Source organism: Balearica regulorum, chromosome 1 (genome assembly GCF_011004875.1).
Source record: "Balearica regulorum gibbericeps isolate bBalReg1 chromosome 1, bBalReg1.pri, whole genome shotgun sequence".
Classification (NCBI taxonomy): domain Eukaryota; kingdom Metazoa; phylum Chordata; class Aves; order Gruiformes; family Gruidae; genus Balearica; species Balearica regulorum.
Window position 1 is genome coordinate 188,335,538 of NC_046184.1, and position 110,268 is coordinate 188,445,805.

Sequence of the window (110,268 nt, forward strand, 5' to 3'; positions counted from 1 at the left end):
GTTGTGTGGTGTGGTTGACATGCTGGAGGGAAGGGATGCCATCCAGAGGGACCTTGACAGGCTGGAGAGGTGAGTCCATGCGAACTGCATGAAGTTCAACAAGGCCAAATGCAAGGTCCTGCACGTGGGTCGGCGCAATCCCAAGCACGACTATAGGCTGGGCAAGGAATGGATTGAAAGCAGCCCTGAGGAGAAGGACTTGGGGGTATCGATTGATGAGAAGCTCAACATGAGCCAGCAGTGTGAGCTTGCAGCCCAGAAAGCCAACCGTGTCCTGGGCTGCATCAAAAGAACCGTGACCAGCAGGTCGAGGGAGGTGATCCTGCCCCTCTACTCCGCTCTTGTGAGACCCCACCTGCAGTACTGCGTCCAGCTCTGGGGGCCCCAGTACAGGAGAGACATGAAGCTGTTGGAGCAAGTCCAGAGGAGGGCCACAAAGCTGATCAGAGAGCTGGAGCACCTTTCCCATGAGGACAGGCTGAGAGAGTTGGGATTGTTCAGCCTGGAGAAGAGAAGGCTCCAGGGAGATCTAATTGTGGCTTACCAGTACCTGAAGGGGCCTACAAGAAAGCTGGTGAGGGACTGTTTATCAGGGAGTGTAGTGACAGGACAAGGGGTAACGGGTTTAAGCTGAAGGAGGGTCAATTTAGATTAGATGTTAGAAAGAAATTCTGCACTGTTAGAGTGGTGAGGCACTGGAACAGGTTGCCCAGAGAGGCTGTGGCTGCCCCATCCCTGGAAGTGTTTAAGACCAGGTTGGATGAGGCTTTGGGCAACATGGTCTAGTGGAGGGTGTCCCTGCCCGTGGCAGGGGGTTGGAACTAGATGATCTTTAAGGTCCCTTCCAACCCAAACTATTCTGTGATTCTATGATAAATGACATATTTAGTAACTTCTGTGAAAGGAGTGCCAAATTCATACATTAGAGTCACTTAAGTAACATTTCTTAAGAAAAAGGGTTGCAAAGGTTTGGGCCCACGGTTCACTTCGCTTATTCAGTGCTGCTGAAAAGATCTCTCACACATTATCAACATAGCTTCTTTGGTTCCAGTCATTCAAGAATTTTACAGAAAAAAAATAATCAAGAAGTTAAATTCAGTTGCCCCCCAAATAAACCCATTCATCGCCACTGTCTGTAAAAAGCAGGAGGGGTTTTTGGTCTAGCACAACTGACAACGTAGAGAAGTCCAGGCTTAGGACAGCTCTGCTGTGCAATGAAGACCATGCGCAATAACCTGGACACAGTAAGTGTTCTGCCCATCCCACTACTTTGCTCATACTAAAGAAGTAGTTGCATAAACATTTTAAACTGGGATAAATGCCACCAACAATAAAATTAGGAAGCAATCCATCCATCTCAAGACGCTCATTTTGCCCCTAGGCCACCACCACTTCCCTGAGAGAAGCAGAAATATCAAGTGGCTGCACAGCAAATTAGATGGGGAAAGTTATTAAAATAGAATTAGCTGATTCAAATAAGTAACTTTTTTAAAAAAAACCCAACCAGTTCCCTGAGCAATGACCCAAATGAACAGGGGAGGTCTGAGAAGCATAGGGAGAACAAAACTGTTTCCTTCTTTGCCAGTGCCATTTTAAAATGTTCAGAGGACTGTGGCTTCCCTGACCCTTCATAATGCTCATTAACAAAACCAAATGCAATAAATATTAAGAGGACAACTCTGCTTCCCATCCTTGCTCCTCCTATTCTCCACACTATACTGCCAGTTTCCACACCTCTACAAAGTTAGGCCAAACCAACTGCTAATGCAGCACAGCGAACTGGATCAGGAAACATGATCAACTAAAAAAAATAGTATTTTCTTTGGCTAAATTAGTTTTCCCACAGAAAAGTGGGACTATTTAGTCCAGAATGTTCTTTTTGAGAGGCCTATTGTTGAGCCTCTACACCGCAACATGTATTTACCCTGTTTTCTATGGTTGTAGTCAAATTCCTCTTAGTATATTTGAAACCTTACAGGTTTCGGTTTTGTTTGAAAGTGCTTATTTCATCTACACACAATAATGACTTCAAGTTTTTACTATATGCCTCCTTTTGATGGCTTTTATTAGGTCAAGTCCAATTCTATGCCAGGCCCTCATTCCTTTGCCTTTGTACAAGACCAGCACTAACCGATCAGCCTTACATCAGCTGGCATCACAAGGACAGCTTCCTTTACACTTTGATTTAAAAAATAAAAGGCAAAGCAAAAAGAAGTCGTGGAGCACCCCACAGAACAACGCCTAGCAGTGGGAATGTCACAAATTCACTAAATCTTGAGGATTTTTAGAAATTTTTGTCTGCTATGTCATCATTTAATGAAAATACTTTGTGCATGTACTTTAATCTGCATGCAAACCCACAGAGCCCATCAAGAGTCAGAATACTTTAGAACCACTAGCTTTACTTCAGAAAATACCAGTGAAAATTTATTTCAGATAAATATATAGTTATATTCACATGGAGAAATGAAGATAAAAAGGGGTTTAGACATCCATTTATTTTGGATTCCTTTCATCACATACATCTATTGCCTGGTTTCCAGAGATCTCAGGCCCTTTCAAGTGCAACTGTAATCACAGGCTTTCAGATCTTGTTAATTCATCTGAGTCACCCAAAATTAGAGGACACAGTTTTAGGTCTTGATCAGTGTATTGTGGCTGGGCTATGGCACAGCAAAGACAATGCGTGCTGCTCGACATAGTCCTGCGTTATCTAACGCTTCAACCAGTCCTTTCTGCGTTCATGCAACTGTCTGGAATCTATTTGGCAATGAATACTCAGACTGTAAGACAAATCCAGCTAAAAATGAAAATGTTTCTACTACAGAAATAGTCTATAAAGATGAAATCCATTACATTACCAGCCTCCAAATGCAGACCTTGAAGGATATACCAGCTAGTGGATGGTTAAGAGTTTCAGCATATTGGGCCAGGATCCAAACCCCTCAAGCCAGTGGGTAATTAACAGACATCTAGGTCCTCCACATGAAAGAAGTCTATTGTTTAAACAGTGACAGAAATTTTTCCTTTCCCTTTCATAGCCAGTCTCTGCTTGTGTTTTAAGATTCCCTTAGGACCATAACAGCGCATGGTTTTAGAAGCTCCACTTCTCAAACAGACCATTTGTTTGACTTTGAGTTGCCCGGAATGCAAAAGTGCTTACATCACAGGTAGAACAAAATCATTTTACAGGCCGAGTGGCTTCTCAGAAATCCCAAATCTCCCTTTTCTTTAATAGCTGGAAAAATCAGTATACAAATAACTTAATAATACCTAAACCCCAACATATCTACTATAGCAACAGAATTACAACACACAGCACTGAGGGCCTGTAAATAGCCTGTGACAAGTCCAATGAGTAAGCAACGTACCTACAGGGAATAAATATTAGTATGTATCTTCATAAATAATGATGGGTTACAGTAAAACTTCTATGATAAGCCAGAGGATGCCCCACTGAACAAGTTATGTAAAGAAGCAATGATCTGTTTAAAATTACCTGTTCTCCAATCTGTTATCTTAGTTAAGATAGATGAGATGGGTGAAAAACAAGGGACTACTTACAGGCTATACTTAAACTAATAAATGTAAAAAAATATTATGTTAAACTTGCATTTTTATATAATGAGGTATAGACACTTATCTATAAGGGATCAAGTTAAATCACCAAGAAGGATACCAGAGAGCATGCGACAGAGAAGGAGCAGGTAAAAATACTCATACTTCAAGAAGAAAAGAGTCAATAAAACAAAGAGCCAATCCAGGCTGAAAAGGACAGAAAAGGTAAATGAGAATTATAAAACATTTTCCGAATGCCCATGGCTTTGACTGCTTTGCTATTTTCTGGAGTCCGACCAATGTCTCTGTACCTCACCCAAGCCTATCTGCCCATACGAGGATACACCCAAATCCCCACCACACGCAAGATCATAAAAACATCCCCGGAGAAGAGAACTGGATGAGGTAGTTCCTTTTGCACCAGCTTCGTCTCCTCCCACTCAAAGGAGCCATTTGCGGTCTCCCTGTCTATGCAATTGTTCATCTGAAGTCTCTAAACACGACCAGAACTATGTAACACAAAAGCATCATTCAGCGACTCAACCAACAGCACTGTTCACCAGGACAGTCAGCCCTTTAATCATCACCCAAAGGTGCTAGCAAATATGTAAGCAAGTGGAACGGGCTGTCCTCACCTCTAGGTGCGGTTACTCAGTCCAGGTCTACGCTGCAGAAGCCGGTGGGAGAGCCCAAGAAGCTGATACTGCTGCTGGAGGAGCGCTGTGGGCAGGGTACTGCAATGTCAGATCAGCATCACTTGTGAGCTTCTGCCACCTAACAAGTTTGAGAAGAACTGAGCTTACTGCCTCACTGGCAGAATTTGCTGCTACGTTGCAAATCTATCTTACAGTCCTAGGTAACAGCAAACCCAAGGAAACTCAGGTATGTTTCAAAACTGACCCAGAGTCATTAATCTTTGCTTTACGAAATATGTATTTCCCATTCCGTTTGCTTCAAATAACAAGCAAATTATATTACTAATTTCTGTTTTGTCTGAGGCGTGTGGTCATGTGCTTCCAGCTTCCTCCATCACTCCCAGTTGCTAGTGAAAGGTTTTGAGTGCTACTAACACTTTATAGGGAATAACACAAGTTACACCAGTGTTACTTCTTCACTACACGTCCTCTGCATTCACTTCCCAAAATACAGAAAACTGCATTTCCAATCTCACTGACATAAACCACATTTATATATGCGTGAATAATGCAAAAAATCTGATTTCAATCATTCTTAAATTGCGTTTTAGTAAGTTCCTTGCATCAGTCTCCAGGGTCGGCCTCGGCACTTCCCTGCTCTCTTTTCTGGAGCCAGGCTTCACCGCGCGTGAGCAGCGCGGTGCGCATTCACTGACGAGCCTCAGGCGAAAGACCCCGCTATGGCAGACAGAATAAGCTCCCGCAAGTTGCTCAGAGCAAAGGGGCTGCTTTCCTCACTGCTGCAGGGTAAAGCCACTGACCGCTTCCAAGTAAAACCGTCATGGTGGTCAGATTCCCAATACTTACATTTCAATGAATTATTGCTGGAAAAAGGCTCGAGCTCATTTGCTGCTCGTGACCATGAAACACATGGCAACTTTATCATCACAAAAACCCAATCATTTCCTAATTGTCAGGCAACCAGACATATACAATCCCGCTATCCAACCATAAAAATGATTATTTAACAACTTACTGTTTATGAGATTGCTGTATCATCTCCATATTGCCGATTAATGCTTACCACATAGTTTCAAAGCACAAGGGCAAACACAGGAGGCCATTTAGGAGGCATTTGAGGAAGAACAACTTTATGAGTAAATAATCTTTTAAAACAACTTCTAATTAATACAATCATTATGGTGCTTGGCTCCATCTTCTCTGTATTTGGCATATTCCTCATATACAATTTGTAACGCCACAAGTGTTTCATAACACTCAGTGTTCACTTGCACGTATTTTAAAAATTCAGTAAAATGAAATTAATCTGCAATCATCATCTCATAACACAGTATATTCCAAGAACAAGAAAAGCTTGTACTTCATTTTAAAATAAACAATTAGAGGGGCAAAATCTTTTTTAAAACATAAACTACTATTTTTATTGGGAGATTTGTCAGCACATCAGTAACACTCAGCCACCCTGTTCCCAACAATGTTATTTTAAGTTGTCTCATTTCTCTGTAGAGTTAGGCAGTGCTCATGGGCTAATCAGTGAACTTCAAACACAGGCACAGATGCAGCCATGTCTATGTAAACATTTAAAAGGTTTTATAAAAGTGCAAGGCAGATGCTGGAAGTTCGAATCTTCTGGAGGATCCTGGGTCTCACCAGAGCTCCAAGTCATGTAAACATAGCATTCCCCCACAAATTAAATTTCCACCTCCCTCCCAACTAAAGAAATACTTTTAATAATAACCACAAGATTAGAAATGCTCTGACAATTATTTGTATGTATTATGTTTATCTCTACAGTTTAAGGTGGTGGTAAAAAAAAGAAGTGACAAAAAAGTGATGACAACCCACCCTCCCCACCTTTTAAGAGTGGGTTCATTTTTGCCTTCACACAGTCACAACACAAACACTTGTAAAGTAATGCTGCTGAAACTTTTAAGGGCAATGTAAACTTTATTTTCACACTTTGAATCAAAAAAGCAGTAATAATTTAGCACTTCATAGAGTACAGCTGCAACCAGCAAAGGCAAGGGGCCAGCAGTGAAATAAAGCAACTCACTCACTTACCAAATAGCTTAATTTGGTGGGCTGGAATGCCCAAACATCCCTCAGTAACTTGCTTTTATTCTCCCCTGCTCCCCACCCATATGCCTGCAGCCCCGCCGAGCTCCGCCAACTGCCAGGACCCCTTTGGCCAAGATAACTTCCCACCGCGGCCTAGCGACTCCACGCCAGCTGTGGGAAGCCCCGCAGACTGTAGGGGGGCACCGCAGGCCGCCTCACCGCACGCTAAGAGACACCGCACCCCGCAGTACCTCAGGCCAGGCAGGCCCCATCAGGCCCAAAACAACGGCCGGGGCCATCCCTGCAGCCTAACGCTCGAACAGATGAGCTGCCTGACGTGCCCCCTTCCCCTCTCGCCCTCTCCGGCCGGGCGGTGCTGCGCCAAGATGGCGGCGCTCCCACAGAGCCTCCCCTCGCCAACACCAGCAAGAGGTTACCACACCGTTCCGCCCCCAAGATGGCGGACGCATCGCCTATCTCTCGGCTCTCTCCCCGCCTCCGCGGCCACATTGGCCAGTGCCGCGCCCACCTGCGCCCCCGCAGCAGCCAATAGCAACAAAGAAAGGTGCGCGTCCTGACGTGACGGCCCACCCCCTGCACACAGCCATTCGCTCGTGCGGTCCGGCCCCGCCTTGCGCATGCGTAGTAGCGACGAGACGCTGGCGCAAAGCCATAACCCGGAAGGCTCCGCGTCTAATCATCAAGGACTCGCCTACCCCACCCTGAGCCGCACGGGGAGGGGGGATGTGGGCGCTACGGACTCGCGCATGCGTCCTCGCCCCAGCCCGGCGGAGAGCGGGGCCGTATGGCGTTAGTGCGCACGCGCAGTGCCCGCCGTGGGGGCGGGGCGATGGCCTCGCAGGTGGAGAGATGGTGGTGGGGCCTCCCTGGTGGGGCGGCGCCCCCTGGCGGCTGGCGGCGCCGGTGCGAGCGCGCGCTCCCGGCGCAGAGAGTGCTCAGGTCGGGGGGAGCGCGGGCCGGGCCGGCCGTGCGCCGCCCGCAGGTACCGTTAAGCGGGGGCGGGCTTGAGGGCGGTGGCGAACGAGGAGGAGGGCGGTTGGCCGGGACCTGGCCCGTGGCTCTGCCGGGGCCGCGCCGTCCCTCAGCAAAGTCCCGGGGGGGGGCCTGTCCCTGCGAGAGCCGCGGCGGCGGTAAATAACGCCGGGTGCTCCAGGAGGAGCCGTGTGGGACCTGCCACCCGGCGGGGGGGGGATCGGCCCGGCCTTCCCCGGCCCGCAGCCCGTTGCTCCCCACACCCCGGGGAACGCGTGCCTGAAGGAGCAAGGGGGTCCGGGAACCTCCGCGCCTCAGCGTGGCAGTGTGTCCTGTCAACGCCGCACGACTTTAATCCTTTTCTCTCCTTAATCCCCAGATGAGCTGAGAGACGTTGGCCAGAGGAGGGTGGAAGGTGCTGGGACAAGGCCCCGAGTGGTCCGTGAGTGTCCCAGGGTGGCCCCTGACCAGAGGCTCGCCCCCACCAGAGGTTCTCCCCCCGCCACAGATTTGCCCTCGCCACAGGTTCACCCCATGACAGCTGGTGGCAAGGCCTGGTGCAGCCCCCAGCCTGACAGGCAGCCCCTCTCCTGTCCGCAGGCCCCTTGTGCTGACCCTACAGCGGAGGCGGGGGATAGCAAGATCAACGCACAGGTCTCCTACCTGAGCTGGGCTCAGCGTTGGCCATACCCCAACGAGTGTAACAGTCCTCCATGCAGCCTCCCTGGAAGATGGAAGAGCAAAGAAGTAAGCCTTAAAAAATATACATGTTATGAGCAGTCATTAGGCAGATATTGTGAGAAACTTTTTTAGGAATCAGGTCTTCATTTAACCTCTTTTCCCAGCCAACCAAATGAAATTTCTGTGCCAGAATGAATGGAAATGTCTTTTCAGCTATAGCATAGAAAAGATTAAGTAGCTAACTTACAAGTAAGGTACATTTTACCCTCTCTGTGTCATGAGTGGTGATAGTTGGAAATTTGGTATCTTCAATGTTGTTGAAGAATGATGCCTTACTTCTCCTCAGTGTTATTACAGTGGAGATATCTTGCTTTATCTTGCATCTGTTGAGAAACAGATTAATTAATTTTTTTTTTTACCTAAAAGGCCTTATTTTTTCCTAAATAGATTAGTTTAGTTGTGGTACTGCTGTACTGACAGCATTCATTATTAAAAAAAAGAGAGAAATGTGAGCTAATAGGAAGTGGGGATTATGTAGGCTCAGCTGAATATACTGGAAAGTATGGGTCATCTCATGACAGCTTCATGCTTGAGGGATGATAAGAAATGACCTATGTAAAAAAAAAAATAAAATTTCCTCACACAGCTTGTTTCATTTGAGTGCTCTTCAGCTAGATCTTGACAAAACATGGGATGACTATTTGAAAGTGGGATGACTACTTCACCACAACACTTTCTCACACAGTGCTCCCACTGATAGCCGCTGTAGTACTTACTTGTATAAATTTTTAAAAAGTAGCTACAACCATTTTAATTTCTCACCTCCTCTCTTACTTGTCCATTCTGCACCTCTTGCAGTGCTGTGCAACTGCTCCGAAGTGGAGAACCTTACCAGTTCCAGGGAGGAGAGGATTGAAGGTAGTACAATTTGGATTTATGGAGGGAAAGGGGAAAGTAGTATATATTTGGCACCACTTACGGTGTGAAAATGATAACCAGAAGACAATAGTTTTGCCTTTTATGGTGTATGTAGAAGCTGTTAGTCAGCAGCACTACAGATCCTTCATAGGAAACACTCGCCCAAGTATTTTTTTCTGGCAGCTAGCGTAAGTAGCCCTGGCCTTGGCTTCTTGTTTCTTGCTCTAGCGTCATTCCTCTGTGCTGAAAAAAGAGAGATATGGCCACAAGGATCCTATAGGGGGAAAAGAAAATCCTTTCAGAGGAAATGGCCTTAGCCAGGTTTGGAACTATTGCCACCAGATGCCAGTCGACATGCTGAGTCATCAGCTGGTAAGATCATTTTGAATGCTGACAGGGTAGATGCATCCTGTGTCTCTTCGTTCCCTGTCGTCCTGGCTGGAGTTGACAATAGCAGCATTAACAACAGAGAAATTAGTGATGTGTACATCTGTCTTGTTTGAAATGAAAATTATACTGTGAACTTCATATGCAATCTTTGCTTCTCCATGCAAAACCAAGTTTTTGCTGCTAAAGTTTCGGGGCACTCCAGCATGAGAACTGGGGAAGCATTTCCAAGGTGAGTGGTTTGAGCACTACATGTAGTAGCATATGTTTTATTTCCTTTTCGCCTATGTAAGATTATAACTGATGAACCAGAAATTAAAAACTGTGTTCTGTCACCCATCGTCTGAAGTAATCTCTCCATCGGTACTATCCAGACTTTCAATACATTTACTATGTATTGAAATATATGAAAACAGATAAGAAATAAGGACAGCAGTTTTAATCTGCAGTGGTGGAAATTCTTACTAGAATTTCCAAATGTGTATTTTTAAACACCAAGATTAAATATACTTATTTCTTGATATTTTAAATTTGTGATACTGTCATGCACAGCAAAAGGATGGAAGTGGCACAGGGCAGATGTTCTCTCTTGGAGCAGTAGTGTAGGTTTCCAAAAAGTGTTGTGGGCATTTTTTTGTAACAGGACTTTGACTTTCCACTTTTTTAATTTCTGTGACTATAAAAGCTCGTGAAATGATGATTAGTGCCAAATCAGTTGTTTTACAAGTTAAAGTACTTTCAACATTTCCTGTTGATAATAGATATTATGCCCTTAGCTGCTGGAGACATAAGCAGCTGAAAAGATTGTTACTTTCTTCACTGTTGTCAGGATGCTTTTGAAAAGAACCATAGACTCTGTACTGCCATAGCATTACTTAGGTTCTGGTGTCTTGGGCAACAGAAGTCATTCTCTGCTAAGTGAAAAATTAAGGAAATACTTTTCTACTAGCCTTACAAGAATGCAGTATTGCATGCAGGTGTCACCCTAGCACATTTGCCAACCGAGATTTGCTGTCTGAAAGTGGAATGTGAAACTGGTATGGTGACAGTGGACTCTACCTCTGTAAATGGACTAGGAAAACAGGTTTACTTACTCCTTTGTGCTTGATCATTGAAGAAGAGAAACATTAACCATGAGAGAGAGCCTGTTCTCTTTTCTGGCGTGGTCTGTTGACACACTGAACCATATTCCCTTTTCAGAGTCCTTCCCAAAGATGCACTGCTAATGTTTCAATAAAAGCTTTCATGAATGGGCTTAGTACCTCCAAGGTACATACACTTGGAAGAGAAGAAGTTCTGAACTAGTAGCTTATAAAACATTTCTTTAAATAAAATGTTCTCTATAAATATTTCTAGGGGAGGAAGGAGGCACAATATAAAGGGTGTATTAATTATTGCAACTGATACCACTTGGTGAACAAAATTTATGAAACTGCTTTTATCTGAAAATATTTTGAACATTTTTTTCCCAAGAGAACATACAAAAAATATTGATGGGACAGGATAGTTAGCTTGTGTAGCTAAGGGAGGTTACAGCTATAAAAAATTTTCCAACTGTCTTTTGTTTAATAATATGTTCAGTTCATTCAGTTGAAAATGTTCTGCTGTGTCACTTCTATGAGTTTCAGTGGTGATTAATTTATAGTGGGACTAATTTGCTGGTGTTTGGAGCCTCTACAGAACCCTTTGTAGACGTGCCTGGAAAGTTACTTGAAGGAGCATCATGGCCACTCCAGTGCGTCACTTGACTTGTTTCACTTTCATTATTAGGTTTAGGAATAGACTTCTGAAGGTTTAAGCCTGCAGAAGACAAGAGCTGTCCTGGCTGGTTTTTCAGAAGTGCCTCCCAAGGAAATGAGTGGGAGCCTTTGAACAGCCCACTAGGAGCTACTTGTGTTTTTAGACTTCTTGGGAGCTGTACAGGTTTGTAAACGGAAATTTGCATTTCAGGTGATTTGAAGACATTTTGGACACAATTGGGAGGTAGAAGGGTGGACGTCATATTTGAGCAGGTGCAAAATGTGCTGCTGCTGCTAAAGCAAAAGATCAAGAATGGAACTGCCACTAACCAAGGTTTGAAATCCTTGTAACGGTTAAGCTGGACTGCAGGGGAGCTGTGCCCTGCTTTGTGTAGGGCTGTGTGATATCTGCCACAATTCAGATATCTCTGAATTTAAATGACTTAGTAGTTGGTGTTTTAAAGCACTTTAAAATATATATCTGCTTTTTAAAAGGAGCCTAATCATTTCAGGTGCATTTTGCCATTTTCTCATTTTGCCTGTATACTTTTTCAAACAATGTGTGGCTGTTAAGCACATGGAACTGAAATGCTTATTCTTGAGAAGTAATGAAATACTTGCAGTGCCTTGTGTTTTGTTTATCATCAGAAGTTTTACCCTTTCAAGCTGATCTCAGTGAACTGGAGGGTTTTGGGGTGGGATTATAATCATATAAGTATTATTTCATGTTGGAGATGCCATTATAACTTGAAACATTAATAGAAAAATGTGACACCAATGTATTTAAGATTGTTCCTGATTTTCATGGAAATAAGTTTCCTTTGTCTACATCAAAATCAGAAGTCTGATAAGCTTGAAACTGTACACAGGTTTCTTTTTACTGGTTTATTTAATTCAGAAAAAATACTTTCTTTTTTTTGTCACCCACATAAATGTAATCTATGGATCATACTGCTTTTTTTATGCATAAAAAATGTACAGTAGTGCAAGATGCTTTTAAACTGGCATAGCCACATGCTGTACATTGTACTACTTGCTCTAAATTGGTAGTGCACTTTTTTATGTACTGGGGATCCCACATCTTGATTTTTATGACAGAATATTACAGTGGTGCATAGATAAAAATTAAACTTGAATCCCCAGATGACACAATCCATGACATAGTTAAATTTGAATTTTTCTATGCTTTGTTCTGTAAAGATTTCAAACTAAAATAGTAACATGTATTTTGCTGACATTTGGCTGCCACCTTGTAATATTTATTGCATGGGGTAAGAGTTTAAGACAGAACTGATTTTTTCTTAGTGTTCTTACTATCTGAAGGCCATTTCCACCAATTTAGGAGTAGCATTCATTTGCTCTGCCAAGATCCAACTCTTCTTAGCAGGAAGATGACTAGTCTGATGACAAAGTAAAGAGAGAAAGTTACACTGAATTGTGTTTATTTATATTACTGCCACTGGAGGCCACTGGTTTGTGTATGTGTGTTTGGAAACACTCTAGCAGCTTTCCAAAAGCCAGAGGATATTCAGTATTGATTCACAACTACTAATATGAGCTGTAATTTTATTGTATTTTGTAGATGTGTCTATCATGGACTGTGGTGCAAAAGGTTTCTAATAGTATGTCTTGCAATACATTAGCATAGTGAGGAAACAAGTGTCTCTGGAGGACTTAGACCTTGTTTTCCCTGTTATCATTGTCCCTATTATCATTACTTAAATTACATTCATATCTGTTTTGTTTTGGTTTTTGCATAGAATGCTGGCAGGCTTGGGCACTAGTGAATGAAGCTAATCTAGGTGATCTCTTAACCTTGACAAATGGTATGTGCATCTCGGTTGTATTTATTTGGTATATGGATTTAATTTGTCTTGTTTTACTCACCAGGACCTTATTTCTCTTTGTTGAAATCAATAAAATAGATCTGAGAAGCATTACAAGGGAAAAACCGTAATTATTAGTTTCCTCAGGTACTGGATTGTGGACTCTCACCTGGGTTGGTACTTTTGTGGTTTATGTGAATGTGTATATGGCTTCTACCAAGTGAAGAGAGTTTCAACTAGTAAGCCCAGATGAATCCGAGCTGGCTGCAAGCAGAGTCATCTTGTGCATGGCTCCACTTGCTGTAATACCCTGGCGTCCTTTTACCTCAAATAATGAAGAGAAATCTGTATACGTTTCATACGTCTACATGCACTTTGAAAGCTACATGGAAGATTTTAACGTTCAAATCACCTGGTGGTCTGTGAAAAAGGGTCTGTCTTCATGATGCATTTCTGCTTCAAGTTTGTCAATGCACACCTAAGCTTTTCTCCTTTGGGGAAAGTGAAGGAGAGGAAGAGCAGGAAAGAAAGTGTGAGGGTGTGTGTTTGTGTGTCAGCTAGTTGCTCTCTTGCACGCCTATATGCAAACACATGACTTTTGTATAAATTACAAAAAGCAGCAGCTTTTTTCAGTAGGGCACTTGCTAGCATGCTCTTTGTTAGCTGTAGTTCATAGCAATGCATTGTTTTTAAGGTATTTTGGCAATTATCTGTTTAGTAACTAAGTTTGATTATAAATTGAAATGTAGATTGCTGAAGTTTTTGCTTGCATTCAATTTCTTCCAGTAAGTGATGAGTTTGATGGAGATGGCATACAGGAAGCCAAACCCAAATTGCAGCATCTTCCTACATATCACAACACTGCAAACTCTATAGAAGGTTCTCACAGGTCAGTGTATTTAATAGTTTATTCCAGTTCCTTATTTAACATATTCTTTAGTGCATTTGAGAGAGATTTTAATCTCTCTCTTGTATTTCTAAATTCAACGTTTTAAACCCAGTTTTGAATCCTGCCAGTTTTCAAAGTGAAAATATTTTTAACTTGACCTACATGGAAAACCTGAGGTTTTGAGTAGACTTGTCTAATTTACCATGGGAGAACATTGCAGAATAAAACAGGTCATTAGGTTGTGAATAAAGATCCATGAGTATTATCCCTGATAGGATTATTGGGGTTAGGACTTAACAAGTTTTGAATTCAGTTCACAGACTGCAGATTGTCAGGCACATGACTTAGTCTCTCTGTATTTAGCCTCAGGTACTGATTTGGAAGATGGGGGTAAAGATACAGTTCCTTTCTTTTTCTTTCTTTTTTTTTTTTTTAATGTCCTTTCTGTGATTTTAGTATGTAAGTTCTTTCTGGGAAGAAGCTGTTGCCTCTTTTTTCTTTCTTTTTTTCTTTTTTTTCTTTTTTTTCTTTTTTTCTTTTTTTCTTTTTTTCTTTTTTCTTTTTTTATTTTTTATTTTTTTGTTTTTTGTTTTTTCTTTTTTCTTTTTTTATTTGTTCTTTTTTATTTTTTGTTTTTTCTTTTTTCTTTTTTCTTTTTTCTTTTTTTCTTTTTTCTTTTTTTCTTTTTTCTTTTTTCTTTTTTATTTTTTTCTTTTTTTCTTTTTTTGTTTTTTCTTTTTTTATTTTTTATTTTTTTATTTTTTTCTTTTTTCTTTTTTTCTTTTTTTCTTTTTTTCTTTTTTCTTTTTTTCTTTTTTTCTTTTTTTCTTTTTTTCTTTTTTTCTTTTTTTCTTTTTTTCTTTTTTTCTTTTTTTCTTTTTTTCTTTTTTTCTTTTTTTCTTTTTTTCTTTTTCGAATGCCACTGAACATGTCTTCATATGATGTTAGGACAGTAATACAAAGCAAACAGTGATTCAGTGAAACCTTTGCACTTTTAGCAATGGGCTGTTTCTCTCCTGCACTGTTAATATTGAACCACTAAAAATCTGAGCATTTTACTGGTTGTCTGAGATGCTGCTCTTTTTTCTTTTTTTTTAATTCCAAATAGCGAAAAGGAGGAGATGGAAAAAACAGGTCCAGGGATTAAAGAAGCATCTAGTAAAATTCAAGATTTACCTTTAAACCTGCAGTATCAGAACCACAAGTGCTCTAGTGCATGTCTTGCCAACAGAGCAGCGGGCTTCTACAGGGGTGAAAATCCTCTAAAGATACCGATCCTGTTTCACTTTCAAAGACGCCATGCAAAAGCAGACTGCCTTTCAAAATCACTGGATGTGAATTATAAAGCTCCTTGTGGTCGAAGTCTGAGAAGCTTTCAAGATGTGCAAAATTATTTGTTTGAAACAGAGTGCAATTTCTTATTTGTTGATCACTTCTCCTTCAACACATACGTACTGTTGGGCAGGAACACCGTAAATCCCGAACCCCTTGTGTTTGATTTTGATATTAGCAATGGAGCCGAGTCTGTGCCCGTTTCCTTCTGTAATGATCTTGACCGTGCAAGATTACCTTATTTCAAATATCGGAGGGCATCGTGGCCGCGTGGATATTATCTCAACAATTTCTCCAGCATGTTTGTAGATTCATGTGACTGCACAGATGGCTGCATTGATAGGTAGGTAGAAAAATCTAATCCCAGACAAGAGATGCATGATGCCTCAATAGTAGGGTGGTGGTGTAAGTGTGAAGGCGCGCAGTGCCAAACAGTGCCAAATAACGAAGGACCAGCACTGCTGGAATTTCTGTGGTACTTGTCTTGTGCCATGCTCTGTGTTGACTGACACCACTGTGTCTTTGTCTTCTCCAGAACTTGGGTGCTCCTACCCGTCCAGCCTCTGTTGTAGGGAAGGAAGCGATCAACAGGTGGATTATTGTGTGCCTTTCCCTTTCTTCCCAAATTGGCAGTGCTTCTCCTCCAGGTGGAGCTGGCAAGCAGATCTCTCGACTTTGGGAAAGGGGTGGGGAAAGGAGAATCTTGTGCCAGCAGAGGAAGGCTCGTTTTCCTGGCAGGCAGGGAAGGATCCTGCGTGACAACTGCTGCAGCTCCTGCTGTGGGATGGTGTCCTAGAGACGGGATGGGTCAGGACAGCCTGGAGAGATCAGATCGTTTGGAACTTAGAAGGTTACTGAGGGCAGAGGAGGAAACGTCCCTGTTCACAACCTCTACGTCCTATCCTTCCCCTTGTCTAAACAGAAACTATGAAACCCTGTGGTCACAGAACACATTTATGTTTGGAGCAATTCAAATGATGTTGCTTATTGCTGTCTTTTTCTAAAGCCCAGTAACTCTGGGCGACATATTACTCTGTGGGAACCCGCCACAGTTAGCATATGCAAGTTTGGTGATAATTTTGTCTGCTTTCTTGGGTGTTTGTCTGTGACCTGATCTCTGCCTGTAGGTGTTATTTGGTGTTGAACCCATTTTGTGTTATTGATAGCTAGGGCAGTTCCATGTGCTGGTGTGCAGTGTAATTGCCCGTGACCCAACAAGAGCTTGAAATCACAGCCTAGTATAATGAAACTTGAGTAATTAAAGTTACTTAGTTTCAGCTGAGCAGCGGGGAACAGCAAGCACATAGCATGCTCCTTCTTTCCACTGAACTCCCCCAAGATTTGAGATACTTTTGATGTGTGGTTTTGGGGTTCAGGATTTGGTTCGTTGCTGTTTGCACAAACGCTGTGGGTCTTTGGAGTTGTCATGATAGAAGATGGTGAAGACCAGCGTTATTGCTTGAGTTCTCCACTCCGCAGTGTGAAATTCTTCGCTTCTTGGGGGCTAGGGTGGGAGGAAGGTAACAAAGTAGTGGGTAACAGGCCGGGATGCTCTGCCAGAACAGGTGATTTTCATTCATTCATTCAATCCATTTGGCAGTGTCCCATTTATAATTTCTGTTGTACTTCAGCTGTTTGCATGTGCCTTTTACAGAGCTTGACAGAAGAATGGGGTTGGGTTGGAGAGAATGTGGTTATTGCAAAGCACACATAACCAGGCAAGAGACAAAGACAAAGGTAGAGTGCCTGAAATGGCCTTGTGGACTAAAAATGTGTGTGGGGAAATATAGGTACATATAAAATGTGTGTGTGTGTATAGGCAAGTACATTTTAAATTATCTAGATTTATGTTTGATTTATGCTGCCCCAAATATATTCTGAGATGTTTTACTGTTATTTTTTAGGTCAAAATGTGCATGCCTACAGCTAACTGCAAGAGGCTGTAGTAAAATTTCTCTGTCTCCAAGTAGTAAAACATCCCGTGGATACAGTTACAAAAGACTGGAGGGACCTGTTCCTAGTGGGTAAGAAAAACCAAACTATTATTTTATTTGTAGCTCTTACTTTACTCCTGTAGTGTAAGTGCTACAGGACTAAAAAAACTGCAGTTTCTGGATTACTGAAACCTTCTGGTTTTGTCACAATTTTACTGAGATCAGGATGATAAAAAATAATTAATGTGACTTGAGTAATAGGAGAAAAAAAACACTTTTGTACTGCAGATACTACAATTTTCACAGCTTAGTTCAAGGTCCAAGAAGAGCGTGAAGAGTAACATAGTATTTACTGGTCCAGGAGCTCAGGCCATATCTGGCCCATGTGCTGGTTCATTCAGGCATGCCAAGGGGTGGAGGGAGAGGGGAAGGAAACCTGCCACAAGGGGAGGGGGCCTATCATAAGACCATCCACAGTATTTATCAGCCAAAGAAGTGGGAAGCAGTAGCCAGCCTTGGGTTTTGCCCTGTATCTTGTCCACCCATTTACTCTGTAGGACCAGAATCCTAAAGAAATATCAGCCAGCTGCTGTTGCCAGACTTGGTAATGTGTGGCTCTTCCAAGAGTCTCCAAAGCCATCCAAGTACTGCAAGTGTTCATCCTTTCTCTTAGCTCCTGTGGATTAATGCGTGGCCTGGGGAAGGTGCCAGTAACCTCAGGTGTTTAGGAGAGGAATTTTGCAAGGTCGCTTACGGCAATAGCCAAGGGCTGAACCCACAGGCTTAAGGAGCCCCTTTCAGTCCTTTGTTGCTGTGCGATGTTAGTTTGTGGTTGGTGTACAGAATTAAAGCTGCCAGTGAACCCAGAAACAAATGCAAAAAAAAAAAACAAACCCACAATTATGAATTCTTTTAGAAATATTTTGTTAAATCCTAAAACTCATGACAGCTACAGTGAGGTCCAGGCAGACGGATTGTCTTTGCTAAAATCTGTTCCAGCAGAAAATGAGGTGCTTCATAGGGATTTCTCCTTCTGTGCAATTTACTCCAATAAAATAAAAAGGTAGCATTTATTTTTTTCTTGACTACTTATACACAAATCTGACTGGCAGACTCTTAAAATTGATGAATTGGCAATTAAGAAAGTCATGAGCTTTCTTGAGCACTGGTGTACAATCAGTTTTTATCTTTCCAGTCACCTGCCTTATTAATGCTCAGGAGGGAAATTAATAATAGTGACTTTGTTTTGGTAATGCATTCTTTTATATTGTGTTTTGTTTTGCTTCCTCTCGACAGAATTTATGAGTGTAGTGTGTTGTGCAGGTGTGACAAGATGATGTGTCAGAACAGAGTTGTACAACATGGCATTCAAGTCAGGTTGCAAGTGTTCAACACAGAGAAGAAAGGCTGGGGTGTCCGCTGCCTAGATGATATCGACAAGGGGACATTTGTTTGTACTTACTCAGGTAACAGAAGGTCACCTGTGGAAGATGTATAGCATAATTCTCCCTCTTCTGTGGCCTGTGCCCTGGAATTTTTTTGAGAACTAAACAGGGAAATAAGAGGTTGGAAGAGAAGTGAGTCGATATAGCCTTAACTTGCCAGATTGATCAATGGACAGAAGAACATTGAAGAAGTCCACATTGCGATGGGGCCAGAAAAACAATGAAAACATTCTGGAGCAAAGCTTATCTCAGACTGTGGATTTTTCCCTCACAAGTCTGTGCATCTTGTGCCAGGGCTTGTTTTCCTTCAGTATAAATGTATTCATATTTTGCTTTCCCAAATAATGTTCTTGTATTTCTTATGTAAGTTTGAGCTGTGATAGTGAGCGTGACCTATCTCAACAAACAAACAATTTAAAAAAAAAAAATCTTTTCTTTTTCTTCCAGGCAGATTAATGAGCAGAGCTGATGTTCAAATATTGGGAGATGCTGGTCGACAGCTGAAAGAGAAGAGTGCTGTGAATGACAGAAACCACGGGGTTTTTTCCAAAAAAAGAAAACTTGACACTGATTGTTCGGACTCTGTGATTGAACTAGTGCAGACTGGCAAAAATGACATTCTTGAGAAGCAGGAATCTTTGTCTCAGACTGTGGATAATGAAAAAAAATCAACAGTGTAAGTTTACTTAAGCATAACAAAACTAATACTCTGCTACTCTAGAAAGTCCTTTGTAAAACTTAGAGTGGAGCTGAATGTCCTCAGCTGAGGGTGGGGTTTTTTTTTCTTTCTCAACTTTTTTGTTGTTTCCTGATTATTTCTTCTAGTGGGACAAAGTTTTTCCTCTATATTAATTTTACTTACTGTGTGTACCACTTGGCATTTTCTAGAAATCCAATTCATTTCCTGCGTGCACTTGATCTGTTCAGGGTGTTAATCATCATGCTAATTTGAAAGAATTAATAAAAGATGCTTTAAAGATACTTGATGACACTGAAGGATTTGATAACAAATTAGCCACTAACTGTCCTGTCCTTTGCTCCCAGTCTCTAAACCTCTTGTTCTTTGTAACATAACCTTTCTTGCTAGGAGTCTTAACCTTTCCCATTAGGAGTCTGACAACACCTCACTTTTGCAGTGAATTATGCAAAAGTTTTCATTTTACAGTCAAGGTCTCATAGCCTGTCAGGATTCCTAAAATAAAATTGGTGTGAAATAACCCTGTAACTTTGTCAATAGCATGCTGTAGACTTTCCAGAAGGAAGTCAGGAGCTTGTTTTCTTAAACTTTATTCCTTGGTCTGTGGCACTACTTTGTAAACATTTTCTTTGTACTACTCATAAATGATTGCAAATTCTTGCTCGTTTCGTAGTAGAAAATTATTGTGGCTCTTTGAGAAGCATCATGAAATTGCAAATGCAAACTTTTTAAAATACCTGCCAGTATATTCTCACTTGCATTTCAGTATCTTGTAAACCTAATGAATTCATAATTTTGTAAATTACATAATTAACAGCAATCAGCTAGATTTTACTTCTACTAAGTGCCATTACTAAAAATTGCAGGGAAGCAGAGTTTTAAAGCTGTGTTTACTGCACCGCTACCCTAAATCTCATAAATTTCCTTTCTTGAGAATGGAAATGTTTTGCATATGGACTGTGTTTAAAAAAAAAAAACCAAAAAAACCAAAAAACAAACAGACAAAAAACCTTTGTTATTCTGCCTCTTAAGAAATGACAATCCAGCTGAACTGGGAAACCTTTGAGAGCACATGAGTGGGCTAAGCTTACATATCATTTACCCAAACAGATTGCCTTTAAAAGGACAAACAATGTAATCATAATAATGTCACAACTTCCTGTGGCTACTGCACCTTTTAAATTTACAAAGGGGTTTAAATCTTAAGAAACCCTTGAAGAGTAGCATTTTTTGCTATTATCAGTAGCCCAAAGAAGCGCCTTGAGGTTTTTCTGTGTCAAGAAAACACATAGAAATGTTTTACGGTGAAAGGTTTCTTGAATAAGAGCTGTTACTTATTGCTAGACATTGTGCAGTTATTAAGATTAGTTTTGAAACTGGTGTTCTCTACTGCACTCTGAACGTAATCCAAATGAATGTGATTTTAGATGTTTTAAATGTATATGCCAAATACCACTTCCCATCCTTCCACAAGCTTCTCCTGATGTGAAGGAGTGAGATTCTTTTGTGGGAGAGTATTTTCTCTATCTGCCATATATTGCCTGTCTCCCCCTCTGCTTCCCTCTCTATCCCTTGTCCCTGCAACATCTTTGCTTTCCTGTTTGCAAGCTGCACTGTCAAAACTGTTGAAAGTGGTAACAGGAAAAAGGCAAAACTCTTGTCTGTAGGTGCTGTATTTTGAGATAATGTAATAATAGTAAAACAATACAGAATTTGGTTCTTAGCAGGGGAACTGGGAAAGGATGTAAAAGCAGCAGCTAATCTCTCAAAAAAGTATGAACTGGGTTTTTTTACAAATACTATTGAGAACCGAACCTAGTCTTAAAGGCAAAATAGTTACAGAACTTGGGGCAAGGCCAGACTACAGGCTCTAGTGTAGTCTGTTCTATATGAACTAGAGACTGTTAGAGAAATGTGAGTTGTGAGGGTTACTTATGGGTCTTTTTGTCTTTTATAATTTTCTTTTGACCTTTCTGTACAGGGTTCATCCAAGAAATTTAAGTATTGCAACCACGAGAAGGCCTGGAACTAGAACTGGTTTTTGTAATCACCAGCTAAAAATGGTAATAATAATAGGCTTTAGCAGATTCATTTTTCACTGTGCTGAATATGTATGTTAATTTTGACCTTTTCACCTTACACATTTAAATAGTTCTAACGATCTTTCTTCATGAGATTGTGTCACACTGCAAGCTAAGCTGGCATGCTGGAAGCTATTCCCCTTCTCCATTACCAGTCCTTCAACATGTTCCCTGAGACTGGCACTGACTGCTCTCACAGCCTTCCTTTCTCCACCCTTCGCTTACACTGCAGCCTTGAGAGTCTCAGAAAATCATTCTCCCCCTCCACCCCCTGTTGTAACTAACTGCAGGGTTAGGGGGTCAGAGTGATAATATTTTTGTGATGTCTCCTCAAAGAATGACATAGCAGGGAAGGAAGAAAATCTCAGGAGCTGGACGCAGTTTTCTCGTGCAGTGGCACAGTTGGGAGAATTTGATCTGACCTGGGTGTGAAGTGTTGCCTGCAAATATGTGCAAAGGAGGAAAACTGGGGTAAACTTACTCTCTAGGTTTTATTGGTTTCATTGCACTTAAGAAATGCATGTGGGATTTTCATGCTAACATTTGGCAGTGCTGTCCATTCTGGACCTTCCATAACTAATTGCCTTTTTGTGGTGGGAGAGGAGAAATCCTGCCATATCTGTTTGTTTTATTGAAACCATGTAAAAAGCATGTTTGGGCTTTGGTTCAGCAACTTAGACAAACATGTTTAAATTCTGGTGAAATTGTTGGGACTTAAGCATTTATTTAAATGTTTTATTGAGTGGGGAGCTCCTTCCAGGGTATGCTGAAGGATAATTTGAAATCAAGATAAATGTTGCATTGTGGTAAATGTATGAACTTTTGAAACTCAGCTGTAGCCATGCATTACAGTAGGTTTGAAACTTCAGCCCTAGAGTCCTAAAAGCCACTTGCTATCCTGTGTTAACCCAGAGTTACATACAGCACCAATACATCACAGCATTTCATTATCTTTTATTCTGTTTAAAGGAAATTGATACACTGGTGCACAGTGCCAGCTCAGATGAAGATAATAGTTCTCAGATTCATCAGTCAAGCAAAACAAAACTAACCAGTGGAACAAAGAAAGGAAAAGAAAGTAGGTTCAACAGAGCTATAAATACTGCACTCTTAGTATGCTTGTGCCCCATCAGGTGATAGACTTAAAATGTAGAAAGTGATCTTTGGATGTGGGCAGGCCTATTCTCAGAGTAGAATGATGTTGTCCCCATAGGCTTAGGCTGTCTTAAGAGAGCTCAGCGGTACAGAAATGATTGCTGCCTTGCATATTGCAGCACATTATAGTACAGGGCAATCTTTTGCCTGCAAAGTTGATGTTGGGATATGTCGAACAGTCCTGACAGCAGCTTCTCAAATACAGTGCAATTGTGGGAAAGTCAGTCTTGCAAGTCTTATCGTATCACACCCAATACCTGTTCCAGTCAACAAAAATTGAACAGGATACAATGGGGGAGTGTGGGGCGTATGGGTCTCAGGCTTGAGAGGCAGCATGAAACTGATGCTATTTGCATGTGCATCTTGCTTTTGTCTTAAGTAGAGTTTGTGATTTTCTCAGGAATTAAGGTGGAGAATGATGATAACATGCTATGTGGAAGAAATCAATCTGGAGTGGGATTTGAGAAGAACGAGAGACTAGATCACTCAGAGGAAACTTGAGCAAGTGCTTTAGGCGCCACAGCAGGGAGGATTAATGGAAAAGGGAAGTTGTGTTATAGACTTGTGAATAGCAAGGAAGCTGAGTACATTTTGGAGAATGAAGGGTGGGTGGGTAAGAGTTCAGTGCCAAACGAGGGAAAGGCTTTGGCCTTAAACTAGTGTTGAAAAATAACTCAGGTGTCCATTGACAGAATCCACTCAGCAGCAGAAGGAAGAACATCCAATGGAAATTGGACGGACTGAGTCCACTGAAGTGGATGGTGCAGAATGCAAAAGAAAGAGTCTGTCTCTGCATAGTGTTGGTTGTGGCAAGTCAAGTGTGCTAGATGACACGTGTGTGGTGAGGCCGCCCAAAAATGTACCACTAAAAACTGACTGCAAAGAGGAAAATCACAGGCGGTCAAAACAAGATGCATTTTGTGAGGAGGCTGATCATGACAGGATGCTTCTGAAGAATGCTAACGAAGAAAATATTTATGTACTGGATGCCACAAAAGAAGGAAATGTGGGTCGTTTTCTTAATGTAAGTTAAAAGTTGCATGTGTTCTCTTAGTTGTCTTATGCAAATACATCATTTATTTATTTTAAATAAACTAGAAGGCTTTTGCGTGTAAACCATATATGTGGTAGGTGCATGACAAGGCAGGCTATATGGTGCTCCCTGCACTCAAGTGACACAACAGCAGATTGGATCACACCGGCTGTTAGTGCCTCCATAAGATGATGTGTGCTACGTACTCGCTGTAGTTTTTGGCACCACTAGGTTCCTGAGTGAAATATTTGCGTTATGAGACATCTTTCTCCTGAATTTTTTAACAGGTTTTTGCGGGGCATCCAGAGAGAAAATGACACATTTTGTTGAACCACAAGCCTTCTGCCAGCCTTGTTTTTTGTTCCCCAGCTATTATAAATTCTGCTTTGTGCTGACTTAGGATGTGTTGTGATATTGTAGGAAATTTCTCTACCATTCAGTCATAGGTTCAGAAAGTGGTCTATTGTACTGTGTACATATCTGCTTTATAAGTCTCTCAATTTTGACTTGCCAAGAAATAGTAATGGATTATCATGTGCCTCCAACTAAGACGAGTGGTTCATAGAGATGTCTACATGTACTCTGCAAGTAACTTGTTTCTCTTCATTGGCATGAATGTGTCTTACGGCAAAATCCTTGCGTATGTTTAAGCTGTTCTTCATTGCAGAGGTGATATAGTGTTAAGATTAGTAATGCATCTTACTGAAACCTTTCTTCTGCATCCATGAGCTTACATGTTTCCTACGTGCACATGAATGACATTTCACGTCTCGTATCTCTTTGCCAACTTATGGAATCATTCAATCTATTGCTTGCTACCTAGCACTTGCTCCTCTGGCTGACAGCGAGATACATCTGTCACATACTGATTATTTGTGGTGCATCCTGAGTCTAAGATGAATTCTCACCATAAATTTCTGGAGGACAGCTTGATGAAAGAACTTGTTTTTCCTAGGCAAAAGTACTTTCATAATACGATGGAAATAATACTTTAAAGAGACATAGTTACTGCAAAAATAACTGGCAATGACATTGAGTACTAGAGATTCTGTGTGGGCTGGAGAAGGGAAGGAAGAAACTACCTTTACTAGGGACAGATATCTGACACAAAATAGGCTCTTCAGTCAATGATGAGGTATTGCACTGTTTCTAATTCAAATACTCTGTTTTACAGCACAGCTGCTGCCCAAATCTCTTTGCACAGAGCGTGTTTGTAGAGACTCACAACAGAAGTTTCCCATGGGTGGCGTTCTTCACGAACAGGTGAATTTTTGGAAGTTTGATGTTGTTCATTCAAGGCATTAGGGGAAAAAGCAGTGCTTAGTTATTAGGAAATAATTATGCTGGGGAGGGCAGATGCTTAGATCACCATAAAACTACCTTCTTGTTGGTGACTTACTGTGCACTGAAAACTGAAGAAATACAGCTGTTGATTATCACTAATGAGTTTTTCTTCAGTTTTGCACTGAGATGTAAAGTGGGGAAGCTTAATTTTGATGCGTCCATTTCAGTGATAATCTTTTTCAGTGGAAAAATAGGTTTAACTCAGCATTTTGAAAGCCAAGATTCATCGATGCCAGTATTGTGTCTCAAGGAACAGCCAGCAGATCTGGGTCCCAGAGGGCAGGATTGAACCCTATAGGGTCTTAAGGCTGAGACACTCTGTGGGCCCAACAAGCTGGCTCCAGGTCTTTTCTTCACAGCTACCAAGAGGAGCAGGACTTCTGTGTAGCCCAACATGTCCTGAGGAGGTGGCAGTAGGATACTCAGAGGTGAAAACCTCCTCTGAAAGCAAAAGAAGTGGGTCTTCCCTTAGTGGATGACAGAAAGGGAGATACAGAGAGCTGGCACCAGTGAGACACATGGCAGCAGCAGTTAAACCCAGGAGGGGAGAGATTAATGGTATGAATTAAGCTGATGCACGAGACAGCGGGAGTGCTAGGCGAAAACTTATGATACAGAGGAGAAGATTTGTTCCAGATAAACCAACCCCAGGGAGCACCAATCCTCTGTGTAGCCTTGCAACCCCGGTCCATACCGACACACATGCTGTGGATTGCACTGTGAGGAGGGCTTCCAAGAACTGTGAAGACAACTTTTTGAAATATGTCAGAAAAAAGATTTTGGTTTAGCTACAGTCTTTCTTGCTCAGGTACTCTATAAAGTGAGGACTGAGGTGGTGGTGGTCAGCACAAGACACTTAGGGAAGAGGATTGTTGAAGGAAAGTTCCCCTGACTTGCCCTCCGGCTTTCTGGCAATCACCCTTTTAACAGCTTTTCTACATTAAGGACTGCATCTGGATCATTGAGCTTAATTGTGTATCTTCTATAAACTTGTCCGGTCACCTTTTTATTTGTTTTATTTGTAGAACAACCTAAGGCGGAAAGTCCCAGGTTGCAATTATGTGCTGTTTGAAAAGTCCTTATTGTTTGTTCTCAGCGTGCTGCCTGGTAATTCACTGGATGTGCCTGGTATCATACCCAGTGAGAAATATCAGAGTATTACTCTCTTCTTTGTAATACTCATATTTTATTGTATTTTCCCTCAGTTGTCCCTTAGCATCTTAGTCTCAGGTATTTAATTTGGCGTTTGTTTCAGGCAATGAATTTCCTACCTTAGAAATTTCTTCTCTTTCATGTACTGTCAGAATGACTGGTTCATGAGGAGCATGTATTTTTAATTCTGAGTTTTAGGCTTTGTGCATATAGATAGTGCAAGCAACATAGTTTGTCAAACCTCAGTGATGCACTGTACATAGTAAAAATAAGAAAACTGTCTGTGATCTCATTTAGATGTATTCACTTAGGTGTTTTTGCCTTCTTTTTTTGTTTTATTTTTGTTTCCCAAAATTTGCCCCGAAGTTAGAGCAGGTTGTTTAGACTCTGACCATTATCGTGCTTCTTGAATAAATTCTTTTCTCCTAGCTGTGGGTATTTGTACTCTCCATAGCTGTGGTAGGCAAAGCAGCATGCATGTGCCAGAGACTCCTTATATCTCTTGGTTCTTTCCCAACAAGCTGCCTGTGTGATGCTCCCTGGCCCCTGTGATTTTGGGGCTTGCATGTGAGTTGTTGGTGACAAATTTTAAGCACAGTAATGTTTCACTTAGTTCAAACAAATTGACCAAGTGTTTTATTTCATAGGCATGTGAAAGCTGGAACCGAACTCACGTGGGATTATGGTTATGAAGCTGGAAGCATGCCAGAGACAGAGATTTCCTGTCAGTGTGGAGTTCAGAAGTGCAGGAAAAAAACGTTATAGGCAAAGCTTTCCTACTGTCAACATATCACGTACCTGGAGAATTATATGCTGGAAGGAACTACTACACAGCAAACAGTACACTTCAGTCTGTGGTGCTAGTTACATTCAACTGAAATGCCTTTCACCTGATCATTTTTTGAATTTACATTTTAATGTCACTTTTCTAGTTTACAGAATAAGAACTATTTGTCATAAGAACAGGCGTCAGATTTTTCCTAGGTAATTTCTGTGCTCCAAGTCTTTCCCCCCTCTTTTAATTCACAAGCAAAGTTCACAGCGCACTGGCAGAACTCGTGCTTCTGTGCCATCTGCAGCAGAGATATGACTGATGCAGGGCAGCAGTTAGTTGATGTTTTCTGTGCCCTTCCACAATGCTGAGTTAGCAAAACTCGGTTTTCTGAAACTTGGTATGAATGCAAGTGCCTGTTTGGGGGCTACAAATTATTAAAATATACCTAAGCCAGATGGATCCAATGGAGATGAGATTAATCAGAACAGTTTTGCAGAGCTGTGTTCATGCTATAAAGTGAGCTGGGCAAGTCCTGCTGCTGCAGGAGAGAAATGACTGGTTTTTGTTGAGTTGCATCTCTGTCTTTGTGACACACAGAGAAATCCTTGAGAAATTCAGTGTGCCTCATTTCAGTGCTGTGTTGTGTAGTGTGGGACAGGTGGGCCACAGGAGTCCTTGCCATGTGGTTTGTTGGTAAGAGAGAAACGTGCTACGTTAGGTGACACGTGAGTGGAAATGCAGGAGGTTGCTCTGAAATGGAGCAAGGGGTGGGTGTGCAGGTGTGTGGCCTTGAATGTGTTGGAGCCTTGCGCAAAGAAGGTGGTGTACAGACGGGTGATTTAGACCACTTGAAGAACTGCTGCCAAAGGTGTCAGCAGAACTGGTTTTATTAAGATGTTGTAAAAGTGAGGCTTAACAAAGTTTGATGGCAAGGTTCACTCACTTACTGCAGAGGATATAACAATGATCCAAAGTTACCAGTACAAAAATCTTAGTGCACTATAATACAAGGTTACGTGCGATACTGGTCACTTACCAAAGATCTGCAGTTGGCAAGGGGTCTCTCAGTCTCAAGGAGTGACCTTGAGAGGTGTCCCAGCTCAAGGGGAGGTCACTGCTGTGCAGCCAGCTGCTTAGCAGAGAGACCTCAAAGGCAGCTCACTCAGGCTGTCATTTTTATGGAATAAAGTGGTTGGTGCGTAGTCAGATTACATGTGCTGGAAAAGGTAAGCATGAGACTCCTTGTACCCACAGGTTGCTTTGTTCCTCGATAAATGAGTCTTGGAAGAACCACCTGCTATTCATGTGTTAATTGCATGGTCAGTGTTCAGTTTCCAAGCCCATATGCATCAATGCTCACCATGTCACCCTGTTCCTGTGGGGGGTTTCAGAGAACAGGGTGGAACTAGAGACGTTTTTGGCCCAGGTATGGCCAAGGCCTTTGTTTCCTTTGGAGACTGAACCAAACTACCACAAGTTTGGCCAAGGAGCCAAGCATATCTGTCACAGGTGGATTTAAAGCTGGTCCTGGAGTTCACCTTACTGAACTCATACTTTCTGAATTTGTGGGAAGCTGTGCATGACAGATCACGCAGAATTGTCGGTATTTGCCTGGCCGTTAGCTTATTTTGTCATTGGATTTCCTGTTTTACAGAGCAGAGAGAAGTACTATTTGCAAGAGTTAGTGATGATTTAGGCAATTGTATATGGGAATGAAACATGCCTGTGAGAGACTGCCATGGCCATGGAACAGAGCTTTCAAGCCTACAGCTACACTGCAAAAGGAAAGAGAAGCAGAAACCAGTTCTCAGCCCTGAGACCAAGAGGCAACAGATGGCTGATGTCTACATGGCTTAGGGTTAGTCTTTAGTTGGGTCGCAGATCTATTGTGTAGCTGTGGACAGACATGGTACCTGTGACCCTAAGCTGGTTTTTGAGTTTGTTTTGGATGCTTCAAGCTTAACAAATACGGGGTTGTGCTGCAACACACGACACTCAAATTTCTCAACAGTCTCGGCGTGCATGAGGAGTTTAAGCCTGTTAAACATGGACCTTTAACAGAGATATCAGACTTGTGAACCGTTCTGCTCACAATGAAACCTCAGCTCTTCTCTCCCATGGTCCTGTTTGAGAGCTTGGCATATCCATCAAGCAAACCCTTCTTCAGCTTTTGTCCAAGTTGTCACACTATGGGCTTGTGTGTGGTTTCATCATGCGTCTTCGGGGTTGAATGCAGAAGAGCAGGGTTACCCCCAGTGCTGGTGCAGTACCCCTTGAAAGGGTCAGAGCCATCCATTCTTGTCCGGATCAGTCCCCTTCCATCACTGAGGAGCACCACCATGTTATCAGCAGCCAGCATTCAGCTCAGTTGCTTCTTGCCTCATTGAAGATCTGCCTCTACTCAGAGGGAATATGCCTTAGGCTAATGTGTGATGTAAAAACCTCCAGAGGCATACAGAATGGCGTGGCAAGCCCACTGATAACCCAACACCAGTGTAAGCCTTTTAAACAAGAGAGGATGTGGAAAATATCTGTCTCCAAGCTCAACTTGAATGTGGAAAAGCAGATGGGAATGACAGTAAAGCGCCAAGGGGAAAAAAAAGTACATTTTACTGCTGTTGATTGTATTTCCCAGATCTGTGGTAGGAATTACAATACTGAGCTGGTGAGGAAAAGCTGTTTCTTGCTGCAGAAAACAGACCTGATGTTTCAAAAGATAAAGCACTTGCTCTGCGTGGTCTGCAACTATCCAAAAGCCTGCTGTCAGCGTGAATTTTACAGTATGTATGTGAATGAGATGGGGCTTTTTGCTGCCTGTGTTTATCAGGTCTATCTTCAGGCTGGTGCTTCTTCGCTTTCCTCTCCACATGAGGATACACTAGATAGAGAGAGGGGTTGTAACCCAGCTTCTTTCCAGTCCCCTCACAGTCTGATGCTTTCACTGCTTGTGAATCCATTGTAGCAGACCAGCACTCATAACCTATCCTCTTGAAAACTTACCTTACGGGGTATGTTTTCCACCTGCTTTTGTAATTTTATTAGAATGGGTTCTGCTGAAGGTGTCTGGCAAATACCCTCTGCAGATAATGGCTGTGCCAGTTCAATAGACAATGTGAGAGTGCTCCTCTGAACTTGTTCTCTGCTCAGCTACTTGTTCCCCTGCTTACCCTGACACAGCTCAGAAATGGGCGTATTTCTGAACATAGCCCCTTGTGCCACCCATGCTTTAGCAGAATTTCATGTAAAAGCACCGAGAACAAGCACCGACAGAAGAATAGGTGAAAATGTTCCAAGAGAAACACTCAAAATCACCTGTGGAATGACACATTCGGGATTTCTCGTCAGCCTGTCAGGGGTATCAGAAGAAGAGTGCCTGATGAGAATTAGTTGCATTGAGATGTGAAACAGAGCTCTGGAGATGCCCTAAAATCACTGTTTCTGTTGACCTGCAGGGGAGCGTAGGTTTTACAACACTGATGGAGGACCAGCAGAGGGGAATTCTGAAACCAACTGAGGCTTTTTCAGGGTGGTACCTTGTTCCTGTGAAATGGTGTCGTCCAGCCACGCAGTGTGGAGATTGCTGACTCTTACAGTGAGCAGGACAGTGAGCAAGACTGTCCCAACGGAGGGTCAGCAGGGATGTGTATAAGGGCTCCATGACCTACAGGGAAATATATATATATTCGCACCCAAGGTGAGTATACAAACGCAAAGATAGCTGAAGGATCACCTATGGCATAGGTATACAAGAAATTGGACTGGAGCATGTTACACTGATGATTTTTTTTTTTTTTTTTTGCTAAAGAATTACTGAGCACTAATTCCAGCTCCACCTATTTCAGCAGAACTATATGGCTCTGTAGAGCAGTGGTGTGGAAGAAGAGATCGCAAGGCATTTGCAGTTGGTTTTCCTCTGCAGATAATTATTTTTTCTGTGTTGAAGAATAGACTTGTGTTAGGAAAATTTTCCTAGTTTAAGACTTATGCACCTGTGAGGGTGCTTGAAACCAGTTGGCTCGTTCAAGTACCATCTAGATAATAGATTCAGGAATTGGTGTTGCATAGCAGCATCTGGCTAATTGCTATGATGTAATTGCAAGCCTGGACAGAGGGGCTGACCTTAGCTCTGAAGTGCTGTGTCTGGGCAGGCGCAAAGGGATTTGGGAAACAAGCTGGAATAACGCCAGCAGTGCTGAAAAGCCAAAGCTTCTCTAGCTGGTAAAGGGAACAGATTGAAAAATACTTCCTGTTGCGTTCGGTGTGGTGTCCCGGTGGGCCAGAATGCGCCTGTTACGTTGTGGCTGGTGAGCGGTGTGGGGGTGGAAATACTGGATTTGTTTAGTCATCCCACGCAATGCAGAACTTTACGTAGGCTTAAACCTTGCTCTTGCTAGCACAATTTTGCCTCAAACCTTGAGACACCAACATTCGAAGAGCTTGCAGAAACACCACAGTTCTCTGAAGCAAGAAGAGGAAATCTCTCGGTGGTGTGTGTTGTGTTGAGACCTGCATAGCCACGAGCTTCTCCCAGGACTGCTCACGCTTGGCGGTTAGGTGGTGCAAGCTCCTCAGCTCTTTACAAGGGCAGCGGGAGGGCATCAGGCTACGTATGAACCGTCAGGCTTACAAGCGAGGAAGCACCAGCAAAGTCCCACGGCAAGGAGCTGGCATGGTAGGAAGTCCGATATCCCTGGTGGCCTGAGGATGAGCCTGTCCTTGACCTCCTGAGCAAGGAAAGTGCTGACCAGCAGCGCTGGCATGCTCTGGTCCTCTGGTGAGCGCCATGATGGCTGGGTATGAAGCCAGAGCTCCACAGCCACTTCTTCCTCCGCTGTGGAGGGATTGACTGAATAAAGGGCCTTGTGGGATGGCTGTGGGAGGCATGCCACCTTGTCCTGGCCTTTCCTGCCCATCTCTTGAATTGGCTGTTTGGTTAGATGTCACCCTGCCAGCCCCACACTGGGCACTCAGCACGACCTCCCCATCGCGTTGTGCCCCTCGCCTCCTGCTCCCCTGCCCTGCTTGAGGGATGTACAAAAATGAACGGGAGGAGAGAAGGGGAGAATGCAGGATGTCCCCTGACCCATGGGGAAATCCCTCGGAAAACGGTTGCCCGGTGGCGGCCACCGGGAGCGGGTATCGAACCTGCGGCTCTCGGGCCCCGACACGCCCAAAGGCGCGGGGGATGGACCGAGCGCCGTTTCCTCACCACGTGACCGGCGGAGCGGCGACACGCCTCTACCCCCACCCCCCCTTCCCCTTCACTCCGGAGTCGCAGCCAATCAGCGCCGGGTGTGGGGGAAGCGCACTACGCGGAGCCCCCCCTCCCGCAGAGGTTGTTGCTCACTGAGCATGCTCCGTGCCGCGGCTGGGCACGCCCACTTCCGCGCGGGAGAGTTGGGAGGAGGGAGAGGAGGCGGAGAGCGAGCGCGGAAGTAGTTGTCGGTGCGGGTCGGTCTGTGAGGACGGGGGTGGATAGTTCCCACCGCCCCGCGGTAAGTCTCACTGCGGAAACGGGAGAGAACGGGGAAGGAAACTGGGGACACTTAGTGGGTTCGGCGTCCCCTCAGTGCCTAGTACCTTCCCGGAGGTTCAATGAATGGGCCCGGCTCGGGCTGTGAGGGCTACCCTGGGTTTCCCTCAGCGGCGGTGGCTGTTGTCTTGGAGGCACCTCCGAGACCGGGCCTGCCTCGGCCCTGAGACTCCCGGGGCGGCTGTGCCGCCCCGGGAGTCTCAGGGCCGAGGCAGGCCCAGCCAGACTCAACTCACCCCGCTAGGCCTCAAAGCACCGAGGGATGAGGGAAAGACATCACCCCAGCAGGCCCCAGCCCTGCCTCAGCGTCCAGGTGTTAAAATCGGCGGAGAGTGGATCTGCATCCTTCTTCCTCAAGTTTTGCCGTGTGGTACTTAGCAGTCGTAGCGAGGTGGTAAATGTTAGTCTTTTAAAAGCGTCACTGCTGCGTTTAAAATGCTGGAAGCGGTGTGTCAGTAGAGGGTGAGGTGTTACTGTGTGAAGTGCCTCAGGGAGCAATTGAGGACCTCTTAGCAACAGAAGTCCAAATGTCTGCCACCCAGCTGTGAGGTTCCCAGCACAAGCAAGACATGGGCCTGATTGAGCACATCCAGAAGAGGTACATGAGAATGGTCAGAGGGCTGGAGCACCTTTCCTATAAGGACAGGCTGAGAGAGTTGGGGTTGTTCAGCCTGGAGAAGGCTCCAGGGAGACCTTACAGCAGCCTTCCAGTACCCAATGGAGGCTTATAAGAAAGATGGAGACTTTTTACCAAGGTCTGTAGGACAGGACAAGGGGCAATGGTTTTAAACTGAAAGAGGATAGGTTTAGATTGGACATAAAGAAGACTTTTTTTTATGAAGACAGGAACTGGCACAGGTTGCCCAGAGAAGTTGTGGATGCCCCATTACTGGAAGCGTTCAGGTAAGGCTTTGGGCAGCCCCAAGTAAAAGACATCCCTGCCTAAGGCAGGAGGGGTTGGACTAGATGATCTTCAAAGGTCTCTTCCAACCCAAACCGTTCTGTGATCTTGCAAATAGGTGAGAGTTTAGCTCTGATGAGGAACCCTCCAGTCACCCCCATCACTTGAATCAGATATGTTAACATATACTTCCTAAAGAAAATATTTTTTTAGTTCTTTAAAAATACTTCCCCAGTAGCAGGTAAAAGGTGATCAGAAAGATGGATTTCTTTGTTGTTTTTGTTTTGAAAGCTTTGCAAAGGCTGGACCTGTTTATGCTGCTAATGACTTGGTGAAGAACGGAGAGATGCTTGTGCAGGTCATGCCCAGCTAATATATGACCAGCAGTGTGTCTTGCCCCACAAAATGCAAATGGAAGATGCAGTGAATGTAGGGAACAGGTGCATAACTTCCTTCCTTCTGTCTACTTCAATAAATCAACTCCCTCACTATACTGAGGTGAAGAGGAGAGCAGTGTAGGACGTAGGGCAGTGGGTTTAGGTGGCATGCTGGAAGTCAGGGAACTTGGGTTCTTCTCTTTACTCCCCTACAGATACGCTGTGTGACATCCTGTGCCTCATTTTCCTGCTGTGTAAAATGCATATATTTACGTGCAAGGATGCTGTCAGAATTGGTTCTGGAGAGAAAATACTTAGACAAACTAGTAATGTTCCAGCAAGGTGTATTGGAAGTGGCACGGTCCCTGTGCGCTTGCCAATGATCCCTTTTTACTTTCTGTTTTGTTTCCTCTTTTCTTCCATTTTGTCACTGTTGCGAAAAGAAAACAAAACTGAAACCTGCTTGTAGGAAACAGCACAAGTACTAGAGGAGCCGCCAGAGGCATGTGGCTGTTTCTTTCCCTCAGCTGCTTCTCCACTGTCTTCTGATTTGCAGCTTCATTTGCTCTGTCATTACTGGAGGGCAGTGGAAGGGCTTCTAGCTCTTACAGATGAATTAGTCGCCTTAGGTTCCCAAAGTTCAGTTCTGTGGCAATGAAAGTGAAAGCCAGCAGTGAAGAGTTGCAGAAGGACTTTGTGACAGCGAGTGATTTGACTATAACATAGCAGATGAAAATCTAAAATATGTGGAAAATGATGCATGTCAGAGCAACGATCACAATGCTGATGCCCTCCATACTGATACCACTTAGGAAAGAGGTCAGGGGAACTATAATACGTAGTTCTGTGAAAGTGTCAGGTCCGTGCTCAGAAGCAGTCCAAAATGTGATCGAAATATTAAGAACTAAGGAAAAAAAACAAGAGAAAAATATGGAGCGCCATTGTGACTTTGTATTGTAAATGGTAGCCCACCCTTTTGGAGGTCGTTTGCTCTTGGAATGTAGCAGCAGTAAAGGGATTGAGAAGTGACAGGGATGATCAAAGATGTGGAGCAGCTTCTGTACAAGGAACAGCTACATAGTTTCAGATTCTTCAACTTGAAAAAGAGACAGTAGGAGAAAGAGTAACAGATCCGTGCTGTCACGGGTGTTACTGGAGGAGCTGAGTAAGGAACAAAGATTTCTTGCCTCTTCACGCAGATCCTGGTGTGTCAGTGGAATCCGTGAGCAGCAGGCTTAAGGGCTGCAAAAGCAAGGCATTGTTTACATGAAATGTAATTAAACTATGGAACTGGAACCATACCCTTAGCCTCTCCCTTCTCGCTTGAGAGCACCCAGCCAGATCCATTGCCTCGTTTAGCTCGGTACCTCCCTGGCAGTGGTCTGTAGCAGAAAGTTAGAGAAGAGCACGAGGCCAAAGCAACGCTCCTGTGGGGAACAGGATTCTGAGTTCAATGGGACAGCGGATCCAGCTGGCTGCTTCTGCAGTGGGGAATGGCCAAGAGCTGTCCTTCCACCACTTCAGGGTTCCTGCAAAGGCACTGGAGTAACCCGGTGGCTGACCTTGACTGAGTGTCCTCTGTTCTCCTGCAGCACCAGGTTTTCTCCTGAGTCTGTAAGAACACCAGGGACTGTAGACTCCACCTTTAGCCTCTTCCTCACAAAATTCCCAGAGCCCCTGGAGCTGGATCCTCTGACTGGGCCTGAGCAGGGCCTATGTATCTGCATCGATTCCAGGTATTAGCTTGTTGCAGAGAACTTATTCCTGAGTTCTAGACCGTTCAAACTCTAGCTTGTTCTGCTTTTTAATTTCTTTCTGTCTTTTTCTGTTTGTTTTTTATTGTGGCCACACCTCAAGCACTGTGCTCAGTTTTGGGCCCCCCCACTACAAGAAGGACATTGAGGTGCTGGAGCGTGTCCAGAGAAGGGCAATGAAGCTGGTGAAGGGTCTAGAGCACAAGTCTGATGAGGAATGGCTGAGGGAACTGGGGTTGTTCAGTCTGTAGAAAAGGAGGCCGAGGGGAGACCTTATCGCTCTCTACAACTACCTGAAGGGAGATTGTAGCCAGGTGGGGGTTGGTCTCTTCTCCCAAGTAACAAGTGATAGGACGAGAGGAAATGCCCTCAAGTTGCACCAGGGGAGATTTAGATTGGATAGTAGGAAAAATTTATTCACTGAAAAGGTTGTCAATCATTGGAACAGGCTGCCCAGGGAAGTGGTTGAGTCACTGTCCCTGGAGATATTTAAAAGATGTGTAGATGTGGTGCTTAGGGACCTGGTTTAATGGTGGACTTGGCAGTGCTAGGTTAACGGTTGCACTTGATGATCTTAAAGGTCTTTTCCAACCAAAATGATTCTATGATTCTAATATTTCTATTTCTATACATTTCTATTTGTTTCTATTTATTTAATGTTTAGGTTCAGAGACTGATGTGATGGTCACTGTATAGAATTATACTGGAAATTAGTCCCTACCCTACCTTGCTTATAAGAGATAGAAGGATGGGAGGAAAAAAACCCAGATGTGTTGAGGTGAAGTGATTTGCTGTGATTAAGTAAATGCTTAGTGGCAGAGCAAGAGGAATGAAAAAAAAAAAACCAAAACCCTTTTTCTCGCTTAAGACCACCCCCTGCACTTTATGGAAGGGAGAGGGGAACTAACAAAATCAGAGTTTGGCTGTTGGCCCTGGCGCACAGAAAGGTGTGCGAGATTTGCTGGACTGGGAGATTTCCTGCCTGTTTTGTACTTGAACTTTACTTCCTCTCTCTCACTAGAATAATTTAACTTCAAGTCTTCTTATTTCTTGAAACTAAAAGCAGACTTTTCTTACTCTTATCCTACAGGAGTTTGTGCTGTCAGAGGTGACATCTGCAGCAAAGGGCAGTTTGGAGTATCACACCTAGTAGGAGTGGGAAATTGTTGAAGATTTCTGCGTTGGACTTGCACAGAAACCACAGACAAAGTAAAACTTCTGCTACTGATGTGTGGCGTGATGCTTTAAACTGCTGGTGTGGGATGTGGTTAAAGGCTTATCCAGAAGCATTTAGAGTGTTTTGTGAAATAAGTAGCTGGCCTTAAAATTTTGCAGCTGCTGGGAGAAAAGAGAGACTATGTGAAGAACAACAGTTAAGACTAGAGTGGGTATGGCCAGAAAAAGAGGACAGATGTCCATGGGGCAAATCCCAAGCTACAGAGAAAATTATGTCACTCATGTTAGCGCTCTACCTCATTCAGAGAGAATGTTTAAATCTTCTGACTCTGTCATCTGCCCACTTTTACTTGCAAGCCTCTCCATGCTTCTTTGCTACACCCTTTTTACAGTAAGGAATTGGTGTTTCTTCCTTGTTTTCTGTGAACTCCTGGAAGGCACAGGAGAAGTTTGGGGACAGCTGTTTTTCTCTCCTCGGTTGACTTGCAGACCCACATGTGGCTGAATTAGCTTAAGGAAAGCACTGCTATGAATGATTGACCTCCCCCGAATAAAAGGGGATTCACATCTAGGGCATGACTTGCTGGCCTGCTCTTGGGCCTGTTGGAGCAGATATTGCCATGGAAGCTTGGAAGCTTTTCTGTCACCCCTCCATGACTTGTTAGTGACTTTCCAAGAGGAAATAAACTAATTTTCCTCCTGCTCTATCTGCTGGAGCTCCTGGGAGCTGGTTTCCATCCCACTGCTGTCCCAAGAGCAGGCTATGCCTATTCTACTAGTAGTTGTTACTGAAGGAGCAAAGCACTAAGGTTCAGGGGGGTGTAGGTGAAGGAGCAGTTAGAGGGCAAGTGCTAGCAAGCTTTGCTTACCTCTGTTCGTCCTTCTGGGCATATGATAGTTGCATCAATTGCTTTGTGTTTTGTCCCAGTTTTCCTGCTTTAGGTGTTTTCCGGATAATGGCGAAGATGGTGAGAAGAACATGTGCGTTTTGTCCAGAAGGGGAGTCTGGTTCTGTAATGTATATTGCCAAAGAGCGAAATATTGCAGCTCATCAGGATTGTCTGGTGAGTGGCTTTTAGTTGGTCAGTACCTAAGAGGAATGGAGAAGATGGGCTGAAGGAGAAGTTTCCATTGCTTTTCTTTTTTTGACTCTACAAGGGTGTCTGAATTAAAAGGTTGGTTGCCCAAACCACCAAGCTTATATTAGATTGAAAAGCTATGAAAAGCAACAGGGCTTGGCTGGAATTTTGGAAAGGGGGGAGGACACAGCTTCACAGCTGGACACATTGATTTGTGGTGTTTTCATGCACATCTGTTCCTGATCAATGAATCTGGACACACACATAGAGGCTAGCAGTAGGAACAGGTCTTCTCAAGATACTAAATTGAATGAGGCTTCTGAGACCACAGAAAGTTGCGTACTTACTTAAACCTTTGCAGGAAAATATTCACATAACTTGATATATCATCAAGGTAAAAAACTTCCCAGTCTGTGCCTTATGTAAAATAAGGAATAAAAATATCAGAAGTTAATTATATAAAAATACCTGTGAAGCTCTAAGTGTGTGTGATTCTAGAATGCATTTAGTCTTGCTGTCAAAATGCCTCCCTTTCATTCTGGGATCTTAGTGGAGCAGGTTCTTGGTGTGCAGGATCAGTTACACATGCCATGTTCTCCCTTCAGTGAGGGTCGCCTAGTGCAAGAGATGCGTCCACTGCTGAAACAGCTTTCTGGCTTTCACTGTTCCAGCCTTCTTATTCTCACAGGGTTTATGTTTACATCTTTATTTTTCTACTACTTTTTTTTTTTTTTAGCAGAATGTTTCAGAAACATCTGATACCTATTTTACAATGTTACTTGGATGTTTTGTTTGAAACAGGTTTTATTAGGGCTATAATGTTGCTTCAGTGTTGAAACTTTTTCCTTCTCTCTTTTTTTAACAATAACTACTAATTTCTCTGCCCTGAACTTCTCTGCATGTTTGGCTTTTTTGCAGTTAGCTGTCACCTCCTGAGCACACAGACTGTGCCTGCCAGTTGACATAAGGGTAGCTTACTGTTGTTTGGAACTAGCTATATATAATGATTAGAAAAAAGTCGCTGATAACTTCCCCTTCCTCACTTATTCTCATGGCTCAGCTCTTCTATGGGAATTAAAGTGACCCAAATGTGCCATGTATATGGTTTTTTATGGGTTTCTCCCAGGCTTTGTATGATGTTCCTGTGTTTCTCATGCAGTCAACTGTTGTCAGCATTGGACTGTATGGAAATTTTATTAAGAGAAATGTTGCGTCCAGCGGTAAGCCTGAACAACTGGACAGATAAGATGTTCAAGGTGTGGAGGTCTGTCAGCCAAAGAGCTTCTCCTCCTTACTCTTCACAGCCTGGAATTCCAGACTTTTTTCATTCACACTACTTACTAAGTTCACTTTCTCATCTTGTTATCTTTTCTTAGTTCACCTTCAGGTCATGTGAAATCTCCTATATAGACAGAGGAATGTTTGACTGGGAAAAGGTTTAAGCACAGCTGCTTGTTCAGTCTAGGTGAAACCTCTTAAAAACACAGAGAAAAATCAGCTTTACTTAGGTAGGGCAGATGCAAGAAGAAAAGGTACACCCTTCCCCTCTTTTCTTTGCAATGCACTGGTGACTGAGTCCCTCTATTAATTCTTAATATTGTCTCTTTTGTCTTTAGTTATTTTCCTCAGGATTTGTGGAATCTGAAGAGTATAACCCAGATAATCTGGATATAAGGTTTGATGTGACATCAGTGTTGAAAGAAGTCAAGAGAGGAAAGCGGCTGGTAAGGAGTCTCTGAATTTTACACTTAGTCCTATCTTGTAGTACTGAAGGTTGTCTGTCCTGTTTTATGCTTGAAAAAAAAATGCAGAAAAGTACTTGGTCCTTCTGATCTAGTAAGATTAGGGAAATTACAGATTTAGAGTTAGAAACATTGCTTTGACGTTATATTTGGTGAAATTTAGTTAATTTTGTACTAAAATGTGTTGTTTTTTCCATCCTATAAGTCTTTAGACTAAAGTTTCCTAAGAGACTTTGGTAAAGGACTAAGCCAGTGCCTGAAACAAAATTATGCAATCCATAAGTGTAAAGGGAAACACCTTCTGGTTTTAGCAGATGGAAGCTTATTTATATGAGGTTTTCTTATTGGCTTTGTCCTCAGCTGTCCTCTTCCCTTATGTCTTGCGTGGAACTCTTTTCAGTATGAAGTTAGCCTAGAAAATGTAAATACAAGCACTGAGACTAATAGGTATTGAAATAACTTGGGCAAGACTTAGGGGAGGGGAGGAAGTTGCCCAGTGCCCTCACGTGGCTCTTTGCATCATTTTACAAATTCATCAGTATGAAACAGAAGTAAGGTAGCAAAAATCATGACTGCAGTAGGAGTTTGCAGGAATGATCTTGCCTGATGAGTTATACAGAGGCAATGTGCTATGAAAGATTTGATTTTCCCACAGAGGATAGTATTTGCCTCATACAGTAAGATTTTCAGTAGCTGCCTGTAATGTTTTCCTGCTAAAGCTCATCCTCTTCTAGGTGTGTAACTTCTGTCGCAAGAAAGGAGCCACTGTGGGATGCGAGGAAAGAGCCTGTCGCAGAAGTTATCACTACTTCTGTGCGCTGTGCGATGATGCAGCAATAGAAACAGATGAAGTAAATGGAGTCTACCGGTATCGAACCAAGTATTTTCTAACTAATTATTGTCAAGGCTTTGGTGGTGGTGTCAGGAAGAGAGATTTAAAAATTGTGTGGTTTTTAAAGTTTTTTAAAAAGGAAATATGTTCTCATCTCTCTTGGTTCACAAGCAATGGGGGAAATGTTTTCCTTTCACAGGAAAACATCACAGCAGTGGGAAGGAATCTATTCAGTGTTTGAGCCTGCAACACACTTGAAAGATCAGTAGGCCAAAACTGAGGAAGTCAGTCCTTACTGGCTATCTAGCTAGTCTTCAAGGACCAATATTTTTGTTAATGTCACTCAAATTGTCAATTTCTGTTGGTTCAGAAGCTTCAGTAAATGTGGTCTGAGCACAGAGCAGGCTATAGCACTTCTGTATCTGTTCACATTAGGCAAATTCTGGTAATTTTCCCTCCATATGCTAGCTGAGAACTTTGTATTTCCACCAAAGACCTTCTTATATTTCAAGTACGTTGCTAGCATTAACACAATTAAACAGACGTTAAGTAAATTTTCTGTCCTGATCATGCTAGTCCTGGTGTCCGCTGCCTTCAAACTGCCTGCGTTGCTGTTAGATGGAACGAGTTGTTTGGAGGATGGAGATGAAGGGGTTGAGAAATTGGGACTTTAGGGACCTTTTGGAATGCTGAAGTTATAGTAAAGTCTGAGGTGCATAAACCCCCCCGATGTCCATTTCTGTCCAAGGGTAGCAAGACCACAGACCATGTTAATCTTAGATTAATTTGGTAGACCATCTAGTCGCTACAGGAGGTGGACTAGTGCAATCCTTAGTAGTAGTGGAAGATGTGTCCTTTTGTGTCAAAACATTAGCACTCCTGGCTGCTTCACTAGGGCTCTCAGTCCAAAATAAGTATGTCTTTCTGCAAGGCTGTAAGCCCAGCTGTATAGGGAAGATGATATATTTTGTTTACGCTTATAAAGTCTCCAGCGTTCTGCAAAGCTTGTGAAAAAGTGTAGCTGGAAAGATGGAAACTTTCCATGACCACAGAATAAATGGCTCTCATATAGCCTTAGACAGGATACCTGTTCTGAATATATAGTTTGATTTAGTGGTTTTCTGAGCTGGTGACCTTGGAGGTTTGGAAGAGGGACCTTTAAAAATGCCTTGTATTAAGTCACTGCGTGAGACTAGAAATATTGAAGAGATGAAAAAGGACTGGATTAGAGGAAGATGGCGAGGCAGGTTTAAGGGATTTCAACCCAAAGACTTTTGCACATTATCAGTGGCATAAATAAAGCACAAAATTTATAGCTAGCCTGAAATTATTGGAGAGAAGAGGAACAAGACTTGAAAAACAGTGGACATGGATTGACAGCCCCCTGCACTTCTTTGTGGTGAAATATAACATGCTGAAAAGCATATCAAAAGAAAAATTCACTCAAGAGAGAGCAAGCTGGTGTGTTTAAATTCTGAGTTGCCATCGTTGTGATGATGAGCAGTGATTACCAAAACAAATAGAGCAGAACAAAAAAGAGAAGGCATACAGTGCTATGGAAGTGGTGAGTAAGAGTAGAAGTGGGGAAATAAGTGTAATTTCTACTGCCATCCTGCAAAAACGATAAAAGGGAAGTGCTTCCAAATAAAGTGTCCTGAGTAGTAAAAGGTATTGCCTCTTCTTTGTAAGATGTACTTAGGAAGGTTGTTTTTAACTGAGGAAAGAATAAAATTAAAGGGAGGGGAGGGAAAAAACCCAACCTCCAAAGGGCAATATTAGAAATTCAGGGATGTAAATAAGGTGCCTCCAGTACTTAGCTTTCTGATTAAATTGTTAGGTGTGCATAAATCTGGGGGGTTTTGTGCGTCAAAATGAATTTCATGCTAAAAAGCTGGCTCGTTAAGGAAACAGACTGCATTTCTAAGGTCAGTGCTTCTGTTTTGTTAAAATAAAAGAATGAGAATAATTAGAAAATGTCCTAGTAAATGCAGCTCCCTTTAAAAATTGCTTCCAAACACTTGAGCATTAGTCTTGGCAAATAGATTTGTAATGAAGAGATGAGCTAAAGCACACTCTTTACAAGGCAATTTTGCTTAAAAAGTGATTTGGGATCCTTCTGTAAGAAAGGCATATTATAGAAGCTGGTTCACATTCTGTACACATTATTGTATCCAGAAGATAAGGAATATTTCCAGCTGTATTTGTTGCGTTTTGCCTCTTTCAAGGAGTTCACATTGCTTTCCTAGAACCAGAGAAAACATTCCCATCTCACATGTTACTAAAGTCTTTAAGGAACGAATGGATCGAGCAGCTTTAAGCTACCGGATCTCAATCAGGGTGCCCTACTTCTGCAGGATTTGGGGACCACCTCATCAGCACTGGGCAGGGAAAAGGGAGGGGCATAGAGATCTCCAAGCAAGTAACCAGTACTGTGTGTGGTGGTGCAGTGCCGTGTGGCTATGCCAGCACATCATGCAGGGCTTATGAGGTCAAGCTGACTGGTAAGCACATACATCTAAAGAGGTTCTGGACCTGGCCTGAGCAATACAGGGCAAGGGGGCAGAACGGCAGTAGCTACGATCAAGCAATGTTAGTACTGTGGTGTTTCATCTTGACAGTGTTAATCTCATTTTAATAACGCGTTTCAATAAGAGTACCTCTGCCACAGTGATTGCCGCACCAGATGAAATGTGTCTGACTCAGGATTTGAACAGTGAGCAAGTCCAAACAGAGTGGGGTAATGGAACTGGTAATTCAGAGCTTCAGCGTTCGGAGCCCAATGAGGCTCTAAAAGTACAAAAAACAAGCTTATGCATGTATGTGACTTTACAGCAGGTGCTTGCCTAGGTGGGTAATGCTGAACAAAAATCCTGATAATTTTTTAAAGCGTCTTTCAGTTTACATTCAATGAAAAGAGGGGAAAATATCTGTTAAAATCAGTCAGCATAACTCTGTTTATGTATTTATTAATACTTTTTCTCTTTTTCTTAAAATTGAACTTAAATTTTAGAGTGTTCTGCCCAAAACATGACCCAGGCAATAGGACCAATCACTATGGTGAGTTTCTTTGATGGCTTCATTGATTTCATTTGTTTTAAAAGTTTGCATCCTACAGTCAATAACTCATTTGAACTAAATAAGTGCTACTCCACCTTTATAATTGAGCGGTGGATTTCTAATCTTGCAGGAGTGGTTTGGTTGAGATCCATGCGTATGCACAAAAATTGAGAAGGTTTTTTTGAAGTAGGAAATGTTTATATTTAATCTTCCCCGAATCTCCCTCAAAACTGACTTAAAATGCTGTGGACCTGATCCTTCATGGAATTACTCTGACTCTGTGTGGGCAGGTAGGCCCAAGCAGCTTGTGAAACCCATGTGAGGTATGAGCGCCACGCTGACAAGTGATGCACAAGCTTGCACTTGATTAGCAAAGAGAGGGCTGTTACAGGAGTGGTCACCTTGGGATTTTGATCTGTAGTTCCATTAAAACGTTCACATTTGCATCTTCTGTATTCACCGCAGTATTTTTTTCTTAAGTAGGGCCTTTCATTCTGAAGGATCCCAAAGAGCTTTTTAAGTGTAACAGAAGGGCTATACAACCCCTGTTGAAGGATTGCTTCCTTTGCTACAGAAATGCAGCTTAATTTGGCAGTCCTGGTCCTTGCTGATTCAGAGTTAGTCAGGAATCTCCCAAAATTAACCAAAGTTGTGACTTTGTTAACCTAATGTATGCGACTCAAAAAGGAGTGGGTCCTAGCCCTGCCTTCACTTTGAAGTTAAGCTCCATCGAACTGTAAGCCCTAATGCGAAGAGTGGTGTGCTCCCACTGAAGTCTAGTGAACTTTGGCTAATCTTCTTGACAAATTTTGGCTCCACCCTGATGCTGCTCAAGGGGCGGGTTAGGTGATTATCATTTAAACTTTTAGTTGTAGTATCTGGGGCTTCTTAGCCAGACATACCGTCCATTTAACACCTGATATCGCTGTGGTTCACCAACCAAACGCAGCTTCTTATTTCACTTAGTAGTTTTGCTTTTTACTTATCCATAGGTTTGAGCCTGACATTCCCTCCCTTTTTAAAATTAATTTGATTTCTGTGGTCCAATAGTTGTCAGTCTGTTGGGTCTGTCCAGGGTCCCAGCTGGTCTCCTGCCCAGGTTCTAGACAGGACCAGGATTGCTTTATTTCCAGTATGAGATTAAGGCATTAAGCCCAGCCGTGTAGACCACCTCATAGAATCATAGAATGGTTTGGGTTGGAAAGGACCTTAAAGATCATCTAGTTCCAAACCCCCTGCCATGGGCAGGGACACCGTCCACTAGACCACGTTGCCCAAAGCCCCATCCAACCTGGCCTTGAACACTTCCAGGGAGGGGGCCTCCACAACCTCTCTGGACAACCTGTTCCTCACCACTCTAACAGTCAAGAACTTTCTAACATCTAATCTAAATCAACCCTCCTTCAGCTTAAGGAACACTTAAATCTTAAGAGTTTGAAGGTCTTGATATCTTCAAGTGCTGCATATACAATGTATGGCCTGTTCCCTGAGAAGAGAGGTTGTCCTAGAGGACATCTTCAGAAGCACTTAGTTTGGAGACCCTGTGTTTGAGAGGTAAATGGGTTCTGCTGGCAGTATCTGCCCTGCCTCCTGAATGAGCATCTCCCACCTCTGTCTGAGAGAGTATCTCTACCCCAGGAGGTGGGTAGCAGCTGTGAGAGTTGGGTAAATGACACTTGGTTCCCCAAGCCCAATGTCTGTTGCCTCTGAGTAGCTCATCGATGCATGTGTGGTGCTCAGAATAGCTGGGGTAGCTGCTGGTTAGTTGGCTGAAGGAGCAGGTACTCTGGCCTATCTGGGCAGGCAGGGGACACCTGTGCTGAGTGCGTTTGCAGGTCTGCACAGAGTGGGGAGCGAGACAGGCTAGGATGGAAGCACTGTGGCTCCATGGTAGAGTTTGGACTTTCAGGATCCAGCTCAGGTGAAGTAGCTCAGCCATTCCTCTGGGCCGGCTGAGCCAGCACCGGGCTGTGTGGGAGCAGGAGCTGGTACAAAAGGGCTGCCTCTCCAGGCTTGTTTTTTCCCCAGTAGCTTGGAGAAAATGGGGTCAAGGAACATCCCCTTGTTCTTGGTCCAGACAACATTCTTGTGCTGAAATGTCAGGGCTCTGCTGTGTGATTGGAAGGGGATAGAGCCAAGAGGTCTTGCAGTCTTTGGACTTGGAAACATGCTCCAACCTCAGCTTAACTGGAAATGTTGGATGTACCCAGAGTACAGGCTGACAAATAGAAGAGCGGAGAACACTGTGGGGAACAGAAGAGTTGAGCTGCTCTTCGGACTGTGTTCCTCTTGTTTTATAAGGTATCCTTAAAACAAACATCAGGAAGAGCTGAGCAAATCCTACCACAGATCAAAGATGTCCTGCTAGACAGCAAGCAACACTGTGCCTACACCAGTGTCTCCTAGACTGCTCCAAATTAGGCTACGCAGCTTTATTTTGGATGGTGTGAGAGGCTATGATTTGCTTTCAGGCTGTGAAAAACCAAGTGCAGAGCACCATACTCAAATAAGAGTATGCAAAACCCAACCTTGTTTCAACAGCATTCCTGTACCAACAATAACTCCTCATTCCTCCGAATACGATGATTTCTAATAGGAAAAACCTTACTAAGTGCTGCCCAGAGGATGTAGAGTTAAAGGGGAAAGGGGCATTATAACCCCACTGCATTTAAACCCCTCAGGTTTTGGTGAGTGGTTGAACTCCTCTCTAGCTTCCTCTGCTCCTGCCCTGTCTTCCTTGCCAGCATTACTCTTCTCTGCTTGTGATGTTGTAGCTGTTTTTAGCTGCTGCCAGTTACGATGTCAGAGAGGGGCTGCTGCGTGCTGATAGAAAGGACAGAGTGAAAGCAGATGATTTTGTGGAGATCTCATACCATGTCACTAAAAACACTTTGTATCGTAAATAATATTAAACTTAGAAGGCAGATTGCTTCTGGAGACTTTCTAGGAGGTTGTTATGTTGATGGAAAACCTAATGGCATTTGTATGTTTTTGGGACACCTAAAATAATTCTATACGTAGTCTTAGTTTTGAGGGTGTATTAACATAAACAAGGATTGACTGAAAAAGCCAGTAATCTTTAATGAATTTGTGTGAAGTCTTTACCACGTAGAGGTAGTGCTGCTGCTGGGCAGAATCAGTTCACTCTGCCATAATCAAAAATCTTATGTTAAAAAATGAGGTTTGCTTTATACTGAGTTTAAAAGGCAAAGTGATCCCCTAATGCTGTAGTGATTTGCACTTCTTCCTAATGGTTCAGGCTTGTAATTTTTCTTACATGGGAATAATGTGAATTTGACTGAAATGTCAGGTATTTGGGGAAACTGAAACATCCCCTTGCCTTGCTATGCAAAGTGCCTCACTTTTGTAGCTTTTTGGGAAAAGAGCAAATTTGAATGATGTGAAATCATCAGTCTGAGGTTGACACATTTGTTACTTTGTTGTTTCTTGATTCCTAGATGCAGCTAGTAAGAGGAGAAGACGACATGCATTGAAATCTTCCACCATCACAGAACAAATGGTAATTCTGACTTTAAGTAGTTCTAAACCAGGAATCTGCATCTGCTACAGCAAAGGACTTCTTTAGTGAAGTATTTTGACAGTGTTTTCAGAAAGACACTTCCTCATGGAAGCAATAACTTTTTCTTTACAGCCGCCTTGTTTTGATCTTGCCATTTTGTCAAAACAGAACTGTGTGCATTTGGAGCTGCTCCAGGCAGAGCCAACGCTGCCCTCGGGTAACGTGGCACAAAGGCAATAGGAAGCTCTGAACCAGGCTGTGGTCTTGACGTGACCAAAAGAGCTTCCTTTTGGGGGCTCCTTTACTTCTGAAGTACTACGGCCCTCAGATTTGCTTAGGGCTCGACACAGCTTCAATGAAAAACTGCTTTGGAGGAGTCACTTGGCCTTTTAAACGAGCACTTACTCATTTGTGAGTCTGTGCTCACAGTGAATGTGGCAGATTTTCACTGCAGATGAGGCAGTTCTCAGCTCTGCTGGTGAAGATGGCCTTCCCAAGGGTTCAGGAGCCATCAAGCAGAGCACCCCTCTGGTTGCAGGGGGAGTTGTTTTAAGGCTGTTTTTAGAAATCCTGTAAATACAACTTATTTTAAGTTTTGAGGTGATTCTCTTGGCTCCATAAAATATGCATGGGAATGCTCATTGACTCTTGGAGGGGTTGGGATTTCTCCTTTCTAGAGGAATTAGCATCCAGCTTTCCTTGGGAAAAACTGCTGCCTTCCCCAGGTCTTGAGATTAAATGGAGATCATGTGAGGGGACGTGGGCGATCTTTGCAGCTTTTATGTAGTATTCTCATAATGGTAGGTTATTTGTCTCCAACAATTTCTCAGCTGTAAATCCACTTATGCTCATGGTATTATAACTGAGATTCATGTGACCTGTTACTCACGGTAGTGTGCCGTTTCTGCTGCTCTCCAGTGCTGGTGATCTCAGAAATCAATACAAACACTGCAGATAAGAAGCTGAGGGGCTCCAGATTTATCAGTGCGGGATAAATTGTTTACTGTTGCATAAGCAATGCATTTTTATGCTGGTGGAGTTTTGTGGCAGAGCTTAAGAATTATTTGTAGTACTGTGGTATGGTGTGGAGCAGAGAATGACTGCGTCCCATTCAAAAGAAAAGAAAAATATTCCCCCTCTCCTCTCACATCCTTTCTAGTATTACATCTGGTGTAGGGATCTAAACATCATTTGCACTGGGAATTAGCAGTAGGTGTTTGTTAACATCTGTGCTATTTGCAAATGCAATGATTAAGAAGGGTGGTGCCCCAGGTGTTGGACTTTTTTTTTTATAAAGAGTTTTGTTTTGAAGCAGTTTTTGCTTACATTTTTAAAAACTAAATGTCTGGAGAGGAATAGCATTAGCTGTGCAGAGAAGCTGACTATGTTTACAGAAATATGGGGTGCTTTTTATCTTTCTGCTAATGTACAGGTAAGATAGTGAAAATGGAGCATTAAGTGTTAGCATTCTGTAAAAATACATTGTTCTGATTTTCTTACAGAGCACAGAAGAGACAGCAGAAGAAAACAGTTTACGAATACTAAAAAGGAAAAACAACAGGCAGAAAGGTGCGACTCACTTCATAGAACATCTAGGAGATACAGTGATCTGTTATGCTGGAGTTCAGAGCGTGGAGATCGTTGATAGCAGCGGTGCTGTGAATGTATCTTTATTATTCTCCTGAGATGAGTGATTCTCCGTGCTCTGGCAAGGGAGCGGAAGTCTGATTTGCAGAATGACGATGCAGCTTTTAATAATTGTGCAGCAAACAAATCTCTCTGCTTTGGCTGAGACTTGCTGTGTGATCTGAGCCAGTGAATTCACCTGGGAATGCCCCCGCTCTGGTTGGCTGCTAGTGTGTCCCCAGCAAAGAGGGGTGCCTCTGCCTGCCCCCCAACTCCTCCATATCAGTACAGTTAAATGTAAAATGGAATCAGTCCTCCTTCACCTCGATCTCCTGGCACTGAGCCCCTCTTGAAGGAGAGGGGTGCGGTTGTGCCAGGCGGCGCTCTGGAAGGGGCTGGAGGAGGTGCTGTGAGGAGCATGGCTTGAGCAGTGGGAGAGGAGTTCAGCACACCTTAGGGGCTCTGGCACACTGGGTAGGAATGGGGATCGCTAAACACTGCTGCAGTCTTTGCTGCCGCTGCACGCTTATGTTGTTTTGAATCCTGGGTGTACATAGGGTGCTTAATACAATGTAGTGTTTTACTGCATCAATATGGTATTACAACAGTGAAATCAGCCACTGGGCCCATCCTTCAGTTCTGCAGTTCTCACGTTACCCCGAAGGTCCTGCTGTGGTTGCTTGTCGGGATTGTGCTGTCACTTGGATGGTGCTAGTGGTGATTGTTCACCTTCCCATAGCCATGCTGCTGTGAGCTGTCTGATAGCTCTTTCCTTTTGTACAGCCCAGTGAATTGATCTCACTGAAACCTGTCGCTGACCTGCTGCTCTGAGATGAAGAAAAAATCAGTAGTCACTTCCCTAGCAATCCACATCTGACAAAGTAGGCATATAAAATGGGCTGTCATAAATGAGTTTAATGCCTGGATCACTTGGCGTAAAAGTAGCCTTAATTTTCTTACCTAATCCAATACTGATTCACTTCTTGCACTGTTTTCTATCCTTTAGCCTGTTCAGTCCATGGTGTGGTCCTGAGGACTGGAATAAAAAAAGCAAGACAAATCACTTGCCTCCTGATACCCCCTAGTACAGGGAAGCTTTAGGAATGGTGCATTAGAGTTGTGGAGATAGTTGCTTTTGGTGAATGAAGTCAAATCTAGAGCTTACATGATTTTACACCTTACACTTGCCTGACCATGTTATTCTGCCCACTGAAAAGGGCTGAGGGGGTAGCTGGAGGAGCCAGAGATTTGTATGTTTGTTACTGGAAGGGGGACTTCAGCCAGAGCTTTAGTTTCTGAAGTGAGCGAGTAAAGTGTGCTTTACAGATCACTTCTCTGTAAGAGTGTGGTGGTTTTGTGTTTTAACAGTCCGAATAGACTTTCTGAGGAAATGCAAGCAAGCCGGGCTTCTGGATGACATATTTGAAGAAATGCTGGACACGCTTCACCTTGCGCAGGAAAAACTGATGGATGACAACACTTCAGAAACAGGTATGGAGACCCACAGGGGAACTCTGCTTTCAGAGCAGAAATGCTGATCTGAACGCCAGGCGCTTGGCCCTGGGCCGCTTTCCTGAGGATACCTCTGTAGTGCCAAGTAGCTGGGCCCTGCCTTATTTCTGCACCTGCACAGCGGGTGGAGAGTGAGTATCTATTGGTATGCCCATGTCAGCAGAGGGGAAGAGCTGCCAACTCAGCTCTAGGAAGGTCTTCTGACTTGGAATTTTTGAAGCCACCTTTTACCCGTTGGCAGAAGCACAGGGGGATTCAGCCTGACCTCTTCTCCCAGGCACTGTAGGAGAGAGAGGTCCTGAAGGGAACCAGAAGTTTTTATTTGGATCGTAAGTCTGTGTTGTTCTTACAGCCTCATAGAGGGACCAGCTATCTGTTAATATTGGCACACTCTTTTGAGGGGAAAATCCCTGAGTATGTACATTTTAAGTCTTGGGATGATTAGTTAGAACTTTATTGTCAACTGATTTCATTAGTTTAAGTATCAGCTTGTATGAAGCACTTTGTTCTTGGAGGATCCCACTCTAATTCTGCTTTGTCCATAACACAGTTAAAGAAAATGTCAAACCTTCCTCTGCTGTTGTCCTCCCAGCTGTACGAAGTTATGAATAATTCCTTTGGATAAAGAATGCTAATTTATGCAAAGTAACTGAAGCAGGTGCATGGGAAGTGAAATGTCCCACCTGGCTAAATCTTCCTCATGAGCAGCCTGCATGTAACATGAGAGCAGCTGCTAGAAACAGTCGTGAAGTCCAGGACACATTAGGGATTCAGAGGTCTTCACCATTAAAGAAACCTCCGAATGGTCATGCAAACTCTGTAGGCATTTTGTATTTTGTTTCATTGGAAGCCTCATTTATGAAACTGAAGCATAATTCTGGGCTGGTTTTTAACATTGAACAGTGATAGCACTGTCCCATGTGTCAAATGATCTGCCAAGAGGAACTGCTGTGGTCAGCCCTGCCGTTACATGTACAGTCCTGACACAATGGAATGAAATATGACTTAAGTATATTGCTGATTTTTTTTAAATGGACTGTTCATGTGGTGCAGACCCGAAAAGGGAATTGCAGGTAGGTCCCCTTTCCTATTTTCTGTATGAAACTTAAAAGTAGAATTGACAATTTGACCCTTCTTTTGCAGTATAGATGAGAAGGATGACATCTTAAAACCTCAAGCAATCAGTATGTTACAAAATAAGTAATTACTGTTCTGTGCTACTTCTGATGTAGGGCTCCGCATTAGCGCCAGGGTTCTGTAAACCTTTACTTGGAAATATTAAATCAAATTATCTCTTTCCCCAGAGTATGAAGAGACAGTAATGTCACTCTTTGACTGTGGACTGTTTGAAAATATACTGACAAATATTCATTCAGGTATGTGAAAAAAGCTGTCAGAGCAGTAGCAGTTGATACGGTTTTTAGCATTGAGGTTATTCTTCTGAGCATTTTGATAAAATGACCATTTAAAATGAAAATTCCAAGGAATTTTTTTCTCTACATTCTAAAAATAATTGAATAAAAGCCATGGCTACCTATATCTTTAGAAATACAGTATGTCAAATCTGGCTGGTTGACCTGAAGGGGGAAGCAAGTGAGAGTTCCACAGCTTTTAAAGACCAATAGGTTTCTGCCCCAGAGGAACTTCCTTCTCCTGCAGGGTGCACTCACATCCTGTTCCTGCAGGTTATTTCCCCTCCTCCTCTGCATCCTCCCTTCAGCAGTTCGCCTGCCTTGCGGCTCTGTCCCGTTCTGATGAACGCTGTTCAGACTTGCTGCTGTGATTCAGTTCAGAGCATTAGACACTATGAGCAGAACTTACCTGGGCCTGATGGTGATTGTAACACACTTTGGGAAAAACAAGCTGAGAATGCTCAGAGTGAAATGAAAACAAGGGCAGGAGCGGTTGCTTGGGACCACCAGCGTGGAAGGAAATTCTGGGGCTTGGACTCCAGTCTCAGCTATTGTAAGCAACAAGGTTAAAACTGTTTTTCAGGTAGGCGAGTCTCTGGCTCCCATTTCCCTCTCTAACAGTTAGCAGCCTTGTTCTAACTTCTGCTTTAATTTATCCCTGTAAAAAGGGAAATGTGCTTTAATTAGCTGATACTGAGGTTCAGTGTGTGAAGGTGATGTTTGCTGTTTCCCCTTCACTCGACTGGAAAGCCGGGCTCCTCTCTTCAGTCTCCTGTTCTCGCATTTAAATTCCTCTTTCGGAAATGGGAGTGACTGGTGTTGCAGCGTTATCTGACCCAAGGTTCCACCGGTGCCTCATCTGAGGGCATTAAAACATCTCCGCTCATAACTCCTCTTGTGATGCAACCTTGGATCACACTTGTTTTTCACAGCTGCATCCATTATTTCATTTGCTTCTTGGCTTACACAAGAAATTCTTGATATTGGCACCTCCGTACGCACAACCGTGTGATTCTCGTGTAAAAGTTGTCCCCTCTGCAATTCCCCGCTACTTGAGCAGCTCAGTTCTTCCTGTACCACACAACCTTCTTTTCTGAGGCCATCAGCCTACTTTTAATTTCAAGGTCAATAATGAAAACACACATCAAGGTTGGTTCCAAAACTGATCCAAGAGGAGCTCTTAAAATGAGCCAGTCAGAACGGAATGAAAACCACCTTAGTTACAAGTGAAACTGTAGGGAGGGAAGGAAATCGCCAGCTTTTTTCCTTTTTTTTTTTTTTTTTTTCTTGATCCTAATCTATCTAGGACTAAATAAAGTAGGACCAATATAAATACTATGCCTTCTTTGATCTTTCTCCTGGAACTGATGATTTGGGGTCATCTGACATGTTTTACCTTCAGTCCATTTTTTCATTTTATCTTTTTTTCACTTCTTGGATTGTCATGCAAAACCTGTTCTAAAGCCTTATGTGTCAGCACAGCAAGGTTACTCTGAACTGTAACTGTTGATACTGCTTTTTAAAATCCCTTTTGTATAAAAGATAAACGGTTCTTTTTCAGCATGCAGCTTTACTGTGAACTTGACTGCATTTAAAACATTTCATACAGGACCTGCTATTGCCTTATCAGTAATTTCAAATTTCAGGGTTGGAGGTTCTCGTTCTCTTCCCCAAGGAAAAGCGACTTCCTTTGGTTTTGCTTTTGCTTTCTGTTCTGTTGCTGTGTGTTCTGCTTGGGCCGATACCTCAGTCGGCTTTGGTCTCCTCTTTGCTGGTCAGCAGTCTGTCCAGTAGCACTCGTTGTCTGGGGATCTGTGGCAGTGAATTCTGCAATTCAGTTGTTCCGGCAAAAGTGGCGATACTTCGTTTTGAAACCGTTGTGCAGTACCTTCACCGAGAGCCCCTTGTTACTTACGGGAGAGCGAGTGCAGTCATTCCAGGTCCACGCTCCTCAGGACATTCACAATTTTACAGGAATACATCACTGATGTCTTTCTCTGGGCTACTTGCCATGTTCTTTTGGAGGAAGAGAAATGGAGCCGTATGCTGAACACAGTAACACAATCGTCATGTTTGCTCTTTGTTTCTGATGATTTATTAATTGGTATCCAAATATTCTGAGAGTTTTTCCTCCAGCTCCCACTTGTACGTGTCCAGCTTTTTCTTCAAATATGTGCCTGGCTAGTTCTTTTATCTGCATAGACTTGATACCACATGGGCATGCCATGCAGTCTGCCTGCGGCAAGCAACGAAGCCAACTATTTCCATTGTGGTCTTGTCAACTGTTGAGCTGAGGCTGTGGAACAAGTGGGCGCAGACTAGGGTGGGACAGTGATGGGATGTCCTGTCAAATGTAAGTGACACCTGACTGCGGAGGACAGCAGAGAGAAGGGGGGTCAGCTGTGGATTTTTTCAGTCAGAGCTAGGGCAAGCGGTCAAGTTGCTTTTTAATGAGCCACTACCTGGACACTTCAACAGGTGCTGGACACCACCATCGTTCTGGCTGCTCGTTTGCAGCATCCACACTCACTGGGTAATGTATTTAAAAATGCATTGTAAAAGTGTGTGCGCATACATAATCTTCCATGTATGCACATAAGCAGCAGCAGCAGTGATGGGCTTTCTGAACAAAGAGGAAGAACGGGGGGAGGCAGAAAGCCAAAGACTTTTTTTTTTAAAAAAAAGAAAAAAATCAGTTAAGGGTAGTTCAAGCTCTGTAATTCAGAATGAACAGTGGAAATGCTTGGAGCTACTTTCCCACTCTACCCACTACAACTATGGAGACCTTCAATGTCCCCCCCCGCCCCCAAAAAAAGAGAAAACTATATTCAGGTTTGTATCAAACACCTTTTGCTTCTTACTAAAATCTTAACTGACATTCTTGCACGCTGTGAGGAAATCTTGTTTGTTGTTGACAGACTGACTTTGCTGCTCAGAGGTCACCTCTGTGTGTTTTGTTATTGAACAAAGCAAGTGCTTCATTTGAAACTTGGAATTAAGAACATAAGGTTTTGGTAACACTCACTGACTTCAATAATCTTTAAAATTAGGAAACCGGAAGCAGTAGAGAAGCAGAAACCCAGCCAGGCAGGGCTTTGCAAATACAGTAAAGAACTTGGGTAATCCCATCAGCATACTGGCAATAACTGTTTTGCCAGGAACAGGAATATTAAGTGCTTGAGTCATATTTTTGAGAATTAGCTGTTGAATGCAGTTGTCCAAACCATCTCTTTTTAGGTTTAATTTTGTTGTTGGCTAAAATCCATTAGGCTTGTAAATATGCTTTAAGTGTGTAATTCAGAGATATTATCTTAAAAGATTTAAAATGCATCTTTATTGGAGGAGTCTCCATACAAATGGATTCTGAAAATGGAACTGTTAAAGTTCCTGTGCCAAGTAACACTGGGTTAGTAACTAATAACTTTCTCATTTGCTGTGATACTTTAAATCTATAATGGAGCTAGTTTTGAGATGACAGTGTAGAGATGACAAAGTATGTAATTCTACTGCTTTGGGTTTTTCTTTTGACACTTCAGCTAGTCTCTTCTGTACAACTTGCAGTCCATCTCTTAATGCAGAAACCAAGTGGACAAGGTCTTAGGCTAAAGACTCTGCTCAGGATGGTAGAGGTTTTACTGTAGGTTAAACTAAGCATTGGTAGCCTCTGCAGCATTAATGCATATATAACATGTGTTTTAAATTAGTTATGTATGAATAAAAGCTTTTATCCCTCTCTTTCTTAATAGGAACAGAGGAAAAAATCCAGGAACTTCTGGAAAGCAGAAGACAACTGGATAACAAGATTGAGCTACTGCAGGACTTGAAAGAAGTTGTCCTTCCTCCCCAAGAGAACACTGCTAGTACATCTAGTACAGTGTCCGAATAACCCCTGAGTCTGTCTGTAATGGTGTCAATATTTAGGATTTTCTAATGATAGGAACCATAGAGCACGTCTGGTCAGTGTCTAAGTAATTCCCCTCTCCCCCCCAAGACAGGGACACAAGCGAGAACTGGGTGTTTTACTCATTTTTATACCTCACTGTTGCAATAATTTTAAGTTGTCCCTTGCTTTATATTTTACCATGGATCAATGAGTGTTATACACCAAATTTAGCTTTTTTAAAAGCTCAACAACCCCTGTGATGAAGATTTTTTTTCTCTCAAAGGAGCATCGGCTGACCCAGAGCACTTGTTCAAGTCACTTTAACTGTGGGAGTCCTCTTCTGACTGTGCAGTAGCTGCTGCTTCGCTGTCTGCATCGAGACAGCGATGTTTTAAGGGTCACATTGCTGCTTTGGCTTTCCAAAGAAGATAAATTAGCAGAACTTGCACTTAAAGAAGCCTTCTGAATTATAAACAGGAGTTTGGGTTTGTTTGTTTGTTTTTTTAAATTAAATGATTCTTGACTGCTTAATGTATAACTAATTCTGCTGTAAGGGCAGTGGTGAAACAGTGTTTGCAGGCAGACTAGAAACGGTTGGGCATCATATTCTAAACATGTACACTGTAAAAGAGATCAAACAATGGACTGCCTTTCTCCATTAAGAAAGGATATGACTTCCACATGTTTTGTCTTAAAAAAAAGTTTGAATATAGAAAAGCATTGTTTAGCTACAAAAGGGTAAGTTAATGAAATAAAATGTTTTTAAGAAAGCTGTATATTTAGTCATACTCACTAGCCCCACTGTTGCATGGGACACAGCTGAGGAGGGGGTATGCTGTCACACCATCGTTTAACTACACCTTGCCTCACATTAGCAAAGGTAGCAGGACAAGAGTGATCCAGTGCCCTTCTGCTTGTGTCAAGCACCACTTGTCACGAGAGGCTGCAGCACCATCCTGTACAAACAGCTGTACTTGCTCCATGACTAGTAATAACTCATAACTTGAGCTTCTTCTATGTGAAGGTGGCAATCAGTAAGGACAGAATAACAGCTTTCAAAACATAAGCTCTTGGGGTAGAACTATTAGTGGTATCCAATAGAATAAAATAGCAGTATTTTTACTTGCTTATACAGCTCAGGGCTGCTGGCTGGCTAGGACTAGAACCACAACCTGTTTACTGAGCCAAGGACTTAAGCATCATTCACAGCTAGTCTGCCTAGCTAACTCCCACCTAAAACAGAAGTGTATTAACATGGGGCATGAATTTCTCTGTTATTAGGGCACAAAGACAGATACAAAGCTATGGGAAAGCCAAAAAAAAAGCTCACATGAGTTTGCTTCCCCCCTCCAGCAGCAATTTGAATTACTGAGAAGCTTCAGGTCCTGTACTCTTCTGTTCCACTCCCTGCTGTGGGGTGCCGGACTTATCCAGGCTTGTTGGTGCTGAATACAGGGCCCTTATGACCCAGCAGAAGAGGCCCTGGGGGAGTCCAGCCTGGGCGAGAGCAGGGATTGAGCAACTTGCTTATCTTGCACTGATAAGCACTGGACCTGAACAGGGGCAGGAGATGAGCAATTTGTTCATCTTAACAAGATGCAGCGCCTGACGGGTCTGCTCCTTAATCAACTAAGTGATGCCTGGGGTGAGGGGGAGCCTTCACAGCTTGACGTTACTTTGGTAAAACTAAACAGACCACCGCTCCTCTGTACTGAATGCCTTTGTTCTCTGCCACTTCCCCCCCCCCAGCCCCGATCAACTGCACAACAAGCCTTGTGAAGGGCCAATCGACACACAATACCTGACTTAGTCCCACCTCGCCAAAAGTATAAATCTGGCATTTAGAATCCTCTTTTCTGAGGACAAGAACTCCAACTATCCGGACGGGTCGACGGGCCTGGACCTCTCTCCTCCCCAAGCAGGGACGCCTCTTTGGTAAGACTTGCGCCTCCGATTATGTCGGATGTCACCCTGGGAAAACTATCATTAACAAAAGCGCTGAACTATTAACTTGAGCTCAAAATTGTTGCAGTTAGTGCATTTATCAACGGCAATTCCGAACTTTTATATCTGTCCCTTCAATAAATTACCTATTTTTCTTTTCAACTTTGCGAAACTGTTTCAGTGAAAGTCCTTAGTGGGGCTCTGACAGGCAAACGTTGACTCTGATAAGTGGCTACACACATAACCCTTTAGACATAAACCGTTGACCAAGTCTGGGACTAAGACTGGACCTAGCCGCACCTAGGCTCCTCTCTCAGAAGGAGTTTAGAAAGCAAGGGGGTCCTTTCTGAACCTCGTGACTCAACGGGAGGGCCTCCCTCAGCCACATATCAGACTTGTACCCTTTCACGCGACACCTGCCAAGCTCGACCTTTAGTCTACAGTTTGCAATCATAACAAGTTTTTATTAGAAACACTTATGACACATTTGAAAGTGTTTTGTCAGACTCAATGTCATGCTACAGACGCTCTCTGGCATCTCTCAACTATAAAAAACTCTAAGCTTTGCAAAATTTAGCAAAGCCGCAACCCCAAAGTTAGACCTGTAGTTAACCTAAACTTCACATCTGAAGTTCCAGGTTGTATTTGGTGCAGCTGCAACACCTTAAAAGCACACAGTAAAAATAGTTGGTGTATATGTCCATACATACCTGCTGTAAGGTTAGAGTCATATATGGACTTACTAGTGAAAAAAAAAAATCAGATCCATAGCTTGTAATAACTGGGATCTCAATTACTGCCTACACAGGAATCTGCTGTTTCCTGAGCTTGAGATGACAGGTATTTGTCAAGCACAGTGAAATCACAAGATTCAGTAATACGTAGTCTGTGAGGTGGGTTTGGTTTGGGGTTTTGCGGTTTGGTTTTGTTTGGTTTTTTGGTTGGTTTTTTTTTTTTTTTAAATCAACTTACATGCTATATGTAACACAAAAAACCCTGCAATTTTCTTCAAAGTCCAAAGAAGTTCACTAGTGAACAGGTACAAAAAAGTGAATTTTATTACATGTAGTTTAAATTTATACAACACTTAAATGCAACCCCCCCCCTTCCAGAACAGTGTATCCATTCCCCTCCCAGGGAACCAATGTAATCTGAAGTCACCAAAGAGGGGATTTTTTCCATTAACTGTTATAAATATTGCTTGATACACAAGTACACGTTACAACTTATATTAAGGTATACTCAAATATAGAGGTTTACTTCCAATTCGATTTGCTAGTTACCCCTTTCTTCAAAAAGTCACTTGCATAGGCTTGAAGGATATATTATTTTTGCACACTTTCCTAAGCACCAGATACACTTGCTTAATTACACACAGCAAATGGCAAATTCATTCACACTCATGCAAATGCAGTAAGAAATATCCATGCCATTTGCTTCTTTATAATCCCAGGGAGTTAATAATTTAAGTGACATCATTCAGTGGCTCAGGTTGCACTATTCTCCAACCCCAAAAAGTAAATTGAAAGTATTAACAGGTGGTGCTAGAACTGAGGTTTCCTAGGCTACAAAGGTAAGTCCTTAACACCGGCTGGCATCCTTTGCACACTGCAGCGTTTCCTCTCTCTGTCTGAAATCTTGAGCTGGTTCCACCATCCAGGTTCGCTAAATGCAAGTGAGTATTTTGCTTGACGTTTTAACAACAGTTCACTGAAGCACAGAAAACATTTGTTTTTCACTGCAGCCTCTTACACTTTCTGGTCCAAGAGACCAGGTAACACTTGCTTTTACCTGTACAGTTATGACATCTTGTTAAAACTGCAAAAAAAACCCCTACAAACACCTGTAACTTACAGCCTCATTTCAGTTCTTAAAGGCTCCACATTTACTGGCTTTAGCAATGAATTCCTTTAGCAGGGGACCATCCATTTGCCAAAATGCTGTAGTTTGTGTCACTTCCGTCAAATGATTGACACAAAACTTAAAGCAGAACTCCTCTAAGTCCTAAACAGGAAAAGAAAAAAGAAAATACTCTTATTATCTTTGCTTCCATCACAGAAAATTACATTCAGGCACAAATGCCTGTATATGCTTTATTTTTTTTGCAGAGAATTAGACAAACACATTAACCCAGTGGCTCTCAGTGGTTTTCCCCTCACACAGTCACTATGTAAATGCAACAGAAAATAATTTTACCCATATAACATGATTACAAGGGGAAAAGTAACCATAATATGTTTCTAACTATAAAGCTGCAGTCACAAAGATCAGCTGTTTTCTGAGCAATATATATTTTAAATTTTCCCACTTGAAGAGTTTCATCTGCATTCACTGACAGCTATTAAACTTAATACAAATAGGAATCTTGGGGTAATGGTATATAACCAGAACTGTGGATTAAGAAAAATCAGCTCTTTAGTTCCATAATATAACTCAAATCTACACGTAAATTTGCCTGGCTTCCTGCTTAGTTAAGGGCTTAACTAAGGCCTTGAAGCTGCATGTCACCAGGCTCAATGCAAGCATACACTAACTCAATAGTTTTAAAGCAAAGTTTATGCAGAAGGCCTTTCTGTGTGTTAGAAACAGATTTGTGTTACAAAGTATTTCACAGATGTTCCAAAAATGATTCACAAAAAAATACTGTGGCACAATACAGCATAGCAATTCTTGCAGAAAGTGGACTCTGGATATTTGAGTCTACTTGGAAGTGCCTTCACTTTAATGATTAGAAAAGCCTTACAACCGTCATTGTGCCCACATGATGTCAAAGAGAAAGGATGTTTAGAAAAAAAAAAAAGAAAAAGAACCAAGACACAGCCATTGTCAATACAAGGTTGACCACAGACTGCTTTCCACTCAGATTATTTGTTTCCAACTTCTCTTTTGAGGAGGAAATCTACTCTTGGTGGCACAGATCTTAGCTGCTATAAAGAGGATGCTGCAGCCCTTCCAAAATAGCAACTCCTCACTCTGTTCTAAGTTCTTTCTTAGAAGTTTGCAGAACTAGTACTTTATACATGAGAACACAATCTTCATTAGCTGCTCAGCAGACTGGGCACTACATAAGGCCTAACAAATTTGCAGAGCTCTTTAAGCCACATGAGGTATGAAAGACTGATTAATATTAATGTTTTCACTTGAGGTCAATACTGAAAGCTAGAGCAACTGTGTGCCAGTGCAAGTTCTTGACACAACAATAATATAAAAATATATCCTGGCCTAAAACCAGGCATTCTGAAGCTGCAGATCTTGACTTGTGTGGCATCTGTGCAACAAAAAAAGACAAGCTTATTAGAACTGAACACTGATGGTTTTCTTTTTTAAAACAACAGAATGAACTAGCATTTTAAACAAAATTACATCATACACATTACAATATTTTGCACTGCTTTATTAAAAAATTCATATTCCAAGTCAATGCAACAGAATCATACAATAAACAGAAATACTATAGTATTAGTAAGTAACTTTGGATAAATTTAAAGTTCTGTATAAAAAAAGGTTGAATTTCATTTGCAGATGGATGTGCTCCCAGCAAACTGTAATTAATATAGACTTAAGTGAATAAAGGCACGAGGTACATCCCATGATTATTTTAAAAGCTACAATAAAAAGCCAGACCTGACCTAATTCTAGCCACTTCAATTCAGTCAGTCGCCAAAAGAAATAAAGTATAGCAGAGTTTCATGTCATGGAGGTATTTTAAATTAGCGAAGCAGCTTCTTTTTAACTGTTATCTTGCAGATGCACAATCCCTTGAATGAACTACATCACTCAAGCAATTTCAAGCCCCCATCTAGCATTACTACAAGTAAAAATAACTTTTTACTAAAACCTAACCCCTCAGGGTCTCCCATTCTCTCCTTGATGTAGCACTTAAGCCTACTGTTTTAACTTCACTTCTAACTTCATTTAGCTAGTGAGGTACAGCCAAGGCATACTAACTGGATTTCTTCTACCCTTTATGAGCTGAATCAATCACATACTGAAGATGCATCCTGCAAAAAATCTTTTAAGGCTAAAATATGGAAATCTTCCTATTTTCCATGAACTCCCACCAAAGAAATCATCATTCACAGTAGAGCTGAAGCGACAATTCAGACACTAACACACTATACCTTTGGGTAAGGTATATCAAACAAGCAACATGCTACAAGGCTCTGAAATAAGTTAGGGCATCTACATGCCAATTGCTGGATATTAAGTACAAGAAAAAGCAATGAGTTGATTTACTGAGTACCAAAACTGCTTTATAAGCATAAGTAGCAAGTTAAAAATTAACCAATGGCAAAGTTGCAAACATGATGCACAGATACTATGCTGAACACAAATAGCCGAAGCAAGTCCAGGAATACTTCCTGATTCATGAAGCAGCATGTTAGTTATCTAGTAGTGAAATCAAATATGATGCAGTAGGGAAGTTTCACTAGCCTTCCCCCCTTTTCACACAGTTTCTCTGTCAAAATTTATTAGGCCCATAAAGCAGTTCTCCTTCCATTTCATTAGCATACTATGAAGACTGGAATTGTATTTGATGTAGCTAAACAAAATAAACAAACAACAGCCAACAAAACACTTCACCAACCAAAAAAACCAAATGCACTCAATCCCCAAACCTACCACCATATGACATCGCACATACCACACAACCTTACAAATAAGTAACTTAAGGACTACAAGGCTGCTTTTCAAAATGTTATGTGTTTTGCTTTGTATTTAAACCTTTCCCTTGTTTCAGAGTTAGTGTTTTCATCCTCAGAAAGTTTTTGTTACAGTTTCCCCCTCCCAGAAATAGTAATTCATGAAGCTTGGCACAACATCATAACCTTCTACCATAAAATTAAGCAATGCAAGCATTTACAGATAATAAGTCTCCACCTGTGACTTAAGTAATCTTTAGATATCTATGGACTAGTTCACCTTCCCGGTAGTGGTTTATGGGGAAAGAAGAAGAAAAAAAAAAAAGAAGGAAAAAATTATCTCTCTCATTGCAAATACAGTTTTTATAAGTCCAACATTCTCAAATTCTGAAAATGGCAAATAGTATTATCTGATAGTAAGCAAGACAGAGTTTATATGAAAATAACTAGCTGCTTTTCTCCATAGTTTAAGTCAGAAAGCAGCCACCTAGTTAAGAGATTGAAGTTCAGAAGTTTACCTCTGCATCATATCTGACAGCAGCAGAGAGCAATGAAAATGCATTTTCCACAGTAATTCCTCTCTTGATAATGTGTTGACACAGTTTTTTCAGTCTATTTTCACAGTATGAAGTAGCCAAATCCAGAAGTCCTGCAATTAAAACACCATCATATTAGTCAGTTGTAACGATCTCTTTTCTTTCAAGAAGTTAATGCTCCTGGGGTACAGTTTGCATCTGTATTCTGTGTGCAATGTTCTGTATGTCTACAACATGCTTTTTCCAAGTAGGTCACTACTCAGAAAAACGTATTTTACCACTACACAGGAAGAAACGCTTTTTATTACCTCAATCCTGTTAATCTCTGTAAATATGCAAGCTGTTCCACTGATTTGCATACCTGATTACGAGAGTAGAACTGTCATAAACAGGCACAACACGAGCAAAAAAGCTACCACTATAAAAATCTGTGCTCAGATCTTGAATTACAGCTTGTTCTTTGCTCTGCTGTCCAAGTTTCCCCTATTAGATCTACTGAGATTCTTTCATATTATCCTAAACAATAATTGACTCAATTTAATAAAATATGCAAGTATTTCAACCCAGAGAAACAGTTTCTCTCTCAACCTTGAAAAAATTGCTCATAGTTTATTTCTAAATATGCACCTCTTTTGCTGTAGTTTGTTACAACAGTATTTTAAAGACAGCTTAATTAATCACTAGTAAAATGCATTGTAGGCTAGACTACAAGCCTATATTAATACACTTATTCTGCATCCCATCTCAGTTTTTCTGGATGCTGCTTTCTAACATAATTGGACCATAAGCAATACCTATTGCATCTTCAGGCGGAAGGTCAACACTGTCTGTATACAAGTACTCAAGAAAGGCACGATACACAGGATAAGAAAATTGGTCTATTTCTATCACTTCCTTCATATCCTCATTCCAGTATGACTGGAACATGGTTCTGAAGTGTTCACACCTAAGAGACAAAGACATCATCTGGAACACTATTATATGAACACGTGAATGTTACATTACAGTCCCCCTAAAATACGTATTTGGTACACTCTGCAATGTTCACAAATATTTTATCATACCCCATCACAGCCAGTGGTCCACATTTTGGTTCTTAAACTGTGGGCATCGTTAAACTTGTGCATCAAGATAAAACTCTTACTTGATCTCTGCTACAGAAACATCTGTTTATACATTGCAATCAGACCCACTTAACAGAATTTATTATCCTGGAAACAACAAATAGGCGTAGTGAAAATTGAATATGGGTTATTTTAAGAAAGAGTTGAACATGGACCATTTTAGGACAGAGTTTTGATTCAACTCCTTTTACAGTCACTTCATTTAAAGTGATTATGGATACACAGATATTACAGGTTTAAGGGTCCCTCACTACCCCTTACTTTCCCCCCCTCCCTTAGATGTGATGCTGTATAAACAAGAGCTGTGAAATGTGACCACTACCTGATTTTCAGAACAGCTTTATGGACATGGATGTATTTTCCATCCACACGGAACTTTAGGTCTGAGGTTTCTAGGCTGTCAAACTCTTTCTTCAGAGATTCTGCTACTGTTAAAAAGTCTTCATGCTCTACAGAAACAATTTTAAAACAAACAAAACAAGCACGTTAAGCATCTTAAACAGAACACATACATCCCTAAACAAAGCTAGCAGCTCAGCTAAGAGCATGTCAAGGAAAATAGGTCAGTACCAGGGCTCCATTGGCTTAAGGGATGAAATGGGAAGAATGAATTAATTCAATACCATTTCCTGTTGGAAAGGACTGCTCCACAACAGTCACAGGCAACAGTGGTCAGCAGTACCTTGAGAACTTCCTTTCTTATTCTCCGCCTGGGCACCACCCATGAAATTGCCAGTGTCCTGACAGCTCAGTGCGAGTGCTGGGTCGGCTCAGCTCTGCCAACTGCAAACTGGTCTCTGCAGCTAACCTCCAAACTGCTGGTAATGGGTGTCTACAGCATCACCTGCAACTCACTTGAGACACGGTGTACGGTATTTTGGCCGCAATGACACAGTGTGATCTGAGCCTAAATAGTAAAAAAAAATGTCACCAGCTGGCCGCTTTTTTGTGCTGGCAGATTGGATATAGCCTGCAGGTTGTCTGTTAAGGTCTTTGCCAGGGCTTACTAACGTGAACTATCACTGACACCATTATATTCAGTTTATTAGTCAGTTGTGACAACACAAAATCCAACAGCAGTGCTGCTGAAGAAGAGAAACTGTACCAAGAACACAGTATCTACTACCAAGGACACAGGACTTCAGCAATTTTGGAAGTGGATTAAAGCTGAGATATCACAGCTCTTTGACAGTTCTTTATATTGAGGCCTATGGCACTGGTCCCACAGAGGTCCCATTCTCTGTCTCTAGAAATCATACAAGAGTTGCAGCACAAGTTGGCCTAAGGCTTGTGGTAAAACAACAACTCTGAAGTTTCAGAAAACCTAATTTAACCCACTATTTGAAGCTTCTGTTGATGCATCTTAAAAGCGTGTTTCAAAACGTGGCTTCTGAGAAGCAAAGTATGGAAAAGAAAAATAAGTGGATTTCCACTATAATGGGATGTGGTCTCCTGCATCCCACAGGACTGCATGTTGTTCATCCATATACAATCCACAAATTACTCTTCATCATTAAGGACAGCTAAATTAGTTGGTTTTTAAAAAGAAATACTGCTATAATGAACTGCTGTAACAGACAAGTCGTTTTTGTGCCACGAAAGACCATACACTCCTCCGGTTTACATGGATCATCCAAAGAACCTGCATCTCATCACAGCTAACTAAATCATGCTCCAATTCCCCTCCATTTGCTCATGTGGTTTTTTTCTAGGTCATCAGCTTAGCTTAAGCTATGCAGTAGATTAACTTTCACTCCAAATACCTTAAGTTCATTCCTCAAAAAAGGCTGCAGATTTGTACTTCACCACAGCCAATCATAGAATCATAGAATGGTTTGGGTTGGAAGGGACCTCAAAGATCATCCACTTCCAACCCCCCCGCTGCAGGCAGGGACACCCTCCACTAGACCAGGTTGCCCAAAGCCCCATCCAACCTGGCCTTGAACACTTCCAGGGAAGGGGCAGCCACAACCTCTCTGGGCAACCCGTTCCAGTACCTCACCAGCCTCACAGTACAGAATTTCTTTCTAACATCTAATCTAAATTGACCCTCCTTCAGCTTAAACCCATTACCCCTTGTCCTGTCACTACACTCCCTGATAAACAGTCCCTCACCAGCTTTCCTGTAGGCCCCTTCAGGTACTGGTAAGCCGCAATCAGGATCTCCCTGGAGCCTTCTTTTCTCCAGGCTGAACAATCTCAACTCTCTCAGCCTGTCCTCATAGGAGAGGTGCTCCAGACCTCCGATCAGCTTCGTGGCCCTCCTCTGGACTCGCTCCAACAGCTCCATGTCTCTCCTATACTGGGGCCCCCAGAGCTGGACGCAGTACTGCAGGTGGGGTCTCACAAGAGCGGAGTAGAGGGGCAGGATCACCTCTCTCGACCTGCTGGTCACGGTTCTTTTGATGCAGCCCAGGACATGGTTGGCTTTCTGGGCTGCAAGCGCACACTGCCAGCTCACGTTGCACCAATCGATACCCCCAAGTCCTTCTCCTCAGGGCTGCTTTCAATCCATTCCTCGCCCAGCCTATAGTCGTGCTTGGAATTGCTCTGACCCATGTGCAGGACCTTGCACTTGGCCTTGTTGAACTTCATGCAGTTTGCATGGGCCCACCTCTCCAGCCTGTCAAGGTCCCTCTGGATGGCATCCCTCCCCTCCAGCGTGTCAACCACACCACACACCTTGGTGTCATCAGCAAACTTGCTGAGGGTGCACTCGATAGTGCACCCTGACTGATTCATTTTTTGGCAGAGCCATCATAACAAAGTAGAACAATAACCTTTATGCAGAGTTAGCTCTCACTAAGGGGAAAAAAAAAAGCCACACACAAAAAATATAAAAAGAAAAAAAAGGGGTTTTTTAACCTATATGAATAAAAAAGGTGGGAAAGGAAAAAATGCATAGGGAAAATGGAGATTAAAAACGTCCTCAGAATTAATGCTTTGATTTAAATATTCAGTAAGTAGGATTATCAGAAGAGGGGAAGAACCCCCAAAGGCTAAGAGGAATTAAAATGCAGGTAAAAAAATTCAAATATCACGTTTTACTCAGTCTGGGAATACTTAAAAAAAACCCAAAACAACCCACAACCAAAAACCAAAAAACATCAAGAACTTGAAAGGTACTGAAACTGGGGAGATGTCATTTGAACAGCCTTCACTATTAGCAAAAGGCAACAGACCTGGACAACCATCAGATGTCTACAGAGGGCAAGACTAGCACATATCACAGAGGATTAGAGAACAGAGAAAGTGAGAAGTGGGATAAAACAAGACTTGGAGTTACCCAGAAGCAGATCACTCGAAGCTAATCTCTCTCTGTAGTAAAACTATTCAGTTTTCCTGTATAGACAAGATGCTGTTATCTGGACCTCTATAAATGTGATAACATGCTTAATAAGAAGTTAAGATGGAGAAGCTGGGTTAGGACAAGCCACATGGAAAGATAAAGTTTGTGTTTGGAAAAAGGTTACTTAGGATGTGACTCCTCCAGAAAACCAATTTTGTACAGGGACTAACAAAATTAGGATCTGTTGTCAATATGAAAACAGATTAGATCTCCTCAATGATCTTGAGAACTGAAGTGACAGATATAAGATGAAAACATTGTCATGTTTTGAACATGAAAACACCTTCATGTTTTCAGGGAAGTGCAAGCTATTTGGGGTCAAATAAGAATCAGCAGCATGTGAATCAAAAATAATCAAGAAGAAAGGCTTGAGCTTCTTTGCTGGTGACAGAGACTGCATGCATCCCAAAGTGTAACCCAAGGCAGTATAAGAAGAGAGAGTTCCAACAGAGAAAACAATTACATTAGGGTCTTGTTATACAGGGACTATTATTTACAAGTCTGACTGCCTTTCGGGAAAGTCAAACTAAATCAAGTTGAGAGAAATCATCTCACCAAATGAAAACTTGAAATTACTTTACTTTTCTTTCCTAACATGAAACATAGGAGAGAGATTTGCTCCTGCATATTCCTATTGGAAGGGTATATACTAAGGAGGAAAAGCTAGAGGCAACACTTAAAATACAAAGTTGTTAGACACCAAAGTAACAAGCGTCAGGAGCAGACTTCCAAGTAGGAATAGTTTTAAGAGAAAACAAAGTTATGTTTAATGATCCAGGAGTCCTCCCCAGTCGAGCTGGAGCTCAAACAATAGAAATGTAGGAAATACACAATATTCACAGTGCAATGGTAAAACAGGGATATCTCCAGATGTATACCAGCAAACAATCAATCTTGTTAACCCTATTCTGAATCCTTAGCTGCTGAAGTAGACTGGTTTCTTCAGAAGGAAAAAAAAAAAAAAAAAAAAGCTAGCTAAAAGAGCTAGTTTTAATTGCTGGTTCTCCTTAAAGCACAAACCATCGTGCCATGGAAGTGGTATCCTGTACTAATCACCAGAAACGTACACAGCGATTATAGCACTGGCTGCCATATCAGAGCTTGTTCTCACCTACTGACAGAAGACGCCACATAACGGCAGGGGTAGCAAAGCAAGCAAACACATCGTCAGTGCAGGCAAAGTGAGTGAGGTGGGGAAGGATCACTGACTGCCCACGGCATTGGCCCCACATGTACACCTGGCCGCTCTGGGTCTTGGCAGCCGACGTGTGAGCAGAGTGACAGGCTGCAATCTCCACAACCCTGCAAACAGAAGAAACCTTGTAAGATACTTACAGGTACAGAATCAGGCGACTTTCGAAATGGCTCACCAAAATAACAGCCAACCAAACTATGTATCTACACTCCTGTACTTCTTTCTTTGTCCTGCATGAATATGATACTGTTTGAATGGATCAATATTTAAAAATGGTGATGACATTTTCAGATTGCTCATAGATTTTACTGTAATCAGATATTGCTTTAATTTGAGGAGAGGTAAATACATGCACTTAACTCTACATTCTTGAAGAGCTATGATTGTTTTTTAAATAAAGTCTACATAGTATTTTCACCCACCTTGCATACTTCCTTAAAATATTAGAGCTGCTGATGCACACTTAGCTATTCTGTTCTCCCATTGCTCATGCAATCCCTGTCTTAATATCTGAAACATTACAAGAACTGAGAAGAATCATCCTTCCATTTAAAGGATCACAAGGACATTTCCAGTGTCTCTGTTCACACGATAAGCAAAAACCAGAAGTTTGAGCATTAGCTCAAAATAAAAGCTACGCTTCCCTGTTTTTTCTCCATGCTACAAACGCATCAGAGGATTTCATGCTTTTGTGCCAGAGACAGATCAACTGGGATAAACAAATGTCTTTTCAAGCAGACTAAGAATACACATATAAAAATGTTTATTCCTTTACAGAACAATATCCATGAAGACTTAGCTTTTTGGGCAAAAAGCTTTGTTAGCACAAAGCCCACAGTTTAATTGCAAAAATTATTTCAAGATAAAACACAGGAAGAGTCTACAATCACTTTCAGTACAGGTATCAATAATTTCTGGCAGATAAAAGACTAATGATTGTTTTACACTGTTATCAACTTATGAACCTCTATGCAACTGAGATCTTTAAGCACCTCTGCATGAGGCATCATAAAGTAATTATTTTAGGGACAACTTATAGTACATGTACAGTATAACATGTTAAGCATATACTTAACATCAAAATTCAGGAAGCTGACCTTCATAACTGTTCCTCCAAGCTAACAAAAAATAAAGTCTAAAAGTTCCTTACAAGCTATATGTACAATATTCTTCAAGACAGCATCAAATGCCACCTCCTAAGGAACTGTCAGCAGCATTCCATATAAATGACAAAAGAGTTATATAAATGATAGGCCCAGGAAAAGCAGCATTAGTATGCTTCATGGGAAATGACAGCTCACCCACTTACAGCACTGTTTCCAAGGGAGCCAAGTCAAGCAAGATGAGTAAGTTCAAGTGATTTATCTCTCCGTTAGACTCCAAGCAGAAGTTTTATATTTTCTCCCTCCTTTAGTCATTGAAGAAATGCCAGTTTTATTATAATCCCATGCTTGAGTTCACATACAATTCTAAATGCAACAGTTCCTCCTAGTTCACTCAAGAAATAAATCGCTAAGAAAACAAAGGTGATCTATTTGCAAACATATACATTTCTCTTCCAGAGCCTTTTTAAAGAATATTTCATTTTGCTTTTCTAGTGTCAGTTCCTTCACAGACAAGCCAGCCTCACCTCAGTGGTTTCTACTGTGATGGTTCCTTCTTCTTTCCCCTTACCCATTTTTAAGCTCTTAAATAATCTCAGCGTTCTGCAGTTTTTAATTTAATGTTAAGTGTGAGAAACAGGAAAAAATAGGAATGACTTCCCAGAAAGACAGTTCAGAAATGGAGGAGAAAAAACAACCACAAGTGTTTCCTAGTTAAGAGGAGATTACAAATCAAGAGATTTACAAGTTAAGGGATTTATAGACTAAGAGGTTTCCAAACTGAGGTACATTAATCTGTAGGTATACACATGGGTCCAGAGAATGGGACTGAGGTTGAAGTTTGTAGATGAACAGCCATCCCAAATAAGAGGATGACAAGGGTGCTGAAAGAGGGTGGACAAGGATTAGGGTTATTCTTTTATGAGTTTAGGAAGCTAAGAAGCTACTACTGACTGGTACCACTAAAAAAAATAGTATTATCTGCCATTAGCTCTAGCAACCTTACAAATCAAGTTCTGTTTTCATGGTTAGCTATTGTCAGCCTTTCAGAAAATTGTTTTTTCCTCACATGTCAGTTCTTACAAAGGTAGTGTTTCCTTCCCCCTCCATTTATTTGTTTTTTGGTTGGGTTTTTTTGTTTGGTTGGTTGGTTGGTTGTTTAATGTAGGCATCAATACAGCTCAAAAGCTTGGCTCATCGATTTCACAGCTCCAAATTTTTAATCAAAGGAACCATATTTAGAATAGCCTAACACTTAAGTCATTCATTATCTTTCAGTATCAGGTAAATACAAAGTATGTTCACTTTCAAGAATGACTACAGATAGCAAAGAGGACTCAGTCTATAGTAAACAGTAAGTTACCATCCTTTCCTATGCTTTCAACATTAGCGAGAGAAAAACAACCCACCAAGCCCTAAACACGCATGCTCCCAGTGCTAGAGACTGCATAACACATGCTCAGACTTATCAATCCAGAAACAGCTTCAGCAAGATTACCTTTCTTTTTCCATCATGATCTGCACCGGGCTTAGCTGGTTACTTTTATTGCCAGTTCCCAGCTGCCCATAAGTGTTAGCTCCCCAGGCATAGAGCAAACCCTCATCTGTTAGTGCTAGTGTGTGCGCATAGCCACAGGCAATCTGTAAGTAAATGTATAAGCATTACTACTAAACAAAACAAAGATGAGAAACAAAATTATCACACACATTACCTTTGTCTAGCTGATGTTAAATATCTCAGTCATTCTTCATTTAGCACTACAATATGTTATTTCTCAGTACTTAAAGCTAACACAAAATACATTAACTGTAAGTACTGGAAAAGTTCCAACTTCATTAGTGTTCATTGGTTACTCCTTAACAATTTACTGCACTCTTGCAAAGTCTCCCTAGCTTTTACTTGCTTTCAGTTGCAGACTCTTCACATGAAGAGCAGCGAACTTCATCATCACATCTTGCAGCTCTGAAATGCTTTCAGAATTTGGTATTTTGAATACTATACAAACTATGAGAGCTGCAGTTCAACAGCCAACAACCGCTCCACTCAAGTTAATCACATGAAACTCCATAGAACCTTACTAAAAACCCAGGAAATCCCAATTTTTAGTTTTATTCTTCAGTTAGGAGAGAAAAAAAAAAAGAAAAAAAACCACCCACCCTAAACAAGACCCAACCACCAATCAATCAAACCCACAGCTCATTTTCCCTCTCCCCTCACTTCTGAAGAGCTAATTAAAATACTAATATAGAATATAATTTGAACATCATCTTCATTTCTTGCCTTTGCCTAGCGCATTTCATTCATTCAGCTTTGATACAAAGACGCAATTTGTATCTATAGCATAATTTCCTTATAGTTACACTAGCTAACTTTAAACCATTCAAACATGTACAAAAGCAAGTATTTTAGCACGCACTTGCACTTTTTACAAGCCTAATATAATTTATAGGAGCAAAATAAATTCTGTATTTGAACTGTGAAATCTAGAAGCAGATTCCAAAGATGCAGTTTTAGCAGATGCTAGAAACATGAATGCATTTTCATTTCCATGTTAGACATACCTGGAGTATACACACACCATGTAACGCTGCCACTCTGCATGGTGTTAGTTGATTGCCATTGTTTCCAAGACCTAGCTGACCATTACCATTGTAACCCCAGCCATAAACCTGATTGCAAAAGGAGAACAAAATTAAGTCACTCCTCTGTAGAAGTATAGAACATTTAAGATTTAGTACCAAGCATAAGTCAAAAAAGTACATCTTATTAAAAAATTGTACGCTATTTCAAGAACAATATAGAGAAGGTTGAAAGATATTAAATATACTGCAATGACTGACTGAATTCAACTTTTCAATCCTCCATTTACCTTTTAAAGAAATTTTCTAAAATATATTTGTCTTTGAAGTACTAGGAATTTTGCAATAAACTTACAATAGACCAAAATCTCTCCCGTAGTGTCAACATTTTCGTTGCCTTTTACGCCTTTCTCCTTATTACTTTTTTTTTTTTTAAAGAAAACAAGAAATCAGTTATTCTGATCAGCTGATTAGCTATTGGATTAGTTTAAACTCAAGTCTCCAGTTTAGCTCTGATTTTTCCTTTAGTTTTGTTATGGCAGACACATCAAGATAAAAGTATGTACAACGAAAACTCAACAAGTCTCAACTTCAGGGACTTTTTACAGTCCCTCCAGTCACAAAGAAATGCTACGCTTCAAGTTTGGTGAAGTGTAGTAAAAATTGAGGTTACAGTTCATACCTAGAAGCAAGATAGTACCATAAACTTATGTGAAACGGAACAGTTGCACAATACTAGGGCAATGTTCAAAAGCTTGGTTTGGTTTTCTTGCTGGCAATTAAGCAATGAACCAGGATCAGTCAGCATATTCTTGCAGAAAGGTTAACTATTTAATTGTGTTCGCTTTCAAAAAAAAAATCTAATTAAGACATAGGGTAAACAATTTACTGAAGTAAGGAAGACAGACATGCTTAATATAACTGTTCAAATTCTTGCAGTTGCAGACTCAGCAAGAATTATGTTCCAATACAGTCTTTGCCATAAGAAGGAATGTTTAAAGAATGTTTAAAGTATCTCCAGTTAATTGCAGTTTTCCTTAAATTAGTCTCACAGAAGTCATCAATATAACTCTATCAGCATTACTCTAACTTGAGCATTCCGTGTCAGCATTTCTCCGTGTTTAGACATTAACCTCTTAAGTTTGGGTAATAGAGAGAGAATGTGAGAATGCAGCAGTGCTTACCTCACCATTGTTTACTACAGCCATGGAGGAGGTCTGACCACAAGCAATGCCAACTACCATTTTGCCCTGTAAACAGTTCGAAACTCTGCGAGGAGTTGGCTGGTTTGCTGTAGATCCAGATCCAACTTGACCACAGTTATTATAGCCCCAAGCGTACAGCTGTCCATAAAAACAAACAAACAAGAAACTGCAGTTTAAGCCTTAATAATAATAATGATAGTAATAAATTATAATCTTACTGTAGTGAGCATCAGACTGGGTAAGCTATCCTATTCAATGACCTAAAAAGCTTAAAATTAATTTTCAATAGCTGAAAATTATGAACGGCAATAGGACTGATCTAGCAAATATGAATATAGCACTCTTTTTGGCTTCTTGCTACTGAACCAGAGCATCTGACCACAAGAGGAAACAAAAAGAACATATTTTTATATTAAACATAAGTCAGACTATAAGACAAAGAGCATAGTGAGTGGACTGTCTTTATACTTTCATGATGTTGGAAAAAGGAATGCAAGCCAGAATGTTATTTGTTTTCCAGACAAGCTGAACTCCCCAATTTACAGCTTTTTAGTTTTCTTTATAGAACTCAAAACCAGGTTATTGCTGGACACTCATCATACATCTTTTATATCTTTCAAGAGCCATGAAAGGAGATGGTTTTGTCAGCCAATGTTTCACAGTAGCAAAACTCTGTTACACAATGACATTAACAAAAAACCACTATCTCTGACAGTTCAAAGTTTGCCAGTGGCAATCTAATAATAATAAGACCAAAAAACATTTATTCTTTTTATCTAAAAGTCTAGAAGACAGGGAAGTAGTTTGCTATTAAAAAAAACATATTTACAGCTTTGTATTTTGAGTTCCTTCATTTTTTATTATGTGCATACACACCCATAGCTTGGCATAAAACTGATTTCTCACATTTCATTCTCTGGTGCTTCACCCAGTTAAAAAGCGTGTCCTCTTGGAAATACACAGCCACAGATGTGCTAGTCAGTAAAAGCACACTGACAGATGTGACATTCACCCTAATGTGAATTCTGCACATCCTTTGGTGCCAGAAGCTGCCTGTTTACTGTGACACCAAACCAAAAAGTCAGTCATTAGAAACAAACACCTCTGCCACCATCACCAAAAAAATAAAAAAAACCTACCCCCCCCAAAAAAACCAAAACACACCAACCAAAAATACACCCACCAAAGACAAGAACAAAAAAAACCTCTCACCCACCAACACAACTCATTTACTGTGTACTATATGAACAAAAGAAAGCATTACTCCTTTGCTTTTTGTTACTTGTATTTGCTGGATCTTTGATTCCTACTAGATATGTGAAGATGTTATATGAAGTATCTTAATTTCAAGAACATGGAAAAAATTAAGGTAGAGAATCTCAGACGATAGATCAAAATACCAAAGAGTTAATCAGTTTCCTTTCTCAGAGAAGCACGAATATCTGCAGTCCTTTAAGTCTACCGTTAAGATATATTATTTTTGTTTTTAAATTTGCACTGCATTAAAATTGCACTGAATCAACTGTACAAGTCAATTATGCCAATTCTTTCCACAAATGCTTCCAATTTCAATGCCTCTGACACTCCAGATATATCAAGTCACAAGGGAGTTTGCAGCCAAATATTTCTGTAAATAAAACTCTACTTAACACATTTCACTGCTTTCAGTATAACCAATTCTGGTACAGATAAAACCTCAGAGCACATGTAGACTAAAGCTACTCAAGGTACACTAGGGATGGATTTATAGTCTATTAACTAGCCACAATGGCAAGCAAGCTGCAAATGTCAACTCCGTGGTAAATACAAAGAAACTTCCCCACTTCCATTGAGATTTCAAGCATGTTAATGTTTATTAGAAGAGGCAGCATGGCCATCACAGGCAGCTACCACACAGCAGCAGACACCACTAGTTTAACTAATACATGAACATCCTTGCCTTCCCGCATGCAAACCAGATTTTTTAGATTAACCAAGTCAAATGTGACAGCATGAAGATCTTTCCTGAGTGCAGGCTCTCCTTTCAGATACAACAGAGACCACTTTAATTAAATACAATGTATCTTTCCTACCCTCAAAATACTGATTTGCTACTTGGTATTACTGTTGCACTATGACTCCATACTGAATCATGACACAGGCCCAGATTACCAGGATGGAGAGAGCTGTAGTTTCCATTTTCATTGTTAGGAAAGTTTTAAAATTAGAACTCTTCTTTTGTTAAAGCAGAGATGAAAACAGGTTTTTCTCCATGCAGTAACATGCAACTCAAATCAGATATCCACACACCAGTCAAATCTGACTAACTGGAAACTAATTGTACATGTTTCCCATGACACATAGCCTTAAGCCATGTCAACAAAGAGCATAAAGGAGACTTGGATATAAACCAAGTGCTCTTTCATTAGCTACGCACAAAGGTATTCAGAGGTGTGCAGAGCAACATTCTTTCACAGTACCAGTGTGGAAATCACCAAGACTACAAGAAACAGACTAAAGGCTAACCAATGAACACAAACAATTCAATATACCCTTTAAATAACAGACTTGCCAGCAAATAACAATGTTACATTTTGCACCTCACATCATTCTTTCACCTCTAAGTGGCACAGCTTTCTAGTCTCATCTCTGTGAGACATACAACAAACAAAAGTTCAAAAAGCTTACTAGCCTTTTATTCCCTTGTTTTTGTGGTTGGGTTCTGGGTTGGGTGGGGGTTTTTGTTGGCATTTGTTGGTGGGAACTTTTTTTGGAGTTGTTTTCAAGTCTGCTCTGAAGAAAAGGACACCCTAGTTTGAAGCAGCAGGAAAAAAGGTTATGTTGTTAACTGCACTGTAGAGAAAGAGAGAACTTCAGACAGCAGTCACCTGCACTATTCACTTCAAGAAGGAGATTAAGAGGTTTGAACAGGTTTCAACTTACATCCCCATCAAATGACAGCGCCATGGAATGATGAGAGCCACAAGCTACTTCCACCACCTTCTTTAATAACAGATTTGTGCAAACTTGAACAGGACTAATGCCCTGATTGGTTGTGCCATTCCCAAGCTGGCTGTAACCATTATGGCCCCAAGCATACACTTCACCATCTGCAAAAATATTTAAGTTTGTGATTAAAAACCACCAAAAATACCAAGTAAGTTAAGATAGATAGATAGAAAGAATTCTAAGAAATTAGCAAATGCCAAGATGAAAGTTAAAGGACATTAACAAATAGTGAAATTATTACAAGAATCATCTGTATACTAAAAAAAATCATGTACTTTGTATACAACTATTTTATACACATATATCACAGTATAGCCTCTAGATTTATTGTGGAAATACTTATGCAGTTTCATGTAAGACCAAGGATGTCATAAAGGATAGAGTAAAACTCTACAGTTGCAACATAATGTAAGTGTAACAGAAACTTACTTTACCTATTACAGAACACATTTAGTTCCACTTAAGACCAATGAGAACCCCTTAGTGTACATTAACCAATTAGCAAGTTAATACAATTACACCTTAATCCATTCTTGTTAAATGCAAGTGGAACTTAAAATCTGTAACTTATGCTTCTATATTAAATGTTAATTTTCTACCTTCAGTACAAAGTACAACATGGGGTCCACTTCCATAACTGAGATTGGAAATCTTCTTTCCACATAAGGCTTCTAATTTCTTTGGTACTATTGTGCTCTGATTATCTCCAGTTCCCAAACAATTATTGCAATTCAGTCCAAAAACAAATACCTGAAAAACAGAGGAATACTCATTTCAAGTGATTCATACGCAGGTATGCACAGATGTGGTAATATCCAGGTCTTCATAAAGACAGACATAAGGACAGAGTTTTGCCATGGACTCTCAAAGGCTGGAGACTTCCCTCATATGGAAGTTAACAAGCTCAAGAGTCAGCATGGGGACACTTTGGAAGTTAACTGATGAGTGAATGCCTCAGATCTGCCCAGCTCTGTAAGCTAGGCTTCTCATTTGCAGGAACTTTACTATAAAAAGTATTGAAGTGTGAAAGTGGAAGACACCACTGTCCTTTAAAAGCAGTTTGTAAAAAGCAGCCACAGCTGTACTGTGAGAGGCCCATCCTACAGACAGCTTTGATAGGACTTGGTGGGGGGAGGCGAGCAGAATGTTACTCTACCCAGTCTTACAAGAAACCCTCCCAATAATACATCCCAGAACATCTGGCTTGTTTTCTTACAGCAGCACAATACTAACTCACATTAAGTTTCTGAATCATTAAAATCCAGACATAATCTTCTGCTGTATTGTTACTTAGCAAGCCATAACCTCATTTTATATTTTCATACCTGGAGTACTTGCACTTAATTTCAAGCTACCGCAACTTCTTTTGAATTCTGACCAGCTTCAAAAGTGCACGTAATCCACCCTAGCCTTTGCCGGTTTTAAGTTTTCTAAATACTCACTCTGTATTGCCCCCATACAAGACTAAAAAAAAAAATTACAAGTTACATTCAATACGTTTTGAAATATTCAAATCTCATACAATGTTTTTGAGAAGCTATTAATTTACAAGTATCCAGTGGACTCTAAAAACAACTGATTGTAGAGTATATGTTCCACTTTATTACAGCCTTACCTCATCATTGTGTGTTATGTATATAGCTTCATTGGCTGATGTACCAAATACACATGCTTTCCGAATAGACGCTATTTCTTGAGGTGACAGTAAGGTGAATATTGGCCACTTGCCTACATCCACCATGATGCTGCTGTGTGTCATGACGTTTTTACAAACAAGACGACATTGCTGTAATAAAACCAAAACTTATTAGAAGTGTATTATGCACTTTCATCAACAGGCAATAAGATAACTTCCTTTAAATGAGAGAAAAAGACACATGTTGTGGCTCTGAAAGTATAACATTCTATTCTATATAAAATATGTAATTGTATTTCCATGTATTAAGGTGAACAAATAGCAGGTCACTGGTAGGGCATTGGAAGAACAGATCTTTTCTGAACAAGATATTTAAGTAAACTGTAGTCAGTATAATTGAACATCTGCTGTTCTACAAGCAAACTTACTAAAAACTTGTGATCTAGGAAATACCCACTAGTGGCAAAGTGGATTTCTGAGGGCATTTTCAGAGGGAATCAGTTGGAATTCCCATTTATAAAATTTTCACTCGTTAAATATTTTTGTAGTCTAACAACTTATATATGCCATGTAAGCAAGCTGTTGGATGTATATGTGAAACCTGCGGGAAAAAAAATAAAGCTGGGGCTGTTGAGCATATGACCTAAATCCGCCACTCTTGTGTAAACAAAAGCTGTTATTACGGTCAAAAACTATTTGTGAGAGCACAAAAGCACGAGATAAACTCATTAGTTTGTACAATTAAGCAGTGAAACACATCAGAGAAAAGTGATTACGTGAAATTCTCATAATCTGTTACTTAGAAACAAGCTAGACCATATTAAAACCTGGAAGCATGACTGGGTATAGACACCGTCTGTCAATGAACACAGATGTATACAATTCATCCTTCTACAATGCTCCTTTTTGTCAGTTTCCTCAGGGCAATTGCACCAGCTCAAGAACAAAGCTGACAGTCAAACCTACAGAGTTTATTTAGGCCTTCAATCCTGCACATAAAAACTGTAGTGCTGCTCATACCCTGAAGGGATTGTGTCACTAACAATCTATGATCTATGCTCAGGGGTATCAGCAAGTTTTGTGGAATCTGAAAAGCACTAGGTGGACAATTCCACAGAATGTCAGTGACATGATACAAATCACAATAAACCATTTTAGGAAAAAAAAAAAAAAAAAAAGGCAGCTAAGGAGTCATTAAATGAATAAGAAACACAGTCTCTATCCAGATGCCATCTTCTCATCCAGATTTAGTTCTTTCCTTTTCATTTGTTTGTTCCAGTCCTATCCCATCCCCTTATTCTTTGCTCTGTTGCTTTCAAGCCAGGCTGCTTCTTGATGATGCCTGGGTATCAGATATGGACAACACCGAGAACACAAGAGAGCCTCTTTCCCTTGCTTCTGATGCTTGGTTCTCAAAACTGTGCCGACGACCAAGACATGGCTTCAGAAAGCTATTCAAGATGAGCAGTGAATCCTAAAGTACAGGTCGTTCAGTGCAGATATTTTTTGGAAGGACAGGGTTTATTATTATTTTTTAAAAGTTTGAGAAACACTGAGCGTACAAAAAAAACCCAAAACCCCGACACAACACAAAACCCAGACTTGTCTCCTTATCAAATTTTGTAACCTTGCTCCAATAAACCCAGCCCTGCTCTATAGCTCTCTCAAAGAGCCTGACCTCACTCTACATTTCACATTTGAAGTAGGTCTTTAAAACACCTGAAGTCTCCAGATGGCACATTCATAATAGATGTATTTGCAGAATAGCTTTTGAAAGTCTACCTGATGCCAAGACCACGGCATATTCTACACAGCTAAACAGATTTGAATGCATTTAAGCCTTCTTAATTTCTAGTCCAGTTACAAACTCAGGCTAGTTAGCTGCTAAGATTTGTTACCTCACTTTGGCAAATCTGTTAACGTATGGCACTATCAATCAACTAAAAGGAGATAGCAATGACTTGTTCTTTTGAGCAGACCAAGTAATTGTACCTGCTGACTTTACCTATTTAATTTGCTTCATATAATATACAATTGGCAAGGCATAAACATGTCATGAACTGGACATTAAGAAAAATATTTTCTTCACGGAGTTCTTTTCAACACATCCTGTCAATTTAAGACATGAAGACAAAAAGTTATTTTGATAGAGAATGTCCTAGTAAATTAACAAGAGAACCTATTCTACTCTAAAAGTAACCAGTTTAAGATGTGCTCCTTTATCTCTCCCTTTCCGATCTTTGCACTAGGTCTTTAATCTGCTTGGCTTATTTTCTGCTACTGTATGACTCAGTTAACCACTCCTCTTTGGTAAAACCTTTCCAAGCACTTCCAAAACCTGTGGAATAATACTGCATTTCCCATACCTCAAAGCTCAGCTAGACATCTTGTCAGACAAGCTAATACCAGTAGATAAAAGAAAAGCTTTCAAGCACACAAGACTTTCCAGATTGAAGACACGAGCAATGAACTCCATCTACAGACGAAGAACCTTACAATTTCTGACAGGTGTAACACTGCTTTATCTAAACCAATGATGTATAGATCCAATTTCAACTGTTACTACAACCCTACAAAGTTATTTCAAAGGTTTTCCCTAAAAGGTTTTTAATGACAATTCATCTGCCACTGGTAGGTTAGTTTCTTTAATAAATCTCAATCCTAAAGTCTCTCTAGGTATAGCAACAAAAATCCTTAAAAACAAAATGGAGCAAACAAAAAAACACACCTTTTGCCTTTTACATAATACGTACTGTTTCTCCTCCCACACACTTTTTGTCTCCTCTACAAATATTGTCCTTAGATGCTGCCATTTGCTGGAATACCTGTCATCATTCAGTTGCAACATTTTTACAATAGCAACAGCAGCTATTTTTGTTTAAGATTATGTCTAAATGAATGAAATAACATACAAATCTGAAAGTTCTGAGGTTTATACATGGACTATCATTCTTAGCTTTAACTGTGCACAGAAAGCTGTTTTAACTACTTATTCTCCATTTTCCACAGAAAACAAGTGCCCAACCTAAGCATAAGCACCACCTTTTTCCTCTCTAAAGACGGATTCCTTAACAACCTTAACCACTTTCCTAATTTTCCAATAAAAGTTCTAGCTGCCACAGGAAGGGAAAAAAAGATCTACAGTGGGGAAAAAAGTATTTGGGGAGTATATATTTACATATAGTACTGTAAATGGAGATGTCAGTAAATTAACTCGGTATTATTAAAACAGAAACCAAATTAATTTTAGTATCCTCTAAGACATACTGCATACTTTCCAAAAGGGTAGACAGGCTGCAATATTGTGATTGACCTCTCACACCAATCACACTCAAACTTCATCCTAGCACAACATGTGTTTGAATATGGGGGGGAAGGCGTGTGCAGAGGTTCTTCTGGGCAAACCCTTGCAATGAAAGGCTGATATAGGAGACTTCAGTTGTGTCACTGCAAGCAGTTGCACAAAGAAACACAGTGTCCTTCACTCACCCTTCCTGTACTGCATCAAGAGAGCTAAGTTTACTGTTTACTTCTCCTGATAATCACGCAGAGGCCTGGACTCACTACCTTACATACTATGCAACAACTGCACCTTAACTGGAAGTTTGTAAGTGCAACGTAGTAGCAAATGTACCAGATGGAGTCCAAAGTAATGAAGGTATTTTAATCTGTATGCAAATAGCTGTCTTAATATATTAGCTTTCAAGCTATTTAGATTCTGTATTCAACATGGCAGCAGCAGTTCTAGGGAGTATCTGTCACATATCAACATCTAGATTTTAAGTTAATTGCAATTAAAAACCTCATGAGTATAAAAGTCATAAGCTTAAACTTGGTGCTCTGGTAGATAGTTGCTTTTAGAAACACTGTATGACACTGCTTTTAACTGTCTTTTCACTTCTGCTGCATGATACAATGATAAACAACTATACACCATATAGCTTTATTTCCACCGCAGAACTAACCAGCAGAGGGAGCTTATATCAACAATACCTCTTCTAACCACTATGACATCTTTGTATACTGATATTGTTGGATAATTTCAAACAGGAACAGAAACAATGATGATTGAATTTCAGTGAGGCTAAAAATAAGCAAGAAAGGATAACTTGTAGAGGAGGAAACTAAACTGGCCACATATTGCGATAAAAAGAAATTGAACTCAGTGCCACCACTAACAGGGAAAAATCCAGATCTGCTCACAATTAAAAGCTTTCAGAGACAAAAGTCTTTCAAAAATTCCATGCTCAACTGCTGCCTACACATTCAACTTCTCACTCACTAGTGTGCTTTCTAAAGAAACAGTCTGCAGGCTGATTCTGAGTGATACATGCAGGCAAACATGAATCCCTGCCATTAAAAAAAAAAAAAGACAAAAAAAAGACAGTGTTTCTCTAAAATCATTACAAAATGTTTTGTTACAAGTTTTACAGAGCTTATAGTTCAGCTAAACAAATCCATGCTGGAGAGAACAATGGCCTAACACAACATCCTACTGGGAAAACAGTACCAATTGTAATCACAACAAAAAACTATAGTTAACTCCTCAAAGATTATCCCCCCTTATTTTTAAAGGCTATTTGAACACAACTGCATGTTTGTTTGTTTCACTCTTTCCTCAGGCTCCAATGCTGCAGTTTATTCTAGCTAGGCAGACTTACTCTTGCACAGAAAGAAACTGCAGGCTCAGGCCTTCGTTTCTGTAATTCCCATAGACAATGAGGAAACAGCAACGAGAACACAAAAGCTGGGATATCTGCCTTTAGAACAACATGAAATGGCTGGCACACTTGATCCATTTTTAATTTTAAGTACACCTCAACCAAGAGATAGTCAAATCCTAGACATAACACTAATCTTCCCCATGTTTTCTCCAGTTTATGTTTGGCTTTTTAATCTCATATTTCAGTATTGAGAAAGAACAGGGAAACAATACATAATATTGGCATTAATCTGATGCATGAACCAAGTGATTTTATTGTGGCTTTCTCCCTGCCAACGAAAAGATATTGCACTCCTTAAAATAACGTGCCTTAACTTACTTTCCTTAGGCCTTACATAAAGCAAGATGTCTATGACAAACTCTACATGTTCAAACTCTACATGTTCAAACTCTACATGTTCAAACTCTACATGTTCAAACTCTACATGTTCAAACTCTACATGTTCAAACTCTACATGTTCAAACTCTACATGTTCAAACTCTACATGTTCAAACTCTACATGTTCAAACTCTACATGTTCAAACTCTACATGTTCAAACTCTACATGTTCAAACTCTACATGTTCAAACTCTACATGATTTATTTTTGGATACCTTTTATGAGCAATACAGGGAAAGAAAAACTTACTAAGAACTGACAACCAGACCTCCTATTTACTTTGAGTAACCAGCTGAGACACAATCAAGTAAAAAAACCCTTAGTAGGATGACAGTCATCCACCCACCACAACAAAACTGTAATTATAATCACAGTATTCCTTCTTGTTCTTTTTTTTTTTTTTTAAGCTGAGCCATTACTGCAACTTATTGAAGCCATTCGCTCAGGACATGTAAACATGTTCAAGCGACTTACAGCTGGGGTATAGAAAAACACATATATCATACTAATCGTTGTTTAGTCTTACGTGCTTGACAGGTAGAACATCTGTGTTTAGGTAACATAGGCCTGTGATAGACTCAGAGGCACCCTATCGAACATGCTTGAGATTCCTGCCCTGCTGTGGGAAAGATCAAAGCACAGTGGTAAACTACATCTGTGTGAATCCCTGATATACAGGCAAAAACCGCAGGTTTGGCCATCCTCTAGCAAGGACCGAGCTCTGTGGTGCCTGTGTTACCACTTGTGTGCCTGGGTGCTGCTTCAGGGATCCCCCAGTCTGCAAGGTAGCGAAAATAAATTTACTTTTTGCTTTTAATCTGTGGTTTTGTGGTTGTTCCTGCATCCTGCCTGTGTCACCTCACACAGGTTCTAAAGAATTATTGCATCTTCCAAATGCTGTTTTTCCCAAAAAACTTTGTGCTCCAAGTACATTTCCATTTACGATATTTCATATCTTTTTCTCATAACCCCACCCCTAGTTTAAATGATTAAAGTCCATTTTACCTTTCATCAGTAGATGATAACATCCTTTCTGAAAGAGGTCACTTAAACTGTCTAAAATAGAACTCTGAAAGTTCCTTTAAAAAAGTAAATATTCCTTTAATATTTAATTTAGAATAACAGTATTAAAACCTCAATAAACACTAATTATTCATGTAAACCTCTGTGAAGAAAAAAAAAATTAAGAGCCCTTCTTTTTCAGTAAGCTAGATCTCAGCCTTCAGGAAGCAGACAACAAAGGGAAGGATGAACTGAAACACCATGCATCAGAAAAAAAACCTCAGAACATACTGCGAGCTATGCCAAGCAGGAAGAGAGACCTTCAGAGAGCTGTGTGGGAGAAATTCACAGGCGGGCCAAGAGAAAGCTTCGGCAATTCGCCCCCAGCCAAGCGCTGTTTACGTGAGAAGGACCCTTTCCTCCTACGGATGGGTACCACCAGCCTTACACACCCCCACCGGGGTCTCCGCGGTGACCTCCGTCCAGCCGTTCCCCACCGCCGACAGCCCCCGCCCACGCCAAACCGCAGCCCTCACAGCGCCCTAACGGAAACGCAAAGAGCGGGAGGAGCCCGCAGCTCCACGCAGGGGACGACCAGCCTGCCGACAGCGGGCCGCCGACCTGGCCGCGCACGCTACCGCGCCAAGCGCTCCTCACCCGGTCGCTGCGACATCCCCCGGCAGGCTCCCTGCGGCTCCTCCGCCCGGCGGGCTGGGCGCTCCCGCTGCCTCCAAGGTGCCACCACGCACCGCTGCTGCCGTTATGGCTGTTAGGACCGTTACGGCCGTTAGGCGCCCGCCAAGGTGCCGAAGGGGTGCGCAGTGCCCGCCGGCACCACGCACGTGACAGCGGCGGGCCGGGAAGGAGGCGGGGCTGAGGCGGGGGGTGGGGGTGGGCGGAGAAGTGCGTCACGTGACACCAAGCCTCAGGAGGACCCCCTCCCGCTTGACCGTTCGCGCGCGCCGTCACGTGGCCGACGGTAGGTGGATCTCCCCCCCCTTTCCTCACCGCCTATTGGACGCTGTAAGCGCGGGCACGTGGTCCCTCCCCGTTCTCTCGGCGCCCCGAGGTGCCGTTCCTCCAGCCCGGGGTGGCCGCTGGGGCGTCTTCGGGCCCCGCCGTGAGGGGGGGAGCGGGTGGCGCCCGGGCCTGCCCCGAGAGCTCACGGATCCCTGTTGACGCCTCAGCTGCGGCTCCTGCCTTGGCACAGCCTCCCCCTGCCTCGGCTGGCGTCCCCGCAGGCATCACCTTGAGGGCGCTCAGACGCGCCCGGGGGCTTGTCCCGTCCCGTCCCGTCCCGTCGCGCCGCGGGCTGGTGTGAGGCCTTGGGGCGGGCCTCCGTGGCCGAGCGGGCCCAGTGAACAGCTCCGCGGATTGGTTTTGCTCGGAGAGGTCGCGGCTGGGGCAGGATGGCGGGCACGGCCCCTTTCTGCCCCCTCATCCTTCACTGGCGGGAAGCCGAGGTGAAGATGAGGTGAGGCTGCAGCCAGCCCAGGCTTCCTGCCATGGTCACAATCAGGCAGAATATCCCAGGGCTATGGCAGGATCCGTGCTGGTTATATTTAAGGCTAGTGTCTGTAATGTCTGAAACCAGCTGGTAACCTACAGATAGTGTTAGCAGTGTTCTGGTACAGTCACGTAAAGCCTTCTCGCCATTCAGAGGTTTTTAGCCAGTATATACATACCTGTTAGAACTTAGCATTGACGTAATCTTGTCTCTTCACAGTTCTGTCTATACCTACAGATCAAGTAGGAGACAGAGCTGTGGGGGAGGATCCAGGAAAGGGAGGATTGCAGACCAGCCCTCCCAAGAGAGCTCTTTTGTTACACAAAGTTGTTACCAGGAAATGGCTTCCGCTTTTCTTAAAAAAGAGTGCACAGGGTCAGAAGGTAGCTGGAGTTTGCAGTGAGTGGGGAACTGATCAATCTGAAATGCAAAGCAGTAGGGTAGACCCAGTGGGAAGTATCAATCTATCTTTGGGGGTGGTCAACTTAGGAGAAAGCTGTTTAAAGAAGAAATTCTAATAAAAAGAAAAAATCAATTTCAGTACCCAGGAATCAAGTGTGGATGGGTGGTTGCTCTTAGGGAATCAGTGATGCTGAAGAAATTCTGCCTTGGAATATATGAGGCAAGGAAAGCACAGCAGTAGGTCCAGGATAAAAAGAGATTTTTCCGTGCCAAGTTCCTGCTTACTGCACTGTTGAGTGACTAGCTGGCATCAGGAAGGCACTGCTGAATAGGTTGTGCAAATTCTGGAGCGACAAAAAGAAGGCATAAACAAAATATGTGGAAAAGTGTCATCAGAGCCTCCCTTCCATGGGAAGCCCTAAAAGAGCTGGAAAAGGAACATACACAATGCTTATTTTCAGCTCGTGTTTGTGGCTCCGCAAAGGAATCGTCTGTCAAGAACAACTGCCTTTCCTGACATGGCTCGGAAATGGTGCGAAGGTAGAGCTGTGTAAACAGAACTTTGATCCTATTTTGTGCTGTAGAACAGGCTTGCTTAGTTACAGTATGCAGAAACCCAGTTGTCTTAACAAGAACTGGAACACAAGCCCCTGGTCAGGTTTTTATTCATGTGGGTTTAAGTTTCTTGTTATTAGTTATCACTAATTAGTTTTTACAGCATGCAGTAAGTCCTTAAACAGTAGTTACAGGCAGTTTATACTGTGTCTGAGCTTTACAATCAGCTGAAACAGCTAAAAAAGTGCTCCATGTGGAGCAGAAGTAATTTTATAATCTCGTGAATAACTTGTTTCAGTTCTTTTTCTTTCAGTTTGGCTTTTTGTAGAAGCCAGCAATAACAAAAAGCAACCCACCCCCATCATTTTTTCTAGAAGGAAAAGGGATATGAAGCCTTTTATCCATCTTAGAAAAGTTATGACAGAGTGGAAATGTTATAAAAGCATTAAATAGACCAACTAGGCAAAGCAATGATATTCAGGAACAAGTTTTGTAGAATAAAAGGAATTATTGCATAAGACAGTATACAGATAACATGTGTAACTCGTTGCTGACTTTGGTGAGTTAGCTCAGATGCTGATCCTTCTCTCTCTTACGCTGATGGTCTCAGCTTACATCTCTTTTGCTAACAGTAGCAGGTGTCTATGAAGTACTTTTCTCAAGTGACCAAACTGGGAACGTGAGATTTGAAATGGACAATAGCATGGCATGGAATTACACCTCAAACTGAAATGCAACCCAAATCAGCAGTTTCATTCCTAAGTATATGTTGTCGAAACTGGAGATCACAAAGATGTGCGTAGTGATAGATAAATCCAGGTTTAGGAGAATTTATAACCTTGTCATTTGTAGATTCAAAAGTGTTCTGTCTCTGCAGCTCTACAAGCGACCACAAACAGTGAAAAGTCACGATGGCAACTGTCAGTGACCTGTTAAAGGATATTAAAAGAAGAAAATTCTTCAAAATGTTTCTCTCCTCATTCAGCATTATTTTTTCCATCAGTCGGTTAACCGTTTTCATTCAAACTGCAGAGTCCTAGGATACAATGCGAGCTAAATCTGATATGAAAATAATCTGGAGCTGAATGTCACAGAGTTGGCATCTTATTCCAACTCTATTCTGCAATCCTCACCATCAACTTTCTATGGTTGTGAAAGAACAGGTACACAAAATATACGTACAGTTGTTCAGCAAAATCTGTTTCAAAGTGATCCTGCTGCAAAAGGGTGCCAAGGGCCTGAGGGCTCTTAAGTCCTCCCTTAATCAAAGCAGGAGCTCTGACATCTGCAGTTTGGCAGGAGCTGATTCCGCTGGAGATCGGCTCTCCATTGCGAAATGTGTGGGATAACAGTGACGCTCTGTGGCCAGCCAGATAAAATGCAATTTCTGCATTTTCACAAGTTTTCTTTGCTTTTATCCATTCTACCAGACAGAAAGATAGTAAAGATCAGTTTGTAGCTTTCATTCTTGTTGATAATTTCCAGTATCTTTTCAATACATTTCCTTTATTGTTATAAAATGTCCTAAACACATAAGCTAAGACAAAAACTAAAATGATCAAACAAAACCTTGCATCCAAAACCCCTGAACCTGAGGAGAGTGAGACTCCACTGTTGCTCTGGAACTTGGGAAGTTGTACAAAGTGCATTTTCAGGTCCATGCTTACATTGTCAGTTTAATCACATTTCTTCCTGTGGAACTGGAATGAGGGAAGGCTCCTTTAGGTGGAACTGGATTTATATATTGCAAAGCAGAATTCCCTTCAGACTAATCTGGAGAGATGAGCTTTGTCAGTGTACCTCCAAGCTGTAATTTTTACTTCCCATAGAAGTAAGAGATATTACCTGTATTATATATAGTGCAGGTAGGCAGTATGATTAAGCATCGTTAGATAGCCTCTGTTGGGCTTCCTCGTGATAGCAACTGAAGGAATAGTAAAAAAAAATAGTCTTTGCTTCATAGCTTTTACATTGAGCAGATGGAGGAGCAAATACTAGGATATGTAAGAAGACAGAGTAAGAGCCTTTTTTTGGCACACATTGATATTTTTGTACATGTACCCAATTTTTTCCTCTCTTTTTTTCTTTTCAACTAGAAACATTAAGAATAATGGAAAAATTGAGATTAAGGCATTTCAAGATAGAGCTGTATTTTAACTAGTTTCTAAGGTGAAAACAGCATGTATGCAGTATGTAGCGTAGACCTAAGCTGGGATAGAGACCAACTATAAGAAGAAAAGCTAATAAATAGTCTCAGAAAAAGGAGTGATAGTGTTAGGACAGGTAAGGAAGCCAAAGTGGCTTAGTTTTTAATTGCCCTGAGAGACAAAGTGAGATGTTAGGAGTCAAGGAGGAAGAGATCTGTGAATTTAAGTCATAAGAAGAAGGACCTGGAATGAGAGTTCCAGTGGTATAGACAAAAGAGTACAGAGCATTGCCAATTTTTGTGGGAAAAAATAAAACAATTTGGGTAGCACTTGAATAAATTAGTCTACAGACTTGCATCCTGGTAAAACTCTAAACAGCTTTGGAAATTATAAATTCAGAGATTGGAGTAACAGTATTTATGAAAAATATTCTACAGTTGTATACAAAAGACGTAGTAGTTAAAACAGAAATCAAAGCAAGGTAACTACTTTTCCTTTCCACAGCAGCTGTTGCAACACCTGCCAGCTAAGGGATGAGAACATGACAGAAGAGTCTTTGCTTTGTGCCATATTCCTCCACATCTACCTCGTTGTCAGGGTGCAACGAGGGCTCCCAGCGGGGTGTCAGGGCAGTGTCTGGCAGCCAGGACCTGTCCCTCTGGCCCCAGCCAGGGAGCAGGCAGGCTGGGGGGCATGCAGGGACAGCCCCAGCCCTGGGCATCAGGCACCTCCCTGAGAAAGAGGATGGGCTGAGATCCTCAGGGCCCTCACATCTTCTCAACAACTTTCTGTTCCAGCTGTATGAGGCATACAGAAATTGAACAACAGGGAAATGTTCACTAAACACCACCAAAAAAAGCATCAAACCTTTCCCAGATACCCATAAACCATGTCTTTTCAGGAGTGCTGAGGACAAATAAGTCAATTCTGTGTCAAGGTTGACCCTGCTTTAGTCATGATGAGGAGAACATTGCTCATAGAAGTTCAAATGGAGACTCTATTTGAATCTGTCCTGGGCACTCTTGACATTTCCAGGTATGATGACCATTGTGTCCGTTCAACCTGCTGTGAACACTGAGCCTAACCACAGAAGGAGCTGAGCTTCTGTTGTGGCACTGAACTCATCACAAGCAGGAGGCTGCTGGAGGCCGTAGCCATGTGTAGGGAAGGTTTTTGACTGAGATTTCCCATCCTGTAGTTGTCAAATCCAAACCTGTGACATGAGGGGAAACTTGTGTAGTTGTTCTGCAAGGTAGAGCTCAGAAGCAAGCTCTTTTCCTCAGAGCTTAGCCATGACCAGTTTGGTCTTCCTGGCAAAACACCTTTAGGCAACTGGCAGGCACCACAAGCTGTATTTTTTCTTCTGCAGTTTGTCTGTCTCACTGACAGCAGGGTGCTCTGAAATGGAAAACAAACAAATGTCCAGCCCCTTTCACAGTATCCAACTGTATTGAGCAGGACCTCACACCTGTGGGCATGTTTGTGTCCTAGTGGTTGCTGTCCTTCAACGCAGGGGTCACAGCAGGCCAGACAGATGGGGACTAAGAAGAAACAAGGACCAAGCTTTCTCCTTTGAAAACTGTGACATGGCATCAGTGAGGACATAGTAGGTAACTTTTTGTGCTCTCCAGCTGGAGTCATACATTTCTGGGCAGAGTTAACTGTGATAAGGCAAGTGCAAAGCCAATGGCATATCCACTACAAGTAATGCTACCAAAAAACATTTTCCTTCATGAAATGTTTGTCCCAAGAAGCAGAGGCAAAACAGAGACCATGGGATGAGCTGGTCTGAGAGAACAACATCCTATTTCCAATCCCACCAGGAATGCCCTGGAGGTACCAGCACCTCTCTCAGAGTGTTAAGTACCTGAAGGGCAGGTACTTAACATCCACTGTGTGTTTTGTTGTGTGAGTCTTGTCACTCTGATCTTTTGGCAGTCAGTCAACAACTTTGAGCAATCACATAGTCAAGAGACATCACCACAGGTAGGTTTTTCTAAGGCACACCAAAGCCTGTGGCTGTATTGTGTAGCTTTCAGAGTATGCTAAGCCAGCTTTCAAGCCTCTGGGACTCCATCTCAGGAGGAAGCAGCTTGCCTTCAGCTGCTTGGCTCTCACAGCTGCCCATCGGCCCTGATGGGACAGGCAGCGTCCCAGCCACTTGCCAAGAAAACCAGCATTAGTCTGTTAGCAGGAGAGCACTGGGGAAGAGCATGAAGTGAGTTTCCCATGGGCACACCAGAAATCAGGGGCAGGACAAGAGGAACGGACCAGGATACAGAAAAGAAAAAAGTCAAACTTCCCTAAGCCTGAACCATCGCATTTGGCTTTGTTGTGGCTTTAGCTTGGGGTCCCAGCTAGATCAAACCCACCAGTCCCCTGCAGCTCTGCAAGGAAACACAAGTGAGTCTGGATGGGGAGGTCCAGTCTGCCTTCACTGGGCTGGGATTTACTTGTTGCTCCAAGCAGATGCCATTGGGCATCCTTACTGTAAGGACCAGACCTACTCCAGTTAATCTTGGCGCTGCTGAGGGTTCCGTCCCCCAGAGCTGCCTTCCAAAGAGGTGACATGGGCTGGACCAAACCCCTACCCCAGCTCCTTCCACCACCAGGCAGGGACATGCCCTCCAGGTCGTGCCTGTCGGAGGGGTGTGCTGGGGGGAAAGCACGTGTCTCCTGAGCTCCACAGCATCGCTGCTGGGGACATTGCCTGGGGACACTGCAGGGACACCCCAGGGAGGCTGGTTAGGGCCAGTGAGGCCCCTCAATGCCCTTGGCACCCTGACACTCACGTGGATATTGTGAATATTATTTGGGTGAGATTTGTGAGGTCGTTTAGAAATGACCCACATTATACCCATATTTTCTACATATTATCTAAAAAGAAATTCAGTTTTGGATGAAAATCTATTTATGATGAAAAACTATTCATACTTTTAGTGAAAGTAATCTTCTGATTTTGGTGGAAAGGGGGACTAAGCTTTCATGTGCCTCTAATTACCTCTTTGATGCAAAGGTCACTGCACGTCTTTCTTACAGAAGAGACAGAGCAGCAGTGGCTGCGCAGTGCCTGTGAGGCCGTTAATGGGAAATGTTTTGTACTAATAAAAGGGAAAAGTCAACGTGCAGTTTGCCTGGAAGTTTCTGCCTTGCTTTTCAGGACACTTCTGGTAGTTTGGTAATGTGTAATAAGGGGCACTGCCTCCTCGAGAAGCATTTCTGGTGGACTCAGCCGCACCTTTGCTACATGATTAACACTGTTTTCCAGTGAATTGGTTAGAATTGGAGCCACCTGCTTCAGAACTCACCCTGTTTTGGTGTATGGCATCACAGCCATGAAGACTATCTTGACAGCCATGAGCATCGTGGTCTAACCCTGAGATGACATGGTCTCCCTAGGGAACCGTCAACTATCAGCTTGTTCTCCAAAGCCTATGTCTCACATCTCAAGTCACAGAATCATGGAATTGTAGAATGGTTTGGCTTGGAAGGGACCTTTAAAGATCATCTAGTTCCAACGCCTCTGCCGTGGGCAGGGACATTGTGTTGGTTTTGCGTGGCAAGGTTTTGGTAGCGGGGGGGCTACAGGGGTGGCTTCTGTGAGAAGCTGCTAGAAGCTTCCCCTGTGTCTGATAGAGCCAATGCCAGCCGGCTCCAAGACGGACCCGCCGCTGGCCAAGGCCAAGCCAATCAGCGCCTCTGTGATAACATATTTAAGAAAGAGAAAAAAACCAGTTAGAGAGCGCTTTTGCAGCCAGAGGGAGGAGTGAGAAGATGTAAGAACATCTGCAGACACCAAGGTCAGTGCAGAAGGAGGGGCAGGAGGTGCTCCAGGCGCCGGAGCAAGATTCCCCTGCAGCCTGTGGTGAAGACCATGGTGAAGCAGGCTGTCCCCCTGCAGCCCATGGAGGAAGGATGAGGGGGTGTAGCGATTCCACCTGCAGCCCGTGGAGGACCCCACGCCAGAGCAGGTAGAGACACCTCAAGGAGGCTGTGGCCCCGTGGGAAGCCCACGCTGGAGCAGGCTCCTGGCAGGACCTGTGGATCCGTGGAGAGAGGAGCCCACACCAGAGCAGGTTTGCTGGCAGGACTTGTGACCCCGTGGGGGACCCACGCTGGAGCAGTTTGCTCCTGAAGGTCTGCACCCCGTGGAGGAGACTCACGTTGGAGAAGGTCGTGAAGGACTGACTCCCGTGAGAGGGACTCCACGCTGGAGCAGGGAAACGATGAGAGGAGTCCTCCCCCTGAGGATGAAGAAGCGGCAGAAACACCGTGTGATGAACTGACCGTAACCCCCACTCCCCGTCCCTCTGTGCCACTGAGGGGGGGCGGAGGTTGAAGCCGGGAGTGAAGTTGAGCCCGGGAAGATGGGAGGGGTGGGGGGAGGTGTTTTAAGATTCGGTTTTATTTCTCATTCCTCTACTGTGTTTTGCTTAGTAATAAATAAGATGAATTCCCTCTCTAAGTTCCATCTGTTTTGCTCGTGATGATAATTAGAGAATGATCTCTCCCTGTCCTTATCTCGACCTGTAAGGTTTTTTTAGTTATACCTTTTCTCCCCTGTCTAGTGAAGGAGGGGAGTGATAAAGCGGCTCTGGTGGGCACCTGGCCCCCAGCCAGGGTCGACCCACCACAGACATCTTTCAATCAAGTTGCTCAAAGCCCCATCCGACCTGACCTTGAACACTTCCAATGATTGGGCATCCATAACTTCTCTGGGCAACCTGTGCCTGTGTCTCACCATCCATATTGTAAACAATTTCCTCCTTATGTCCAATCTAAATCTGCCCTCTTTCAGTTTAAAGGGTCTTTCTTCCTCCTATCTGCACCCCATGGAGTGAGGGCAAAATGCTTTGATAGTGAACATTGTGGTTGGGACAAAATTCCAGTTACTGGAATATTTAGGGCATGGGGAGGAGGAGGGATTCTCTCCTATAGTACTATTCCTGATTATTGCTCTTTGTGATGAATGTCTAGGAAACAAGGGAATGCATTCTTAACAAACAGCGAGCAAATAAATTGACTGAAATTCTATGACATTATAAATGGAATTAGCGACCATTGGCTTTGCTCCTGTGAATTTGGAGACGTGAAACACGAGGCAAGAACATTTGTTCTGCCCATGTAAGATGTAGCTGGGGTAGGGGCTGTCCTCGTCTCTGAGCACAATTTCTGAATTATTTAGCATACGGCCTTTCTGCTCTGGCAATAGACTCATTCAGCTCATCTCATCTGCTTTTACTTTCTTTTCTTTCATTCTTTCTTAAACAGACTTGCAGTTGCTCCCATATATTATTTATTGGACATACTATGCTTTTATAACATAGCTGTGGGTGGAACTGAGACTGTAGGCACAGTTTGCACACCATATTTGGAATAATTGCCAGGAAGAAAGAAAATAGGTTGCAGTTCAATGTGTGGGGTATGAGAATGTAAAAAAATAAAGAATATAGAGTTGCCTCTATTTGCCCATGAATTACTCTATTCTGTGCCTTAGAAAACCTGAAAGTAATCTTCAATAAAACTGTACCCTAGTTGCATTCTTTATTCTGGCTTTATTTGTTCTTTTTCTTTTTTTCTTTTTTTTTTTTTTTTCTTTTTACAGAAGCAGCCTACTTCTGTAGCATGTTAGAGATGGATACAATAAAGACTCCATCACATCATATTTCAAATACTCAGTTATTCACTGGATGGTAGAATGTCCACCCTTGCTTCCTGTATCTATATTTTAGTTTACTTAAAAGAAATTTCAGTGGTATGAATGTCCGGTCAGGTGAAACAGATGTGTACCACAGCCTCCTGTCAAGCCTCAGAGAAGACGAGCAGTAGCAAAGGCAGGAGAAACATGGAAAGATTGAGAGACAATTCACTCAACCTACTGGTACGTCCAAAAATACCAACTGTGTTGATCTTACAGTACAACGCAATATGAGGAGGAAGGTTTTCCCAAAATGGAGAACAAGCAGATTAAGGAGTCAGACAACAATTGAATTTATTTTGTAAAATGAAGAACTCAGACAGATGGGTAACCCTCGCGTAGCAGCATGCACTGCAGAGTGTGCAAACAGTTCCTGAAGGATCGGGATCTGCTGCATATCGTAGTTCTCTTTTATTTTTATTCCCATTTAGAGAACTTCCTGCCCTTTTTCCATTTATAGACTGGTTTCACAGATGAACATATACTGCGTGATTTATCACATGCCTGGTGGTGTGTTTATAGTTAGATTTACTCTGCCACAACTGCTGTAAATAAGCATTAGCTTTTGAATTAACCTAAAGCCTGACCATAGCAATACATCGTACATATCCACAAGCTGCACAAAGCTCATGGAGGCGCTTGATACCAACCAGCAATGTGGGTTAACTACGGGAGAGGCATGTGTCACAGAAATACCTTGCAAAACATGGTCTGTAGGACCCCTTGCAATCCCATGCAGCCTATCTGGTCTGGACTCCGTGTTTTGTTTTGTTTCTCATTCATCTTCCTTTCTTTAAAAGATGGAAAACTGATACATCTTGCCTGCAGGGTAAGAAATATGTTTCTGGTTGCCACCAGTGACCTGCTCACTGACCAGACAGTCCCTTCCACACGCTGAACTTCATCCCCAGCAACGGTGGCTTGCGACATGGAGGCATCATGCAGAGATCATCACTGGGGAAACTACATCTCCCACGGACACGTGGAAGTCCCCCGCAGTCCCAGGGAAGCGCAGATGAATCACATTTCCTTCTTCATCTTCAAACAAAGGTGTCTGGAGAGCAGCTCTGTGTTAACTCTGCGATGTGAGATTTACAGCCGCTTTCAGCTCTGCATGCCTCTGAGCAGTCTCTTAGGAGCAAAACTCAACCAGTAAAGAAGGTAAATACCAGCTTTGCTGGGCCTCTGCCTGGCTGCCATCAGCTGCTCTTGCACAAGCGACTCTGGGAGCTGTTTCAGCAGCACATTTTTGCCTCTGGCGTGTAAAGTTCAAGTGGTGCTGTCTTGTTAAACAATTTTTCCTTCTTTTAAGGGATTTTTTTTACCCCTTCAGCCACAGAGGACTGACTTTGCTTCACTTACAGAAGTTAAAATGTAGTAAATACCTTGATGTAAAGAATTTTATAGATTTTTCACCCCAGGCAAGGTGTTTTGACTGGTCGTATTTCAATGAGACATTAAAAAAAAACCACGCTTGTGTGCATTTTTTTTAAATTGCTGTTCTTACCGCCTGCGCAACAGGTAGTGAAAGCTGATGCTACAGAGATTGGTTTTGTACTTTCTACTGTAAGACTGGCAGAAAAAATGCCAGTTGTCTTGTTGCTCATGTTTAAATCCACACCCTTGAGCTGTGATTCAGCAAATTCCCAGAGTAACTCTGGTCTGAAACCCAGGTTCCTCCTTGTCCTGTCCTGCCGGGGGTGGATTTCCCCTAGAGAAGCCAATGAACAAAAGCTCATTTATTTCTATATGCAATGAGGAGGAAACTTGCTCCATCATCTCCCCACCTCTTCCTGCAAAATGTTGGCTCTGCTTTGCACCGATCACTTTAGGTCGCGAATGAAAATGGAAGTTAGCGGCGGCGGAGCTGGGATATAGAAATTGTAGTTTCCAACGGCGCTCCTTGGCTCTGCTCCACACTTCATAAATAATATCTCTCACCTCATTTTAGCTACGAAGAGAAGCAAAAGCAAGCTGCCTGTGTCTTTCTTCAGCAAACCTAAGGGGCTCTCTTGGAGAGGCAGAACTGAGCACTCTGTTATTAACAGACATTATTGAGGAAATACGCTTGCTTTCTTTTTTTTGGCTGCAATATTTTTGCCACGGTTTGAACAGCATCTTGATGGGGAAGCTGATCTCCAAAGGCCAGCGCAAAAGAGATGCTCGAGTTGTCATGCTGGGGCTTGACTTCGCTGGCAAATCCACGCTTCTGTACAAACTGAAGAGTGGCCAGGCTGTGGAGACCTGCCCAACGGTGGGCTTCAACGTGGAGTCTCTGCAAACTCCCTGTCGCGTATCCTTCACTCTCTGGGACGTCGGCGGACAAGGCAGCCTGCGGGCAAGCTGGCCTGACTACCTGGAGGACACCAATACCCTCATCTTTGTGCTCGACAGCACAGACACGGCCCGGCTGCCTGAAGCAGCAGCGGCACTGGAGGAAGCGCTGAGCCACCCCAGCATGGCTGGTGTCCCCGTCCTCCTCCTGGCCAACAAGCAGGAGGTGCCGGGAGCTCTGGCTCCCGCCGAGCTTGGGGAGAGGCTGCAGCAGGGGAGGCTGTTGGGGCACCGCTGGGTGCTCCGGGGGTGCAGTGCCCACACTGGACAGGGTCTGCAGGAAGCCCTGACCGTCCTGGGAGAGCTGCTGCGGGGTCCGGAGCAGAGGTCCCCATCCCAAGAGCAGCCCCTCACAGGGCCGGCGGGGAGGAGGCAAGCCCCAGGGCAAACCTGAACCTTGAACGGACCCTTCCCACTCGCTGCCCGCAGGTTTGCCACAGAGGATCCCAGCCTCCAGGTGCCCCCTAAAATGAGCAGACCTGCGGCAGGCACATGCCACACTGAAAACCACCCAGCTGCTTGCCACTGAAACTCACCAGGAGGACCTCAGAGTAAAACTCCCATCATGGAGCATTTTTGGCTCCATCTCTTAGACTCTCACCAATGGCCACAGCTTGTCCGGCAGTCACCAGGCTCTGCTCATCCCTTGTGTGTGTGTCCAGTGCTTCAGCAGGGATGCTTTTTGCTGGGAAGTATAAATTATACCGGAGATACGCACAAGGGACAGAGCGGCTTATTTTCTTTCTGCAGCTCCCAGCTCCAATGCAGCTATCCTGATGGGGTGATCCCCATGGAGGGGGGGGTGTTGAATGTGCCCCATGCTACTTCTCACTCAGCTTGAATCACACGTTCATCAGCTGGAAAAGCAGCAGCTGCTACAATGGCTGAACTGGAGCAGTTCAGTTCGCATTGAGGAGTTCAAACAGCCAACAGCTAACTGGTTTTAATGCAGCGTCTACAGGTATAATCTTTGAACCATGGACATGAGTCAGGATTGAATGTTGTAATGTGGTTCAAGGATGTCTATATATTAATTTCTGCATTTCTGGTTTTGGGCTTTTCTTTTCCAGTTGTTATTTTTATCAAATACTGGTTTCATGAAAATGGTACCTCATTTTCCTTGGATTATATTTAAATATAAGGAAATCAAATCTGACTTCTAGATGCTTGGAAGCACGTCTCCATGGCCAGTCAACCTCTAAATATCCTCATGGTGGGTTGAACAGCCAAGATGAAGCCCTGTCTCTCAGACTTTTTGAAACTGGATGAGACCACTCTACAGGTGACGATTGGTAACCATGGGCACCTACGGGCACAGGCAGGTTGGTAACCAAAGGGCTCTCCACACTCAGCTGCATCTGGGGCAGCTGAAATGACCCAGCAGCTCACGACGGAGCTGGGTCCCCTGTTGCAGCGATGGTCTTTGTCCGATCCTGCTGAACCTACTGTTGGAGAGACCTATAAAATGTGTGCCTGAGGGCTTCCTGTACCCAAAATTCTGTTATTCAGGGTTAAAATTAAGAAATTTCATAGCAGTCCCTACTTTATTATGAAATGAATGAAAGTGGTGGGAGAAGGGAAGAGAAAGGACACAAAATTTTCAGGCAGCAGCAGTCAGCTCTTTCAAGAAAGAACTTAATCAACTTAGAAACATGAAGGGGAAATACACAGCAAAATCCTATTCTGTTCATACCAAAGCATTTACAGTTGTTAAGGAATTAATCATCCAGCTGTTACTGGTGCTGTTACTAGCCTCATTTCATAGAAGGCAGCAGCTGGAAAACAAGGCTTAAGCAGTCATGAAGAAACAGAATATGACATTTATAGGAAGGTCTCAATAAAAGAAATCCTTCCTAGTGGAAAAAGTCACATTTTTTAGCTGCGTTAAAGTATAACAACTATTATACGCTATAAAATAGTACTCCAGTGTTGATCTGGCCTAAGTAGACTTAAACAGCACTGAATCGTATAATGAATTAGATGACGAAGCTGTGTGTATGTTAAGGAGGACAAAATCACGTCTTTAAATCTTTGCAGTTAATGTAAGCAGGCTGATCTGCCTTTGGCTTGTTGTAGGTGATCACTGTTTGCTTCTAACACACAAGTCTCCAATGCACGTTGGTGTTGGGTATGTGACTGTCAGAGGTGGACCAAGCAGTTTCTGTGAGACAGCACGCATGCTGGTACCTAGACCGAGACGAATCAAGTCAGGTCATCTATGCAACCCACTCACTGGTACATGAAAAAGCCACGTCTTCTCAGGGGCCCATCCAGCTGTTTTGAACACCAGTCCTAGAGTCATCACGCAAAAGACTCTGTGTCGTATTGCTGTGCCAAAAAAAAAAAAAAAATCTCATTATTGAGTTCACTGGTGTTTTGGTCTTGCATCTCAGGGTTCAAAGCTGAGTATTGTGCATTAGAGTGGGGGATCAGCAATAGTTTAAACTCAACACAGACTGAAAGGTTGTCCTGAAGATATTTTACTCTTATTTGGCTCTTAATGTGTGCATTTGACTCTACAGGATTGTCTGCTGGTGGTTAAAAGAGGCACTGAAGCCTTCCCATTCCTCCATGAGTGTTTTTTAAGGCCTTTAAAGAGAAAAAGTAGGCTCCTCTGGCAGCAAATAGAGGTGACCACCAGCCTTTGTGTTGTTTTTAACCCAGCAAGCAGCTAAGACAACCACACAGCTGTTTACTCACTCGCCCTCCCATAGTGGAATGGGGAAGAGATTTGAAAAGTAAAAGGTAAAACTTGTGGGTTGAGATAAAGACAGTTTAATAGGACAGAAAAAGGAAGAGAATAATAATAATGACGATAAAAAAATACACAAAACAAGTGATGCACAGCACAATTGCTCACCAACCAAAGCTGATGCTCAGCTAGTTCCTCAGCCGCGCCACCTCCCAGCCAGCCTCCAGTTATATACGGAGCATGACGTCATATGGTATGGAATATCCCCTGTGTCACCTCCCAGCTTCTTGGCCCCCCCCGCCTTCTCGTTGGCAGGGCAGTGTGAGAAGCTGAAAAGTCCTTGACTGCTTGGCAACAACTGAAACATCAGCGTGTTATCAACATTATTCTCATCCTAAATCCAAACCACAGCACTATACCAGCTGCTAGGATGGAAATTAACTCTATCCTTGCTGAAACCAGGACACTTTGGTAGACATCACCAATTAAAAGTTAAAATAGTGAGGTAGGAGGTGGGGAAGAAGGAGTTGTTCTTGGCAGTAGGAACCCTGAATGTCTGATGAAGCAACATCCCAGTTACTGAAAGTGTTCTCACTTCCCCTGAAGCAGTAATTTGGCAAAAATACCCCATCTCATGGGGCATCATGTGATTTACCATCCTTGTTTTCTGGAATAAGGCTTTTCTAGATGCTCAGTCACATTACTCAGCTCATTTATGCCATTGTTAGAGACTGTCAAAACGATGCTGGGTCATAATGTTTGAAACAGCAACACACAGTTTACTTCTAATTATTTTCTCTTTTCTCCTGGATTGGAAAATGTGTTAAAACAAGTCAATCTAATGAGCCCTGCACTGCTCTAATCAAATGCTTGCAGGACGCTCACCCAGCGACACCTCAATGCTTCAGTGTCAAAACTGTCTGGTTCAAAGGGAGCAGCATGGAGGTTTGCAGGAAGAAGCCAGCTCTAAGGAGGGAAGTTTGTTGCCTTTTTTTCTTGGTAATTCTGCAGGAGAGCTGCTGCCATGTGGAGCGGTATTAACCCCTTAAACATCCGCACTTTACAGACTCCTGCCAGGAGGGCACCCTCGAATTTATGGTTTCCATCTTCCTGGGTGTGTGATAGGTGTCACAGACTCTGTGCTGATTTCTGAAATAACACAGCTTCTCTTTTAGTAGAAGGCAAAAGAAAAATCCTTAGGACACTTTATTGTTTCAGGTTCCTCACAAATTTGGAGTATTCTTTGGGTTATTGGCCCCAGAGCCCACTCTGGTTGCTCAAGATTCTTTTTTTAGCAGCTTTTCTGGTTGCTAAGTCCATCCACTTGCTTTCCCTGACACTGGCTGTCTCAAAGCCAAAAGGAGATGTTTGGAACAGCAGGCTGTTTCTCTTTTATTTCCTTCTTGGTTTTTTTTTCAGCAACAAGTATTTATTTCGCTCTCTTTATAAAGGAGATGTATTGCTTGGGAATAGTTTCACTGCTGTTCTTTTCCCCTATCACCTTTGTTATAACTTCCATCCCAGCTCCAGACTCTGCTAGTAGCTTCCTACAATTTCATCAGCTCTCTTTAACTGACCTGGTCAGTATTTAGTTGTTATTGTGCTCTGCTTTTCTGTGAATCTGGTGGTTATGAGCTACATGTATTGGCGAAAGTGGCTGACTCATAGGATAGCAAGGTTTAGAAAGGACATCTGGTCTGACACCTTGCTTAGATCAGGTCACTCAAGGCCTGGTGCAGCAGTTTTGAATGTCTCCAAGATGGAGGTTCAACAACCCAACACCTTTAGAGGCACTCTGGTATGTATTAACCTTTACAGTAACATAAACAGAATCCATAATTGTGCATTAATCTTCCCAGTCACCACTGCACTGAGAAAAGCCATACTGGTAAGTATGTGCCCTTGCTGGGAGCTGTCAGAGCAGCCTCCTTGCTCAGGACCATCAGCTCCTCCAGCCCTGGGACCTCCCACTCCTTCTCTGCTTTGCGGGGATCACTGCAGCAGGAGCTGCCTCTTTTGAGGACACCGAGGCACTTCGGTCATCTTTCACACTGTTTATGAAAGAACACAGCTAATTACTCACTGATTTACTAATCTTTCTTGTGGGGCTGGTTTTTAAAGTAGCTTCAACAAACCCTTTTCATGACCATGAACCCAGCGCAGATTTATTTTTTAATTTCTGACAAGGAGCTTTCCATCTGCCCCCAGAGAGACGGAAAGCAGTGAGCTGGAAACCAGTACAGGAAGGATGTATCACTTTTTCCTCTTCAGCAGCACAGGAAAGACCATTCACCTTTTTCCTGGTCTCTTCAGAACTTCCATATTTTGGCCAATCCATGACAAAAACAGTTTCTATTTGTGCCTTAGCTGATTTCTGCTCTTGGCACAGTTTCTTGGTTTTCAGATGGACCTGCATTTGCCCCACAGTTACTGCTGGAGCTTCTCTGATGGGTTTCACCATGGTCTTGCTGAAGGGCCTGAGATCAGAGGGGAACCAGGCGATCCCAGGGCTGGAAGGCGAGGACATGAACAGTTGCCAATGAACTATTTAAAGAGGGAAGAGGCAGCTACGGGGCGCGTGAGAGGGAGTTCTGACCGGTTGTAACACTGGGAGAAGTCATAGGACAGCAGCCAGAGAACTGGGAAAGGCCTGGGGGGAAAACATTCAATAACAATTTTTAAAAAAGCTAAGAAGAGCTTTCAAACATGAAAAAAAAGATTGCAAAAAACCCCCTTTTGTTAGGAGACAGGCTGCATAATGCCGCAGAATGTCTTAATTATCGCTTTAATACACCTAACGGCTGTAAATTAATTTCTTCCTCTTAAGGAAACCCTGAAATACCACCTACAAAGATTCACTACGTGTAACTCACCAAGAAAAAACAAGGAGTAAAACCATCTGTGACATCACCTCTTAAAAAAAAAATGAATACCCTTGCTAAATGGTATTAAAACCCAGTCATGCAACTCTGACTAAGACAAATGACAAACTACAGTCCAAGACATTACAGCCTTCAAAGGGTTAATTAACTGGCCTTCATCTAAACTTTCCGATACTGGATTTTTTCCGTGATGTATTTGTTTGAGTCGCAGCCCTGAGCTTGCCATCTGGATAGCGTTAAAAACACCAGGTGAAGGCTGGCATTTGGGTTAGGACCTCAGCGATGGATCCATGGTTGGGAGAGCGTCATCCTCCCACCTCGTACTTCACAAAATGCAGTTTGTATAAAATTCCTGCAAAAAGGAAAGAAAAAAAAAAAAAACCAAATTAGATAACTGCTGTGAAAGGCGATGCCGACCCGGACCCAGCAAGCGCGTCCCCCTCTGCCCGTGCCCCTGCCTCCCTCTCTGTGGTCGGACCAGAAGTGTAAACCTCTGCTCCGACCCAATCCCACACCCATTACCTCCAAAGCTCTAATGCTTTAAATCAGTCCGGCACCATCAACGTCTTGTCTGCCAATTACTGGGAGAAACAATCTCACTGGAACTCCCAGAGCTGATGAACTGTTCTTAAATTCTCCCTTAGCCTTCAGACTTTTATTAATTGTTTTTTTGGCCTGTGCTGGCTAACCACATTTGGATGTGGCAACGAGGATTTTTTCAACAGGCCACAACTGCTCACACAAACAAAAAGCGCTTGGCCATCAGCAGCTCTGCAGTAATGCTCCACTTTGCCTTGGACGTCGGAGCAACATTTGCTTTTTAACCAAACCATGGTGGGGTTACGAAGCCACCGGTTTCTGCAGCGAGAGGACAAACTCACACGAGCCCACGTGAGGTTTGATAATGGAGGGAAAGGACTTTGGAAAGACCAAACTGGAGGTTTCCTCGGGAAGAAAAATACCAGCTGAGAGCAGAGCTGGGACCCTCATTTCCCTGGGGCTGAACAATGAGGCGAGGGTCTGTTCTGCTCATAAAGACATGCGCTTTACACCTCATTATTTTCTGGCTTTGGACAGCACTTAACAGTAGTCCTTTTCTTTGATAATAGTGTAAATGAAGACCGACGCTAAAAGTCCATTCCCCAACACAGGCAGTATTTCCAGAGACCCAAGGTTTGGGTCAGAAGAGGGCTGGAGCAGGAGTGCCGCACCGCACCAGTTGTAAGCTGTCTGCACAGCGTGCCTCAGGGCTGAGCTTTCACAAGGATGGAGAAGCAGATTCCCCCTGTTCCTGGGGGAAGGTGAATATGGAGGCAAAATATGACAGACCATTCCCGAGGATGCCCCATTTCTGCAAGATGGGATGGGACTGTCGCCAGCAAAGCAAGGGAAGCTCAAAAAGGAAGAGCAGGTTTGGAGCTGCAATCACAGGAAAGTGGTCCTGAGCCTCCAGAGCTGCCCTGGGAGGGATGAGGACAACATCCTCCATGCCTCCGAGAAAAAAGCAGCTCTTCAAAGACAGTGTGTGGGAATAACAGGGATGGTGGGGGACATGCCCTGGTGGAGGTGGCCGCAGGCAACCCCAGGGCTTTGGGTGACATGGGCACCACGGCACACCAGGAAGGTGCTGGTTTGGCCTCTTGGTTCCCTCTGGGCTTTCTCCCTTAGAGAGACATTTATTCTCCCGTATTTTCTCCCAGGGAAGAAGCACTTGTGACTTGCTTCAAGCAGATGCCACTCTGTCTTTGATAAAGAAAACAGCCTCAACATTTTTGTTGTTCTTTTCTGCACCTTATCTTCATCCCACATAAAAAAATCACTCACATTGGCATCTCTTTCCCCAGCACCGTCAGCAGAGGTAACAAATGACCTTGTTGTTCCCTCCCTTTGCAGACCTGAAGACCCCATTAGCTGCCTCCACCATTGCATGGGAGCTCATGTGCCGCTGCCGACAGGAAAGCACTAATGCAGGAAAACTACAGGACAACAGGACCTTTGCGAAATATGGTGGGTGCCCTGGCAAGCATTAACTCTCTGGGAAAGATCAGGGCCTGAGCCAGAGAGAGAAGCCGAAAATGCCACAGACGGGCTTACGGCAGGCTGTGCCTTATTGCATCCTCAGGGCTGGCCCCGGCTCACCCTGCTTTTGCCAGTGACTTGGATCAAGTCCGGAGGAGGGCCACGAAGCTGATCAGAGGGCTGGCGCACCTCTCCTATGAGAACAGGCTGAGAGAGTTGGGGCTGTTCAGCTTGGAGAAAAGAAGGCTCCGGGGAGACCTTATAGCAGCCTTCCAGTACCTGAAGGGGCCTACAGGAAAGCTGGAGAGGGACTGTTTATCAGAGAATGCAGTGACAGGACAAGGGGTCATGGGTTTAGGCTGAAGGAGGGTAGATTTAGATTAGATGTTAGAAAGAAATTCTGTACTGTGAGGCTGGTGAGGCACTGGAACGGGTTGCCCAGAGAGGTTGTGGATGCCCCATCCCTGGAAGTGTTCAAGGCCAGGTTGGATGGGGCTTTGGGTAACGTGGTCTAGTGGAGGGTGTCCCTGCCCGCAGCAGGGGGGTTGGAACTAGATGGTCTTTGAGGTCCCTTCCAACCCAAACCATTCTGTGATTCTATGATTCTATGATCTCAGCCTGCTGAGATGTGGTCCTCCAACTGCTGGTTCATGGTCACTTGTGCTCCAGCCACACAGGAGCATCTCATGGTCTCTGCTGTCTTCCTCATGGGAGATGTATCCTAATTAAATTATTTCAGTCTCATTCTGGTGCTGGAACTTAATGAAGCTTCTTGCCATGTTCTTGAAGGTGATGTGCCCCAGGAAAGAAAATAGGTGCAAGGGAAGAGCTTTTGAGAACATACTTGCTAGGAATTTCAAGACTGCATCTTGTACCCATGATGCTAGTACAAGTGCTGCACTAAAAGTCATGTCAACCTTTTAAAAAGGAAAAAAAGATAAAGTAGCAATGTAAATAGTACATCTGTAAAAAAAAACCAAAACAAATCCCTAAACCCTAAAAACCAGGGACAGTGCAGGAAATTTCAGCTGCAAAACAAAAGCTACACCCAAACCCGGCTGCCTCATTCAAGTCATCAACTACAGAGTGAAGAAAATTAAGAAATTGGTGTCAGACTGTTTGTTTTTGTCACATCCTGCCTGAATTTTGGTTTATTTATACCTAGTTTGGGCCACAGCATTGTGTATTCCCAGCACTTCACATCTCTCTATTCAGTGATTGAACCCAGCACGTTCAGTCCAAGGGAACAAGCTGCAGCCGATACTGCAGTACATGTTCCACACTGTAGCTTCAGGACAAAGATCTCCCCAGAAACAGAAACTATCAGTGCTCCATAAGAGTTTAATTTTCATCTTTAAAGGTTCAGAAGCAGTGAAATAAAAAATAAGTTTTAAAAGCTATGGTAGTTTTTCTAGAAGACTTTGTCATTCCAGGTTTGGTGATGTGTGGGTGATGCTCACCTGAGTCAGTTGCAGGAACAGCGAGCGGGAATCTCGCCGTGCCTTCACGCTGGTTTAGCATGGCAGGTTTTATGTAAGGAAGACACATTTGATTTCCGAATGAGCTGGGAGCAAAAGAATGTGGTTTTTCCCCTGCTGTCCTGTCCAAGCTCCTCGTCAGCAGCATCCTGCCTAACACCCGCTCTCCCCTGGGCAAACGCCCTCGGCAAGCAGGAGGGACTGAGAACAAGGTGCTCTTGAGCTGAGGGACCTGTCTGGGGAGAAAACTTCCAGAAAACCTTGAAGACACCAAGATTCCCACACTGCAGGAATTGCTGCAGAAGCATGCATTGATCTGTCTGCAGCCATTACTGAAACACCATGCTCAACAACTGCTGCTGCTCAGGCTGAAACGCATTTTATCTGCCACAGAGCTAATGGCGATCTCATGAAGCCCAGCAGAAGGTGCCAGATTAAAGGAATAAAGAAAGCAAGTGGGCAACACAGGGGTGCCCTGACTGCTGGTCCCACCACAGGCAGCAGAGAGGGGTGCGGGTGGCTGCTGCAGCAGTTGACAAACCTTTCCTGCCCTAAGATGTGCCAGGGGGCCCTGGTGGGCAGAGACCCCCACCTCCTGCTACCTTGCCATGCCACTGCCCACACCGACACGACACCCAAGTGTGACTTTTGGAAGCCTGCAGGAGAGGAGCAGCACTGCGAAGTGGCCGCTGCAAGAGGGGAAAAATTTAAGCTCCTTTTGCAAGAGAGATGTGAAATGCAAGAGCCAAACCAAAAAAAAGGGGGACCTCTCCATCCAACACGCCCTGCATGTTTGGAGGGGTCAAGCCTCCAGCCAGCCACCCTGCAAGGCTCTGAGGCAGCTGGGCACCTACGCTGCTGCACTACGGGCCAGGCGTGTGTCCCACGTCCCCCCACTTTCTACAAGGCTGCACAAAGCTGTCTGCTCTCCATTGAGGGCTGGGGATGAGGGACCAGGATTTCACCCACCAGGGTGGCCAGGAGGGAGCGGAGAGCAGGGGCTTGGGTCTGTGCGACCGTGCAAAGCACTTGCCTGGGAGGCAGTTTGCAGCCTGCAGAGTGATGCTCCCCTGAGCACTTTAAGCCCTTTTAGCAAATTTGGGCATTGCTCTGTGGGCACAGGATTACCAAAGGCTTGACTAGAATATACGTGACAGATCGATGATAAACTGGGGTGAGATCCCTCCCAAATATATTTTCCTGTTCTGCAACCAGCCCACAACTGCCCATTCTCTGCCCATCTCATACAGTCGGGCGCCACACTGGAGGAGTCTCTGGTCTCGTCTCCCATCACTCCGAGGAAACGCACCTTTGGACCCACGGGGCAAGAGGAGACACCAAGGAGGCATGGCCATGCCCGGGTCTGCTGGTCACTGCCCCACTCCCTCCCATGGGACTTCACTGACTTGTCCTTAAACAGGGTGGAAGATAAAGATCGTGTATTTCTCAGGCGACTCTCTCCCTATCCGTAGGAAATTTTCTAGCATCCCTCCTAGACTCCTTTGCTGACTACATTTCTTGTCTGATTCCCAGTGGGCATGGAGACCAGTCTATTCCTTTCAGCTTTGCAGCCGCTTTTTATATTTAAAACATTAAGCCTCCCCTCAGCATTTTCTTCTGACATTATGCTTAAGGAGTCTTTATACTCTGAGTTTAGGTAGAAGGTGGGGTCTAGGCTAGGACACGGTTCTTGTGGGAGTTTGCTCCAACCTCTTCAACCAGCTGATGGGAAAGATGCTTTCCAGCAGAGCTGGCAGTGCTGGAAAGCTGGAGATGTCCTCCAGAAGTTGTGTTGATAACAAGGACGATCCCTGCAGGGCTGGAGGAAAGCTGTTGTGCCTTGAGGTAAACTTCTGGGCTCTTTAGAAGGTGTCAGGTCCTTGGTGTGGGGGCAATGCACTGCACCACATGGTGTTCAAAGGCCAAGGACTTCATTGGCAAGTGTCCCACGGGGGAGCATATGTCGCGAAGCCGCAAGCTGCTAGGACAGGCCTAGCAGGTCTCTCAAATGTGTATGGAGATGCCACCAGGAGGCTTCCCCTGGTGAGGAGTCCCAGGGGAAGCTCCAAACCTCGCCTGTAACCTTCAAACCCAAAGCCCGACTGTATGAAGCTTCCCAAAACACTTGAGAGCGTGAGACACAAACCCAAATGTACTCAAATACAGTACACTGGGGAACAGGTTTTCCCCGGTCTGCTCAGGCTGTGATTTCCAAGACCCCCTGGGGGCGAGGTGCCCTGCTCCAATCCCTGCCCATTAGCAGCCAGCAGGTTACAAAAAGGCAAGCTAGATTTCAATTCACAGTCCATTGCTGCCTAGTGACCGCCTTTACCCCCAGCAAAAGCAAAACAGTTTATTCCCTGGTTTTTAGCAGAAACCAAGGAGCCAGGTTGCGCAGAGGAGGAGGAAGGCGGCTGCCAGCCAGAGCTCCTGTCCCAGTAGCATGGAGCTGGTCATTGAGCTACTTCTGCCGGGGGGATTTTCATCTGTGAAACGAAGCAGAAGCACGGACAGGAGCTCTGACTGCAGCAGTCCTGCGTGAGCTGAGACCGGCTAAACTCCCGGCTTGGCTTTTATCATCAGACTAAATCTGGTGGCGGTAAACTAAGTTCCTAATGCAGCGATACGCCCAAACAAGCTGTTGCAAAGGGGCAGTTTTTAACCTCTTGTAAGTTATCGGTCACCTTCTCCAAGGTGGAAACTGCCACCAAAAGCCTCTTAAGCAGCAAACCGCCTCAAGTCAGTTGTTCACTTCCCAGGGACAAGCAGCAAGCCTGCCTCCACGCAGCTGTCTGCGTCACAACGCCAACCATCTACACACCGAGTAAGTCAGGAGCAAGTGACATGCACGCTGAGTTTTTCAGGTGTAACGGAGGGGAATAGCCTGACTTGGGAGGTCAGCCCCCAGGCATGGAGCCTGCAGCCGGGGCTGAAACCTGCCCCAGCGAGGAGCTTTTGCCTCTCTGCCACCACTTGTAGCTCTTGCACAAACTTAGCTTAGAAGGAACTTTAATGCAGTTTAGCAACCTGTTCTTCTGATGATTTCTAAGAGGGGGAGAAGAAAAGAGCCCCCAGTTCCTCAGTGTTAACACTTTAGTGCTTGCAGCGTTTCTCTTTGAGTAAGTGATTGCGGTTGGGGTAAGAGCAAAAATCTGATGGGCTCAAGGGCTCTGAGGAATATTCATGGCAGTATTCCTGCAACTGGAAGCATGAGAAGCACGAGAAGCACGAGAAGCACTCCCCAGGTTACATCAAGAATCGTGGAGTTTAATAAACTTCCGTCTCTAAACCTGTAGGATTCACATTTTCAAATTTTCTCTCCCAACTTTAAGGGCCAAATCTTTCTTGTTAAATTTAGGCTAATATGCAACTACTCAGATCAGTAAAACTCTTGGAGTATTTCAAGAGCTCAGATGTTGACTAAAATACAAAATACAGAGAAAACTGTGACCACTACAAGCAGTGATTTCTTCCCTTTCTATCAGTTTTTACTATTTCAGGCACAGACCTCTGGTTGAGCTCCCCTACAAACACCGCCCTAGATATCGATAGCCGTGCAAAGCTCAGTGCAGACACTTGGCTCCGTGCTGCTGACGACGAGGTCGGGTTTAAAACCCCGAGAAGGAACATGCTCCTGCTGCAGAAGCAAGGTGCCAGCTTGCTAAATACTCCCCTTGGACTGCGCCATTTTCTCAGCAAAGGGTTAAACATTTTAGCACAGAGCCCTGAAACGCTGAGATTACAGACAGAGCTGGAGGTCAGTATTACCGCACAGCGTCTGCACATCCAGCTCCTTGTAAGTGCTCACAAACCAGCCCTTGGGACAGAAATTTTTCCATGTCAGCATGTGTTTTAGCAGCAGTTGAACCTCCCCCCCCCGCCCCGCCCCTGCTTTCAAGCATGCAGAAAAAAGCTGGGGGTTTAAGCTCTGAATTTTTTTTTAAATTTTTATTTTTAATATTTGTTCTCAACCAGTAAAGGCAACGGCTCAGAGACGTGAAAAAATGACAGATTGAGGGATGCAAAAGCTGGAAGACTACATTGCTGAGGAAACTACACATTTTTGGAAGAGTTTGGATGTCTTTGATTTAAACATGAGAATTTGACAAGTCCACAGACTCCCCCCTACACACATTTCATTCCCTGAGATTTCTTACGCTTTGCCGTGCTCTAAAGGGCAAAACCCAAGACTACGCAAACCGTTCCCGAAGAACTGACGTCAAATCCTCTCTCTCACAATTACAGGGCCAGGGCCAGACCTCACTGCGGTAATTTCTCCCGTAAGCTAGGGTCACCACAGCAAGGAGAACAGAAGGACTTTACCCCCTATTTTATATATTATAAAATGCAAGCAGTATCTAGATTTCAGGGAGCCCTACCAGGATGTAGAAGTACAAAACGCAGGGGAAAACAACTGTGAACTACATCAAACAGAAAGGAACAGCGATGGGTCTAATCCCCAGGCACGAGGCGCAGCTTCCCTAAGCATCTCCCTGCACAAACCCAGAACTGAACTTGCTGAAGTCACCGGCAAAATATTTCACTTCCTTTCTCCCTTTTCACGTACAGAGAATTTGTACGTGGGATCATCTGGCTGCATGAGGTAGGGGTTAAAAAAAAAAGGGGGGGGGGGAGGGGGGAAAGCTACTAAAGATGATCAGCTTGTAAATAATTAGGACACAGACTTGAGCTCCCTAATGCTTCATTTCAGCACATCAGAAAGATCCAACCACCACCATCTTCTGCAGGACCCCATTCAGTAAGGAGGATGGTTAATCCATCTTTCGCGTCTTTGTGCATCCCTGGGCCCCACTTAATGGGCATTGAGCAAACTGAAAACTACCCTCTTCCTGCGGCTCCCTCACCGTGTCCGGGAAGGAGCCTTCCTGCCACGTATCTAAATCCTTCACACAATTTTTCCTCCGGGGTTGCACGCTGACATTCACCCTATTTTACTGCTGATGGGTGAAGGCAGAGAGCAGTAAAGACTATAACCTTCATTTTAAAACACAAGAATAATGGCTTTAATATTTTCAGGTGTAACACACAAGGCTGTAATGTCCCCAACGCACTCTTTGAAAACTAAGGTT

The 110,268-nt window shown here is 42.9% G+C and overlaps 4 protein-coding genes across 13 annotated transcripts; 3 read left to right on the forward strand and 1 right to left on the reverse strand.

The window, feature by feature from the left end:
• Positions 1-7,162: 7,162 nt before the first annotated feature.
• On the forward strand, positions 7,163-26,850 carry SETDB2 (SET domain bifurcated histone lysine methyltransferase 2). Of its 6 annotated transcripts, none has more exons than XM_075741870.1 (16): positions 7,163-7,275; positions 7,645-7,755; positions 7,848-8,012; positions 8,805-8,864; positions 11,202-11,324; positions 12,751-12,816; positions 13,603-13,705; positions 14,814-15,380; positions 16,942-17,061; positions 18,268-18,437; positions 18,864-19,092; positions 21,095-21,176; positions 22,164-22,272; positions 23,042-23,373; positions 24,557-24,645; positions 26,526-26,850. In XM_075741870.1, the coding sequence occupies exons 3-16, from the start codon at positions 7,979-7,981 to the stop codon at positions 26,641-26,643; spliced, it is 2,202 nt and encodes a 733-aa protein (XP_075597985.1). In that variant the 5' UTR covers positions 7,163-7,275; positions 7,645-7,755; positions 7,848-7,978; the 3' UTR covers positions 26,644-26,850. The 6 variants fall into 6 exon arrangements, with proteins under 6 accessions (XP_075597985.1, XP_075597982.1, XP_075597986.1 ...); XM_075741867.1 differs by having other exon boundaries at positions 21,095-21,150; positions 22,135-22,272; XM_075741871.1 differs by having other exon boundaries at positions 18,295-18,437; positions 21,095-21,150; positions 22,135-22,272.
• A 5,170-nt stretch (positions 26,851-32,020) lies between these two features.
• Positions 32,021-55,827, forward strand: PHF11 (PHD finger protein 11). 3 transcript variants are annotated; one of them, XM_075741873.1, is made up of 12 exons: positions 32,021-32,148; positions 35,057-35,200; positions 36,309-36,427; positions 37,323-37,458; positions 39,090-39,197; positions 39,950-40,083; positions 43,058-43,104; positions 46,563-46,624; positions 48,127-48,193; positions 49,619-49,741; positions 51,067-51,138; positions 54,921-55,827. In XM_075741873.1, exons 4-12 carry the CDS (start codon positions 37,351-37,353, stop codon positions 55,058-55,060), a joined length of 861 nt encoding a protein of 286 aa, XP_075597988.1. In that variant the 5' UTR covers positions 32,021-32,148; positions 35,057-35,200; positions 36,309-36,427; positions 37,323-37,350; the 3' UTR covers positions 55,061-55,827. The 3 variants fall into 3 exon arrangements, with proteins under 3 accessions (XP_075597988.1, XP_075597989.1, XP_075597990.1); XM_075741874.1 differs by lacking the exon at positions 35,057-35,200 and having other exon boundaries at positions 32,028-32,148; XM_075741875.1 differs by lacking the exons at positions 35,057-35,200; positions 36,309-36,427 and having other exon boundaries at positions 32,068-32,148.
• Positions 55,828-58,041: 2,214 nt separating this feature from the next.
• Positions 58,042-84,756, reverse strand: RCBTB1 (RCC1 and BTB domain containing protein 1). 3 transcript variants are annotated; one of them, XM_075741877.1, is made up of 12 exons: positions 84,473-84,756; positions 77,340-77,510; positions 76,324-76,474; positions 75,659-75,825; positions 72,716-72,874; positions 71,514-71,621; positions 70,450-70,592; positions 67,765-67,955; positions 63,627-63,753; positions 62,975-63,126; positions 62,163-62,293; positions 58,042-59,005 (listed from the first exon to the last, which is right to left on the reverse strand). In XM_075741877.1, the coding sequence occupies exons 2-12, from the start codon at positions 77,481-77,483 to the stop codon at positions 58,865-58,867; spliced, it is 1,614 nt and encodes a 537-aa protein (XP_075597992.1). In that variant the 5' UTR covers positions 77,484-77,510; positions 84,473-84,756; the 3' UTR covers positions 58,042-58,864. The 3 variants fall into 3 exon arrangements, 2 of the variants coding, with proteins under 2 accessions (XP_075597992.1, XP_075597993.1); XM_075741878.1 differs by lacking the exon at positions 84,473-84,756 and adding an exon at positions 84,122-84,309; XR_012833322.1 differs by lacking the exons at positions 62,975-63,126; positions 84,473-84,756 and adding an exon at positions 84,122-84,285.
• Positions 84,757-95,728: 10,972 nt separating this feature from the next.
• Positions 95,729-96,642, forward strand: ARL11 (ARF like GTPase 11). The gene has a single exon (XM_010302716.2). The coding sequence runs from the start codon at positions 95,896-95,898 to the stop codon at positions 96,499-96,501; it is 606 nt and encodes a 201-aa protein (XP_010301018.2). The 5' UTR covers positions 95,729-95,895; the 3' UTR covers positions 96,502-96,642.
• The last annotated feature ends 13,626 nt before the right edge of the window (positions 96,643-110,268 follow it).

Excerpts from the sequence above, each read along its gene's own strand:
- RCBTB1 (XM_075741877.1), bottom strand. The coding sequence starts at position 77,483 with ATGACACACAGCAGCATCATGGTGGATGTAGGCAAGTGGCCAATATTC. Across the intron at positions 71,622-72,715 it reads CTGTAGTAAACAATGGTGAG|GTTTATGGCTGGGGTTACAA; the intron begins GTAAGCACTGCT and ends TTTTGCAATCAG. Across the intron at positions 70,593-71,513 it reads ATGGTGTGTGTATACTCCAG|ATTGCCTGTGGCTATGCGCA; the intron begins GTATGTCTAACA and ends ATTTACTTACAG.
- ARL11 (XM_010302716.2), top strand. The coding sequence starts at position 95,896 with ATGGGGAAGCTGATCTCCAAAGGCCAGCGCAAAAGAGATGCTCGAGTT.
- SETDB2 (XM_075741867.1), top strand. The coding sequence starts at position 7,979 with ATGCAGCCTCCCTGGAAGATGGAAGAGCAAAGAA. Across the intron at positions 22,273-23,041 it reads AACAAAGAAAGGAAAAGAAA|AATCCACTCAGCAGCAGAAG; the intron begins GTAGGTTCAACA and ends GTCCATTGACAG. Across the intron at positions 23,374-24,556 it reads ATGTGGGTCGTTTTCTTAAT|CACAGCTGCTGCCCAAATCT; the intron begins GTAAGTTAAAAG and ends TCTGTTTTACAG.
- PHF11 (XM_075741873.1), top strand. The coding sequence starts at position 37,351 with ATGGCGAAGATGGTGAGAAGAACATGTGCGTTTTGTCCAGAAGGGGAG. Across the intron at positions 39,198-39,949 it reads TCAAGAGAGGAAAGCGGCTG|GTGTGTAACTTCTGTCGCAA; the intron begins GTAAGGAGTCTC and ends ATCCTCTTCTAG. Across the intron at positions 49,742-51,066 it reads TGACAACACTTCAGAAACAG|AGTATGAAGAGACAGTAATG; the intron begins GTATGGAGACCC and ends CTCTTTCCCCAG.